Source organism: Mesoplodon densirostris, chromosome 4 (assembly GCF_025265405.1).
Source record: "Mesoplodon densirostris isolate mMesDen1 chromosome 4, mMesDen1 primary haplotype, whole genome shotgun sequence".
Lineage (NCBI taxonomy): Eukaryota > Metazoa > Chordata > Mammalia > Artiodactyla > Ziphiidae > Mesoplodon > Mesoplodon densirostris.
In genome coordinates this window covers 92458991-92603169 of record NC_082664.1, presented here as the reverse complement: position 1 = coordinate 92603169, position 144179 = coordinate 92458991, and the positions used below count along the sequence as shown (strand labels likewise).

At 41.7% G+C, this 144179-nt stretch overlaps 1 protein-coding gene across 8 annotated transcripts; it reads right to left on the bottom strand.

The window, feature by feature from the left end:
- Positions 1-71560: 71560 nt before the first annotated feature.
- On the bottom strand, positions 71561-129137 carry SEMA6D (semaphorin 6D). 8 transcript variants are annotated; one of them, XM_060096774.1, is made up of 19 exons: positions 128761-129137; positions 85986-86144; positions 85479-85590; positions 84867-84927; positions 84695-84757; positions 84485-84586; positions 84160-84250; positions 83369-83488; positions 82594-82682; positions 81661-81878; positions 81430-81561; positions 80964-81119; positions 80701-80874; positions 79772-79912; positions 79599-79676; positions 79066-79166; positions 78651-78707; positions 76996-77163; positions 71561-75276 (listed from the first exon to the last, which is right to left on the bottom strand). In XM_060096774.1, exons 2-19 carry the CDS (start codon positions 86092-86094, stop codon positions 73988-73990), a joined length of 3261 nt encoding a protein of 1086 aa, XP_059952757.1. In that variant the 5' UTR covers positions 86095-86144; positions 128761-129137; the 3' UTR covers positions 71561-73987. The 8 variants fall into 8 exon arrangements, with proteins under 8 accessions (XP_059952757.1, XP_059952755.1, XP_059952758.1 ...); XM_060096772.1 differs by lacking the exon at positions 128761-129137 and adding an exon at positions 127678-128127; XM_060096775.1 differs by lacking the exon at positions 128761-129137 and adding an exon at positions 127678-128127 and having other exon boundaries at positions 77008-77163.
- Positions 129138-144179: the final 15042 nt, after the last annotated feature.

Below are 144179 nucleotides of genomic sequence, written 5' to 3'. Positions count from 1 at the left end.
CAGTGGTTACCTTTCTGGGGATAGAGGTAGTTGGGAGTCACTGGAACAGGACAGAAGGCAACTTTCTGGAACGATGGAGGTGGTCTGTGTCTTGATTAGGGAAGTGATTGCACAGGTGTATACATTTATAAAAACTCATTATCTGTGTGTAAATTAACTCAATAACAAGACATAAAAAGAACAGAAAAAAACCCTCTCCCAAAATAGTGACTCAAAGAATGCAACCCAAATGAAGCAATCTCATCAAGTCTCAGGACAATGAAGAAGTAACATTTTACCTGGTTTAATGATGGAAAATACATATCATCAGATGATATCACACAGAGTGTCAGACCTTAAGACAAAAAGAACAGAGAGCAGAAAGCAATTTAACCTTATACCAGTACACATGTAGCATCATGGTACACTAAAGCTTTCCACCAATCATTTTATTTCAGCTTAATGGTAACTCAGGTGTAGTAGTTTAATTCCTGGCCTTAAAAAAAAAAAGAAAAGAAAAGAAAAGCAGTTTGGCTTGTTTACTCCTATTGGTGGAAATAATAAATCTAATAAATCATCACAGCCTCCCATGCTCCTTGGCTGGCATTAGGCTGTTGACCGACGGTGTAGCCACCAGGCTCGGCAAGCCCTACACCACCAGGCCTGCTGATTGCTGCACAGCCAAGTAGATTTGAAGAGAAGGTTAGAGGAGGGGAGTTAGGGAGTTGAGGAAGTCGGCCTAGGAATCACAGGGATGGCAGAGGCAGCTAAATCAGCATTGCTTCAACTAGATGTGGTTCTTCCTCCCTGCCGTGCCCCCATCAGCAGAAGCAAGATTTAGTGGTCATGGGATGTGGTATCCTCCAGCCCTAGACTTCTGGGTTAGCTTTGATTTTACTATTCAAGTAAGATAGCTCCGGACTCTTGGCTGCAGTCTGCCTGGTTCTGGGCTCTTGCTTCAGAAACCACCTATAGCCGCTGCCTCATTCTGATCCCACCCGCATCCCAGCATCAGGCAGGCTTCTGACCCACTCAAAGCTGAGGCTTGTCCCTCCCTTCAAACCCAGTCTCATTGTTTAGGCTCAGACCTCCTACTTGAACAGGTGTACACAAGGGAACAGTTGCCTGCTCCAAAATGCAGTTGCCTGAAATAAGTATTACTCAACCTTTTCCTTGAGGATGTATTTGAATAAACTACGTTTAATGAAAAAAACAAGAAGTAAGATAGCTCCAGCCCATCCCTCATTTTGACTGCCACCCTCTTAGTACCTTCCTGGACATTTCTGAGAATGCCTGGGTGGTCCCCATGTGTCCTTGAGTCACCTGTGAGCACCCTCTCCAAACCTGGCTCACTTTCTCAGTGCCCTCTGGCATCTGGGATCCTGGGACGTGCAATGTGAGCACAGCCCACCCAAAGCAGGGTTGTCACCAGGTGTACCCTAAACTAAATGGTTCATCAAGCTGTCTTGAAGGTGGGGAAGCATGGAGAGGGATTGTAGCACATACTGGACACAGAACCACACTGGCTATGGAACAGCAGAGCTGCTGAACACTTGGCGTTGGCCTCCCCATCATCATGGAGCCCTTTCCTCAGACCTGGCTTCCTCATCTTATCCCTGGGACCTATGTTTACCTTATTGAATCCCTGCCCGCCCCCCCCCCGCCCCCGCTCTCCTCCCTCTGTGACAGAGGCTGCCACAGAGGAAATGAAAACCTCATTTCACATGAGAACAAGCTCTCAGTCTCAGAATTGCCTTACTGTGTACAGTACGTTAAGTTCTTTTGTCTTGACAACGCCATTCCGGACCACGTCTTGCCTCCCTAACCGATACGCCTTTAAACAAAAGAGCAGCACCGGCCTGTCCTCACTCATGACTTCTTTTTTTTTTTTTTTTTTTTTTTTTTTTTGTGGTACGCGGGCCTCTCACTGTTGTGGCCTCTCCCGTTGCGGAGCACAGGCTCCGGATGCGCAGGCCCAGCGGCCACGGCTCACGGGCCCAGCCGCTCCCCGGCACGTGGGATCTTTCCGGATCGGGGCACGAACCCGTGTCCCCCTGCATCGGCAGGCGGACTCTCAACCACTGCACCACCAGGGAAGCCCCTCACTCACTTCTGCACAAATAGTCACCCCTACCCATTAGAGTGAAAAGCTGCCTTCAGTTTCATAAAATAGCATTTTTTTCTTCCCTTTAATTCATTTATTATACACTTTGAGTTGATTTTCCTGGTGCCATTTGGGCTAGATATTTGTGGAAGCCCAGCACTCTCTAGAACACAGTGTAACCTGGGTTAAGTGAATAGGTAGGAGAGGATACAGCTAATTGGTGCGCTGCCTGCATGTCCTCTCGCCTGGCTCTGGAGCCATTCTTTGCCTTCTTATTTTTCAGGTCTGACTTTAATTTCTCTATTTTATGGACGCTGAGAGTAGATGAGCTAGTGTCTGCTTCTGGCACTCAGGGCCTTTCCTCCAGGCCAGCAGGGCCCGTGCATACGAACCAAGCCAAGGGGCATCAGCTCTGGGCTGCTGAGATGCCCCCACTCAGCAGCCCACGAGCAGCCCACCCACTTATATTAAATGCTTTTCAGCTGGTCTATTGTTTTCACACCAGCTCTCCTGTCCCATCCTATGTGAGGGTCCTGGTGGAGGAATCAAGGTTCTCCTTAACTCATCGAATGCTTCCTGACCACTGTTTTCTGAACCCTGGTTTCCCAAAGCAGGTTTGGAATAAGCTTTACCAATTTTTTTCATGTAAAATAGGAAAACGTCGAGGCCAGTTTCTCTTAGCTCCAGCTTTAACCAGCCTTGTTTACACTGTGGCATGCTCATCCTCCACGAGGCTTGTGACGCGTAGGTGAAGCTGGGACAGGGAATGGGAATGGGCTTACTCGTGGCTGCCTGGCTTGGCCAGCCTGCAAGTTTACAGGCTGAGGCCAACCATAAACAAACCTGGATTAGCAGTTTCAAACAGGCTTAGCAAAAAGAATAAATGTTTGTGATAGAAGAAAATAGTACTGATTGGAGCATTTTGCCTTTAGACATTCTCCCATGTCTTTTTCTTTCATTCCTGAGCCTTATTACAATATTTACAAAAATGCCAGGCATAAGCATGGGCCTGTGAATTTCCAAGTTTACTAGCCTACTGTCTTTCTTTCTTCCACTGCAAGGAATTAAGAAACTGGAACTGAAAATGAAAATGTTCACTAGCATTTTCTACATCAGTGCATCAGTGATAACTTTCCCCCAACTTTCCCCCCCAACCAAGTAAATAGTGTTAAGAATTGCAGACATCCAGCTCAGCTTAGGGCAACTTTTAAAGCCTACCACCAGATCCCCACCAAGATAAGCAGGCCCCATGCTGAGACGCTCCACAATCAGATACAAGATATGACTGGGACTGATGATAGGAAAAGAGGAGAGATGCTTTTACAAAAATAACATAATTTGGCTCCCTGAGAAAAGGAAAAGTAAAATGCAGGTGATGTTCCCTCTTCTCTCCCTTGCTGCATCCCTGGGTGGAAGCATTAATAGGCTTAGTGCATATTAAGGTGAAATCAAAAAGAGAGAAAGACAGAGGAACTGCATGAACAAGATTACTAGAGACTCAAAGTTTGAGAGTTTCCAGCTGGCTCATTTATTTCAAGAAGGAAATTTAAGGAGTGCTGGAGCCCCTTTCTACTTTCATTCAGCTTTAAAAGGAAGAAGAAAAGCAAGAAATGTAGAAGGTGTGATCCAAAATGATGGAAACTATTCCATTTTTCACTTCAACAAGCATTTATTTTACTTATATTTTTGAATTTTATTTTATTTATTTTTTTATACAGCACGTTCTTATTAGTTATCCATTTTATACATATTAGTGTATACATGTCAATCCCAATCTCCCAATTCATCACACCGCCACTTTCCCCCCTTGGTGTCCATACATTTGTTCTCTATAGCTGTGTTTCTATTTCTGCCCTGCAAACCAGTTCATCTGTACCATTTTTCTAGGTTCCACATATATGCGTTAATATACGATATGTGTTTTTCTCTTTCTGACTTACTTCACTCTGTGTGACAGTCTCTAGATCCATCCACATCTCTACAAATGACCCAATTTCATTCCTTTTTATGGCTGAGTAATATTCCATTGTATATATGTACCACATCTTCTTTATCCATTCGTCTGTCGATGGGCATTTAGGTTGCTTCCATGACCTGGCTATTGTAAATAGTGCTACAATGAACATTGGGGTACATGTGTCTTTTTGAATTATGGTTTTCTCTGGGTACATGCCCAGTAGTGGGATTCAACAAGCATTTATTGAATGCTTATTACATGCCCAGCACCATGCTTGAAATGGGAACCATTAAAGACTTAATCAATGGAATATTACTCAGCCATAAAAAAGAATGAAATAATGCCTTTCGCAGCAACATGGATAGACCTAGAGACTATTATACTAAGTGAAGTAAGTCAGACAGAGAAGGAAACTATCATATGGTATCATTTATATGTGGAATCTAAAAAAATAATGATACAAATGGACTTATTTACAAAACAAAAATAGACTCACAGACATAGAAGACCAACTTATGGTTACCAAAGGGGAAAGGAGGGGTGAGGGATAAAGTAGGAGTTTGGGATTAAAATGTATACACTACTATATATAAAATAGATAATCAACAAGGACCTACTGTATAGCCTGGGGAACTATACTCAATATCTTGTAATAACCTATAATGGAAAAGAATCTAAAAAAAGAACATATATATATATATATATATATATATATATATATATATATATATATATATATATATATATATATATATATAACTGAATCACTTTGCTGTACACCTGAAGCTAACACAATGTTTGTAAATCAACTATATTTCAATAAAAATTTTTAAAAATAGACAATCAGATTCTGCACTTAACGTCTTTGTAACTTAATCTCTGTAAAGATGAACCAGAGCTCCTTGTGAAAGAAGGCTTTCCACTTTCTGGACTGCTGAGACAATCTGGGATGATTCACATGCATCGGACCCTACCAACAGTTAAAAGGTCCTGTTGTGGGTCATTTCTGAGTCTCTGCAATGGGGTAGCAGTGATTTTAGAATCCAGTTGACCCATCCTGATTTTGGAGGTGTTTATCTTTGCCTTTTTTTCTCTGACATCCTACATCTGAATTGTTTGCACCACACTGGCATCACTTATGTGGAACGTTAACCAAATTTGTTTCCCACATTCGAGCTCAGTGTCTCCATATGTGTTGTTATAGAATCATCTGGTTCTAAGTCACTCAGACTCTCTTGGCAGAGGCTCAGGGCAGTTGAAAGCTAGTACGTGCTTGTTTCAAGTCCTTCTGGTTCAGGACTCCCTGTCTGTCAGTCCAGGGTATCTGCTTAGTTATATCTATATGTTATATCTATATGTTATATCTATATGTTATATATAGATATAACATATAGTTATATCTGTATGTTATATCTCTAAAGATGTCTTGTTGAAAAACAAAATCCCTGGGTATACTCACCAGCATAGTAGTCAGTCTCTTCCAGTTATTTGGCTTTGTTTTATGTTGAATGAATACAAAGCTTTCAGAAATAGTGTGTATTTTAATTCAAGTTCAGAGCAGACTGATGTCAGAAAGATCTGCTAGAATTCTTCCCTTTGAAAAAGAATCTGGCTATGTAATACTACAAGCAGCTGTAGATGGCCATGGTATCCACGTTGTCTTTTTAAAGTGTGTGTGTGTGGGGGGGGGCGGGTTGGAAAGTTGGAATGGAAATGAAACTAGACATTTCTGCAGAAATTAAGCAATTACTATTCACTGATATAATGTCAATTCATAAGTGACACCTTAATAGCATCAAATCACATCACTTGGAAATTACAAAATAACCACCTCACTGAGCAAGCAGATGTATTTACTTAGGTGAAGTGTCCGAGAGTCCTGTGACCCTTCCAGCTAACCCAGACTGCCAAAGACAGGGCTCCACGTGTCCATCAGCCCAAGGAGGGACTCAGGAACCCCCATCGCCTACAACCCATGGGCTCTGACAGCAAAGTGAATCACTCACTTCTGGGGAAGACAATGACTTGTTTACTTTTCATTGAATTGAAAATTGAAGATATTTCATAATAGGATCTGGGAAAATTTGACAGATGTTTCATTCTACTGTGTTCCTCTGACAGGTCTACAAGATATAATGCTGAGAAAGGCTAATAAATCAAGATAGGTATGAAAAGCTTAGGGACAAAATTCATAAAAACTCGAACTGCAGGAGTTTCTCTCGCTGCTCAAATATGAAATTTCCTTATTTTTGATGCTTCCAGATGAGCTAATATAAACTGTAGATCTCACTTTTACTCATTTCTCCTCTCCTCTTCTTTTCCTCCTTCTCGCCTTCATTTCTGCTCTAATTTTTCCAGTCTAAGAATGTCTAAACCTAGAATAGGAAAATGTATTATCTAAATTACTCAAAAAGGAAGATCACATGAATACATAACCACAACTTTGAATGTAGCTTCAGCTTGAGGTCTTGCTCACTAGGCCCAAGGAAAGGTACACAGGAACAAAGGTTGGGATGCTTTAAAATAACAAATTCAGGGCTTCCCTGGTGGTGTAGTGGTTGAGAGTCTGCCTGCCGATGCAGGGGACGCGGGTTCGTGCTCCGGTCCGGGAGGATCCCACATGCCGCAGAGCAGCTGGGCCCGTGAGCCATGGTCGCTGGGTCTGCGCGTCTGGAGCCTGTGCTCTGCAACGGGAGAGGCCACAACAGTGAGAGGCCCGCGTAACGCAAAAAAAAAAAACAAAAAAACAAAATAAAACCAAATTCATTTTGCCAGGGACAAGCACTGAATGGAAAGCTTTTAGCTTATTTTCCTTTTCATCCTCCCCAGATTTCTGAGGTGCTAATGAACTGTGGCATTGAGTAGAGGAACAGTTGTGCAGACTTTGTACTAGTGGTGTTGCTTTGGACCACTGTCATTATCACAGTGACTATAATCCCAGTTGTCATAGTTATCTACCGCTGCATAACATCACCCCAAAATGCAGTGGCTTAAAACAACAAACACATTATCTCATAATTTCTGCTGGTCAGGAATTTGGGAGTGGCTTAGCTGGGTGGTCTGGCTCAGGATCTCTTGTGAGGTGGAAGTCAGGATGTTGACTGTAGCTGCAGATAGTGAAGGTTTGACTTGGGCTGGAGATTTGCTTCCAAGATGGCGCACTCACATGGCTGCTGGCAGGAGGCCTCGGTTCCTTACTCTGTGGAATTCTCCACAGGCTGCCTGAGAGTCCTCATGCCATGGCAGCTGGCTCCCCCCAGAATGAAAGCTTCAAGTGAGAGAGGGAAAGAGAACAAGCATGAAGCCACAGACTCTCTACAATCTAGTCTCCAAAGTCACATACTATGTGCTTTATTTTATTTGTTGGAAACAAATAGCAGAGTCCTGCCCACACTTAAGGGGAATTAGTCTCCATTTCTAAAAGGGTGGAGTAGCAAAGAATTTGTGGACTTATCTTAAAATCACTTCACTGGTTGAGTAGAATTTCTAAGTTGTGCCGTTGTTAGGGAGATATCAACAAATACCATGCATTAAAATGAAGAAGAAAAGGAAGAAAGAAAAAGAAAAGCATAACTGTATTCCTGTCACTCTTTATCCTGCCATTCACTTCCATCTGAAGCTCCATCCCCATCCCTTAAGCCATTCTGACATTGCTCATGGTTTTAACTAACTTCTCCCTAACTCCAATTGTTGATCTTACAATTGTTGAGATATTACAACATTCTTAACTTCTTAGGAAAAAGGACCCAACATAGGCAGCGCACCAGGTACCCTTGATGCCTAGAGTCATTTGAGAGCTGAAAATCTATGAATTCAGAGGGCAAGGTAATGTGATATGTAAGGAGAGAAATTCTCCAGTTCTCCCACGTTTGTGATCTTCTCTTACGTGATGTCTCCTAGTGTTCTGCCAGGCTTTGCTAAGGCCTCCTAGAGGATTCCCTTAGTTCCTTCTAATGACAAGAGCAGGCAACCTCTGTGGGGTCAGCATATCTGCTTTCTCACTCATCTCTCCTTCTGCAGCTCCTCTGAGCTTCCTGGGGGCAATGCTTCCAGCCTCTGTTGAGGAATAATCATGGTACTACATCACTCTTTGCCCATTAGTATCCAGACTCTGCCCATGGACATCTTTACATCCCACCAGGAAGTCTGTCCTGATCATCCATTCACCGACTTACTTTCATACTTACAACAGGCAAGAAAAGTGGCTCCAGGGACCAGCAGCTCGCACAGTGCAGTCAGTCCTAATGGCCTTATCACTCGGCTACCTGCTCCTCCTTCCCAAAGGGAATACCAGTTAGTGTATGTGAGCCAGAGAGTCTGGCTGAACCATCCTATTACTGTTTTGTATAAAGCACTTACCGAATTCCTAGAGGGAAGAGGAGTCTCCAAGGGGGACTTGTCTCATTAAACTGCTGCTTGCTTTCCAAGCAGCCAGAGAGGATCTGAGAGGTGGTGAGCAGAGAGGCAAGACCTTTGGGGAGTTTGGTGATGCTAATGTGCTAAGCTGTGGGCATGTGGGCCGTGTAAAGGGGAATAACCTCAGAGGGGGAAACGAGAAATGTGCTTTTCTCCTTTGTCCCCTTTAATGAGGTTGAAGAAGAAACAAAGACATTTTTATCAAGTGATAAAAATACACCCAGTATCAAAGTTTCTAGGTCCGTGTACCTAAAAACTCTTTATGATTTGTTCTTTCCTTTCTTTCTTTCTTTCTTTTTAAATAAAGAAAATTCTTCTTCTGTCTCTGATCTGTAGAATTCTCTACTTAGCCCCAGATAGATAAAGAAAATGGCTTCTGAAAATGTGGTCTTTTAAAAGCGTGGAGAAGAAAGAACAGAAATTTCTTTAAAAGGCTTCTGGCCATGATGTCTTTCAACTCTGGTTTATAGGAACCATTCATAGGAACCCTCTGGAAAATGGCTTTTTGCTAAGACAGCACCACAGAAAACAAGCCAGCTCCCAGGTTGACAGGATGCTGTCTGCACAGAACTTGGGGATTGCATTTGCAAAGCTTTCCAGAGCAGACTGATGCATCTGGATGCAATGTACACCGGGTGTCAAATCATTAGATACTTCATTCTATTGCCAAGGCTAAGTCTGCAGAAAGAGGAGAAGGAAGCCCTCGGCACTGTGGAGGACAGTTGGGGTAGGATGATTTCTGAATCTCATTCTGCTCCAGAATGGGGCTAGCAAACTTCTACTCCCCCTACCCCCTACCAAGCTGCTCAACACAGAGGGGGGGAGTCCAATTCTCCCTTCTCTAATGTGGGGGGTTTAAGTAAACATTTACACTAGGCAGTCTGGGGAGGTGTGTGTGTGTGTGTGTGTGTGTGTGTGTGTGTGTGTGTGGTAGTATGTTGTGCCCGTGTAGTAGCACCACCTTCAAATATCTGAGAACTCGTGGATATCTACGACCTCAGAAAAGTCAGGCTGTACTTGGAACAAAATGCTTTGTTGATTTTCCTTTCCCAGGATGTAATTTCTTCTTTTGGTGATGGTGCATAGAAGCACAGTAATTAGGGCTGAAGAGCCATAGTCCTTAGGGCTGAAAGCAAATATTTACTTGCTTCTTTAGAGCATTTGGTAGAACTCCTTTGCCCCTCCCACTTTGAAGTGAGCTGTGGCCATCTGACTTGCTTTGCTCACTAAAATAAGGACGGAAATAATTGTACCATCTCCTGTTGAAGCTTTAAGAGTTACTACCTAATTCACCACCTCTTCTTTTACCTGCCAAGGTGACTGGCAATGGTCAGGTGATGGTGGCTTCGAAAATGGAAATGGCTTGGAGCAGGGCCCCTGTCAGCCATTGATGGACATGTAAGGAGAGTGAGAAGCAAGTGTTTACTGTCATAAGCTACTAAGATAATTGCCTTGCTTGTTAATGCAGCACAGCCTACGCTGTTCTACTGGACTCTCACAATCCCTTCTGGGAAGAGGGGAGCTTCTAGCTGTCAATGGAAAGAATCTGTGTTCATAGCTTACAGGAACACCTCTCTAGATGAGGGTTTGAAAAAGTCCTTCTCACTTCCAATCCAGGGAAATATATATTATCGAGGACGTAGGAAAGAACCAAGTTTCCATAAAACTTTAGCTATCTATGATTTTATTGTGGGAGAATAGAGAATTAACCAATTTTTTCCAGTGCTTTATTAAAGTTTATGATGAAACTGATCTGCCTTTCTTCCTAGGCCTGTGGGCAACCTATAACCCCTATAATATATATACATATGCTACTCCCACTTTTTATCTGAATGTATTTTATCCCTTGAACAGGATTGGGTTGGAAGATCATGAGCTAATCATGCTTCAACAATGATGAAATCTGGCAGCACTCTTGTCTAGAGCATAATTATTTTCTTAATGAACTCTCACACCTGTCCTCTGCAGGAAATATTTTGGAAAAGATCTACTTTAGGACCCTTAAGAGTAAACAAAGTGTTGCAGGAAGTGGCCTATCACAATTTTATTCTCATCCAATGGGAGGTAGGAAGAACAGTGTGTGTGGAGTCTGTATAATAAGGTTCCGTATACAAGATATGACTGCTTTAAAAATAGGCAAAAGGGCCTCCCTGGTGGCGCAGTGGTTAAGAGTCCGCCTGCCGATGCAGGGGATACGGGTTCGTGCCCCGGTCTGGGAGGATCCCATATGCCGCGGAGCGGCTGGGCCCGTGAGCCATGGCCGCTGGGCCTGCGCATCCGGAGCCTGTGCTCCGCAACGGGAGAGGCCACAACAGTGAGAGGCCCGCATACCGCAAAAAAAGAAAAAAAAAAAAAAAAAAGGCAAAACCCTTGGATATGCATGGAATTATCAGCCTGAGTTTCCTAGAGCAGAGCTTAAGGCAGGGTTTATTTTTTTTTTATTTTTTATTTTTTTTTGCTGTACGCGGGCCTCTCACTGCTGTGGCCTCTCCCGTTGCGGAGCACAGGCTCCGGACACACAGGCTCCGCGGCCATGGCTCGCGGGCCCAGCCGCTCCGCGGCATGTGGGATCTTCCGGGATCGGGGCACGAACCCGTGTCCCCTGCATCGGCAGGCGGACTCTCAACCACTGCGCCACCAGGGAAGCCCAAGGCAGGGTTTAAATGCTAAGGCTTCACTGGGGGTATACAATTCCAGGGCACAGAGAGTAAGGCAGGGGAAGCAGACAAAGCAAGTCAAAGGCAGTGGTTTCTGAGGCAGCCACAACTTCATGAGAAAGCACAGTTGGTTGCTCCAAGGGCTCTGGAGGTGCTGTGAGGAGCCCCTGTACCTCAGAACATTCTGTTGAGGGGAGAACAGGAGTAGTGTTTTCCTGGTGGTTTCTTTCTGCCGCCTCTGCCACTTACTGGTCAGGTGTGGTCTCTCTGGGTATCACCCCAGCTCTCACCCCTCAAAGAACACACACTGCCAGGCTGTGTCACTCAGACCTTCTGGGAGAGGGCCAATTCTTCGTGCCCTGGAGTTTCATTCATGCCCCAGAATGTGGAGGACCTGAGCCTTTATGCCTCTCACAAGGTCTGTATAGGGCCTGAGCCGCTGCCAGTGGTGATAGGAAACAGGGCGGCAGCAGCCAGGGCTCTCCACTGAGCAAAATCCAAGACTTGGGGACATCTGGGGCAGAGCGAACTGGGGAGATGCATAAACTGAGTCCGTCAGTGGTACTTCGTATCTAAGTAAAAGAAGTATATGTCTATGTGGAGACCATGATTAGAGTCCTTGAAATTTTCTTATATGTGGGCAATTGAATCCTTGTAATTATAGATGATTGTCAACTTGTTTTGGAGGATTGTGGACTTTCTCAGCAGAAAGCAGCTTAGATAAGGTTTAAGATTAAGATATTACAAGCTGTGTCAGAACTAGTATACCTCGAATGTCCAGATTGCTGGAAATCATGAGGCCCAGTTAGGCTACTGGAAACTTTGAGAAGGTGAGATCCGAGTCAGTTCTGCAAGAGGGGTCACTAAGTCCTCTGGGGCAAACTTTTCAAAGACAGAGGGCCAGAGAGGGCACTCATCATACTACAACCAAGTGGGGCTTGCTAGCACACACGCATGCACACACTCAAATAAACACACAAAACCAAGGCATTAGGTTACTGGGCACTGAAATAATTTGAATAGGAGGTTATGCCTACTTGATACCAGAAATCATCCAAATATCCAAACTGTGGGTATCATATACACCAGTGAGTATGACTTTTGAGAGTGCTTTCCAAGATGCAAGATGATCTGGAAGTAAAGGTCTGTACGGTCAAGTACGTTTGGAACCGCTATGTGCATTGCCTTGTCTTGGAACACTTAAGTAGCATGAAGGCTCCAAGATGTCTTACCGTAAAGCAGCCTGCTTAACCTAGCCTTTCCCATACTTATTTCATCACAGACCACTCCTTTTTGCATAACAGTTATCCACCTTCCAAGAAACTTGAAATCCTTGGAGAACACTTTTTTAAACTCTTTTAAGAAAGGCAGTGTGGTTTGGTAGGAATTCAGGTGGCTGAGAGCCTGAGAACTGGGCCCTAGGACTGCTTTTGACATTAATGCACTGTGACAAGAAAATCGAGTCACAGAACCACACCCTTCCTCAGTTTCCTTGCTTTTCAAATAGAGGTATGTTACAAGGTAATATGTAGTAACAAGGCAGGATGTTACAAGGTCAGCAGGGAGACCAGATGAAGGAATGGCTGTGTTTTGGAAAATCAAAAGGAAAGAGAAAACAAGCAAATGCTCTACTCTTGAAATGAACGTTGTGCTCTACGATGGATTCAATAAGCACCCTCCTTTTCAAAAAAATGAGTCCTGTGCTGATCTGAGCAGATTTGGCCTTTACCAACAGGCTGTCATAGAGCTCTGTGAATGCAGAGCCAAGAAGAGCAGATGCTGAGTGGTTGCCAGAGTGAAATGAGGAAGCCCCGCTGCCAGCTTCCCCCCAAAAATGTAGGTGCTTAGACCATATTATTCAAAACTAGTTCTTTGAAGGCACTAAGTGCTGAAAAAAATCACTAAAATATGTGTGTGGATTCTCTGCTTTGGAGCTAGGAAATGAATAATGGAGTTCAGGGTCCACCCCATCACATATCTCTTCCTGCATATGCATATCTTCCTGTATGTTCCTTCTGGGTAGAAATGGAAAGAAGAGTGTGACTCATAAACCCCTAGAATGGCAGAACAGGAAGGAAATCTGGAGCTCATCTTTTCCTCTCTCCGCTTGACAGAACAGTAAATTGAGACCCAAGAGCTACACCAGCCAATCCCGGTCAAGATGACGATTGGGGGGCGGAGCTGGACAGTTCCCTTCATCCCAAGCCAGTCCTCTGCCACGACACCACAAGCCTCATTTCTTCCTCCCCAGTGATCTGAAAACATGACTACTGGAGACCCACTAACACTTAAATATAAATGAACCACAGGACACATCTGTTAGGATTGCATAAAACCCCCAAAGAACAGCCGTGCAGCAAAGCAGGCTACCCACCATTTAAACTGGCTTTTCTGGAAGAGAGTTATGTGGAAAGTCCGAGGAGAGATGGGCTGAATCATGCTGGGTTCCTTAGAAGCGGAGCCTGACACAGGGTAGGGCAGGCAGAGAAGCTGAGTGAGGGTGTGGCTTGGTAAGGCCCTGCCTCGATCTAATCTATGGGAGAAAGGTTCTGGAGCACATGCCACGCAGAACGATTGTCCCCTTTTAGGCGGAGGTCGGCTTTCTCTATGCCCGTGTATATCAGGCACTGGCTGTGGGCCTCTAGGGAGGGTGTGTATCTTCCTGGGCAATGCAGCTCCTGTCCTCTGAGGGTGGTTTTCTGGAGAAGAGGGCAGCTATGGGTCATTAGCACATAGTAAGTGGGCACCAGCTGGTTAAGGGGATCTGGGCCCAGGCCCCTGCCCCCCACTCCCATCCCATAGCATCTACTGCAGGAGCAGAGTGTGGATGCAGGAGAGAGAAGAAGGTTTAACAGGGCAGAGAGAAAAAGTCTGGTCTATTGTCATTCCCTTGGACATGGGAGTTTGCTCAGACCCTTCAAGGCTGGACAGAAGAGGCAATCAAGTGAAACGATCAGAGGCATGTGTTTGTCTTTGTTTCTTTCTGTGGTCCTGATCAGAGAGCTAGGTCCCTCTCAGCTTCACATTTCCTTTAGGGTTTCTCCTGCATTTCAATTGTAATGATCTAAGCAAAGTCAACAAGAAGGACAGGTGTGATGATATCTCTTGATGCCTTGGCAGCCATCCTTGACCCTCACGCTCCTCAGAGAAGCCATCCAGAACTTTCCCATTCTGCAGAGTGACAGGACAACAATGGCTAGTACTCATGGAATAAAAATTGGGAGTGACACACTCCTACTTTGATAAATTGGAAGTGTTTTTCTAGTGCCCCATCTCAGTTCTCTTTGGTATGTGAACTTGTGGCTCCAGGACAAATGAGATGGCAATGTTAATTTATTTGCACAAAGGTCTCTAAAGTTTATTTGTCAGAAGGTCTCTAAAAAACACATTCTTATCATACTGTGAAGAAAATATTAATTCTTTGTTTTGGAGAGCTTGAGCCATGATGCTGTGGTACAACGTTTTATTGATGGGAAAAGCTTTAGGATAATTCTTGCCCAACCTCTTCATTTTAAAGTGGAGGAGGGCTTCCCTGGTGGCGCAGTGGTTGAGAGTCCGCCTGCCAATGCAGGGGACACGGGTTCGTGCCCCGGTCTGGGAGGATCCCACATGCTGCAGAGCGGCTGGGCCCATGAGCCATGGCCGCTGAGCCTGCGCGTCCGGAGCCTGTGCTCCGCAGCGGGAGAGGCCACAACAGTGAGAGGCCCGCATACTGCAAAAAAAAAACAAAAACAAAAACAAAAAATAAAGTGGAGGAAACTGAGACCCAGAGAAATGGAAATGATTTAACCAAGAGCACAGAGTTAGTTCATGGCAGAAACTGTAAGTAGCATTTTAAAAAAACAAACAGACAACAACGACAAACCAGTGAGGCTTCTATTGGGCACCAAAACGTCACAGCTTGTGCTGGGAGCCAAACATACCAAGTTGACTAGGACTCAGTGGTTCCCTCCAGGAAGGCACAATGCACTAAGCACTTTACAGCATGTGCTCCATTTGAAGTACACAGAGGTTCCGGGGGGATCCTGGGAGTCAGATACCATAACATCGACCTGGGGAATTTAGGGGAAGTCTTTTCAGAGGAGGGGATATTTATGTTGGAACTTAGAGGCTGAATCAGATTTTGAAATTCATGAAAGGGAGAACGAAGAAGGGTAAAGAAGACACCCCCACCATATGCACAGCCTGAATGAAGGCAGAGAGAGGGGAAGGAATGGCACTTTCAGCTGAAAGCACAAGTGAATCTGAATAGCTACACAGGAGCGCTGGAAGGGACTCCAGGGGGAGAAATGGTGTGGGAGCCCCAGGTGTAGAAATTAAGCCCCGAAGGTGAGGTAGGAGAGAAGGGAATGAAGACTGAACTCCCAAAGCAGACTTGCCCTATGAGCAGTGATTTGAAGAGCAAATATTAAGACCTCTTAACCACAAAATCTCTCTCTGATCCTATCCAGCACCCTTTTTAGTCACCGTGCTTAAAAGTCACTGTTTAGGATGTATTCCTTTGGCTATTGAAGATGTCCTTGCCTTAAGTAAGCCCTATTAAAATGTCATGCCCCTGAACGAGATAAGAATAATCCGTCAGGTAATACCTCCAGAAATTTGTTGACAACTAAATGACAGCTAGCTGAAAACAAGACCTGGAGGAAAGAAAACAGAAGAGGCACGTTCTGGGAGGGAGTTGGGTGCTGAGAGAGGAGAAGGTGCTGAGAGGGAGGATTCAAAATTGTGCCTGTGGCTGACCCTTCCTGAGAATGGTATGTGCAGGCCAGATATGGGGTCAAAGTGAACTTTATCTGAACTTGAGACTGATGGGTGGTGCCCAGAACCCCAGTTCTGAAGGGAAAGTAACCTGTATAGACAGGAAAGTGTCCCTTCAGCCAGTGGCTTAGGGAATGAGAGAGCAGCTTCGCAATATGCCCACCTGATTTGGTTTGCAGGGGGAAAGAGGGAGTGCTGGCTCACATAAGACTCTAGTTTCCCTTCTGTTTACAGGGAAACATGATGAATGTAACTCCAGATTTGGGTATTCTTAGACTCTGTTGGGAATCTGCAAACTGGTACAGCATTGACATTAAACTTTCTTCAGGCATCTCCATGATATGCATTGCACTTATCTCCAAATTTGGATGATATTGCCTTCCCATTCGATAGTAACAAAAATGTCACATGGCTATTAAGTGGCAGAGCAAAGCTCTGAAGCCATTTCTGTTATCAAACCATGAGTAATATCTGCCAGTTGTAGCCAACCCCAAGATGGCCCCAGTATTCATGCCTGTGTTAGAGACCCCTCCCACAAAGAATAGGGCTGACCTATGTACCATTAGGATACTACAGAAAGGATGGAGTGTGATTTTTGAGGCTGGGTCATAAAAGACAGTGTGGTTTCCAGTGTGTGTTCTTGGATCACTGGCACTGTGGGAAGCCAGCTGTTGTATCATGAGGATTCAGGCAGCCTAGGCTAGACCAATGTGGTTAAGACCTAACGTCTCCTGCCAACACCCATGTGAGTAAATCATCTTGGTAGAGGATCCTCTGGCTCCAACAAGCCTTCAAATGACTGCACTCCCAGCAGATATCTTGACTGCCACCTCATGAGACACCCTTAGCCACTCTCAAATTCCTGACCCAAAAATACTATGTATGATAAGTGTTTATTGTTTTAAGCCTCTAAGTTTGGGGGTAATTTGTTACACAGCAGCAGACATCTAATATATTGCCTAATACAATGAAATTTGGGATAAAATGTAGGAGGACCCTGAGAACCAATACATATTACTTTAGACTATAGGAAGGATATGGATTTCTTTAAATGTGTCACAATCCTAAAAGGTCTATCCAGTGATCTAGTGGCCTGGATTGGCCAGCAAAATAACAGGGGAATGTTCTATAGATTTATTCCTCATCAAAATGACAGGTAGATATAAAGGAAAACCTGTTCAGACAGGCACTGTAGGTCTGATATGCAAGGAAAACTACCGGAGTTACACTCAGATGAAAAATTAAGGGAAGCAATAGTCCCATGGAAAGTCTAGAGACTTAAGTGCTATTACTGTGAAGGTGACTGACTTCTTGCTTTCCCAGAAAACGGGAAATGAAATGAAAACTGGGGGGTGAATTACCCCTAGGGAGATGTAGCAGATTTAGTGAGAACATGATTAAGATAGCACACCCAGGCTTCCCTGGTGGCGCAGTGGTTGAGAGTCCGCCTGCCGATGCAAGGGACACGGGTTCGTGCCCCGGTCCTGGAGAATCCCACATGCCGCGGAGCGGCTGGGCCTGTGAGCCATGGCCACTGAGCCTGCGTGTCTGGAGCCTGTGCTCCGCAACGGGAGAGGCCACAACAGTGAGAGGCCCGCATATCACAAAAAAAAAAAAAAAAAAGATAGCACACCCTAACTAAAACCATGAATTTGGCTAATCCACTCCTCCTGCCCCTCTAAGTAATATTCCAGCAGACCACAATAGAGACAGCTCCATTTAAACAGTATCCTTAGAAGAGAAAGAGCATAGACCTTATGCATTGACTCTCATGGTGCGAAAGGGAGGAAGGAACACAAGCAAAGGCAGATGGTCAACATTCCTTCTAAATTTAATAAGAATACCCTTTTCATGTGTTCTGGTGTGATTACCACTCATTCTCTCTCACTTTTCCTGCCAGAGATATGTGATCCAAACCTGGCCAATCAGAATAAATATTTATGAGACAGGACTGATAGCTTCAAGGATGGGCATGTGGTCGAATCTGGGCCAATCAGTCTTCCCTGGAACTTCTCTGCCAGTGTTCAGAGAAAAAAAATGCTCTTTTCTTAGCTGTGTTGCTAAACAGTAGAATATGTCTTGAGTTGGCAGCAGCTGTCACTTGTAGAGAGATAACCAATAGATGGAGACTTGAAGACGTCAGGTGAGATCCTAGATGATCCTAAAACTGAATTGCCTTTGGACTTTTCAGTGATATGAACAAATAAATTCACTTTTACACTAAGCTAGTTTGAGTTGAGTGTCTATCATTTGTAACCACTAAGTACAAATCAATTCATTACTACAGGAAACAGAAGAGTTCACAAGATAGTCTCTTAGAGTCTTAGAGAAATATAAGATGGCATAGTTCTTCTGGAAGAAAACGAAAACCTGCAAAAAAAAGGAAGATCAAAGAAAAGATAGTAAGACAGCTGAAAAGTTGAAAAGTGACCTGGCCCAGCACAGAAAAGAAATGGAAGAGAAAGTCAAACTATTGCAAAGAAGAAAGTCACATAAAGAAAATACAAACAGCGAAAGGAAATTGAATGCAAACATTGTTAGAGACATGGATAACAGGCCTGAGGGAATTATCACTTTAGAATCACAATATAATTTAAAAAAATAAAGTGTTATCAATAAAATGAAAAATACAAAATGCAGACAAAAGGTAATCATATATATATGTAATATTTATATATTATTATATATTATATATTATTATATACTTACTAAATGTCAGGCATTTTCTAAGGCTTTTATTACCTCATTTAATCTTTATAAAAGCTGTATAAAGTAGGTCTCCAGTTCATGGGTGTTATGGACTGAATACCTGTGTCCCCCTCACCAAATTTGCATGTTGAAACCCTACCCCCACTTGCACCTAGTGTGGCTGTATTTGGAGATGGAAGCCTGTAAGGGATTAATTAAGGTTAAATGAGGTCATGAGGCTGAGGCCCTTAATGGATTACTATCCATTAAGAAGAGACCCCAGAGAGCTCTCTCTCTCTCTCTCCCCACCATGTGAGCACACAGTGAGAAGACAGCCATCTGAAAGCCAGAAAGCAGATGCTCATGAGAACCCAACCTCGCTGGCACGCTGATCTCAGACTTGCAGTCTCCAGAGCTGTGAATTTCTGTTGTCCAAGCCACCTAGTCTATGGTATTTTGTTATGGCAGCCCAAATAGACTAACACAATAGGTGAGGACAACAAGGCCCAAAGAGGTTAAGTAACTTATCCAAGGTCACTTAGAAGGTGGGCAGCAGAGCTGAGATTTGAAACCTGAAGTCTCAAATGTTCTCAACTGCTATACTATACAGCCTCTCATATGTGATACAAAACAAATGGAGTCTTAAAATATTCAGAGATATAATTTAAAAAATTTTATTGAAATGTTAGCAGTAATAGTAAAATATGGCATTTACTGTGTGTCAGGCTGTACAAAATAGCATACTGTGTCAGCAGAAAAACGGATAGAAAGTGATCTACATCAAAGTAACTAGTGATAAATTTAAAATAAGAATCTTGTGGCATCCAAGCAAATCATAATCACAAGAAAAAAAATATCTACGTGATCTTAAACTTCTCCATAACAACATTTAATGATAAACTACAGTTGAGCACTCATGTGAAAAATCCACATGAAAAATAATTTTGATTGTCTTATTTTTATGTTTACCTTAATTTACACTTTTGGTCCAAATATATTCACATATTATATGAAACTACATTTTATGTTTAATTCTTTGTCTCACTACTGTCAATATAATACAACTTATATGAAAATCTCAACTATATAAATATAATGTGATTTGGCTTAAGTACACAAAATAAATACATAGGGCTTCCCTGGTGGCGCAGTGGTTGAGAGTCTGCCTGCTGATGCAGGGGACATGGGTTCGTGCCCCGGTCCGGGAAGATCCCACATGCTGCGGAGCAGCTGGGCCCGTGAGCCATGGCCGCTGAGGCTGTGCGTCCGGAGCCTGTGCTCCGCAACGGGATAGGCCACAACAGTGAGAGGCCCACGTACTGCAAAAAAAACAAACAAACAAACAAACAAAAAAAACCATAATATTTTGGGAGTTACGTATGTCTCTTATTACTCATTTATACATCAAAACACATCAGTAGGAGCAAAAATAATTATATTCACTTGTCTATGATAGTTCCCAACTTTTAGCCATATAAAAAAACTATAGTTTTACATATTTTTCAGTTTGGTATTATGAAGGTATATTTATCAGGGTAGGAAGATAAAGAGAATTTCATTTAACAGTTAGCATTTATAACAAATATTTAGGCACAGGGTAAGTGAGTTTTTGTTTTACTGTTGCCACAGACCTCACCAGACTGAATAACATAATAATAATCATGAGATGGAGAGAAAGAGTAGGATGCTATTTTCCTTATACTTTATAATAAAACATCAATAAACACTGTTTAAAGTTAAAATAGGGAGTTTTTTCCCTTTAAAATGATTTTGTCTCTTCATGTTATCCATAAGCTTCACTTTCAAATTTTAGGCATATTTTAGAAATGTCAAAAAATTTTATCTAAAGATCAATGTTTTGTTTTATTATATTTGGTTATATTCTGCTAACATTTATAAAAATTAAACTTAAAACATTTAATACAAATAGCTCGTATAGTAACTTCATTTTTGTGAAACTTGTCTCCCAGCCTCCTTCTATCTGCATGTGAATCTCTGGAATTATGGTCCCTAAAATTCCCTGCTGCCTCTGTTAGAGGCTATTTCTTGCTTAGCTCTTTGTACTCTGTATGCTTGCTTTTTCTTTTCCCCACCAGCAGCTATCATTTTCCCCAAAATAAATAAATAAAACGGCATGTGTATATATGTGTTTAGAGAAAACAAAGACAATCAGATTAGCTTTGCCTACCATGGCACCGTAATTACTTGGTGATTTGTTGAATTGGGGTTCGCTGGCTTGATGAGATCAGCCTATGTCACCTCATTTAGATTCTGCTTGAGGTGATGTGCATCATCCTTGCTGATTTGCATAGCACCATATGCTGCTCAGACTGAATCTCTGCACGGTATGAAATAATTCCTTTTGACAGGAAAACCACTATTACAGCAGGTAGGCCAAACTGGGGGGAAACTGTAATCAAATTAAGGAAGCAGTAATTATACAATTAGATTTACCCCACCACCAAATGCCCGCACTTATCTGTTCAGGATATCTAGAGAGCACTTGGTTGGGAATGGCTTGAGGGCCACTTAGAACATTACTGCAGTGTGAATGTGAGACCTCCTGAAGGCTCTTATTCATAATCTGTTTAGTCCTTATTGGTGGCCTTAAGTCCTGAGTTTTGCCGTATTTTGAAAAATGAACATTTCAGCCCATGCCTCAAAACCCAAAAGTATAGCCCCAGGATGATGGATGCAGCTACAAATTGGCTTTTCTGTTTAGCCTGATGGCCTCATGCATTAATTTATTAGTCACATGTTTAAATTTTAGTGTCACAGTTTAATGTTTAATTATCTGGCAGAAAGATACAGTTGCACACTCTGGAATATAATGTTCAGATGATTCTTCTTACCTTCCGACCCTGCCCCCTCCTCCATCTCCCTTCTGTGCTGTCAACCAGCAAGCCAGTTCAGTAAGCTGCAGAGAAAGGATGTGATTTTATAGTTATCTCATAGACATCCTGCTCAAGTGGGCTTGGCCCCAAGACACTAGGAATCCCTTTACATTCAGAGACCTCACCTTTTCCTTGATCAGCAGGAAGCACTTGACTCCTACATTCTCTAGAAAATTGCTGCTTTTCCCCCTTCCCCGATGTGTGCTCCTGAACAGACCTGAGACCCCGAGCCAAGCTGAATGCCTGAGATGAAAATTCACTCTGGAGATGACAGGATTCCAGAGGTTATAGTTCCATGGGACAGCTCCTCTGAGAGTAAGGGAAACTTCTGTTCTTTTTTTTTTTTTTAATTTATTTTATTGAAGTATAGTTGATTTACAGTGTTGTGTAAATTTCTGCTGTACAGCAAAGTGATTCATTTATATATATATATATATATATATATATATATATATATATATATATATATATATATATATATATTCTTTGTCATATTCTTTTCCAGTATGGTTTATCATGGGATATTGAATATAGTTCCCTGTACTATACAGTAGGACCTTGTTGTTCACCCATCTTATATATAATAGTTTGCACCTGCTTATCCATTATATAATAGTTTGCACAGGATCTTAAGGATCCTGAACAATTCTGAAGGAGGCCATGTTGGCGGAAATGCTTTTTAATATCTCCTGAAGTTAGAAGGAAAAAAAATCAGAGTGTAATTGTGGGGTCTGATGGCTTTTTATAACCTGGGTCTTTAGGAACAGGCAATTAAGGTTTACCTGCTAGAGTATTTTGCAAAACAAATCAATATCTCATTTATTAAAAATTAAGAACCCATAAGCTTCTAATATATGGGTCAAAAAGCAGGGAAGCAGTGTAGCCATGAATGCTTGGGGGACTAGGAAAAAAAAATAACATACATTTATGATTCTAAATATACCACAAGGTTCAGGGTGTTGTCACACTGCACTGCGTGGCATCAGCATAATCAGATTAGCTTACTTTTATTTTAAGAGTTGTAGCCCGTAGTTAGGTTTGATTTGCATGCTGTTTCTTCTAAATCACAGGCTCTAGTCCTGAAAGCAGGAGAGCAAAGAAGGAACTCACAGAGGCTGGAGAGAATAAGCAGGCTACTGGTCTTCCTTGACATGGAATAGAAAACAGAAAACATGACAAGAGTGGAGACTTTCCTTATTGACCTTCCCATTTGTGGATTTTGAGTGGGTTTCTCCTCCAAGGAGTTCCCCACCAACGCTGGGAAAAAAACAAAACAAAACAAAAAACCAACAATCCAGTTCCTCTTCCCCTCCCTATCCTGTAAGTGTAAGAACAGCAACCCACTGGCATTCCACAAATGCTCAGGACTGCCCATTCCACAGCCACATCCCTGATTGGCTCATCATATCAGTACCTTTAGATACAGGCTCTCAAACTTGCCTGGGCAATTGAATCACCTGGAGAGTTTTTTAAAAACACTGATGCCTTGGTCCCAACCCCCCACCCCCCAGATTCTGATGTAGTTGGTATAGGGTGCAGGTTGGGCACTGGGATTCTTAAACCCCCTACGTGATTTTGATGTGCAGCTAAGTTTGAGAACCACTCCATAAGTCAGCAGTTCTCAAAGTGTGGTCCTCGGACCAGCAGCATTGGGATCCCTTGGGAGCTTGTTAGAAAGGCAAACTCTCTGGCCTCACCTCAGTCAGACTGATTCAGAAACTGGGGGTGAGCCCAGCAACTTGTGTTTTAACTAGATCTGTAGGAGATTCTGATGCCTGCTAAAGTTTGAGAACAATTGTCTTAAGGAAAGAAATTCTTTAGACAAACTGTGATGACACCATTTGTGGAGTAACATTAACATCTCCCAAATTGTCTTTTTCAGGAAGCAGAAAGATGGGATGGAAAAACTATGGGCTTTGGAGTCTGGCCAGACCTGGGTTTGTGTCTCAACTCCACCCTTTGTGAGCTGTGTGAGCTTAGACAAACATGCAATTTAACCTCTCTGAGCTTTAGTCTACTCAACTCTGAAACAGTGGAAATTTTATCTAACCCACAATGTTGTGAAAATTAAATAGGATAACAACATCTAGAACTGACTCATAGAATAGTTTTATTCAGATCAGAGTTCCCTGTCCTTCCTCCCTTCCATTCCAAAGTTTAACGAGCAATAGGAAAAAGTGATGAAATCTCTCTGAGCTGGGAGTCTTCACTTTCTCATCAGTTCCTAAATATTCTTTCCTATTCTCTTCTAAGTGCATCATTTATTTTCACCTGAACCAGCAACACAGCATGGGACTTCACCATCAGGCAAGTTTCATGAACTGGGCTCCAGCTATTAGGCCAAAGAAGGAGAGTCTGCCTGTGGCCTCATTGGTTGATGAGGGACAAAAAGCATGGCCGTCACTCAAACCCAGGCAGACCCTTCCACAGAGCCCCAAGGGCATAGATATTTATTCTCAGAGGCACTCTGAGTCCTTAGAAGTAGTCCCCTCTTTGACTCAGGCAAATTGCTTAGTTTATTCCAATAATTCCCCCGTTCTGACTGGTTTGTAGAAATCATATTTTAACAGAAGGGATTTAATTTCCCATTGTTGCCCAAGGAAAAGGCACCCAAGCACACTCCAGGACAACTGGGTCCATGCAGTGTAATCGCTGATAAGAGCAGTATCGACAATTAACATCTGAATAGATCATTATTCTTTAACTCATAATGTCTTTAACTCCAGTTCATTCTCACAAGTCAGTGAGAGAGGCATAATTATTATTGCCATTTTACAGATGAAAAAACTGAAGCTCAGAGAGGGTAAGAGACTTGTCCAAGGTCATGCAAATAGCAAACAGGGGAGTCATCTTTCTAAACTACCCTCCACATTCTCTTAATTACTGTGCTACTGTAATAATGATAATAAATAATAAGAACAATATAAACACAAAGAGCACCTGAGAGGTGCATAGACTTGGTGACTAGAAACAGGTGCCCAAATATTTATGTACAAACTGCTGGATCTAGAGTAACTGTTTCTAAGTCTCTCCTCTCCACCTACCGCTCCCTCCACTATCAGCCTCCTCCCCTCATTGATTCCAATATTTTTAGTCCCTAGAATAATGAGATCGATTTCATGGGAATACCTAATCATATTTTCCAATTTTTTTTTTTTTTTTTTTTTTTTTTTTTTTTTGCGGTACGCGGGCCTCTCACTGCTATGGCCTCTCCCGTTGCGGAGCACAGGCTCTGGACGTGCAGGCTCAGCGGCCATGGCTCATGGGCCCAGCTGCTCCGTGGCATGTGAGATCTTCCCGGACCGGGGCACGAACCCGTGTCCCCTGCATCAGCAGACGGACTCTCAACCACTGCGCCAGTAGGGAAGCCCTTATATTTTCCAATTTTAAAAACACTTGCTTGAAAACAGAGAAGAACTGCACTGAAATTACCAGGTGCCCCAGAACCACTCTTGTTGAAGGAGCAGCAGTAGCAGCAGTGTCCCCAGGAGAAGTGCAGTATCTCAGGGCTCACCCCACACCTACCCAATCAGAGCTCATGTTGAACCAGACCCCCAGGTGATTTGTCCTCAGTCTGCAGCTCTGAACCAACTCCCAGGTGATGCCAAACCCTCTGGTCTGTGGACTCTGCTTCCGTGGCTGGGTCGTAGCACACGTGTCTTTCCCACTCCTCATTCCAGCACTCTCAGCCTCCAGTCTCAGTGCTGTGGCAGAGTAGATGACACTGATTTCTATCCTATGACCTTACACCCGCTCCCCACTTCTCCTGCCAACGCCCTCCACTTGAGCCCAGGGGGAGCGCAGGGGAGGCTCATTAAGTCCCTCCGGGCAGCAGCCCTGCAGAGAGTTACCTGGGGTTTACAGCTGCAAAAGGGGTGCACTGTTTCACAGTGGGAGTCCCTTAGCCCACCCGCACGTGGTGGTGGAAGAACTTACCTATGAAACTGGCCTCGGTGTCTCTCTGTACCCATGGCTGGGATAAGCTCCAGCTCCGGTGGACCTCATGTCATTCAGGAGGATGGATGGTTCTAAAACCACATCAGGTGGATATGGCATATTTTATGGAAGGTTTTGTAGAATGTTCTCACCACACACACAAAAATGGTAATTATGTGAGGTGATGGGTGTGTTAACTAACCTTACTGTGGTAATCATTTCACAATATATACATGTATCAAATCATCACATTGTAAACCTTAAACTTACACAATGTTGTATGTCAATTATGTCTCGTAAAGGTGGTAAATTTATTTACTGATTTAGGGATGGTCTGTATGTTCAACTTCTATCTACACAATGACTCATGGTCTTTTATTTTCCTTAGTTTTTATTTTCTTTTCAAAAGATGGTTTAACTTCATCATGTTATCTGAGAGATTTAGTCTCATAAAAAAGGTGGTTAAATTGATTATTAATATTTTTCTTTCACATATAAAATATAGATACATATATTTACACACATATTGTATACAGATACACACAGCTACACATACTTTCAGTTTCTCAACAGGTCCTTTCTTACCTTGGAACATTTAATCAATAAGATCATTTTTTAAAGATCACTTTTAATTTAAACAATTTATTCTCTTCTCAGTGCTATAGTTGTTGTCCTTAAATAGTAGATCTAAATATTACAGATTATTTTTACATTTATGAAAAAAATCATTTTAAAAAGTAGAAAGGAAAGAAAAGAAAAAATTAAACATAGCATTGCTTTAAACACACTGGAATCTATGACTATTATTAAAAGTTTTCACCTCATTAAGGGATGCTGAGTTACACTACAATTCAAACTGAAGTTTAAGTAAGATCATCGAATAGCATCTTTTGCTTTAATAATTTCTTCCCTTCTTAATAGTACCATTTATGGTGAAATGCGGTATTCACATTTCTGAGAAATAAGTTGAAGGAAGGAACTTGCACAAGATGATTACAAATGATGCTTCCACTAAGGATGTCCATGCCTCTCAAGATTCCGGTTTACAGTTTAAGCACTTATAACCCAAAGGGAAAAAAGATCGGGATGCTCAGCCTCAGCTTCCAGACTGAAACAGGACTATTTTGTGGATGCCCTGAGGACCTCTACAAAAGCCTGTAACTGGAGCTCGGGAGTACGTACTGCTCACCTCTTCCCACTGGGACTGAAATACAAACTCTGTATGTGCAGAAGTAAGGTAGATGGAGCAGAATAAAGATTATTTTGCATCACTCTTCCATTGTTTTCACCTTTCCTTTTGCTAAGTCAGCTGTCAGTAGCTAACCGATGTTTCATTTTAACTCTGTTTCTTCATTAAAAAAAAAAAAAAAAAAAAAAAAATCCGGGGCTTCCCTGGTGGCGCAGTGGTAGAGAGTCCGCCTGCTGATGCAGGGCACACGGGTTCGTGCCCCGGTCTGGGAGGATCCCACATGCCGCGGAGCGGCTGGGCCCCGTGAGCCATGGCCGCTGAGCCTGCGCGTCCGGAGCCTGTGCTCCGCAAGGGGAGAGGCCACAATAGTGAGAGGTCCGCATACCGCAAAAAAAAAAAAAAAATCCTACCTATATAATGTGCCCATCTCAGGCTTCACCAGCCAATAAGCACAAATTGAGTTTTAATACACAAATCATAATGGCTCCAAGCCCCTTTCATATTTAACTGCACACCCCAAGCCACTCTACCCCCAGGGTAATTGGTCTTGTTATGGCTCATCACTGCTGCTTTCTAAACTTCTACTCTGTTTCATGGACACTCTGCAACACTCTGCAATACTCTGCAACCCTGCCTTGTTGTTTCTGGGGAGGGACCATTCTGATTCTAGAATACAGCTGCTGTCTCTGTTGCTGTTGCCTGAATCCTGCAGGAATTGAAAATCAACTGTGCTCCATGTCAGGGAAAGTGGAACTCCTGACCGGTGCCAGAGATCCTTATCACTGCTCCTGCAAAGTCAGAAGCTGAGGGTGGGGCTGGGAAAGTTGAGGGTGGAAGACAGGATTTCCTGCAGAACTTCAGCTTGAGCCTCAAAATATCACAGCAATGAGGGATCCAGCTCTTTCCTCCTCCCAGCGTGGTGGGTGTGAGCCTAGATCAGGAGCCCCCAGGCTAGCCATTCCTCAGAGACACGGCTCTGAAGGTGGAAATCTGCTTGCATCTCTACGGTAGTGAGTACTGCCTTCACCTGTCTGAGGTTGAAGTGGGTGTCAGACGTGCTTACTTTTGAAGTCAAAGGTAGAAAATGACTTCATTTTCAGTTTGAAAGGGAGTAAGGTTCCCAGAGCAAGATTACATGAGCAGCCCTCAAGTACTTAGGGATATATTCTTTCAACGTATAAACACACACACACACACACACACACACACACACACACACTGCTAGTGTAACCGGATGTGACTAAATTGAATGGGGGCAAATTCTTTGACAGGCTCCCCAAGGAGAAGTGGGACCTATCTGTTCTCTCCGCACCCTTCCCCGTGACTCTGGTTGGCCTGTTTGACTAGGAGAATGAATACCATGGAAGTGAATCTACGCTGGATCTGGCCCTGGCTTTTACAAGAGCTGGCAGCCTCTGCCTTGACCTCTTGGAACCTGGCCCCAGCGTATAAGAAATCTGACTACCTTGCTTGAGAAACTATGTGCAGAGGCCCTAAGACTCCATGGAAAGGGAAAGGATCCAGCTGAGTCCAGACTTCCAGCCATGCCTGCCAAGGCCCCAGGCATTCGGCCGAAGCCTCTGGCCCCTCCAGAGGAAGCCAGTGACCAGCTGAATGCCACGAAGTGACCCCAGCCAACTCAACATGTGGCAGAGGAACCGACCAATTCCTGACCTATATAAAAATGGTCATTGTTTACTTTTAGACATTTATTTATTTATTTATTTATTTATTTATTTATTTATTTATTTATGGCTGCATTGGGTCTTCGTTGCTGTGCGCGGGCTTTCTCTAGTTGCAGCGAGCGGGGGCTACCCTTCATTGTGGTGCACGGGCTTCTCACTGCAGTGGCTTCTCTTGTTGCAGAGCTCAGGCTCTAGGCGCGTGGGCTTCAGTAGTTGTGACACACAGGCTCAGTAGTTGTGGCGCACGGGCTTAGCTGCTCCGCAGCATGTGGGATCTTCCTGGACCAGATCAAACCCGTGTCCCCTGCATTGGCAGACAGATTCTTAACCACTGTGCCACCAGGGAAACCCCTAGTCATTGTTTTTAAGATGGGGAATATTCTGTTATGCAGCAATAGATTCCTGGATCCCTGGATAAGGACAAATTCTATAGGAGCATCTGAGCTGTGTTCAGAACTCCATTACCTTTCAAAACCTTGGCCCTGTCCCTTGTCTGTCCCTCCTCACTAGAATCCTTTCCACTGGCTGCAGACCCTCTGGGACCCTCAGATACATAGACATAATGGGACCAACCAGGGTCATTAGAAGAGTTTTGCCTTTTCTTCTACTAGTTACAACTACTATATGCAAAAAGAGATCCTCAAAGAATTGTCTGAGGTGGACATGAAACTGGAGAAAAAAAGTAAATATTTTCAAAGATTCTTCTTAGTATTTGAGAGGAAAGAAAATATTCAAGGGTGTAAAGTGCATGAATAATTAGGGTGCTTGAATCCTTCCTTAGTTTTACTTTGTAATCATTGTTTTCTCTTCACCAAACCTCAAGTCCTGAGGCCTGCACTGCATTTCATGATATAAATCCAAATGTTCCCAATTATTATTCTCCGTTAGAGCGATTTTCTCCTCATTTTCTCTTTCACTAAAGAGAAAATGTTAAAATTAGCATTCGTAGCTGGAATCCGTAGCTCGCTCAGTATGTTGCTCTAGCTCTGAGTCACATGCCAAGAGCACCTTTGCAATCTGGTTCCCAGGGTGTCGGCATTGATGTGCTGTGCCAGGGCATCAGTGTGATGCTCAGAGATGCATAGTTCTTTCTATTCTAAGAGGCTACATTTGACTATTTATAGAGCAGCAAGACACAGCCTAATCTTTACCTGCTGACAAATGAATGTGGGGGAGGTGCTTCTAGATTCATGTCACTGACGCTCAGGATCAGTGATCAGCTGAGTTTGGGTGCAGCTTACAGCAGCAGTAACTTACTGGATCCTGGATCCCCAGATGGCCTTTTCATTCGATTTGGGGCTGAAGAGACCGCTTCTTAGCTGGCTAGAAGCAAGGAGGGTTCAGGAATTTAACGTGTCAAAATTACCATGTCCCATTTATCAGGGGATCTTTATTTTCGGATCCTCTCACAAGTTTTGGAGTATTTGTGAAATGTGTAGAAAGAAATCCAGCCTGAGGAAGAACTGAAGGGGCTAGTTAGGACTTGTTGTTTCAAGTTATAGAAAAACTAGGGTGACCATATGATTTATTATCCAAACTAGGACACTTTGAGAGTGAAAGGAGGCACTGCCAATGGGACAACAGGTATAAACCTGGACTGTCCTGGACAAACGGGTCACCTTCCCACCCTTAAAATACCCCAATTCAAGTTGTCTTGAGCAATCTGGCCCGCAAAACAAGAACCCCAGAGGTCAGGTGGGCTTTGAAGCAGTCCAACCAGTTTCTTCTAATGTGTCCAGTCTGCCTTCTGGATGATAGCTTTATCCTAAGGCTGGTTCTTCTGTGGTCATAGGACGGGTGCCAGGAGGAAATGGAGCTCCATGCTGATGCTTTCACATCTGGCAACAGGGAGAGCACTTCTGTCCCGGCCGTACAAGCAAGGATTTTGAGGTTCAGACACTTAGGTCACGTGCCCACTGCTTATAAATGACATGGCCCAGGAAATGGAATGCCTTGATTGGTTTTCATCCACAAGGGTCCACCATTTGGAACTGTGAGTGGGTCAGTTTCTCACAAATACTGGGGCCCTTTGGGGATGAGTGGCTTTTTTTTTTTTTTTTGATATTTTATCATTTTTATTATTCTTTTTTTTTTTTTTTATTAGTTTCTGCTTTATAACAAAGTGAATCAGTCATACATATACATCTGTTCCCACATCCCCTCCCTCATGCATCTCCCTCCCTCCCACCCTCCCTATCCCTCCCCTCCAGGCAGTCACAAAGCACCGAGCTGATCTCCCTGTGCTCTGCGGCTGCTTCCCACTGTCTATCTAGCCTACGTTTGGTAGTGTATATATGTCCATGCCTCTCTTTCGCTTTGTCACAGCTTACCCTTCCCCCTCCCCGTATCCTCAAGTCCATTCTCAAGTAGGTCTGTGTCTTTATTCCCGTTTTACCCCTAGGTTCTTCATGACATTTTTTTTTCTTATATTCCATATATATGTGTTAGCATACGGTATTTGTCTTTCTCTTTCTGACTTACTTCACTCTGTATGACAGACTCTAGGTCTATCCACCTCATTACAAATAGCTCAGTTTCGTTTCTTTTTATGGCTGAGTAATATTCCATTGTATATATGTGCCACATCTTCTTTATCCATTCATCCGATGATGGACACTTAGGTTGTTTCCAGCTCCGGGCTATTGTGAATAGAGCTGCAATGAACATTTTGGTACATGTCTCTTTTTGAATTATGGTTTTCTCAGGGTATATGCCTAGTAGTGGGATTGCTGGATCATATGGTAGTTCTATTTTTAGTTTTTTAAGGAACCTCCATACTGTTCTCCATAGTGGCTGTACCAATTCACATTCCCACCAGCAGTGCAAGAGTGTTCCCTTTTCTCCACACCCTCTCCAGCATTTATTGTTTCTAGATTTCTTGATGATGGCCATTCTGACTGGTGTGAGATGATATCTCATTGTAGTTTTGATTTGCATTTCTCTAATGATTAATGATGTTGAGCATTCTTTCATGTGTTTGTTGGCAGTCTGTATATCTTCTGTGGAGAAATGCCTATTTAAGTCTTCTGCCCATTTTTGGATTGGGTTGTTTGTTTTTTTGCTATTGAGCTGCATGAGCTGTTTATAAATTTTGGAGATTAATCCTTTGTCAGTTGCTTCATTTGCAAATATTTTCTCCCATTCTGAGGGTTGTCTTTTGGTCTTGTTTATGGTTTCCTTTGCTGTGCAAAAGCTTTTCAGTTTCATTAGGTCCCATTTGTTTATCTTTGTTTTTATTTCCATTTCTCTAGGAGGTGGGTCCAAAAGGATCTTGCTGTGATTTATGTCATAGAGTGTTCTACCTATGTTTTCCTCTAAGAGTTTGATAGTTTCTGGCCTTACATTTAAGTCTTTAATCCATTTTGAGCTTATTTTTGTGTATGGTGTTAGGGAATGATCTAATCTCATACTTTTACATGTCCCTGTCCAGTTTTCCCAGCACCACTTATTGAAGAGACTGTCCTTTCTCCACTGTACATTCCTGCCTCCTTTATCAAAGATAAGTTGGCCATATGTGCGTGGGTTTATCTCTGGGCTTTCTATCCTGATCCACTGATCTATCTTTCTGTTTTTATGCCAGTACCACACTGTCTTAATTACTGTAGCTTTGTAGTATAGTCTGAAGTCAGGGAGCCTGATTCCTCCAGCTCCTTTTTTCGTTCTCAAGATTGCTTTGGCTATTCGGGGTCTTTTGTTTTTCCAAACAAATTTTGAAATTTTTTGTTCTAGTTCTGTGAAAAATGCCAGTGGTAGTTTGATAGGGATTGCATTGAATCTGTAGATTGCTTTGGGTAGTAGAGTCATTTTCACAATATTGATTCTTCCAATCCAGGAGCATGGTATATCTCTCCATCTGTTTGTATCATCTTTAATTTCTTTCATCAGTGTCTTATAATTTTCTGCATACAGGTCTTTTGTCTCCTTAGGTAGGTTTATTCCTAGATATTTTATTCTTTTTGTTGCAATGGTAAATGGGAGTGTTTTCTTGATTTCATTTTCAGATTTTTCATCATTAGTGTACAGGAATGCCAGAGATTTCTGTACATTAATTTTGTAACCTGCTACTTTACCAAATTCATTGATTAGCTCTAGTAGTTTTTTGGTAGCATCTTTAGGATTCTCTATGTATAGTATCATGTCATCTGCAAACAATGACAGCTTTACTTCTTCTTTTCCGATTTGGATTCCTTTTATTTCCTTTTCTTCTCTGATTGCTGTGGCTAAAACTTCCAAAACTAGGTTGAATAAGAGTGGTGAGAGTGGGCAACCTTGTCTTGTTCCTGATCTTAGTGGAAATGGTTTCAGTTTTGCACCATTGAGGACAATGTTGGCTGTGGGTTTGTCATATATGGCCTTTATTATGTTGAGGAAAGTTCCCTCTATGCCTACTTTCTGCAGGGTTTTTATCATAAATGGGTGTTGAATTTTGTCGAAAGCTTTCTCTGCATCTATTGAGATGATCATATGGTTTTTCTCCTTCAACTTGTTAATATGGTGTATCACATTGATTGATTTGCGTATATTGAAGAATCCTTGCATTCCTGGGATAAACCCCACTTGATCATGGTGTATGATCCTTTTAATGTGCTGTTGGATTCTGTTTGCTAGTATTTTGTTGAGGATTTTTGCATCTATGTTCATCAGTGATATTGGCCTGTAGTTTTCTTTCTTTGTGACATCCTTGCCTGGTTTTGGTATCAAGGTGATGGTGGCCTCGTAGAATGAGTTTGGGAGTGTTCCTTCCTCTGAAATTGTTTGGAAGAGTTTGAGAAGGATGGGTGTTAGCTCTTCTCTAAATGTTTGATAGAATTCGCCTGTGAAGCCATCTGGTCCTGGGCTTTTGTTTGATGGAAGATTTTTAATCACAGTTTCAATTTCAGTGCTTGTGATTGGTCTATTCATATTTTCTATTTCTTCCTGAGTCAGTCTTGGCAGGTTGTGCATTTCTAAGAATTTGTCCATTTCTTCCAGGTTGTCCATTTTATTGGCATAGAGTTGCTTGTAGTAATCTCTCATGATCTTTTGTATTTCTGCAGTGTCAGTTGTTACTTCTCCTTTTTCATTTCTAATTCTATTGATTTGAGTCTTCTCCCTTCTTTTCTTGATGAGTCTGGCTAATGGTTTGTCAATTTTGTTTATCTTCTCAAAGAACCAGCTTTTAGTTTGGTTGATCTTTGCTATCGTTTCCTTCATTTCTTTTTCATTTATTTCTGATCTGATCTTTATGATTTCTTTCCTTCTGCTAGCTTTGGGGGTTTTTTGTTCTTCTTTCTCTAATTGCTTTAGGTGCAGGGTCAGGTTGTTTACTCGAAATGTTTCCTGTTTCTTAAGGTGGGATTGTATTGCTATAAACTTCCCCCTTAGAACTGCTTTTGCTGCATCCCATAGGTTTTGGGTTGTCGTGTCTCCATTGTCATTTGTTTCTAGGTATTTTTTAATTTCCTCTCTGATTTCTTCGGTGATCACTTCGTTATTGAGTAGTGTATTGTTTAGCCTCCATGTGTTTGTATTTTTTACAGATCTTTTCCTGTAATTGATGTCTAGTCTCATAGCATTGTGGTCGGAAAAGATACTTGATACAATTTCAATTTTCTTAAATTTACCAAGGCTTGATTTGTGACCCAAGATATGATCTATCCTGGAGAATGTTCCATGAGCACTTGAGAAAAATGTGTATTCTGTTGTTTTTGGATGGAATGTCCTATAAATATCAATTAAGTCCATCTTGTTTAATGTATCATTTAAAGCTTGTGTTTCCTTATTTATTTTCATTTTGGACGATCTGTCCATTGGTGAAAGTGGGGTGTTAAAGTCCCCTACTATGATTGTGTTACTGTCGATTTCCCCTTTTATGGCTGTTAGTATTTGCCTTATGTATTGAGGTGCTCCTATGTTGGGTGCATAAATATTTACAATTGTTATATCTTCTTCTTGGATCGATCCCTTGATCATTATGTAGTGTCCTTCTTTGTCTCTTCTAATAGTCTTTATTTTAAAGTCTATTTTGTCTGATATAAGAATTGCTACTCCAGCTTTCTTTTGATTTCCATTTGCATGGAATATCTTTTTCCATCCCCTTACTTTCAATCTGTATGTGTCTTTAGGTCTGAAGTGGGTCTCTTGTAGACAGCATATATATGGGTCTTGTTTTTGTATCCATTCAGCCACTCTGTGTCTTTTGGTGGGAGCATTTAGTCCATTTACATTTAAGGTAATTATTGATATGTATGTTCCTATTCCCATTTCCTTAATTGCTTTGGGTTCGTTATTGTAGGTATATTCCTTCTGTTGTGTTTCTTGCCTAGAGAAGTTCCTTTAGCATTTGTTGTAAAGCTGGTTTGGTGGTGCTGAACTCTCTCAGCTTTTGCTTGTCTGTAAAGGTTTTAATTTCTCCATCAAATCTGAATGAGAACCTTGCTGGGTAGAGTAATCTTGGCTGCAGGTTTCTCTCCTTCATCACTTTAATTATGTCCTGCCACTCCCTTCTGGCTTGTAGAGTTTCTGCTGAGAGATCAGCTGTTAACCTGATGGGGATTCCCTTGTGTGTTATTTGTTGTTTTTCCCTTGCTGCTTTTAATATGATTTCTTTGTGTTTAATTTTTGACAGTTTGATTAATATGTGTCTTGGTGTATTTCTCCTTGGATTTATTCTGTATGGGACTCTCTGTGCCTCCTGGACTTGATTAACTATTTCCTTTCCCATATTGGGGAAGTTTTCAACTATAATCTCTTCAAATATTTTCTCAGTCCCTTTCTTTTTCTCTTCTTCTTCTGGAACCCCTATAATTCGAATGTTGGTGCGTTTAATGTTGTCCCAGAGGTCTCTGAGACTGTCCTCTGTTCTTTTCAATCTTTTTTCTTTATTTTGCTCTGCATCAGTTATTTCCACTATTTTATCTTCCACCTCACTTATCCGTTCTTCTGCCTCAGTTATTCTGCTATTGATCCCATCTAGAGTATTTTTTATTTCATGTATTGTGTTTTTAATCGATGCTTGATTCATCTTTAGTTCTTCTAGGTCCTTGTTAACTGTTTCTTGCATTTTGTCTATTCTATTTCCAAGATTTTGGATCATCTTTACCATCATTATTCTGAATTCTTTTTCAGGTAGACTGCCTATTACCTCTTCATTTGTTAGGTCTGGTAGGTTTTTATCTTGCTCCTTCACCTGCTGTGTGTTTTTCTGTCTTCTCATTTTGCTTATGTTACTGTGTTTGGGGTCTCCTTTTTGCAGCCTGCAGATTCGTAGTTCCCGTTGTTTTTCGTGTCTGACCCCAGTGGCTAAGGTTGTTTCAGTAGGTTGTATAGACTTCCTGGTGGGGGGGACTAATGCCTGTGTTCTGGTGGTTGAGGCTCGATCTTGTCTTTCTGGTGGACAGGTCCACGTCTGGTGGTGTGTTTTGGGGTGCCTATGGCCTTATTATGTTTTTAGGTAGCTTCTCTGCTAATGGGTGGGGTTGTGTTCCTGCCTTGCTAGTTGCTTGGCATAGGGTGACCAGCACTGTAGCTTGCTGGTCGTTGACTGAAGCTGGGTGCTGGTGTTGGGATGGAGATCTCTGGGAGATTTTCGCTGCTTGATATTATGTGGAGCTGGGAGGTCTCTTGTGGACCCGTGTCCTGAAGTTGGCTCTCCCACTTCAGAGGCACAGCACTGGCTCCTGGCTGCAGCACCAAGAGCCTTTCATCCACCCAGCTCAGAATAACAGGGAGAAAAAGCAGAAAGAAAGAATTAGTAGAAGAGAGAAAGAGAGAGGGAAAGAAAGGAAGAAGGGAAGAAAGGAAGGAAGGAAGGAAGAAAGAAAGAAAGGAGGGAGGGAGTGAGGAAGGATGGAAAGAAAGAAGGAAAGAAAGGAGGGAGGGAGGGGGCAATGAAAGCAAAAGGAAGAGTGAATGGAAGAAGGGAGGGAGGGAGGGAGGAAGGGAAGAAAGAAAGAAAGACAGGAGGGAGGGAGGAAGGAAAGAAAAAGAAAGTGGAAAGAAGAAGGGTGGGAGGGAGGGAGGAAAGAAAAAGAAAGAAGGAAAGGAAGAGCGGAGGGAGGGAGGGAGGAAGGGAAGGTAGGAAAAAAAGAAAGAGCAGGTAAAGTAAAATAGAATAAAGTATGAAATATAGTAGCGTTATTAAAATTAGAAAGTAATTATTAAAAAAAAAAAAAAAAAAACGGACCGATAGAACCCTGGGACATATGGTGGAAGCAAAGCTATACAGAGAGAATCTTACACAGAAGATTACACATACACATTCACAAAAAGAGCGCAGGGGGAAAAATCAAAAATCTTGCTCTCCAAGCCCACCTCCTCAATTTGGGATAATTCGTTGTAAAAAGAGGAAAAGGGCAAGAAGTCTGAAATCTTGCTCTCTAAGTCCACCTCCTTACTTTGGAATAATTCGTTGTAAAAAGAGGAAAAGGGGGGAAAGTCTTAAATCTTGTCCTCAAAGTCCACTTCCTCAATTTGGGATGATTCGCTGTCCATTCATGCACTCCACAGACGCAGGGCACATCAAATGGACCGTGGAGCTTTAATCCGCTGCCTCCGAGGCTGCACAGAGAGATTTCCCTAACTCTGCTCTCACAGCTCCCGGGTCTCAGCCTTGGACCTGGCCCCGCCTCTGTGCGTAGGTCGCCGGAGGGCGTCCGTTCTTCGCTCAGACAGGACGGGTTTAAAGGAGCCGCTGATTCGGGGGCTCTGGCTCACTCATGCAGAGGGGAGGGAGGGGCGCGCAGTGTGGGGCGGGCCTGCGGCGGCAGAGGCCGGCGTGACGTTGCAGCAGCCCGTGGCGCTCCGTGCGCTTTCCCGGGAAAGCCGTCCCCGGGTCTCGGGACCCCGGCAGTGGCGGGGTGCACAGGTCCCCCGGAAGGCGGGGCGGACAGTGACCCGCGCTCGCACACAGGCCCCGCGGCTGCGGCGGCGGCGGCGGGCGGCGGCAGGCGGCGGCGGTGGCGGGCGGCGGGGGGCGGCGGCGGCAGCGGGCCTCGGCGGCGGCGGCGGCGGGCGGCAGCAGGCGGCGGCGGCGGCGGGCCGCGGGGGCGGCGGCGGCGGCGGGCGGCAGCAGGCGGCGGGCCGCGGGGGCGGCGGCGGCGGCGGGCCGCGGCGGGCGGCGGCGGCGGCGGCGGCGGCGGCGGCGGGCGGTGGGCGGCGGCGGGCCGCGGCGGCGGCGGGCGGCGGCGGCCCACGCCCGTCTCCGAGGTCCACGCCTTACCCGCGGCTCGCGCCTGTCTCCGGCGCTTCCCTAAGCAGCCCTTTTAATGCCCTCTCCTCGCACACCAGCGGCTTTTTTGTTTTTCATTAAAATCTGGGTGGTATTAAGAAAGGAGGGGGGAGGCATACTGGAATATAGCAGTAAATGTCAGCCCTATTGGAAACAAACCTAAAATTTAATAATTTTAGGCTGTGGGTAGTTAACAGGGAGATTTCCCAAGTGTAAACCCAGGTTTTACCACTTACTAGCCATGTGATCTTGGACAAGTTGTTTTACTTAAATCTCATTTCCCCAACTTGGAAAATGAGATAATAATAGTATCTGACTTCTATGGTTGTTATGGGGTTAAATAAGATAATATAACCAAAGTGCTTATGACATTGTCTGGCACACAGTAAGTTCTTAATAAAGATTAGCTTCTATTGTAATGGTCATTTAAATGACTCTTCAGAGGGATGTTCATGGGAATTTGTAAAGAAATCCTAAGGCATCAGCAATAGAGAAATCCATTCACTTGGCTGAGGAAGAAATAATGAAGGCAGAAATAAGAGCTAGAGGAAGTAGCAGAGTGAGGGCTGCATACAGGAGACGGAAGCATGACCACAAATAAGCAGAGGAATAAAGTCGGGTTTCAGAAAATTTTAACTGGTTCCCATCCAAGGTGAGTCTGTCATCCTTAAATATTACAATAGACTCTTATAAAAGCCTTTTGCAATGATTCATGGTCAAGAAATTCTCCCTTATGTTCAAGATAAATCCTTCCAGTTGTCACAGAAGCCCGTTTTATGTCTTTACACAGGATAAAACATGGGTAAAGATTTAACAGACATGGAGAGCTAAGATGCAGTTAAGAGATGTTTTAGAGAAAAGTGACAAGGCTTAGTGACATCCATTTTTTAGTGACAGGGAGAAAAGGATAGTGTCAGAAGCAGGCCTGTAATGGTGAGCATGAAAGATGAGGGAGACAATGGTATCTGACAAAGAGGGAACAGGGAGAGGTTGGTCTGCTAGATAAGGAGTTGGATTTATAAATAAAAGATTGTGGTATTACCAGGGCTTTGATAGTAAAACCAAAATGGTGCCAGAATAGTAAAGAAGATATATTTTTTTTCCTTTCTGTCCCTTGCTAGATAAATAGGTAGTTAAAACAGAGAGGAGAAGGGAAAATGTTGTCAACAATGAAAAGTTTTAGCAATCGGTACACATCCTGGCAAGGTTTATAAACTAGAAAATCATCAAAAATGGATATTGTCAAATCCTACTTTTTGGTGTAGGGGGAGTGGAGGGGGATTGGTGGCTTTTCCTTTTTTAATTTATTTTTTAAAATTTGATTGAAGTACAGTTGATTGAAAATGGTGTGTTAATTTCTGCTGTACAGCAGAGTGACTCAGTTATATATATGTATATTCTTTTTCATATTCTTTTCCATTATGGATTATCACAGTATATATATTTTTAACATCTTTATTGGAGTAAAATTGCTTTAAAATGGTGTGTTAGTTTCTGCTGTATAAAAAAGTGAATCAGCTATACGTATACATATACCACATATCTCCTCCCTCTTGTGTCTCCCTCCCACCCTCCCTATCCCACTCACCTAGGTGGTCACAAAGCACCGAGCTGATCTCCCTGTGCTATGTGGCTGCTTCCCCCTAGCTATCTATTTTACATTTGGTAGTGTATATATGTCCATGCCACTCTCTCACTTCATCCCAGCTTACCCTTCCCCCTCCCCTTGTCCTCAAGTCCATTCTCTATAGCTGCGCATTTATTACTGTCCTGCCCCTAGGTACTTCAGAACCATTTAAAAAAATTCCATATATATGTGTTAATATATGGTATTATTTTTCTCTTTCTGACTTTCTTCACTCTGTATGACAGACTCTAGGTCCATCCACCTCACTACAAATAACTCAATTTCATTTCTTTTTATGGCTAATATTCCAATGTATATATATGCCACATCTTCTTTATACGTTCTTCTGTCGATGGACACTTAGGTTGCTTCCATGTCCTGGCTATTGTAAATAGTGCTGCAGTGAACATTGTGGTACATGACTATTTTTGAGTTATGGTTTTCTCAGGGTATATGCCTAGTAGTGGGATTGCTGGGCCGTGTGTTAGCTCTTTTTTTAGTTTTTTAAGGAACCTCCATACTGTTCTCAATAGTGGCTGTATCAATTTACATTCCCAGCAACAGTGCAAGAGCATTCCCTTTTCTCCACACCCTCTCCAGCATTTATTGTTTGTAGACTTTTTGATGATAGCCATTCTGACCAGCATGTGGTGATATTTCATTGTAGTTTTGGTTTGCATTTCTCTCATGATCTGTAATATTGAGCATCCTTTCATGTGTTTGTTGGCAATCTGTATATATTCTTTGGAGAAATGTCTGTTTAGGTCTTCTGCTCATTTTTGGATTGGGTTGTTTGCTTTTTTGATGTTGAGCTGCATGAGCTGCTTGTATATTTTGGAGATAAATCTTTGTCAGTTGCTTCGTGGGCAAATATTTTCTCTCATTCTGAGGGTTGTCTTTTCATCTTGTTTATGGTTTCATTTGTTGTGCAAAAGCTTTTAAGTTTCATTAGGTCCCATTTGTTTTTGTTTTTATTTCCCTTTCTCTAGGAGGTGGGTCAAAAAGGATCTTGCTGTGATTTATGTCATAGAGTGTTCTGCCTATGTTTTCCTCTAAGAGTTTGATAGTTTCTGGCTTACATTTAGGTCTTTAATATATTTTGAGTTTATTTTTGTGTATGGTGTTAGGGAGTGTTCCAATTTCATTCTTTTACATGTAGCTGTCCAGTTTTCCCAGCACCACTCATTGAAGAGGCTGTCTTTTCTCCATTGTATATTCTTACATCCTTTATCAAAGATAAGGTGACCATATGTAGGTGGGTTTATCTCTGAGCTTTCTATCCCGTTCCATTGATCGATATTTCTGTTTTTGTGCCAGTACCATACTGTCTTGATTACTGTAGCTTTTTAGTATAGTCCGAAGTCCAGGAGCCTGATTCCTCCAGTTCCATTTTTCTTTCTCAAGCTTACTTTGGCTATTTGGGGTCGTTGGTGTTTCCATACATACTGTGAACTTTTTTGTTCTAGTTCTGTGAAAAATGCCATTGGTAGTTTGACAGGGATTGCATTGAATCTGTAGATTGCTTGGGGTAATATAGTCATTTTCACAATGTTGATTCTTCCAGTCCAAGAACGTGGTATATTTCTCCATCTCTTTGTATCATCTTTAATTTCTTTCATCAGTATCTTATACTTTTTTGCATGCAGGTCTTTTGTCACCTTAGATAGGTGTATTCCTAGGTATTTTATCTTTTTGTTGCAACGGTAAATGGGAGTGTTTCCTTCATTTCTCTTTCAGATTTTTCATCATTAATGTATAGGAATGCAAGATATTTCTGTGCATTAATTTTGCATCTTGCTACTTCACCCAAATCATTGATTAGCTCTAGTAGTTTCCTGGAAGCATCTTTAGGATTCTCTATGCAGAGTATCATGTCATCTGCAAACACTGACAGTTTTACTTCTTCTTTTCTGATCTGGATTCCTTTTGTTTCTTTTTCTTCTCTGGTTGCTGTGGCTAAAACTTCCAAAACTATGTTGAATAATAGTGGCAAGAGTGGGCAACCTTGTCTTGTTCCTGATCTTAGTGGAAATGGTTTCAGTTTTTCACCATTGAGAATGATGTTGGCTGTGGGTTTGTCATATATGGCCTTTCTTATGTTGAGGTAAGTTCCCTCTATGCCTACTTTCTGGAAGGTATTTATCATAAATGGGTGTTGAAAGCTTTTTCTGCATCTATTGAGATTGTTATATGTTTTATATTGTTCATTTGGTTAATATGGTGTATCATATTGATTGATTTGCATATATTGAAGAATACTTGCATTCCTGGGATAAACCCCACTTGATCATAGTGTATGATCCTTTTAATGTGCTGTTGGATTCTGTTTGCTAGTATACTCTTGAGGATTTTTGCATCTATGTTCATCAGTGATATTGGTCTGTAGTTTTTTTTTGTGTGTGTGACATCTTTGTCTGGTTTTGGTATCAGGGTGATGGTAGCCTCATAGAATGAGTTTGGGAGTGTTCCTCCCTCTGCTATATTTTGGAAGAGTTTGAGAAGGATAGGTGTTAGCTATTCGCTAAATGTTTGTTAGAATACACCTGTGAAGGCATCTCGTCCTGGGCTTTTGTTTATTGGAAGATTTTGAATCACAGTTTCAATTTCAGTGCTTGTGATTGGTCTGTTTGTATTTTCTATTTCTTCCTGATTCAGTCTTGGCAGGTTGTGCTTTTCTAAGAATCTGTCCATTTCTTCCAGGTTGTCCATTTTATTGGCATAGAGTTTCTTGTAGTAATCTCTCATGATTCTTTGTATTTCTGCAGTGTCAGTTGTTACTTCTCCTTTTTCCTTTCTAATTCTATTGATTTGAGTCTTCTCCCTTTTTTTCTTGATGAGTCTGGCTAATGGTTTATCTACTTTGTTTATCTTCTCAAAGAACCAGCTTTTAGTTTTATTGATCTTTGCTAATGTTTCCTTCATTTCTTTTTCATTTATTTCTGATCTGATTTCTTTCCTTCTGCTAACTTTGGGGTTTTTTTTGTTGTTCTCTCTCTAGTTGCTTTAGGTGTAAGGTTAGGTTGTTTATTTGAGATGTTGCTTGTTTCTTGGGGTAGGATTTTATTGCTATAAACTTCCCTGTTAGAACTGCTTTTGCTGCATCCCGTAACTTTTGGGTCATCATGTTTTCATTGTCATTTCTTTCTAGGTATTTTTTATTTCCTCTTTGATTTCTTCAGTGATCTTTGGTTATTTAGTAGTGTATTGTTTAGCCTCCATGTGTTTGTATTTTTTATAGATTTTTTCCTGTAATTGATATCTTGTCTCATAGAGTTGTGCTCAGAAAAGATACTTGATACGATTTCAGGTTTCTTAAATTTACCAAGGGTTGATTTATGACCCAAGATATGATGTATCCTGGAGAATTTTCCATGAGCATTTGAGAAGAAAGTATATTCTGTTGTTTTTGGATGGAATGTCCTATAAATATCAATTAAGTCCATCTTGTTTAATGTATCATTTAAAGCTTGTGTTTCCTCATTTGTTTTTATTTTGGATGATCTGTCCATTGGTGAAAGTGGGGTGTTAAAGTCCCCTACTATGGTTGTGTTACTTTCAATTTTCCCTTTTATGACTGTTAGCATTTGCCTTATGTATTGAGGTGCTCCTATGTTGGATGCATAAATATTTACAATTGTTGTATCTTCTTATGGGATTGATTCCTTGATCATTATGTAATGTCCTTCTTTATCTCTTATAATGGTCTTTATTTTGAAGTCTATTTTTTCTGATATGAGAATTGCTACTCCAGCTTTCTTTTGATTTCCATTTGCATGGAATATCTTTTTCCATCCCCTCACTTTCAGTCTATATGTGTCCCTAGATCTGAAGTGAGTCTCTTGTAGACAGCATATATATGGGTCTTGTTTTTGTATCCATTTAGCCAGTCTATGTTTTTTGTTTGGAGCATTTAATCCAATTACATTTAAGGTAATTATCGATATGTATGTTCTTATTACCATTTTCTTAACTGTTTTATTTTTGTTATTGTAGGTCTTTTCCTTTTCTTTTGTTTCCTACCTAGAGAAGTTTCTTTAGCATTTGTTGTGAAGCCAGTTTGGTGGTGCTGAATTCTCTGAGCTTTTGCTTGTCTGTAAAGGTTTTAATTTCTCCATCGAATCTGAATGAGATCCTTGCTGAGTAGAGTAATCTTGGTTGTAGATTTTTCCGTTACATCACTTTAAATATGTCCTGTCACTCCCTTCTGGCTTGCAGAGTTTCTGCTGAAAGATCAGCTGTTAACCTTATGGGGATTATCTTGTATGTTATTTGTTGCTTTTCCCTTGCTGCTTTTAATATTTTTTCTTTGTATTTAATTTTTGATAGTTTGATTAATATGTGTCTTGGCATGTTTCTCCTTGGATTTATCCTGTTGGGACTCTCTGTGCTTCCTGGACTTGACTATTTCCTTTCCCATATTAGGGAAGTTTTCAACTATAATCTCTTCAAATATTTTCTCAGTCCCTTTCTTTTTCTTTTCTTCTTCTGGGACCTCTGTAATTCGAATGTCGGTGCATTTAATGTTCTCCCAGAGGTCTCTGAGACTGTCCTTAATTCTTTTCATTCTTTTTTCTTCATTTTGCTCTGCAGTAGTTATTTCCACTATTTTATCTTCTAGGTCACTTATCCATTCTTCCTCCTCAGTTATTTTGTTATTGATTCCTTCTAGAGAATTTTTAATTTCATTTATTGTGTTGTTCATCATTATTTGTTTGCTCTTTAGTTCTTCTATGTCATTGTTAAAAGTTTCCTGTATTTTCTCCATTCTATTTCCAAGATTTTGGATCATCTTTAGTATCTTTACTCTGAATTCTTTTTCAGGTAGACTGCCTATTTCCTCTTCATTTGTTTGGGCTGGTGGGTTTTTACCTTGCTCCTTCAACTGCTGTGTATTTCTCTGTCTTCTCATTTTGCTTCACTTACTGTGTTTGGGGGTCTCCTTTGTACAGGTTGCAGGTTCGTAGTTCCCATTGTTTTTGTTGTCTGCCTCCAGTGAGTGAGGTTGGTTCAGTGTGTTTTGTAGGCTTCCTGGTGGAGGGGACTTGTGCCTGTGTTCTGGTGGATGAAGCTGGATCTTGTCTTTCTGGTGGGCAGGACCACATCGGGTGGTGCGTTTTGGGGTGTCTGTGACCTTATTATAATTTTAGGCAGCCTCTCTGCTAATGGGTGGGGTTGTGTTCTTGTTTTGCTAGTTGTTTGGCATGGGTTGTCCAGCACAGGAGCTTGCTGGTTGTTGAGTGGAGCTGGGTCTTAACATTGAGACAGAGACCTCGGGGAGGGCCCTCGTCAATTGATATTATGAGGGTCCGGGAGGTCCCTGGTGGACCAGTGTCCTGATCTCAGCTCTCCCACATCAGAGGCTCAGGCCTGACACCCGGCCGGAGCACCAAGATCCTGTCAGCCATGCAGCTCAGAAGGAAAGGGAGAAAAGAAAAAAAAAAACAGAAAAGAAGAAGAAACAAAGAAAGAAAGAAAGAAAAATAAAGTTATTAAAATAAAAAATAAATTATTAAAATAAAAGAATAAAAAAGCAATTAAAAAAAAAAGGAAGAGAGCAACCAAACCAATAAACAAATCCACCAATGATAACAAGTGCTAAAAACTACACTAAAAAAATGGACAGACAGAACCCTAAGACAAATGGTAAAAGCAAACTTATGCAGACAAAATCACACAAATATCATACACATACACACAAAAAGAGAAAAAGGAAAAAAAATAACATATATATAAAAGGAAGAGAGCAACCAAAGCAGTAAATAAATCTCCCAATGATAATAAGCTCTAAATACTAAACAAATATAAGCATAAAACTAGAAAGAAATTAGATGCAGAAAGCAAATCTCAAGTCTACAGTTGCTCCCAAATTCCACCGCCTCAGTTTTGGGATGATTCATTGTCTACTCAGGTATTCCAGAGATGCAGGTTACATGAAGTTGATTGTGAGGCTTTAATCTGCTGCTCCTGAGGCTGCCCGGAGATATTTTCCTTTCTCTTTGTTCACACAGCTCCTGGGGTTCAGCTTTGGATTTGGCCCTGCCTCTGCATGTAGCTCGCCCTCTGGCGTCTCTTCTTCACCCAGACAGGATAGGGTTAAAGGAGTGGCTGATTAGGGGGCTCTGGCTCACTCAGGCTGGGGGGAGGGAGGGGCATGGATTTGGGGTGAGACTGCGGCAGCAGAGGCCGGCATGACGTTGCAGCAGCCTGAGGCGCACCATGTGTTCTCCTGGGGATGCTGTCCCTGGATCACGGGACCCTGGCAGTGGCGGGCTGCACAGGTTCCTGGTAGGGGAGGTGTGGATAGTGACCTGTGCTTGCACACAGGCTTCTTGGTGGTTGAAGCAGCAAGCCTTAGCATTTCATGCCCATCTCTGGTGTCCGTGCTGATAGCCGCATCTCACGCCCGTCTCTGGAGCTCGTTTAGGCGGTGCTCTGAGTCCCCTCTCCTCCTGCACCCTGAAACAATGGTCTCTTGCCTCTTTGGCAGCTCCAAACTTTTTCCCAGACTCTCTTCCAGCTAGGTGTGGCACACTAGCCCCTTTCAGGCTGTGTTCATGCAGCCAACCCCAGTCCTCTCCCTGCGATCTCACATCTGAAGCCCGAACCTCAGCTCCCAGCCCCCACCTGCCCCGGTGGGTGAGCAGACAAGCCTCTCGGTCTGGTGAGTGCTGGTCGGCACCGATCCTCTGTGCAGGAATGTCTCTGCTTTGCCCTCTGCACCCCTGTTGCTGTGCACTCCTCCATGGCTCTGAAACTCCCCCCCCGCCACACCCCCCAGTCCCCACCGGTGAAGGGGCTTCCTGGTGTGTGGAAACTTTTCCTCCTTCACAGCTCCCTCCCAGAGGCGCAGGTCCCATTCCTATTCTTTTGTCTCTTTTCTTTTGCTCTACCCAGGTACGTGGGGGAGTCTCTTGCCTTTTGGGAGGTCTGAGGTCTTCTGCCAGCGTTCAGTATGTGTTCTGTAGGAGTTGTTCCACATGTAGATGTATTTTTGACATATTTGTGGGGAGGAAGGTTATCTCCACGTCTTACTCCTCCGCCATATTGAAGGTCCTCTGGGGTTGGTGGCTTTTCTTTGATTCTCAGTGACTTTGGTAAAAAAAAGTGATACTTTTTTGCACCAGTCAACAGTCAAGCGAGCCTCCTGCCTTATAAATATGGTCTGAATAGTTCACGCATGTGCAGTCATTTTAGGTTTTGTTTCTCTATAGATTTTCTGGGCTATGAGTCATTTTTTTTTTTTTGCGGTACGCGGGCCTCTCACTGTTGTGGCCTCTCGCGTTGCGGAACACAGGCTCCGGACGCGCAGGCCCAGCAGCCATGGCTCACGGGCCCAGCCGCCCCGCGGCATGTGGGATCCTCCCGGACCAGGGCACGAACCCGTGTCCCCTGCATCGGCAGGCGGACTCTAAACCACTGTGCCACCAGGGAAGCCCTGAGTCTTTCTTATGAATGGTTTCAGTGAAAGATAAACTAGGTTATCCGAAATTTGGTTATTAATATAATTGCATTAAATGTAATTTCTCAAAAAATTAAATACATTTTCATTACAAGAAATTATCTGAGGTTTTTTAAGTACTTAATTTAACTTGCTATACACATAGCATCTGGCTATGATTTTGCATCAAAAATAATAAAGAATAAGGACTTGCCTCTGAAGTTTGTAGTTTGATTTGTAAGTAGAACTATCTAGTCATATAATTGGTAGAAAAATGAAATCCCAAAGAGGATTGTGTTCCATGAAAAGGAGAGACTATGAAAAGAATTTTTTTTCTTCCTGTTTGGTTCTCCCAGCATGCTTTGCTGGTGTCACAAACTATGGATTTTTCATATATAGTACTTACCTTATCTCCATTATCAAACTCTCCATTATCAAAAAAAGTAGTTTTTACAAACAGTAGTTGCTCAAAAAATGATTGCAAATGAATGAATCTATCATACTTTAGAAAATCAATTCATAGTCCTGAATATTTTAATGAGAAGCATTGAAATACTATGTGTATTGACTTATGGACACAGTAAAGTTGCATTTTATACTTTAAAATAGACCTGGTCCTAATTTATTTATATGTTTAAGAATTTAATTCTTACTTAACCACTTGACCTACTACTGTCCACTATTCTCAATTATTTAACAACTTAAACTAACACTTAATAAGTATGTATATGGAAGCACCCTAACATAATGCAGGTGTCTTCCTAAGTGCTAATTTTATGCCTCAACATTCCCTTCAATTTGAATGTGTTAGTAAGAATCTAATTACACTGGTTCATAGCTGATGGAATTACGGAAGGTTTCTCTCCTACATACTTATTAGACCTCAATAAGTGTTCCCTTACAATCTGTCGCTATTCAATTACCAAGTAATAACTGTCTTAATGAATCTAATTGAAATGCTTATTTCAGACTCCTGTCACACACAAAGAAGGAGGCTTCACTTGGAGTGCTTCCCCTGGGTGGAGCCTGACTTGTTTATCCAGAAAGAAGTGACTTCACTGGGAAAAGGGTCAAGGGGCAAAAGGTTTTGCAGAGTTTCAAGGGCATTCATTTCTCCATCATTCAAGTATCATAAAACTTAAGCCCCTTCCCATAACCTTGCTACTCAAGCCCATGCATGAATCTTCACCGAGTCTTCAGCTTGCATTTTCCCCTTACAGTGAGAAATGTTGGTTTAGCTTTTCTCAATGAAGACAGAATAATAATAAAAATGTAAATACCAATAGCTAATATGCATAGAGTACTTCCTAATGCCAGAGCTGCCTAAACACTTTACATATAGAAACTTATTTAATCTCCACAAACCCCCTAAGAGGGATATATACTGTTATTGTACCCATTTGACAAATGAGGAGACAGAGGATAATTTATTTTTTCCAGAAGGACAAATCTGCACAGCTTATCGGCTAATAAATGGCAGAGATTGTGAAGCAACCCTAGGTCAACTGGCTCCACTGCATAAACTCACAAAAGCAAGACGTGAAATGAATGTTAGAGCTTAGTTGATGCAACCTCTTGTTACTCAGGAAATTGAGGGTTCAGCCTTACACAGCAGAGGAGGGTCTAGTTCCTGACCTCCAGTCTTGTGCACTCTGACCTAAACTATGCTGCATTGTTTAAAAACAACAAAATAGTTATGAAACCAAAACAACAGCAAAACCCCTTGAGTTAGATGTTCTATTTAACACTCCTTCCCGCCTCCCTCCCCCTTTCTGTAATTGTTGTTTGGATCAGCAACTGGGTTTTAAAACTCACTTATCTCAAGGTGATGATAGAATTTGTTTGGAAGAATGTATAAGAGGACAGCCCAAAACATACCACAGTGTTTATTTTTCTTAAGGAAGAAATTTAAATTGTATTAGTACAAACAGGAATGTGAGGTTGATTCAGGGAATTGCAGATCACTGATAGTTTACAATTTCTATGCAGATTCTGTGAGGCTGCGCCATTGAAAACCACCCTTGGAGAACTGGCTTGGCCACAGAGCTGCTGACACACGTGTGCTAAGTCCAGAGACTCACTGAAAGTGAAGTTAACCTCAGCAGGATGTGGTCCTTCTCAGTTTGTGTCCTCATAGTCATGGTGATGGGCAGTTATCACATCAGGGTTCAGTTCTGGGACATACGCTGCATGGGTTTTCTTCTCCAAAAATGATAGTGTGTGGCTTCCCTGGTGGCGCAGTGGTTGAGAGTCCGCCTGCCGATGCAGGGGACGCGGGTTCGTGCCCCGGTCCGGGAGGATCCCACATGCCACAGAGCGGCTGGGCCCGTGAGCCATGGCCACTGAACCTGCGCATCTGGAGCCTGTGCTCCGCAACGAGAGAGGCCACAACAGTGAGAGGCCCGCGTACCGCAAAAAAAAAAAGAAAAAAAGATAGTGTGTTCAGGAGATGCCACAGTGATTGCAAGGATTTCTGCTAGGAAAATGTCTCTGTGGAATTTACAAGGATTTTAGATACACACACACACACAAAAACTATCTGACAAGAATAACAACACTTTATATAAATTAGCTAGGTTTGCTGAAGCAACGCCTTATATACAGGTGCAGTTTTTCTCCTTCACCCGTTGTCCATCTCAGTGGTGATTGGTGTCATTGCTCCAGTTATAAACGGCCAGAAATGGGAGTGCTCAGGCCTGTTCCTGACCCACGTTGTCATCTGTGCAGCATTCTTCTCATTTTAGTCTGTGATATTTTCCTCCAGTCATCTATGCTTGTCCGTGCTGATTCTAGGGGCTTGCTTTAAGACTGCTTTTGCATTCACTCAGGAACAGTTTGTAAGGAGCAAAGGGTCCTCATATCTACCCAGTGAACATAGCACCAAAATTACAGAGACTTCTAACAGAACAATAACTTCTGTGGAAAGAAAACAACACAACAGGTGTAAGGTATTTACCCTCTTGAGGAAGCCCTGAGTTCCTCCAGCCAGCCAATGGAATCACTTTGGGTTCCAGGAATGTGCCAAGCACTGTACTAGGTTCCCTGGCTCAAGACCTTACAGCCTATAGTTTATGGAAAGCTCCCAGGAAGGTCCTTACAATGATGTCCATGGGAAATTCGCAGTGGGGAACAGGGAACACAAAATGGAGAAATGCGAGTTTAACTTAATCCTGTCCTTTCTGAGCAGAAAAAGCCCAGAACAAGGCTTCATATAGATCTCCAGCAGGCAGGGACCAGTTCTGTGCAGAGAAAATGGTTTATGGAACAAAATTCAAGAATTGCCAAGAATTTAAGTCCAAAATTGATTTTTTTAAAAGCAAATGGCTACTTATACGTATAGAAGGATCATGTGAATTTAAAATCTTTTCATCTGAAATCTTCAAATATTTTGAACGTGAAATTGTGTAGGTGCACACTATAGTTACAAGCAGTAAATTTAGTAGAGTATGTGGACATTTTTTTTCCACAGGGGAATAGATCATATAGTCCTTACAGAACATACATAGCAATCTGTATTTTTATTGGCTTTTTTTCAAGAGAGTGCACAGTTTGGTGTTGAACGTTTACAAGGGTCGTTTACTTATCAGATGTGACTATTTTTACTCTGTTGTTTCTTTAGGGTACACGGTGTCAACAATCTTTGAACGGTTGCCAGAGGACCGCAGTCTTAAACGCAGTCTAGAGAGTGATTCACCAGGTTTGCACGTGCTGCTGGGTTTCTCCTTTATTAGCAGCCGCAAGCAGCTCTTCCTGAATCTTCCACCCTGGAGAATTTCACTGCATCTGTTCCCATTCTCTTTTTCTGTCTCTCCCTCCTCTCTGTGTCTGTGTCACTCTGTCTTTCTTTGTCTCTCCTTTTGCTTCCTCTTGGCTTGTTAATTTTCTTCATAAAAACATCAGAATCAATTTTGAGACTCCCTACTTTTGGTCCAAAGAGTTGATATGGATAGAATTGAATGATCTAAGCTCTGGATTTGAAGATCTTGATAACAAACGGAAAGGAAATAATCCCAGGGTATTAGGAGAGACACACAGTGTAAAGGGAACCTGGGCTGAAGAAGGAGAATTTCTCTCATTCATTCAGCATATATTTACTGAGTATCCAGTCTGTTCTGAGGGCAAAGCTGTGAATGAAACAAAGTCCTGACTCTGGAGCACGCATTCTGGCTGGATAAGACAATCAGATAAAACACCAACAAATAAGGAAATTCTGGTAGTAATGAGTGTTACAAAGGAGATAAAAAGTGCCAGCCATTAGGGCTTAGGAGGAAGGGGTTCTTTCAAGTAGGTAAGACTTCCTGTAAGAAGTTAACACTTGAACTGAGATCTTACAAGATGTGCAACTTTAGATAAATTATTTAAACTTCCTGAATCTCTCAAGGATAAAATTAAAGTACTCAGCTCTTAGTTTATTGTAAGGATAGAGGAGAGGAAACTATATATAAAGTGGTCCAACAAATAGTAGCTGTTATTGTCATTGACAAAATACTGTGTCAGTTAGGGTCCGAACAAGAAACTGACAACACACTCAAATTAAGATTTCTTGAGTAAAGGTTAACAGAAAAAGAATTCATAACATTCTTTTGTAGGGAAATGAGTGCAATATCTGGGGTCTAGTAAGAGCAGACAGCAATTCTCATCTCTCAACCCAAAGGAGAGAAGGTAGTGTGGTTACTGGCACTTAGAGGCAGAGAGAGCCACGTGGAGCAAGCAACCAGGCTGAGCTCAAACTTTCGGTTCCGTGGCTTTGAGACATTTGAGGGTCTATAAGGCACAGGGCTGGGTTAGGCCGTGTCAGGTGTTACAAAGATGTGCTCGATCCAGAGTCAGCCACCAACAGGCTTACAGTCAAGGGTGGGAAATGACCAGTACATGTGCAGTTTGGTTGCAACGTAGAAAACAACAAGGGTCATAAAGGGAGCTCAGAGAAAGGCTAAGGAGTCCTCGGGGTCTGATTTCTTCCAGCCAACAGATCTAGGGAAATGCCATAGAGGAGGTGGCTGTGTTTGCCCTGGACTTTAAAGGATGCACAGGATTCACACATGCACTGGTGCATGGTGGTGGGAAAACCCTACACGTGCAGAAACTAGGAAGTTTTGTTCAGCTGGAGCCTCTGGCACGCAAAAGGGATTTAGATTTTGTCATGTCTGTGAATCTGTCCTTTCAAGCTATACTTCCCCTTCCCTATGTCGTTGACCTTCTCATTTTGCTCTTGTCCTCTTTTATAAGAGGAGGATTGGGGTGGAAGGGCAAATGGGAGTGAAGTGAGGCTCTCCGAGGTACCAGAAAAGTGCGCTCAGCCTCGATTTCCCAGCCTCTAACTCAGCCTATTCCAGAGATCAATTGACAGGATGGGAAATAATGAGGAAACGAGACAAAATAAACCCAGAGCAAAGGCTATTTACTTTATCCCTTAAACCCAATTCTGCTGCTTCTCTCCCCGTCTACCAAGAACCAAAAGCAGAAAACATGGGAAACAGAAGGGAGAGAGATTTTAGAGAATGTTAGCGTGGGCTATCTCCTTCAGTCTGCCACTACCAGTTTCTGTGAAAACCTGTTTCATTTCACACCCCACCAGTGTGCACCCCGTGCCTCGTACTTAGGTACCTGTCATTGGCTACAGGGCAGCAGTACTTTCCAATGTGCTGTACAGTTCCCCAGATTAGAGGCTCCTATTATGCACAGGACAGCGCTGCTTAGGGAAAGATAGATAAACTGTCCTGGACCTTTTTGTCTGTTTGTTTTTTGTTTCTTCATTCACCATGGAACCCCACTTAAAGTGGAAAATTTAAGCTCAGTGCATTCCCACCAGTTTCTCTAGGTGTTTTCATACTGCTCAGCAGTAGACACTCACTAAATGTTCATTGAATGAATGAATGCATGTTTGCAAAAGGGTACCTGGGTTAGAGAACTATCATAATTATTACAATGTGTGCACTCTAATTGCCATTATTTGTTTATTTATTTATTTATTTTTGCCTGCATTTGTTCTTCGTTGCTGCATGCGGGATTTCTCTGGTTGCGGTGTGTGGGCTTCTCATTGCCGTGGCTTCTCTTGTTGCAGAGCACAGGCTCTAGGTGCGTGGGCCTCAGTAGTTGTGGCATGCGGGCTCAGTAGTTGTGGCGCATGGGCTTAGCTGCTCCGCAGCATGTGGGATCTTCCTGGAGCAGGGATCGAACCCATGTCCCCTGCATTGGCAAGTGGATTCTTAATCACTGCGCCACCAGGGAAGTCCTCTAATTGCCATTTAAATTCTTATTCCTGGCCCTAAGTAAGCCTTGAATCCAATGGTGGGAAGTGGGAGACGGGGGAAACTACTTTGTTCATATTTGAATCTCCAGCAACTGGAATATATGGTCCATAATAGGCCCTCAATGAATTCTTATTTGGATGAATGAATAACTAAATTACTGAATGAACAGTATTGGCTTCTAAGTATGACTTAGGGAAATGATAGGAGATAATGAGGACCCATCATTGAAGCCATGTTGGGAAGGGCCTGGTATACAAATAAGGAAGTTGGGATTTATTACTTATTCTTTTTGTTGTAGGAAAATACTGAAGCTTTTTAAGCAATCAGGGAGTAATTTAGTAACCAAAAGCTGTTTTAGAAAAGCATGCTGATGGTCACGTAGAAGATCAGTTGGGGGGTGAAAAGACTGAGGTGCACCTAAGCTTTTGTTGCTTTCAAAAAGTGATAATGAAAACTTTAATGACCAAAGGGCATTTTAGTCCAGACATAGATGTGGCTGCCTTAACTCTGTTTTCTATTAACGGAAATAAATATACTTTACTGACCTTACACAGTCTAAGAGTGCTGTATAGTTTTAGAAGACAAGTCCCTATGAAATTAGTGTAAACACATTTAATGTATTCAATTATCTATCATTTCAGTAAATATAAAGTCACAAGGAACTTCTAGATCCTTAATGGCCACCAAGACTATCCTGAGACTAAGAATAAGAAATGCTCCCCTTCTGAGTGTTTAACATCACTTTGGGAAAGAGAGTTCTTTGATTCCTACGGTCCTTTAAAGTGTTGGACATCCAATTGCATGATTTTGTAGCCACTCTAAGATTCGAAGGGTTGGACTTATAGAAGCAGATTGTTTTGTTTCTTTCTGCCATCTGTGTTGTGGGCCCCTGATGGTCACAACTTAACTTACAGCTTCAGTCAACCACTTGGGATTTTCTCCAACAGAGTTAACTGAAATGTGTTGGCCTATAGCTGAGGCTACTTCAGGTCTATCAACCTGTGCTTTTTGCACCTCTAAAACATACAAACACCTCTTTGTTACATATCATCATAAATATTGATTGCTCACTATGACAATATATGGCTGTAAAATTTTTACAGCTCCTTCCATCAAGCAGTGGGGGTCTTTTCTCCCCCCCCAACCCCGCTGGATCTGGGCTGGCCCTCTGACTTGCTCTGACCAAAGGAAGTGACAGACCTGATTCTGTGTGATTTCCAAGCCTCTGCTTAAAGCGGCCTTGGAGCTTCCACTCTCACATTCTTGGGACTCTACACCTTGAAGCAAGCCTAAGATAGCCTCTTTGAGGGAGAGACAGGGAGAAAGACAGACAGAGATCCTGTTACAATAGAGGTCCAGTCATCCCAGACATCCCAGCTGAGGCCCAAGGTATGTGAGGCCATCAAAGACCAGCCAGCCTCACGGCCAGCTCTACCAGCTGATGGATTGCAGATGCATGAGAAACCCCAGCCAACACCATGTGGAGCAGAGGTGAGCTGTCCCAACTGAGCCCTCCCCAAATTGCCAACCTATAGAATTGTGGAAAATAATCGTTGTTGTCAGCCATTAAATTTGAGAGGTTGTGGTAGACAGAATTTTAAAGATGCTCCCCCCGGCCAAGATTCTCATTCCCTTCTTATTTAATCAAATACTAATATAGATACTGCTGTGAAGGGATTTTTCAAATATAATTAAAGCCCCAAGTAGTTGACCTTGTGATAGGGTCCTGATGCAATCATTTAAAGTGCTGAAGTGAGCACTTTAAAAGCAGCGAGTTTTCTTTAGTTTTTTCTTAAAGGTTTTCTTAAAGATAGAGTGGTGCCACATGACAAGGAATTACTGACAGCATTTAGAAGTTAAGAGTGGCTTCAGCCGACAGCCATCAAGGGAGCTGGGGCCTCAGTTGTACAACCAAAACTGAATTCTACCAACGGCCTGAAAGGGTTGGAAGCAGATTCTTTCCTAGATCTTCCAGGTAAAAGCCCAACTCAGCTGAGAACTTCTTACAGCCTTGTGAGACCCTGAGCAGAGAACCCAGTTCAGCATACCCACAACACTGACCTATAGAATCATGTGCTAATAAGCATCTAGTTTGTGCTAATTTGTTCTGCAGCAATAGAAAATTAATACAAGTAATTTATTTCAGATGACAAATACACATACTAACATTTTCATGATGCACAAGAAAGACATAACATAGAGCAGGGAATTTTAATTCTGGCTGAACATCAAAATCTTGTGGAGAGCACTTTGAACATACCAATGCCTGGGCCCACCCCAGAGATGCTGACTTAATTGATTTAATTGTTCTGGGATGTGGCCCAAGCATTGGTAGTTTTGAAAAGCTCCCCAGGGGATTCTAATATGCAGCCAAAATTGAAAACCACTAATATAAAACAAATTATGTATGGGCAAATAGATAGATGAGAGAGATTTCCACCTCATCACCCCTCCACTGTGAGATAGCTACCTTAAGCATGTTGGTGACTCTATCAGTTAGGGTGCTTTCAACTGGAAGAAACAATATCCCATCAACCATGGGACAACAAGAATATTAATCTCTCCCTTAATAGGAAATCCACATGAGGGGCTTCAAAGTTGGTGAGTTCAGCAGCTCTATATAACCATCTTTCCTCTGCCTCCTTCAGCATGTGGGCTTTTCTCCCAGTTTACTTAATGGTACCAAGATGGTAGCTGCTGATTCATGCACCATATATCACTTGCCACCATCCAAAGGAGGGGAGCTTCTCCTCATGTATTCCCTTCTATTAAGGAAGGAAAACTTCCCCAAAGCCTTCCCAGACTTTTGCTAAGGTTCTACTGGCCAGAACTGGGTTACATTTCCATGTCCTCACTGTCAAAGAGACTGGAAAAGAAGTACATGGCATGTTAAGCCTCTGTAGTGGGAGGTGGGCTCTCCTAGCAAGTTCGCAGTAGGAGAAGATGGGTGGAAGGTTACTGGGTAGACTACCAACCACCTCGATTCTTTCATGCACACCCTTATGCTCATAAAGATACGTCTTTATGTATCTCTATATACATGTACACACATGAATAGAATTACATCATAGATGGTCTTTACTGTGGTCATTCTCCCTCTCACATTCTATTATTGTTATTATAATAGTTTTAACTTATTCCGTTTTAGTCCAATAACAAATGTTCACACCTGGTATTTATCCTTTAGTAATTTTCTCAATGCATACATAAATCATCAAAAATGCATATACTAGGACTTCCCTGGTGGCGCAGTGATTAAGAATCCACCTGCCAGTACAGAGGACATGGGTTCGATCCCTGGCCCTGGAAGATTCCACATGCCGCAGAGCAACTAAGCCTGTGTGCTACAACTACTGAACCTGCACTCTAGAGCCTGTGTGCCACAACTACTGAGCCTGCGCTCTAGAGCCCATGAGCTGCAACTACTGAAGCCTGTGTGCCACAACTACTGAAGCCTGTGAGCCTAGAGCCCGTGCTCCGCAACAAGAGAAGGCACTGCAGTGAGAAGCCCGCGCACCGCAACGAAGAGTAGCTCCCGCTCACTGCAACTAGAGAAGGCCCGCCCACATCAATGAAGACCCAACACAGCCAAAAATAAATAAATAAAAATTAAAGTAAATTTTAAGAAAATGCATATACTTATGTGTTGGAGAGGAGGTGTCATGGTTTATTTACCAAAAGAGGATCATATTGTATATTACAGCAGTTCTTTCAAGCCAAATACATGCAAAACACAGGTATTTTTCTTACTAATCTCTAAATATTATCTATTACTGCCCAACTTTTCTCAGTTTTCCCTCTCATTCATCTCTCCTTTCCACTCCTTCAACTTTTATCAGAGTCCAGTTAAAACTGAGTACAAAGTAGTTTACCTCATACTTTGTTGTTTGGGATGTGAGGGCAACATAGTTATGAAGCAAAATATTTTCTAACTACTCCTCTGCCTTTCAACTAGTCACTTGCACTTAGAAAAGCTTTCAGGATATTTGCAAACGAATTAATGGACAAAGGATTAATCTCCAAAATATATAAACAGTTCATGCAGCTCAATATCAAAAAAACCCCAAAACCCCAATCAAAAAATGGGCAGAAGTCCTAACTAGACATTTCTCCAAATAAGACACACAGATAGCCAAGAAGAACATGAAAAGCTGCTCAACATCACTAATTATTAGAGAAATGCAAATCAAAATTACAATGAGGTATCACCTCACACTGGTTAGAACGGGCATCATCAGAAAATCTACAAACAACAAATGCTGGAGAGGGTGTGGAGAAAAGGGAACCCTCTTGCACTGTTGGTGGGAATGTAAATTGATACAGCCACTATAGAGAACAGTATGGAGGTTCCTTAAAAAAGTAAAAATAGAATTATCATATTTGGTAATTGACCCAGCAATCCCACTACTGGCCAACTATCCAGAGAAAACCATAATTCAAAAAGACACATGCACCCCAATGTTCCTTGCAGCACTATTTACAATAGCCAGGTCATGGAAGCAATCTAAATGCCCATTAACAGATGAATGGATAAAGGTGTGGTACATATATACAATGGAATATTACTCAGCCATAAAAAGGAATGAAATTGGGTCATTTGCAGAGACGTGAATGGGCCTAGAGACTGTCATACAGAGTGATGTAAGTCAGAAAGAGAAAAACAAATAATGTATATTAATACATATATGTGGAATCTAGAAAAATGGTACAGATGAACCGGTTTGCAGGGCAGAAATAGAGACAGAGATGTAGAGAACAAACGTATGGACACCAAGGGGGAAAGTGGCGGGGTGGTGGTGGGATGAATTGGGAGCTTGGGATTGACATGTATACACTAATATGTATAAAATGGATAAGAACTAATAAGAACCTGCTGTATAGCACAGGGAACTTCACTGTACAGTAGAAATTAACACAGCGTTGTAAAACAGCTGTACCCCAATTAAAAATATATATATATTTAAAAAAAGAAAGAAGGGCTTCCCTGGTGGCGCAGTGGTTGCAAGTCCACCTGCCGATGCAGAGAACACGGGTTCATGCCCCGGTCTGGGAAGATCCCATAGGCCGTGGAGCGGCTGGGCCCGTCAGTCATGGCCGCTGAGCCTGCACATCTGGAGCCTGTGCTCCGCAACAGGAGAGGCCACAACAGTGAGAGGCCCACGTACTGCTAAAAAAAAAAAAAAAAAAAAAGAAAGAAATGTTTTCTGGGTTTCTTGATATTCCCATGTAGCTTTTAAGATCCTTTATTCTCTTTCTACTTTCCCAACGAAAGCCAGTAATTAATTTTGTCCCTCCTAAGCTTCTGGAAGATGCATTCTCTCCTAGGGGAATGTAAGACCTTGGGATGATGTTTTGCATTTCCAAAGATGCCATATTTCCCCATGACTTTTGTTACCCAAATGGTAAAAGTTCCCTATTGCAGGATAGAGAGGAATTCATTCTTTCCAGACTCCCTTCTTTTCCCATGTCTATTCCAACATGGAAAGGAGTTTCTTCACAAACCTCTAAAATGCAACCATTCTGCCAAAGAGTTTTGCTTTGCTTTCTTATGTTGTTGGTTGTTTTTAGTAGGTATGGCCTTTTCTGTTATCTTTTAATCAGATGTGAACAAAACCAAAGAGTTGTTAAACAAATTTGTATACATAGTAAACCTGAGTCCTTTCTGTCTAAACAACTCCCTAAATATACTGATGTCTGAGTAAAGGAGAGAAGAAAAGAAGCAAAAGATCTGATCATTGGAAAAGACACAAAACTATTCAAAAAAGATTACAACAGAATTGTGACTCCTGGTCACCTTCAATTCAGGCACAGGGCAACAACTTTGTCAGACCAGGGCCTGATCAGCTTCTAATAAAATGTGAATAATGCCTAGAGCAGCCAAGGTTTCAAAAAGTTGTAACCAATGTGTTTTCAGTGTGCCCAGGCCACCAATTTTAGATTTAGAAATTAAAATGATTCAGTTGAGGTGATTTCATATGTAAAGATGAGGAAAGTACTCTTCCTTTACAAATGGCTTTTCATTCCCTGGCATTAGGTGACCAATCTAAAACCAAAAGACGCAAGTCCAGTTATGTGATTAATTTACATTTTTTCAACAATGGGGGTAATTTTCTCTTTAGTGGTTTCATTCTCCCTTTTGCATTGTAAGCTTATTTTCAGAGAAAAAGAACTTCCCATTGAATTGTCTTGGCTATTGATACTCTATATAAGTTAGAACACCAGAAATGCCAATAAAAAATATGGCACACAGCTAAGACCTTAAATGCCACTTTAGAGGTTGAATTCCATTTTAGTCTGGCTACACTGGTTAAGATTACCCAAAAAACTTCTTTAACCCCTTTAAGGTGGTCCATGCTATAATAGAGAGGAGGGGACAAAGTCTCTTCTTCAAAGGGAGAACTTGTTCAATTCAGAAAGTTCACTTTAAAATAAAGGGAGGGGGAGACTTCCGGGGAAGATGGCGGAAGAGTAAGACGCGTAGATCACCTTCCTCCCCACAGATACACCAGAAATACATCTACACATGGAACAACTCCTACAGAACACCTACTGAATGCTGACAGAAGACCTCACACCTCCCAAAAGGCAAGAAACTCCCCACATACTTGGGTAGGGCAAAAGAAAAAAGAATAAACAGAGACAAAAGAATAGGGACGGGACCTGCACTAGTGGGAGGGAGCTGTGAAGGAGGAAAGGTTTCCACACACTAGGAAGCCCCTTCGCGGGTGGAGACTGCGGGTGGCAGAGGGGGGAAGCTTCCGAGTTGCGGAGGAGAGCGCGGCAACTGGGGTGCTGGGGGCAGAGTGGAGAGATTCCCGCACAGAGGATTGGTGCCGACCGGCACTCACCAGGCCGAGAGGCTTGTCTGCTCGCCCACCAGGGTGGGCGGGGCTGGGAGCTGAGGCTCGGGTTTTGGTCAGAGCACAGGGAGAGGACTGGGGCTGGCGGCATAAACACAGCCTGAAGGGGTTAGGGCACCACGGCTGGCCGGGAGGGAGTCTGGGAAAAGGTCTGGACCTGCCGAAGAGGCAAGAGACTTTTTCTTCCCTCTTTGTTTCCTGCTGCGTGAGGAGAGGGGATTAAGAGCACTGCTTAAGGGAGCTCCAGAGACAGGCGTGAGCCACGGCTGAAAGCGCGGACCCCAGAGACGGGTGTGGGATGCTGGGGCTGCTGCTGCCGCCGCCAAGAGGCCTGTGTGCAAGCGCAGGTCACTGTCCACGCCCCCTTTCCGGGGAGCCTGTGCATCCCGCCACTGCCGGAGTCCCGGGATCCAGGGACGGCTTCCTCGGGAGAGCGCACGGTGCCCCTCAGGCTGCTGCAACGTCACGCTGGCCTCTGCCGCTGCAGGCTCTCCCCGCCTCCGTGCCCCTCCCTGCCCCCTGGCCTGAGTGAGCCAAAGTCCCCGAAGTGACTGCTCCTTTAACCCTGTCCTGTCTGAAACAAGAACAGACGCCCTCCAGCGACCTACATGCAGAGGCGGGGCCAAATCCAAAGCTGAGACCCGGGAGCTGTGAGAACAAAGAAGAGAAAGGGAAGTCTCTCCCAGCAGCCTCAGAAGCAACGGATTAAAGCTCCACAATCAACTTGATGTGCCCTGCATCTGTGGAATACATGAATAGACAACGAATCATCCCAAATTGAGGAGGCTCTTGGTGCTGCAGCCAGGAGTCAGTGCTGTGCCTCTGAGGTGGGAGAGCCAACTTCAGGACACTGGTCCACAAGAGACCTCCCAGCTCCACATAATATCAAACGGTGAAAATCTTCCAGAGATCTCCATCTCAACACCAGCACCCAGCTTCACGCAATGATGAGCAAGTTACAGTGCTCCACACCCTATACCAAACAACTAGCAAGACAGGAACACAACCCCACCCATTAGCAGAGAGGCTGCCTAAAATCATAAAAAGTCCACAAACACCCCAAAACACACCACCAGACGTGGACCTGCCCACCAGAAAGACAAGATCCAGCCTCATCCACCAGAACACAGGCACTAGTCCCCTCCACCAGGAAGCTTACACAACCCACTGAACCAACTTTAGCCACTGGGGACAGACACCAAAAACAACGGGAACTATGAACCTGCAGCCTGCAAAAAGGAGACTCCAACCACAGTAAGATAAGCCAAATGAGAAGACAGAAAAACACACAGCAGGTGAAGGATCAAGATAAAAACCCACCAGACCTAACAAATGAAGAGGAACTAGGCAGTCTACTTGAAAAAGAATTCAGAATAATGATAGGAAAGGTGATCCAAAATCTTGGAAATAGAATAGACAAAATGCAAGAAACAGTTAGCAAGGACCTAGAAGAACTAAAGATGAAACAAGCAATGATGAACAACACAATAAATGAAATTAAAAATACTCTAGATGGGATCAATAGCAGAATAACTGAGGCAGAAGAACGGATAAGTGACCTGGAAGATAAAATAGTGGAAATAACTACTGCAGAGCAGAAGAAAGAAAAAAGAATGAAAAGAACTGAGGACAGTCTCAGAGACCTCTGGGACAACATTAAATGCACCAACATTCGAATTATAGGGGTTCCAGAAGAAGAAGGGAAAAAGAAAGGGACTGAGAAAATATTTGAAGAGATTATAGTTGAAAACTTCCTTAATATGGGAAAGGAAATAGTTAGTCAAGTCCAGGAGGCACAGAGAGTCCCATACAGGATAAATCCAAGGAGAAATACGCCAAGACACATATTAATCAAACTGTCAAAAATTAAATACAAAGAAAACATCTTAAAAGCAGTAAGGGAAAAACAACAAATAACACACAAGGGAATCCCCATAAGGTTAACAGCTGATATTTCAGCAGAAACTCTGCAAGCCAGAAGGGAGTGGCAGGACATATTTAAAGTGATGAAAGGGAAAAACCTACAACAAAGATTACTCTCTCCAACAAGGATCTCATTCAGATTCAACAGAGAAACTAAAACATTTACCGACAGGCAAAAGTTAAGAGAATTCAGCACCACCAAACCAGCTTTACAACAAATGCTAAAGGAACTTCTCTAGGCAAGAAACACAACAGAAGGAAAAGACCTACAATAACGAACCCAAAACAATTAAGAAAATGGTAATAGGAACATACATATCAATAATTACCTTAAATGTAAATGGACTAAAATGCTCCCACCAAAAGACAGAGATTGGCTGAATGGATACAAAAACAAGACCCATATATATGCTGTCTACAGGAAACCCACTTCAGACCTAGAGACACATACAGACTGAAAGTAAGGGGATAGAAAAAGATATTCCATGCAATGGAAACCAAAAGAAAGCTGGAGTAGCAATTCTCATATAAGACAAAATAGACTTTAAAATAAAGACTACTAGATGAGATAAAGAAGGACACTACATAATGATCAAGGGATCAATCCAAGAAGAAGATATAACAGCTGTAAATATTTATGCACCCAACATAGGAGCACCTCAATACATAAGGCAAATACTAAGAGCCATAAAAGGGGAAATTGACAGTAACACAATCATAGTAGGGGACTTTAACACCCCACTTTCACCAATGGACAGATCATTCAAAATGAAAATAAATAAGGAAACACAAGCTTTAAATGATACATTAAACAAGATGGACTTAATTGATATTTATAAGACATTCCATCCAGAAACAACAGAATACACATTTTTCTCAAGTGCTCATGGAACATTCTCCAGGATAGATCATATCTTGCGTCACAAATCAAGCCTTGGTAAATTTAAGAAAATTGAAATCCTATCAAATATCTATTCCGACCACAACATTATGAGACTAGGTATCAGTTACAGGAAAAGATCTGTAAAAAATACAAACACATGGAGGCTAAACACTACACTACTCAATAACGAAGTGATCACTGAAGAAATCAAAGAGGAAATTAAAAAATACCTAGAAACAAATGACAATGGAGACACGACGACCCGAAACCTATCGGACACAGCAAAAGCAGTTCTAAGAGGGAAGTTTATAGCAATACAATCACACCTTAAGAAACAGGAAACATCTCGAATAAACAACCTAAACTTGTACCTAAAGCAATTAGAGAAAGAAGAACAAAAACACCCCAAAGTTAGCAGAAGGAAAGAAATAAAAATCAGATCAGAAATAAATGAAAAAGAAATGAGGGAAACGATAACAAAGGTCAATAAAACTAAAAGCTGGTTCTTTGAGAAGATAAACAAAATTGATAAACCATTAGCCAGATTCATCAAGAAAAAAAGGGAGAAGACTCAATAGAATTAGAAATGAAAAAGAAGTAACAACTGACACTGCAGAAATACAAAAGATCATGAGAGATGAGTACAAGCAACTCTATGCCAATAAAATGGACAACCTGGAAGAAATGGGCAAATTCTTAGAAATGCACAACCTGCCAAGACTGAATCAGGAAGAAATAGAAAATATGAACAGACCAATCACAAGCACTGAAATTGAGATTAAAAAATCTTCCAACAAACAAAAGCCCAGGACCAGATGGCTTCACAGGTGAATTTTATCAAACATTTAGAGAAGAGCTAACACCCATCCTTCTCAAACTTTTCCAAAATATAGCAGAGGGAGGAACACTCCCAAACTCATTATACGAGGCCACCATCACCTTGATACCAAAACCAGACAAGGATGTCACAAAAGAAAGAAAACTAAAGGCCAATATCACTGATAAATATAGATGCAAAAATCCTCAACAAAATGCTAGCAAACAGAATCCAACAGCACATTAAAAGGATCATACACCATGATCAAGTGGGGTTTATTCCAGGAATGCAAGGATTCTTCAGTATACGCAAATCAATCAATGTGATACACCATATTAACAAATTGAAGGAGAAAAACCATATGATAATCACAATATATGCAGAGAAAGCTTTCGACAAAATTCAACACCCATTTATGATAAAAACCCTGCAGAAAGTAGGCATAGAGGGAACTTTCCTCAACATAATAAAGGCCATATATGACAAACCCACAGCCAGCATCGTCCTCAATGGTGAAAAACTGAAACCATTTCCACTAAGATCAGGAACAAGACAAGGTTGCCCACTCTCACCACTCTTATTCAACATAGTTTTGGAAGTTTTAGCCACAGCAATCAGAGAAGAAAAGGAAATAAAAGGAATCCAAATCGGAAAAGAAGAAGTAAAGCTCCCAGTGTTTGCAGATGACATGATACTATACATAGAGAATCCTAAAGATGCTACCAGAAAACTACTAGAGCTAATCAATGAATTTGGTAAAGTAGCAGGATACAAAACTAATGCACAGAAACCTCTGGCATTCCTATATACTAATGATGAAAAATCTGAAAGTGAAATCAAGGAAACACTCCCATTTACCATTGCAACAAAAAGAATAAAATATCTAGGAATAAACCTACCTAAGGAGACAAAAGACCTGTATGCAGAAAATTATAAGACACTGATGAAAGAAATCAAAGATGATACAAATAGATGGAGAGATATACCATGCTCCTGGATTGGAAGAATCAACATTGTGAAAATGACTCTACTACCCAACGCAATCTACAGATTCAATGCAATCCCTATCAAACTACTACTGGCATTTTTCAGAGAACTAGAACAAAAAATTTCACAATTTGTATGGAAACACAGAAGACCCCAAATAGCTAAAGCAATCGTGAGAACGAAAAATGGAGCTGGAGGAATCAGGCTCCCTGACTTCAGACTATACTACAAAGCTACAGTAATCAAGACAGTGTGGTACTGGCACAAAAACAGAAAGATAGATCAATGGAACAGGATAGAAAGCCCAGAGATAAACCCATGGACATATGGTCACCTTATCTTTGATAAAGGAGGCAGGAATGTACAGTGGAGAAAGGACAGTCTCTTCAATAAGTGGTGCTGGGAAAACTGGACAGGTACATGTAAAAGTATGAGATTAGATCACTCCCTAACACCATACACAAAAATAAGCTCAAAATGGATTAAAGACCTAAATGTAAGGCCAGACACTATCAAACTCCTAGAGGAAAACATAGGCAGAACACTCTATGACATCAATCACAGCAAGATCCTTTTTGACCCACCTCCTAGAGAAATGGAAATAAAGACAAAAATAAACACATGCGACCTAATGAAACTTCAAAGCTTTTGCACAGCAAAGGAAACCATGAACAAGACCAAAAGACAACCCTCAGAATGGGAGAAAATATTTGCAAATGAAGCAACTGACAAAGGATTAATCTCCAAAATTTATAAGCAGCTCATGCAGCTCAATAAGAAAAGAACAAACAACCCAATCCAAAAATGGGCAGAAGACCTAAATAGACATTTCTCCACAGAAGATATACAGACTGCCAACAAACACATGAAAGAATACTCAACATCTTTAATCATTAGAGAAATGCAAATCAAAACTACAATGAGATATCATCTCACACCAGTCAGAATGGCCATCATCAAAAAATCTAGAAACAGTAAATGCTGGAGAGGGTGTGGAAAAAAGGGAACACTCTTGCAGTTCTGGTGGGAATGTGAATTGGTACAGCCACTATGGAGAACAGTATGGAGGTTCCTTAAAAAACTACAAATAGAACTACCATATGACCCAGCAATCCCACTACTGGGCATATACCCTGAGAAAACCATAATTCAAAAAGAGTCATGTACCAAAATGTTCATAGCAGCCCTATTTACAATAGCCCGGAGATGGAAACAACCTAAGTGTCCATCATCGGATGAATGGATAAAGATGTGGCACATATATACAATGGAATATTACTCAGCCATAAAAAGAAATGAAATTGAGCTATTTGTAATGAGGTGGATGGACCTAGAGTCTGCCATACAGAGTGAAGTAAGTCAGAAAGAGAAAGACAAATACTGTATGCTGACACATATATATGGAAATTAAGAACAAAAAATGTCATGAAGAACATAAGGGTAAGACAGGAATAAAGACACAGACCTACTAGAGAATGGACTTGAGGATATGGGGAGGGGGAAGGGTTAGCTGTGACAAAGCGAAAGAGTGGCATGGACATATATACACTACCAAAAGTAAGGTAGATAGCTAGTGGGAAGCAGCCGCATAGCACAGCGAGAACAGCTCGGTGCTTTGTGACCGCCTGGAGGGGTGGGATAGGGAGGGTAGAAGGGAGACGCAAGAGGGAGGGGATATGGGAACATATGTATATGTATAACTGATTCACTTTGTTATAAATCAGAAACTAACACACCATTGTTAAGCAATTATACTCCAATAAAGATGTAAAAATAAATAAATTAATTAATTTAAAAAATAAATTATAAAAGGGAGGAGATCAGTGGGAGGGGTGAGGGGAGGAACCACGGGGAATTTTGGAAAGGAGTGTGGCTTTTCTGACAGCCTTAACTGGCATGCTGTCACAGAGGAGGGGATTTTGCTCTACTAATTATTTTGTGTTTTCACGAGTTGTCATTGCGGTAACAATCTCATTGTCCCCAGAGCTACCTGTTCTCTATTCATGCACTTCTTAGCTTTCTGTTATTCTGGAATCCAGGGAAGATAAGACAAAGGAGAAAATGGGTCTTTCCAGGTTTCTGTGTCTGTGCCCTTTGAGAATAAGACCAAGGCTGACGCAGCTTCTCCATTCTGAGGTCCTGTTCTGGACTCTTAGAATCTACTCATGCCCTGCTCAGCTGCTGCCCGGGCTGCTCTGCCTGAGTCTTAGTTCTTTCCTCAGAAGCCTCTTTTCTGCCTTTTGGGATTTTTCACAATTTTCATATTTCACCACGTCAGTCCTAGGATCTCCAGCTAAAAATGAAATACACTGTTTAAACACCTTGGAAACCAAAGGACACCAAGGTCAATAACCACTGGGACATCTCTCTCCCAGCTAAATCAAACCTTCCCCGAGTTTGTTTCCAGCGGTGGACCAATGTCACCTTTTCTTGAGACCAGAAAACTAATCAAAGTCAGGGGCTGTCTCCAGGAGTTTTTTTTTTTTTCCTTTTTTAAAACAAACTTAGAAGAATCTAAATTAAAGACACTTCTCCAAAATATATGTTTGAATGAGGCACATTTCAAAATGTTAGTTTTAATGATTACAACCAGTTTTTAGGATTTTGTGTGTTTCTTTCCAGACTCCCTTCTATATGTATACTTACATTTAAAATAATTTTAATTCCATTGCTTTCTTCAGTTAAATTTTTTTACCATTTTCATTAAATAAATTTATGGTAAATATTTATGTAAATTATGCCCGCTTCAAGGGTTCAACTGTTTCTACCTCTCTGGAGATGGGTTGAACAGGTAATTGGAAATAATAGCTTAATAAGTCCCAGAATTCAGATGGGCTTATTCAGGGGGCAGCCTTCACTTGGGCAGTCTGAGAGGCTGTCATCAAGTCAGGTTGAATCTTAAGGTTTGACTTCAATTTTATGAGTTGCTGTAGGTTCGTAACTGAGCAACAAACAATCCAGATTGCTTAGACCAGCTAATGGTCCTGTCTCTCAACCTGAGATGTCCTTGAATTTTAGAGCCTAACTCAAATTCCAAATGCACACTAACGCCTGAGGCTTTCAAGTTTGCAAAAGTACCCCGTTTCCATTTCCTTTTTACACTTTCTAAAGCTCTCTCAAACCTATGGCATGCTCCATTCAGAATGTTAAAGAATTCTCTAATCCTCTTATTTGGGAACCTGATTTGCAAATGCTAAGTGGTATATGCTTCTGCTATGTTTATTAGCATTAACGTTTGCAATTGTCTGGTCAGTCTCTGCCACTTGACTTAGAATAAAACCCCTGAGGCAGTCATCAAATTTGCACCTTCAGCAGACATTTTCTATGTTCTTATTCCAAGCCTCACAGAAGGCTAGGCAGCTCAGATCATCAGAAAACATTTTCCGTTAAGATAAAGTGTGATTCCTATAGGTCTCCCAACCATAGGGAAAAGTGGAAAAATTATAACCGTGTTTAACTCCCAATGTACAACCCCAGCTCAACATGAAGAAATTCCAAAATAAGAAATAAAGTGAATTCACCCCCAAAGACTCTCTGACAGTCCACAGATGTAGATCTGGCAGGATGCCCAGAAACTTAGATGGGTACAATTTGGACACATCAGGTCAGTTTCTTTTAACATCTCTAAATTCATCCTCTCTGGTTGCTTTCAGCCTACAGTACTGCATCAGCTTAATCCAGGGATTTTTTTTTTCCAAATAATTGATTTGGCATGTTCATTATGATAGCCAATCATGTGACTGATTCACTAAATGTTTCATTTTTCACTCGGTATTTGGCACATACCCCTGGATACTGTAATTATTCTACCCTTTTTGTCTCTCCTCATTATATATGAAACGCTGGAGAGAGGCCATCCTTTCTGATGGAACACTGATATTCCCTTTCAGCCCTTTCATGGAGAGTGTTGGTTTGTGCACAGGGCCTGAGTGTGAGAATATGTGAATTAGCCCTGATTTGTGAACTGGCTGTCATCTATATTCCCATAGCTGCCACAGCCCCGCTGATCTCAATTTCTACACCTGGAAAATGGGAATGAAAAATGTTATTCCTTTCCAACAAAAAGCATGTTGAGAATTAACTCACAGAGCTCAAAAGCACCAGGAAAATGTAAGAGGAAACCGTTCACCAAAGCCAAGTGCTGACCCTCTCTCAGGTCCCAATGGATGTGCTCATCATTGTTTCTAAACAAGAAAAAAAAAAAAAAAACCCAAAGACCCTCAAACTAGAACTGTGATTGATTGGTTGATCAACTGTGAGTTCAGTGTTTATGAGACGCAAGGGTAGATATACAAAATGTACAAGGCAGATCTCATCTTTTGATCAGAATCAAGTGTCCTTTGGAGTTGTTACATTCAGAGCCACATTTTGACCTCTGACAATTGTGGCAGCAGCAGTGGTGGCTTTCCAGATCAGTGCTGTCCAATATAGTACTTCAGTGGCATTGGCTACTGAAGTACATTGACTACATTCCAACTGCTCAGAAGCCATATATGCTAGTGGCTACCATATTGGACAGCACAGAGTCTCCACCAGCATAGAAACTTCCACTGGACAGGGCTGTCTGACACTGACAAATCTTCCCTCTTACAACTTCTCCAACTGGCCCTAAGTCAATCTTTAGAGTAGCTTCAGGTGAGTCCATCTCACACAGATGAACAACAGTCTGAATGAACAGTGCATATGAAACAAGTGCCATATTTTCTTACTTTCCTTCACCCAAACCCAGCACAAGAGGCTAAGATAAGCCAAAGTGTATGCTACAAAGAGATTTATCAACCAATAGTCAATACCTAATTCTAAAAAGAATTGTATCATGGGACAGGGGCTAGAAATAGTCTATTTTCCTTAATATGTGAGTCCCAGTTGATTCATGGTCTGAATATCCAGGGTTTGACTGCCCTCCCCCAACCTCTCACCTCCTGATTCCTCTGTGAATTAAAGATTGATTTTATTTTCCATCCATTTCCTCCTTGTTTATGGTATCACATCTATGTGATAAAGAAGGCAACATTAGCAGAAATTTAAGTGTTTCGCATGCTATATATGCAAAAAGGGTAAACATCAAATATAGACACAAGCTAAATGGCTTAAAATGCATTGTTTTCATGCCTTATTTTATTGCCAATCTCATATATACCCCACATCTAACAGGGAACAGGGCTCACACATCCATAAAAAGCTTACAGACCAAGCTACTGAAAGAGTAACATTTAAGTGCAGCATTCATAAAATAGCTAATGGTGCTATAGAGTTGACAGATACCATAGAAGTGTCAGAGAAATGGATGTTGAACCATCTCCTTTTAAAAATGAGAAAACTGAAATCGAGAGGGAACCCTCTTACACTGTTGGTGGGAATGTAAATTGATACAGCCACTGTGGAGAACAGTATGGAGGTTCCTTAAAAAACTAAAAATAAAGCTACCATATGATCCTGCAATCCCACTACTGGGCATATATCTGGAGAAAAACATGGTCCAAAAGGATACATGCACCCCAATGTTCATAAGAGCCAAGACATGGAAGCAACCTAAATGTTCATCAACAGAGGAATTAGTAAAGAAGATGTGGTACATATATACACAATGGAAATTTACTCAGCCATTAAAAAGAATGAAATAATGCCATTTGTGGCAACATGGATGGACCTAGAGATCATCATACTGAATGAAGTAAGTCAGAAAGAGAAAGAAATATCGTACGATATTCTAAAAAGAAATGATACAAATGAACTTATTTACAAAACAGAAACAGATTCACAGACTTAGAGAATGAACTTTTGGTTACAGTGGGGAGAGAAGGGTTGCGGGGGAGGGATAGTTAAGGAGTTTGGGGTTGATATGTACACATTGCTATATTTTAAATGGATAACCAACAAGGACCTACTGTATAGTACAGGGAACTCTGCTCAGTATTATGTAACAACTTAAATGGGACAAGAATTTGAAAAAGAATAGATACATGTATATGTGTAACTGAATCCCTTTGCTGTACATCTGAAACTAATGCAACATTGTTAATCAACTATACTCCAATATGAAATAAAAGTTTAAAAAAAAAAGGTATAGTGCTGTAGTTACTTGATGGGTAATGGAATCGGGATTTGAACCGAGCTCCCGGACCTGGACCCAGGGCTATTTTGGACCCCTTGTTCTTTGCCCTCCTCTGACAAGGAGGATGAAGGAGATGAGCTGGGAGGGGAGGAGAAGGGAGAAAGTTGGCTTCTCTCAGATGGCAGAAAGGCGAGTTCTCCTGGTACCTGGCCAGCACCTAGGCCACACAAGGCCCACTACTTTGCATGTGAGACACCCTTTCTTCTTAGCCTGAACCAGCATCTCTTGTGTTGCCATTTCCCAGAGTAACCTAAAGGCCAACCAGTGGGATCTCTGGAAGCAGAGTGCGGGTGGTGTGTCTTGGTTAATTCATTTTCTTCACAATGCTTTCCTTATGAAAACTCCAAGTTCTCTAACTATTTGTCTCAAATGGCATCTAAGCATTTATCTCGAGGATTCGTAGATGTGGTTTTAGGGGTCTGTAAATCCCCTGAAAACGGAAAATGAAATTCAGCTCTCAGTCCGTACCATTCATTAAATTATCAAAGATGTCCATGATTGAAAAAGGCTAAACTTTCCTATAAAGGAAGAAGAGAAAGATGCACTTTTTAGAAGAAAAAGAAAATCACTGAACCCAGGAAAACTTGCAAGGCTGAAGATACATTTCCCTTAATTGTCTCTTCCTTCATTCATTTGTCTAAACCCAATGACAGCAGCCACTAACTCATGCCATGCTAAGGAAAGAACTAAGTGGAGTCATTACTTTACCTCCCATTTCCATATTTGAGGAACGTTATTTCTTACTACATTCTTATTCAATTCAAACAATGGAATTGAGAAATGCCCTATACCAAATAGCAAGAAATGTTCACAGGAACCTGATTTACCAGCTATAATTTTAGACTAAAATATTAAAAATTTCACACGAGAACACAAATCATGAATTTTAAAAATGCCTGTTGAACTAGCGATACGTGGGCAAGGTGAGCCACTGGGATGTTGGCCTGAAGCATTTGACTGTTGCTGTAGTACAGTTCATCTGGTTTTCTGAACTATACGTTTTTCAGGGGCTCTGCCCAGCCTTCCAAGATGAGAATGGTGGTGTAACCACGACCTGACGGCAAGTATTCCAGGTAAGAATATTTTGGTATATTTTAAAAGAAGCTCTTAAGGATGTTGATTGACTTAAAAATATTTTTAAAACATGATACCTTCCAGACCTCTTCAACATCAAGAGGCAGGATATAATGATTTGTATATTTTATTTTGACTTTACATGCGGTGTTAAAAACCCAAAGTACATATTATTTACACATCCACAATACAAGTTTACAAGATATCTATACATGTTAAAGTACTCTATAAAACAGTATAGAGCCACTTCACTTTAGGGTTACTCTTTATGCCGTACCATTAAAAAAGATACAATCTGTGTTTACCTTTGCACAAATGGATAAAGCATTTAAAAATTAAATTAACAGGATACAGACTAGATTTTATGTTAGAAATTTCAACATAAATACTGATAGAACTCACATTACAAACTACAAGGCAGCACAATGTTACAAAATGTTATCCGGGTTCACATAGAGTTACTGTTCCACTTTCCGCACGCTGGGATTAATATTGGTAAGGTGAATTCAAACAGGTTTGTCAGTGATGGACTGAGCAGTGTTTATCGTTGGTTGGTTTAATTTATTATCAATCTGTAATACTTTAGTTTCAAAGCTGAAGTGTTTCAAGAACAGAAGTTTTAGCTTTCGAGCTTCCAGAGACCTCAGGGAATTGCGTTCTTTATTAAACAATATTCTCAAAGGAAAAGAATAACTGCATCCGTATTCTACATTCTGTATCAAAATGCTCTGGTCTTCTGCAACCCATCTCCCCCAAGTAATAGATATCATCACAGGAAAATGGTTGAACTTATTTGTCTGACTAAGGAGCATTCCTCTGCCTTGATACTTTCTAGGTGAGGTTCAATAAACCGTGGTGTGTGGCATACTAACCGAAATCATCATCAGGGTCGCACATCATCAACTCTAAGTGGCTTCTGCAAAACTACAAATAAATGACTCTGTATGGTTTCCGCAGGTGTCACATTACCCAGGAAACCTCTTTTGACTTCACATTATCACTGTTTCATCCTTAAGAAAGTAGGAGTGGAATGTTTATCATGGCAAAGGATGTAATGCAGCTATTTGGATAGATTGTTTACAATTAACTGTTCTAGATTGTTAGGATTTTTAAAAAGTCTTTTCAGGTGCTGGTTGAAAAACATTTACAACTGGCACTCAGTAAATGATGTGCTATACTGAAAACACTTGACATATTTGAGTACTTCTATCATTCTCATGAATAAGGCACAAAATGCACAGATTTAGGTAAACTCACATGTAATATGTACAGTATACTGTCATTACCTGCATGACTTAGGAGAAAATTCTCACATCACACAACATAGACAACATGATTGCACCACTGTTAGGTTTTCACAGACTGTTTCTGCTAAGCCAATTACAACCCTCTAACATTCCCTTCTTTTGTCTTCTGTTTTGTGTGTCTGTGTGTGGTTTTTTGTTTGTTTGTTTGTTTTACCTTGGGGTTAGGGGGAGTTAAAAGAAGAGGAATTTTACTACATGGGAGAAACCAAACACAATCAAAATAAAACCTCGTTAGTGTGTCCAAGGGTAAGTAGAGGGATTTGGGCTTGGATTCACAGTGGACAGGTGAATTTTACTATTGAATACTGGTGGATAAATCAAGGATACCTCTTATCATCTCCATCTCCTTAAGCTGGCAAGACTGTTATAGAAGTTTTAGTGAATAGCAGCACAAAATTACTTAGAACGCTTACATTCTGGCATTGGGTAACACGTAAGTCAAGTTAATCATTTTGACCGTCAAAATCAGCCTCGGTTTTCTTTCTTTCTCAAAGCTGAACCCAATGGACTGCTGTGGGAAGAAGTTATTGTCTCTTGTTCAGTCATGTGCGATGTAAACAACTCCATAGCACTAAAAGATGCAATGGGCAGCTAAACAAATCCTAGTGGGGACAGAACACACACACACACACAAACACACACACGCACACGCACACACACATGCACACACAACACAGTTCCTTGGTGGCATGAAAAAAATGCCACACATAAAAAAATGCTACAGTTTGGGTCAAAGACTGAATTTTTAGCAAATTGTTTGGTAATCTACAACTTCTTTGAGACATTACCATTGTTTTTTTGACATTTGTGCAAGAGGCAAGGTGAATGCATACATATTAAAATGTTCACATTTAATGGGAAGACCACACAGAATGGCAGTCTAAGTTGAACCCATTTTCAAGTATTTGCTCACAGACAGATTCTTCTGAGCACTGTATCAGCTCTTTATACTGGTTACAGGTAGCCCCTCGGAGCCACATATCTCTTTAGTTTCAAACAAAAGAAATGGAATGACCAGCACCTTCCTTTGTTTTCAGGCAAGTACACAGAAGCCTTGCTGCAGTAGCTACGTATGGCAAGTTCTGATGTTGCCAAAGTTAGGAAGAGTTTCTTTGGCCACTTGGTTCTCGTAAAATACAAGCGAGTCTTTTGTCTTAAGGTACCCTTACAACATCATCCTCTCAACAACATGGACAGGATAAAGCCACATGGGGAAGAGCACATTTGCGGCCTAGTAACTATATTTGTTCAGTGGTCTGACAGATGTGGTTTGGGGAACAAATGAAGGCTTTGGTGGTACGTCAGGTTTTAAGGACGGTGTCCTCTTTAGTCCCGTCCTGGGAAGGGTGCCATTACTGGTGTAGCTGCTCTGTCTGGAGAGGGAAGGCTGCAGATGAACACTCACTGGTGTTCCCTGAACATAGTCCACCTTTGCCCCTGCGGGGGTGGGCATGTAGCCTCCACGGTTCATACTAGGTTGTCTAGATAACAAAACACCATTTGGTGAACTTAAGTTTTTAGGCATAGCAGATATAGAGTGCCTCTGGGAGGAATTTTTATGATAACCCCTTTGTCTTTCCAGAGAAGTCATTGGGACGCCAGGAGTGGTGGGGACGTCCACTCGCTTGGTTGGGCTATTTCTGGGGAGAGTCGAGGGAGGAGAGTAGAGTGATGCCTCGCGGTTAGGGACCTTGGGCGGGACCTCAGACATAGGTCCCACGGGATCCAGCATTAGGGTCTGGTGGGCCATTTGGATGTCTCCCATGATGGCTTTGGGGTTACTATTTGGGTCATTTAGATGCTTCAGGAGATCGTTGAGGGTATTTCTGGAATCCACAGAACGCCGGTGATCTCTTTTACTGGATGACTTTGTAAGAGGGTGGTCAATGTTTTGAAGTTTCTTTTCAGCTTTGTGAGCATTGGAGTTTGAGAAAGATGTGTTGTAGTCATGGGTAGCATTAGGAAGAACAATGGCACTGGGGATATGTCCATGACTTAGTGGGGAATGGGGTGGAGGACTAGAAGGAAAAAACTGTGGGGTTTCTTTCCTTGAAGCCCCATGGCCGTGGGCCTTGTCTGAGTGGCTCTTCATGGCCTGCAGGGTCTTCTGGTGAAGCACAGGTGTAGACTCAGGTGTCGGGAGAGCAGCCAGCTCGGGAGGTTGGCCTCGATGGTCCATGACCATGGATTTCGTATCTCCATTGGGTGGCAGCTCTTTCCGACTGGTCAGCAGGTTACTATACAATTTGGGAGAATCTATATTCTGTTGATATTCCTTGACTGGGCTGTCAAAGAGACCATTCAGCTTAGCAAAACTTCCACTGGAGTCTGTGCACGACTGGGCAGATTCTGCATCTTTATGGATCTTTCTGTTTTTCCGAACAAACATGTCACGATAGCAGTATACTGCCACACCTGCAATGAATGCACCCAAAACAAAAGCTGCAAAGACACAGGTGATGAGGACATTCATGTGGACCATCTGGTTGGACTCTCCAGATTGGACTTCCCATCGTACACCTGCAATAGACACACAGGAAAAGAGTCTGAGTGAGGAGCTTCTTTAAAACAATATTAGCCAGCAAGTGGCTCCCACTGAACCAACACTACCTTCATGTGGTCCATATGCTTAGCTTGGAGGGTGAGGTGGACTCCAAAATTCCATATTTTTTTCTTTAATCCCAATAGGATCCCCAGAGACATTTATGATCGCTACAAATACCAGGATAACTCTTATCTTCCACTGATCTGTATTTGTCTTTTCCCCTCCAATCCCTCTTAAATAGTTGTTACATAAAATTCAAAATTTTAAGAGTTTCTACCTAAAAATTAGAGCTAGAAGGTATATATTTTCTAAGTGGCCCATTTTAAACTCATAAAATGTTTTTTTCTCATGATTTTCTCTTAATTCATAAATCAGGATTAAAGGGCAGCTACTGGGATTAGGGAAATGTATGAATTGGTATAAATATATACTTTGCTAAAATAATTATGCTAATATAATTATGCTATCTTAATTAGAATGAAAGTATATAGTTTGTTCACAAACTAAAAGCATCTGCTTGGTCACTGTTAGCTACAAATATAGGCTTTCATGTTTACTTTGATTTTTTTTTTTTCATTCCATCTTGGAGTGAAGCACTCTTGAATTGCCTGCTATGAAAGAAATCCAGACAGTCTAAGGTAATATACTATGTTAAGTAATATTATCCAATTGTCTTAAGATATTTAAGAAATATTTAAATTAGACTAGAAAAAGAAGAGTGAATTAGTTTATAATTATTGGGATTTTTAATGCAACCACAGACATCTAGACATGTTAGTTTAAGAGGTATCCAAGTCTGTTACATGCTACAAGCACAGCTATCCCAGAGTAAGGTAAGTCAGAGTGATTTGAAGATTCTGTTGTTCTAGGTTAGTACTAAGGCCTTTGAACATTAGTTGTTTTTAACCAATGTTGAGGGCTATGGAATTCAGTGGCATTGTGAAAAACAAAGAAAGAAATGTAGAGAGAAATGGAATTACTAAAGAAAATAAAAGAGGAAGAATGATTATAAAATTTACAATGAAAACAAATAAAACCAAAATCAACAGATGTAAATCATAAATGACAATGCACTGCTATAAAAACTGATTGGAAACCTGATACCACAGTTTAGTAAGCACTAAAGAATAGATTTTTTCCCAGAGTGATCTAACAAGGTAACTCAGCAGACAGCTCTTTGATAAATGCTTCTATTATGGGCTGAAAATGCTAGTTACGGACAAGCACTCTGTTAGGTTTCAGTGCTTGTGGCATTCAAACAACTTCGTGCCTCCCATACTTTTCAGATTGCATTGTAAATTGCAGCTAAACAAAAGTCTGGGAAAGGCTCCCCAACAAAACATCCGGTATCAGGATATTTTCAATTAATGAGTTTTGTTTTCGGATATCACTGGGGTGATCCTCGGAATTCTCTGATACCCAGCAGAGTGTAGCTTTTTCAGACAGAAGCCAACACGTATTAGATTGTCTGAGTGGCTATTTTACCAATTCCTTCTTCAACAGCTTTCCACCTCTTTCATCTGCTAAGGAATGCACACTCCACGTAACCACAGAAAACCGGTGTGAGTGTGGCCAGTGGCGGCGATGGTAACAACAGAGGCAGCTCCGTCCTGCTTCACCTCCACACGTTCCTCAGAGATATCAGGAATCAGGTTTCCACTCAGTGAGAGATGAATTCCCTGGTGAGGCCTTACCCTTTGGGATACCTGATAAAGGATCAGTAAAATCAGAAGTGTTTGGGTCATCTTGAACTACAAATTTCCGGGAGCTGGTCAGTTTAGGTCTCCAGGTATCAATCACCTTAGGTGTAATTTCTGGGATACTTGCCATTGTGGTAACAGAAGATGAAGATACCTCCATGTCTGTGGTGGCAAACAGATTTTTATTAACATGGGTAGTGACAGCGGATTGCTTCTGACTGGTCTGTTGTATTTTCAAGTAAAGTTTAAGCAAATTTTATGAGAAAGCCTGCTCTAGGATTTCATAAAAACACATCCAAGGAGATTATACCAAATCCTTTTCTTGCAAGGGAAAAATATAAGCTAAAAATGAACAATAAAGACATATTGAGCAGATTTCGAACTTGAAGACACTGAAAATACTCCTCTATGAAGCCTCTGCAGTGATTAATGACACTCATGGAAAAGGTATGATGAATCCCAAAGACTAATTGCTAGCTTCTCATCCTTTTGTGAGACAACATCACTTCTTTTTCTGTATATTTTTTTAAAGCATTTTCATAGACAGTTGGAAACTGTGTTGCCTTCACTGGGGAACCTACAGTGTAACGTCCTCAGAAAACACCTGATTAGGTCTGCATAAACACTTGATTTTAGACCTGACAAAGAGGCTGTCCTGCTTTACCACAGACATCTCGTCTATCTGTAGATTACTGACTGCACTGAGGGCTCACCATCCATGGTAAAGCACTGAAGCAGGGATGAACCTTGTCCGTGCCTTCCAAAATGCCTGAGGTGTTTCTTCCAAAGAGTTAGCAGCAACTCATGCAAAAGAAATGGCATTCACAAGCTGAATAAGGATGTTCTGATACACAAGATCTTCCATCCTTTTCTCCCCTCTGAGGAATGAAACTGCTGGTAAGTTTTAAAACCAGCAACAGGATCGGGAGTAACTTAACCTCTTAGTGTGTCCATTACTGATTTCTGCCAGTAGATTTTCCCTCAAAATGTAAGCATATGATCTTAGGTTAAATGCTTGGAGACCCCAATTCAGACTGGTGCAACGGTCACAGATGAAGATTCCAGAATGGATGCAGACAAGAGGGGCACAGGAAGCCCAGCGAACATCTTAATACATCAGAAACCAGCTTCATTCGATGGGAACATTTTTCACACTACTGAGACCACAGCATTCAAAGGTTTCTGGGATTACCACAAACCATTCAGAAAAGATCTCTCAAGTTTATAAATACACATTTTGGGGAAATGTGTATTTGTTTACTAGGTCTTAGGAAAGGTGAGGAGAAAAGGGGTAAATAATGAAATTCTGCCATCCATTAAATACAGATGGCCAGAGGGAACATTCACAATGCACAGGGGTGAGAGAGAAGAAAGCTTGGGTGGACGGGCGTGCAGCTGGAATGCAGCCTATGTTAATCCATTGGATTTTTCTTAAAGGATGTGCCTTGGTCAATGATGGGCTGTTAACATGCTACACAGGGTGAAGTGCTAAATAAGAAAAAGTCTTTCGGACCATCAGGGGGGTTATGAGTCAAAGCACAAAAAATGAAGGGCTGCCAAACTGTGCAAAAGGAAGGGAGAAGGGGCTGAAAATGCTGAACTGAAGGAAAGAAAAGGTTGTTAATTCAAAAAAATGAAAAAAAACTAACCAGATGTTGGACCGCCAAATATTTTGTAATCTGGTGTAGTTGAAGTAGGCAAAATTTCTAAAAGAATTAAAGGAACAAGTAATCAGTAAAAAGTAACCAAAAGAAAGCAAAAATTTACGAATTCCGATTAACTCAAAAAGTCAAAAGAAAGGACTATAAATTAAAAGATTAACCTACTGCTGAGACTACCCTTCTCTAGATTTCCTACAAGATTGTAAATGGTGAAGGAAAAAAAAAAGTAAGATTCCTCTCTAATGTATCCCCATGACCAAACAGCTCAGCTTTTGTGAAGTTTAAGTTAAATGCTAGGTGGCATGTGTCCTGAGTCATTATAAAAGGCTGATTGTAAAATAATGTTCACGTGCAAATGTGGTCAAAAAGAAGCACCAGGAGGGAAAGGAAGATTCGGTCTTACCATGGCAGTCCCCTAGATGGGCTGTGTTGCCATATTCTGTGTCCTGTTCAAATCCTCCAGTGCTGTGGTTATGGAAAGCAAAGAAGTCTTCAGTTAACAGCCTTCATAGGAACACAAGTGACAACCAGAGCAGAACCAAGAACACAGATGGATTAGTAAGAATGAGCAGACAGAAAAAAAGTGGACATTTCAACATAGCTTGCTAAAATGAGTATTTCTATTAAACATTTGGTAACTAGAATGTTTAAGAGAGCAGAAGAGAATTGGTTCTTTCTCCCCATCCATTTCCCGTAGGTATTTCACTGTCTACAATCTCCTTTCCCTCTCACAGCACCAGATTTTCTTTTTTTCCTTCTCCCATACAAAACAAACAAAAAACAAAAACAGAAAAAAGGAAAGAAAGAAAGAAAAGTAAAGCAAAAAAGAAAAGTAGTGTTATTGGAAGTTTTCTAAAATTTCTAGCTTTAGAGTCCCTGGAGAAGATAGAAGCACATCTGGAGAAGATCTCAGCTAATGTGACAAAGTATACTTACAGCATCCCTGGGGTCACTTGACCACAGGTCCCTGGGCTTAACCAGCCACAGTACGGGTCTCGAGATGCAATACAAGACCTGTATAAAACCAAACAGAACGTAACTTGAATTTTCTCATCATCAAAGGTAATGATGCTGGAAGACCCGGGATAAGGAAAGAAACATCAGCCTACTTTTTACATGATCCATAACGCTCACAGCGACTGAGGGGGATGCGGATAACACAGCTAGAGAACGCCACGTATAAAGAATGATGATCTTTATCCAACTGGAGTGAGATGACCCTTCTGTCCTCCTCATTCTCAGCGTTGCACCTATAGTGTGGGAGACATTTTGAAGATATACGTTTAGTAAGTCAAAAGCTACAGGAACTATACGAGGCAAGTGAGGTTTGGTTTTTGCAATTATTGAGAGCTGGGGAGGCGTTAAGGAATACTCTCAGTAGCAAACCAGACAAGCACGTAGTTTAGGAAGTAATAATGATGTGATTCATCTTCTACTGCTCTGCATGGCTGGTTTAATTTCAGGCTGGACAAAGGGTTTTTTAAAGATTGGCTTCCTGTTCTGATGATCGAAGGGAATTGCATTTGTGAAGAGCATGTTAGACTATAGGGAAGAAAAAGGATAATGTTTTAATGCATTTAAATCTTCCTGTGCTAGATATTTCTGGATCTCTCCTTAGTCTTCTTTGCTCCATTTCTCTCATCTATTTCTTGTTTGTTTTAATGGTCCACATAATTTTTTATATCAGTGGTTAGAAGAATTATGGTGTACTGTGTGTGTGTGTTTGCAATCAACTGTCTGCTCCATGTAGCATGCTGAAATATATCTGCAAGGTAAGAGGGTGGTGGTAAAATATTCTCATTTTCCATAGGTGACAAACAAGGGCTGAATTATTTTTAAACTCATCACTGTCCACCCTCCAAGCCCTAGTGGACTCAGGAAAACAACAAACCCGGGTTTTATTTCAGTGAGGAAACAAAACAAAACAAAACAAAATGCTAATATGCCAAACCACTGCTAATTTAGAGGGTTGAAAGGAAATGACTAGATGAAACACACACTGGAAGTACTAAAAAGTGTTCTCGTATAATATACCTACTTTGCATGGTTGTACGCTTCAATCTCTTCCAGTAACACGCTGTCATTCAAAGAGAAAGGACTGGTCTTTGCCAAAACTTTAAGTACCATGCCAGCTTCTGAGCCAACAAAGATGACTGTGTAGTTCTGGTGGGGTCCAGCAGAATGGTCAACGGCAATGGCCGTCAGTCTGTACCTGCCAGAGGAGGGGAGCCAGGTCAGGGGGGCGGGCAACAGGAAGGGAAGCTACTGGATGGGAGAGGGCCCGTGTTTCTGCAGTCTTACCTGATCCGAGTCTTTGTGAACCAGGGCTCGTCGGCAATGGGCGGCACGGCAGAGTCCATCAGGGGGTGGGATTTAATGAACGACAGAGTTTCATCCGGGAAATCGATGGAGGTTTTATAAGCTTCGGCAAGCCCATGCTTTGCACAACAGCCAGGCCTGAAAGGAAAATAGTGTGTTTTGTCCCCCCTCACAGTTTGTATCTAGGGATTAAGTGTCCATTGTGGAAGAAGAGGTCAAGAGAGAAAGGAGAGTGAACCAAACCAGAGGAGCGATGCTATTTCCCTGAACTCTGCGGGCTCTCCATATTCAAGCCCTCAGAGTCACATTCACTGATTTTCTGTCTGTAGTGCTGCACAGGGACCCTTCCTGGAGTGGGAGGTTGGCCCAGCTGCTCTCTGAGGATGGATGCTTCCCGTGACCAGAGGGTTTTGTCAAAGACAAAAATCCTCTCCTTTTTCTTTCTTACCTTGGCTTCGGTACTTTGTCTTCAGGGACTGCTGTCCAAACAGAATCTGGAGTTTTCTGTTCTTTAAACCGTCCTCTGAATACTTTTTCAATGTCATCCATGCTAAATGCACAGACTGCAGAACCAGGAATGCTGAAAAAGAGGAACAGTATCAGGAGACAATGGGCCTGTTCTCGGTTCCCACAAGCGAGATACAGAAGGCCTTTTGAAGTGCCAGGGATCTGTTCTCACCTGTTGAGCTGTGTGGTAAACACCCCGACCACAGTGGGGACGCCATTGATTTGTATTATGTCTGTGACAGACTGCAGAACATCAAAGTAGAAAAATGAATCTCCGGGGACAGAACAGTTAAGCCGAGCCTTCAGAAATGAAGTCCAGTGTTTCTCCAGGACCCGCTGGGAGCCACCCATGTCGTTTTTACATATGCGGGCCACACGGGAATATACAGCCTGCCCACGGGACAAAAGCAAAGCAACGGGGTTATGGGCACGGAGGAAGAACAGGAACAAAAAGCTGCCAGATACGGGAGGGATGAAACATGCTAAAGATACATGTGGTTCAAAAGACTCTGGCAGCCTTCTCTCTAGGGATCTGTATAGTAAGAATGTAAACTAGATTTATCTGTGAGAAAAAAGGGTCATTTTCCTGCTCTGCCAAACAAGCTCCATAAGAAGTGAGCTATCGAACGGCACAGCTGAATGGAACCCGTTCCCGTGCTTTGTCCCCCACTTAGCTTCTCATATTGTTAACAAAATGCACCATCCTTAAACCTGGCATAGAAGGGGCCACAATATTTTAGAATCATATGGCTTGTACTGAAGTATTCAACATTGAACAGGGGCCCTTACTTTCCATCCTGCCTTTTGATGCTGAGAAAGAATAGCTATCAATAGATTTCTAAAGAGTTAAAGAAGCATCCATAGCTCAGGGGAGCCTGCAGAACATTCTCTGTAGTAACAGAAAAAAAAAAAAAGGAAATCTCAAGGCCCAAGGCTGCTGTTCCCACTCTGGCCATTGTGCAGGTATTCCACAGCAATTAGTCTCAGGATAAGCAACTCACCTCTCTGCACTTGGCCCTAAATGCTTTGAGTGCTGGAAATATGCAAAGACCTTACCAAAGTGGGCTCAATTCCATGCAGTATGAGTGCACAATCATATACTTGCCTTGCCTAAATTATTATGTTCTACAGCAATTTCTCGAAAGAAGAAATAGACATAGTTTCCATATTCTATGGCATGAAGAAAGTGTGGCTCTGAAAGAGAAATTGAAAACAAACTGGTTCCTAAAGGATAATTCAATTAGTATCAGACCCTGACTGCCAGGCATGACTGACAGATGTCACATTGCTACACTCAAGCCAAGGAGAACTCTGATATGCCAGCGAGTCTGTGGAGTCCCAGTATGGGTGTGTTGAAGCTTCAGGGAACCCGAAGTCTTTAATGTTAGCTAATGGACTAGAAAAAGCCTACAGGGAAATGAACTACAACAAAGGTCTTTGTTTCAACAGATTTATTCATTAACCTGTAGTTAACTAGGGAAGGAAACTGCTTACGTTGCAAATAAAAAATCTTGATTTCTAGACTCCAAAGATCAAAATAACTCTGCAGATACGAACTAACAATTCCCAGGGTTAACTTTCCAGGGTAGGTAGATGGAAGTGGGCAAGGATTATTACATGCATTTAGAGTTAGGCAAATGGCACACAGAATTGAGATCTTTTTTTTGAGGTCACCTAGGATAAAAATCTACTTTCCTGACATGGCTACTGGTCTCCTCATTCCCCATTAATGCTCCCGTTCACAACCAAGGCAGCTTGTACTTGGCTCTAAATAAACAATATAAAGTCATGCACTGAAGTTCCTGATGCCCAGGTCTCCTGTTCCCACTCAGCCATGTTACTTCCCATGGTGATCTCACAAAGCTGTTCTTCAAAGATACCTTTGATCCACTTGGAATCATATTTTATAGTACGAAGGGCAGATCCATCGCCCATGCTTCGATAAATAACAGCATCACTGGCCAAGAAGTCAGCCACTGTGGCAGAATACAACTTCCCATCTGAAACCAAAGTTATAAATTAGATAAAATAGCCATAATTATCCTAAGTGTGTTATCTTATATAGTGTATTATATCCTTTGGAGTGATTTCACCTACATTATTGCTACATATACAAATAAATCTAAGCCCAATGCTCATAATCAACCTGTGACAGGTTGACCCATGGTATTATCTAAGTTTACAGATGAGGGATTGAAGCATCAAAAAGTTAAGCAACTTATTCAGGGTCACTGGCCTAGTTAATTAACAACAGAGCCAAGTGTCAGAATACTTACAATATGCTCACTTTTTTTTTTTTTTTTTTTTTTTGGTACGCGGGCCCCTCACTGTTGTGGCCTCTCCCGTTGTGGAGCACAGGCTCCGGACACGCAGGCTCAGCGGCCATGGCTCACGGACCCAGCCGCTCCACGGCATGTGGGATCTTCCTGGACCAGGGCACGAACCTGTGTCCGCTGCATCGGCAGGCGGACTCTCAACCACTGCGCCACTAGGGAAGCCCAATATGCTCACTTTTAATTCCTCATTTTTGAAAACTTGTTCATAACTTTTAGCCTTTGAAACACCTGTGTTAAGGTAGCTATCCTAGTTATGAGCTTTTTTCTTCCTTTAAATTCCTTTTGCACCTTCAATGTTATTAGTCCTTTATATTCATTACACTAAAGAATCTTACCAGCAAAAAGGGCAACATTGGTTTGTCTGGCATCAAATGGGCACCTTGCCAAACCACTAATTTCTTCCCCATCATACTCCAAGGTATTCAACTACAAAAGAAAAATAAATAGCTAGTGTCATATCTGTTCAATGTACATGTTTGAAGGCAATACTGCTTTATTTGCACTGAAATTCTATGGGAAGAATTCTGTCTTTATTCCTCCATAGCATTAGAGATACAACAAATTACTGGGTCTATAGGAGAAAGGATTTGACGCTAATGACATTCCAGTAAAGGAAGAAAAGTTGATTTAAAAAAAGCACATTGTATAAAATATACTTACCCTATAGTATCTACACATGGGATTAAAAGCATTGGTGCCACAAACAAAAACCATCTCATCGTTTCTCGGAACAAATACTTTAATAAAGTTGTGGCATTCATCCTAAAGAAAGTAACAATTACATTAACATTAGACATTCCATATGCTTACACTGTGGGCTCAAGCCCCCGCAGAGACTCAATCTAGTAGGCACTTGTTTGTTTCACTTACTTTATGCTTGCCTTTCATAGCACAGTTTTCTCGATCCTGTTGTCTTGACCGCCATGTCAGTTTCTGTATCAATCAAGCAAACCAAAGTTCAATCTTTTAAATATTGAGGGGAGAGGGACATTACCCAAGTTCTGAGGGAGTGCAAATAAATTTGCCAACTACACTTGCTCACCTTGTTTGGTATTACTTCTGTTTTGGGGATTTCATTTAAGTTTACTGTATAAACTTGATCCCTGTTGGAAACAAGGCAGTAAGTCATATCATGTGAATACATAAAAATGTCAAGCTGATTCTTATTTTATTTTTACAGATCTGCTTTTATTGTGTTTTGGAGATCATTTGGATTTTCTCTGTCTCCAGCAAAGTCAACAAAGAGTGCTTTTTCATTAGTGAGTTGCTTTTATATATCACTGTGGTTAGGGAGCAAAGAAAGCTCTTCAGGCATGGGTCAAACTGCTACTTGGTATTAGCACAGACATACTTCTAATATTTGCTTGAATAATTCCAAGTTAAAAAGGAATAAAGAATGATTTTTTTTCTCCTGCTGCTTTAGGAATAAAGAATGGTGTAGGATTTCTTGATGGCAGTAATAAAATAAGACTGCTAAAGGTTTTTGCTATATTTTGTTCCTGGTACACAACACTGACTCTTCCAGGTGACTATTTTTGGCTACGTGCAATTTTTGATCACAATACATATTAGTTTTTCATGAACTAGACACATTAATGCAAGCACCACAAGAGAAAAGAATTTTAATCTAATAAACCAACGAGAGGAAAATTACCTGCCAGCAATATAAAGTGTGTCTCGAATTTTCAACATCAGCTGAAAGTCCAGCCTATGCTGTGATTCATTGCCTGAAGGGCGTCCTCTGAAAACCGGATATTGCCTTGAATCTGCAAGTAAAAGTGGGCTAAACCATCAGTCAGGATTACGGAGCTGAAGAATCGATACACAGCATTGATTAGCTGTATATACTAGTTGTAAAAGGGTTTTAACTAAATTCCTCTCTTAAGGTCTTGAATATGAATGAATAAAGGACAGTGAATGTCAGCAAATGGTCTTTTTCTTTTAACTGAAAACATATAACCTATATATGGGTTGCTTTAGAAAAGCACCTAACTAAACTGTCCCATTTTCTCCAGACACTAGGAAATGATTATGGATAAATTAGTATGTAAAACATTAGAAAGACACAAAACTCTCTCTTTCTAAAAATGAATATGCTCAGAAAATCAAAACCTAAAAAGCTTCCTTCTTAGAAAAGGAGAATGTTCTTTAGATTACTTACAGTGATAGTCAACAGTATTAAGGGGTTCATCGTCTTCAGGAAAGCTGACTGCTCTCAACTGGGAAATCATCAGAAGCAGCATGTAGGCACAAAGCAGGAAGAACCTCATGGTGGGCCAAGATGAAATCAGAGCAGCCCCTCCTCAGAAATCCCACTTAGCTACGGGAAAACAGAAATAGTTTGGAAAGATCTCTATGCTGTGATGAAACTGTTTGGTCATTTGCAATCAGCTAATTTTCACCACCAGCTCTCCAATGCACCCCCCCCTTAAGAAAGATGGCAGTGGTGGAGGAGGTATCTCTGAAAACACAGGCCAAAGATGGAATCATGCCAAGTCTGATTAAAGCATCTCGTGAGCATATTGAAATTTTAGGCCAATTTGCAAGAGTTTTTGAGGTAACTACATATGTTATCACAGCAAAATCACCAGAACCACAAACAGAAATGCTGGTTGCTGATAAGAAGATGGGGAAAGTTGGGATTCGAATTTTAATTAAACTCCAGTCTGCTTCCCTTCCCCCATCCCTGAAATAAATCCAGTACAGCTCGTCTCTGCCCCCTCCCCCCTAAAATGCCCAAGCTGCCTCGAGAGTATCCAAGGAGCTATCAGTCCTGTTGCCCCTCACAGCCCCTTGAGGCTTGCCAAATTCCCAGCATTATTTAAGCCCTACCCCTAAATTCTTAAGTAGAACAGTTCCCTAAGCTTAGAAAGAACAACATGAAAGTAATGACATGAATGACCTTGAATCAGGGTGAAAGAGAGTTAAATGAAATGAAATGATTTCATGATCAATCAATCAAGCAGAGAGGGGCCGGGATGAAGCAGCACAGCTGACACAAGATGACTGGGGAAGCCTATATTTTTACATAAAACCATTTGGACACAAACCAATACCCTAAATATGCCTGTCCTCTTAGCTTTATTAAGCTTTAGAGCCATACAGGGCCTTAGGGACCATCTAGTTCAACCCCCTCATTTTTCAGATAAGAAAACTAAGACCTGGAAAAATTAAGGGACTCGCTGAATTTCATGGAGCTATTTAGGGAAGGATCAGAGTCCAGACTCACATCACCTGAGTCCCCATCCAGGCCTTTTTCATCAAATTAGATAATGAAATTAAATGGCTGGAGTTTTTTTTTCTTAGAAAATATAGCACTCCAAAAAAATCTTTGGGGGGGGGGTTAATGAATACATTCATTATCTTTACTGAAGGGATGTTTCATAGGTGTAGGCATATGTTAAATTTTAACAAGTTGTACAATTACATATGTGCAGTATATTGTATGTCAGTATCTCAACAAAGCTTATAGTGTTAATTGTACAATATTAGCTGCAAAAATCTCTAAATGTTATTAATTTATTAGAAAAATAAATTAAGGCCCTACTGGGCCAATGGGTATTTTTGTGAAACTGTAAAACTTCTGCTTCGCAACAATATCATTCCTTCTTCAACAGAAACTGTCACTTATAGCTACTATACTGAACAATAAAACATTTAGCTTCAGCCTCAGTCTCATATATCTAAGAACTTTAGGTGTGATCATGAGAATCACTTCAAATTCTGGGGGAGTACGACCACTCAACTAAGTACTGCCCATGACTCTTTCATCTTCTTAATGTCAAAAACACAGATGCACACACATGCATTCTATACAACACTCTCAGTATTTGTCTTTCTAACTAGAGTAGAAGCCAAGTATGTATACGTGGAATTTAGAACGCTAGTTTTTCAAAAAGAGAGAAAAATATTGCAATACGATTTTTCTCAATGGACAGCTAATCCAGCAGTAAGTTAACACACTTAAAATACTATATCGTTTATATGTGGAATCTAAAAAAAAATGGTACAGGGCTTCCCTGGTGGTGCAGTGGTTAAGAGTCTGCCTGCCGATGCAGGGGACACAGGTTCGTGCCCCAGTCTGGGAAGATCCCACATGCCGCTGAGCGGCTAGGCCCATGAGCCATGGCCGCTGAGCCTGCGCGTCCGGAGCCTGTGCTCCACAACAGAAGAGGCCACAACAGTGAGAGGCCCGCGCACCACAAAAAAATAATAAATAAATAAATAAATGATACAAATGAACCTATTTACAAAACAGAAATAGAGTCACAGATATAGAAAACAAACTTATGGTTACCAAGCAGGAAGGGGGACTAAATTGGGAGATTGGGATTGACATATACACACTACTATATATAAAATAGATAACTAATAAGAACCTACTGTATAGGACAGGGAACTCTACTCGGTACTCTAATGACTTATATGGGAATAGAATCTAAAAAAGAGTGGCTATATGTTTAGGTATATGTATAACTGACTCACCTTGCTGTACAGCAGAAACTAACACAACATTGTAAATCAACTATACTCCAATAAAAATTAATTAAAAAATAAAAATAAAAATGCCCTGCAAAAAAGCCTGGAGGACTGGGCCCTGCAGCAGCATCATTCTATACTCTAGTTGAAAGAGTGTGGACTTTGGTGGCAATGGGACTGGGGCTTGAATGGAACTCCACCACTTACCAGCTAATCGACCTGGGAAAGGTTCTTCAATCTCTCTTAGCATTAATTTCTAAAAGAACTAAAAGCTTGGCACCTACAGCTTCTGAGCAAAGTTAATCTTCCTTGCCCACTTCCCACAGGACACCATGTTATTGTTAAGGTCAACTTGGTCATATAACCAAGTTGACCTTAACAATATGAGCAAAGTCTGGGAAAAAGATATCCTAAAATATTAAAGCTATTTGGCCAGTTTTTTCCCCCACAAGTGGATAATTAGTTTAAAATACGAAACGACTGTTTTTAGAATAAATTTTACAACTTGAGCCTATTTATCAAACCTAGAAAAAAAGTAAAAAGCAATCACCAACAATCCTGCCATCTCAACCAAACAACCGTAATGATTTCATTCTAATCTTCTTGCCACACACACATATTTTCAATCATGATAAAATGACCTCTTTCAATCTACCATTTTTCCTGAAGCAGCATCTTCCTGTCTTGCTTTTCCACAGTGTTTTCCCATTTATAAAGACCCTAAAGGAGATGTGGTATATATACATATACCACATATATATGTATACAATGGACTATTACTCAGCCATAAAAAAGAATGAAGTAATGCCATTTGCAGCAACATGGATGGACCTAGAGATTATCATTAAGTCAGACGGAGAAAAACAAATATCATATGATATTGCTTATATGTGAAAGCTATAAAAAAGATACAAATGAACTTATTTACAAAACAGAAATAGACCCACAGACATAGAAAACAAATTTATGGTTACCAAAGGGGAAAGGGTGGGGGATAAATTAGAAGTTTGGGATTAACATATACACACTACTATATATAAATAAACAACAAGGACCTACTATATAGCAGAGGGAAGTATACTCAATATTTTGTAATAATCTATAAAGGAAAAGAATCTGAAAAGGAATATATATATATGTATAAGTGAATCACTTTGCTGTTCACCCGAAACTAACACAATATTTGTAAATCAACTATACTTCAATAATAATAATAAAAAAAAGACCCTAGACATTGAAGCAGTGTAAAAATATGAAATGTTGCCCTAGGAATTAAATTCTGCTATTACATCAATCCCAACCTGGATGTTTCTGCTGGGTATCAGAGGAAAAAACCAGAAACACCAATGAATCCTAAAGAAACACAGAAATATCGGCATGAACCCAAGAAGGTAGTTCTGTGAATCTTTCTCCACTAGGACAGGTAACTGAATGGTTCACATTATGGGGGCACAGCTTCCATGCCCCAGACAGCAAGGCAGGGAGGGGCTCTCACCAGGAAGAGTGTCTTTCACAGCTGTGATTCCAGCATTGCGACTGAGGGTGGAATCACTGCTGACTCACTGGCAAGCACCAAGTGCTGGCTGAGCCATCATTTCCTGTAACTCATTCATCTGACACTGCAGAAAGCAATTTCTCCCTATACCCCACCCCTCATCAATCTCATCCTCCAAAAATAAAACCCCACCACTAATTACTTCCTGTCCCTGCATAAAGCTTTATTGAAAAAATTACTTTCAGGTTTGCTACAGAACTTATAAATGGAAGCATTTAATGTAAAAACATATATCAAAGCAAAGCTGAGTAGGGGAGGTAAGAATCTGGAAATACCCAAGAAAAATGTACCAAGAAGCAGATTTATTTGCATGTAAACCCCTCAGACTACTTTGTTCTCACTTTATTTAAGGAAATATCCCAGGATTCCAGGGCTCGGTGAAACCATCAAACCAGTTATGTGGAATGAAGGCAAGACATGAGGCAGGACAAAATGTTGGAAAAGAACCTAGACCTTGAGGTTACAAAGATCTGAGTACAAACTTGCTTGTGCCATTTACTTCCTGGCTCTGGAACCTTGTTTAAGGTGAATTAACCCTTTAAACCTCAGTTTCCTCATGTGTAAAATAGGAATAATTACCTTTACTACCTCATAGGTTCTTCTGGGGATTAAATGAGATAATCTATACAAACCATCTAACACAGAACCTGGCCTATAATAAATCTCTAGTAAATCTTATTGAATATTATCATGACTATTATTGTTAGATCTTATTGTGCAAAAGGGCCAAAAAAAAGATATGTTTACTCTTTCATTTTATACAGCTATTTATTTACAACAGTTTATGTACATCATCATAACAATAATAGAGGTATTCTTAGAGGATAAGGTACAGCTTCATAGACATAGATGCCTCCAAGAAGGAGGAGGGAACCACCTTCCTTACGTGTAAGCTTATAGTAAAGAACATACCTATATGAGGTTATTCCTTTCAGTGAGAGAGCAGGGAATCTGAGTAAGTATATTTTGGATTTTTTTTTTTTTTTTATATGGGCTTCCCCTTACATTCTTGATTTCAATCCTAAATATAATGAGGATAGCTCTTAAAAGGAGTTCAGAGCTGCCAAGATAGCCAGGGCTTGAGTGACAGAGACTATAATTTTTTACACAAAATGCTCAGCATTCAAGCGGCAATTACTAGACATTCGAAGAACTACGATTAAGAGAGAAAAAGACAATAGAAAATAGGACCACAGGTAACCCAGGTATTAGAATTCTCAGATATAGTTTTAAAAAGTAACTATGTTTATTTTGTCCAAGAAAAAAAGATGACAAGATGGAGAATTTCACCAGATACCTAGAATCTATTAAACAAGAATTAAATATAAATTCTACATCTAAAAAGCACAGAACTAAAGCTTCTTAATAGATGTGTTTAGCAACATATTTCTTATAGCTGAAGAAAAGATTAGTGAACTGAAAGATAGGTTAATAGAAAATACCACACAGAAACATGGACAGCAAAAAGGTTGGAAAAAACTGACCAGAGAGTAAGAGACACACAGGATCTTGTGAAAAGATGTCACATATGGGAGTCCCATATGAGGAGAGAGAGAGGAGAGAGAGAGAAATGGAGAGAAAATGGACAGAAGCAATAACTGACAAGATAATGGCTGCAAAACTGATGAAGGACAATAAGGCACTCATTAAAGGAGCTCTAAGAACTTCTAAATACAAAGAGAAAACACACTTAAATATATCATAGTCAAGATGCTAAAAATAAAATTTTTTTAAATGTTAAAAGCTAAGATAGTTTACCTTCAAAGAAGCAGGAATACTGACGGATGACTTATCGATAGAAATGATGGAATTCAGTAGACCACAGAATGACATTTTTAAAGTGCTGAAAGAAATTACATTTTAAGCCTAGAATTCTATAATCAGTGAAAATATTCTTCAAAAATGAAGCAAGATAAGATGTTTAAGATAAGCAAAAACTGAGAGATTTATTGTTAGCAGGCCCAAACTAAAAGAAATACTGAAAGGAAGTTCTTTAAGCAAGAGAATTTATATGGTTGGTTAATACAAGTTCTTTTTATGGTTACAGAATAGTGGCCAAATTTGAAATTAATGAATCCCAGAGAGAGAAATTGATCTATAGTCTGTCTCTCTTAAAGCTATATTAGTTCAAAGGAAATGAGAATTCAGAAATGCAGTAGGCCTACTTAACTTTCTCCCCAGTCCAAAGAACCCAGAAAGAACCATGTTGATTTTATTTATTTTTTTGGGGGGGGGCGGGTTGCGGGCCTCTCACTGTTGTGGCCTCTCCCGTTGCGGAGCACAGGCTCCGGACACGCAGGCTCAGCAGCCATGGCTCACGGGCCCAGCCGCTCTGCGGCATGTGGGATCCTCCCAGACTGGGGCATGAACCCGTGTCCCCTGCATCAGCAGGTGGACTCTCAACCACTGAGCCACCAGGCAAGCCCCATGCTGATTTTAAATCCCTGGCTCTCTTCTGGAAATGCTACTTCTCAAAGAGGAGCTGTTTAGACTCTCATACTCCCCCTACACCTCAGCATCTGACAGTGGTGTTGCTTCTGCCCAGTTTCCCAGTATTTCTTCTAGACTTTGGGCCTCCATCCTTTTACAATAAAATCCTGTGCTTACTTGAGGTTCTGCCCCTCCTCCTTTCTTTTAGCTGATAAATTCCCAGTCACTTTCTCTAAGAAAAACATTTCAAAGACTTTAGCAGTCCTGGTCCATGGTTCCACTCTTGGACTTATCAGCTATAGCTTCTTCACCTCAAAAATCAGGAAGTCAAGCACTGCATGCTTTGATCCCAAACTTCTGTCCCTCCAGCTGGTTTGACTGCTTTCACCAGACTACTCTTCCTTCTCATCAGGGACTTCAGTCTACTAACTGCTCTCCTTTCTTCTCCTAACTTCTAATCCATTATTCATCCCCAGTCTTGTCATACCACTTTATCCATCTTATATGGAATATTCGGTAGTCAACCACTTCAATAATACTTTTGCCTGTACTCTAGACTCCCTCATCCCTTGTTACTGTGTCAGACTTTCTTGCAAAGTTTCTACCTAGGATGAACACAGCCTTCTGCACCTTCCCCAGAGCAGCTGAGCTGCTGTAGGGAAGACAACCACGGTCTGCGGCAATTTGGTACGTACCAATGTCACAAAATTCTTGACCACCAACTACAACTCACACTATAAAACTGTGGGGATCCCATGTTTCTCTACTAGATTTGCACGCACCCCAAATCAGTAAGTTTAAACTTTCCCCATTCACCTCAAGGCCCTCATCTCTTCTCCCACCTCATAGCTACTTCACATAGAAAATAAGGCCATAAGTTAGGAGCTTCCTCAATCCCTCCCCCTTCCCATTATCAAGAACATCAACCTATATGCTTCATCATGAAGTTTTTCCTCCCTCTCTCCTGGTTTAAGAGGATTTCACTTCCCAACTCCCCTCCATGGGCTTTAAACCCACCCCCTTCTGTTTTTCCTGGAACAGAAAAAAAAACATGGATTATATTCTTCTCTTCTGGCATGTTCTATAAAATTTTATTGCTTAAATATTATCCATCAGCACTTAAATTTGCCCACACCCCTGTCATCTCAAAAACAAAAAAGGTGAAAAAGCTCCTGTCACCCCAGATCCTTCTCTAGTCACCGCCTATCTCTTTCTTTCCATTCGCAGACACTGACAAAAAGGTTTTCATTCTCACTGTTGTCATCTCCTCACCTCCCACTCAGTCTTCTACTGCCTCTGTTCTAGCTCCTCTCTCAATAACGTCTTTTAGCAAAAACACTGATGACCTCCAGGTAGCTCAATGCAATGGATACTTGCCAGTCCCATCTCATGTAATCCCTCAGTAGCTTTAGACGCAGTTGACTGTCCACAGCTTTTTAAAGCACCGTGGTTCCTTGCCTTGCCTTTGACCACATTCTTCTGACCTTTTCCCTACTTTTCTGTCTGCCCCTTGTCTCCCATTCATTCTGTAGATGCAACAAGAATGAGTTTTTCAGAATATAAACCCCATCATGGAATCTCATAATCCTCCAGGAACTTCTTATTACTCTTAGGAGAAAGTCCAGATCTTTGCAATGAGGCTTTAAGGCAGTTCCTGCTCTGAGTCCTGGCTCCCTCTCCAGCCTTATCTTGAGTCTCTCTCCCTCTTTACTCATGCTTCTACCACCCTGGCTATGGTTCTGGCCCTGGAACGTGTCCTATGTTATCTACTTCCACCAGGCCTTTGCCCCTCCTCCCTCTGGATGGCCCTTCTTGCCTCCCATCCTTGGCCTAGTTAAGTCCTCCTGTAGTTCTTCAGACCCTGAAGAAGAGTCAGTCCCTTGGGACAAGCAGGTCTCACAGTTGTCAATACTTGATACAACTGTGAATAAACTGTAAATGAAGGAAGAAACAAAAGAACTAGTCATGTGTCCTGAAAACTACCAGCTCTGCGAAATCACTCCGGGCAAGATTAGCATTTTGGATTCCTGTCTGATTTCGATTTACTTAATACTGTTAAACAAAACAACAACAATAACAACAGAGAGCAAAAGACCCAGGGAGGATGAGCACCCTAGGTTCTGCTCCCAAGTAGCATTCATTCTTTTATTTGAGTATGCTGTGAACTACAGGAGAGAAGCGGGGTGGGCCGGGAGCTGCAGCAAAGGGCGCCATTCACTCCACAGTCTATGAAATTCCAGGGGGGCACTGTTTACATTGCAGTCCATGAGAAGGACGGCCCATGGAGTTACAGGAGTTATAGGTCTACGGCCTGACAGCCCCACATGACAAAATGGAAAAGGAGCAATGGGTTTAAGTAGATTGAAAAAGAACAAAGAGAAGGAAGTTAATTGCTATTCCTTGGAACCTTACCAACACACGGAGGGTTGACATTGAAGGTCAACTACAAAAGAGAAGTTTATGTTTATAGAGCATTCACGTTTCTAGATACTAGGCAGTGCATTCTGGGTAGGGCTATGGATTTTAATCTGTGCTCAACATCAGTATTTAATGAGAATGGTGTGACAACCAGGCTGACAGCATAACCTCTGGAGTATAAGAATGTGAGAAGAAGAGATGATGATACAGATTCCAGAAGACCTCTTAGCAGAGTTGGGGCAGGGTACTCTGGGCACTTCTCAGCAGCGTGGGTAGCTACTTACATCCAGGCTCACCAAGTGATTCTTGACTGATGGAGTCTCTTGGGAGAGCATCAGCTCTCTCATTTAAGGAAGCTCTACTGTCACCCCCACTGCCACCATCCTCCCCTCGGCCCGATCCTCTCCTGCACAAGGGCTTGGGGACCAGGGCACCATGTATGAACAAAATATAACCTCCCTAACCCTGGGCCAGGAAGAGGTTTCTGAAAGGCCCTTGACTTCGAGACCTTTCCTCCCTCTGGGAACTTGGGTGCCCAGGTGAGAGGAAGAGGCTTCCTGCACTGTTCTGTTAATGACACTTTAACAACTTAAAACATTGCCCTCTGGCATGTTGAGGAAATGACAAAGCAGCTCTCTGACTCACCCCCCGCAACACAGCTGAAGCCCTGCTGACACACCAGAATCTGTAAGGAAGTACATTCTGATGGAGCAGGGAACAGTCAGTCTGGAGGATTGGGAGCTTGGAAGCATAAGGAATGTCAGGGCTGCTTCTCCCACTGACACCGGCAGCAGGAGAGGAAGGGACCAGGCACCAGTAGATCTGGGGTCATGGACTTGCTATGTGACCACGGACAGGAAACCTCACTTTTTGGGCTTGAGTTTCTTCATGTAATAAAAGGGAGATAAAAAGAAGATGCGGCACATATATACAATGGAATATTACTCAGCCATAAAAAGAAACGAAATTGAGCTATTTGTAATGAGGTGGATGGACCTAGAGTCTGTCATACAGAGTGAAGTAAGTCAGAAAGAGAAAGACAAATACTGTATGCTAACACATATATATGGAATCTAAGGGAAAAAAATGTCATGAAGAACCTAGAGGTAAGACAGGAATAAAGACACAGACCTACTAGAGAATGGACTTGAGGACACGGGGAGGGGGAAGGGTAAGCTGTGACAAAGCGAAAGAGAGGCATGGACATATATACACTACCAAACGTAAGGTAGATAGCTAGTGGGAAGCAGCGGCATAGCACAGGGAGATCGGATCGGTGCTTTGTGACCGCCTGGAGGGGTGGGATAGGGAGGGTGGAAGGGAGACGCAAGAGGGAGGGGATATGGGAACATATGTATATGTATAACTGATTCACTTTGTTATAAAGCAGAAACTAACACACCATTGTTAAGCAATTACACTCCAATAAAGATGTTAAAAAAAAAGAAGCCTATTAAAAAAAATAAAATAAAATAAAAGGGAGATAAATTGAAAGTGTAGGAGCACTTTTTCTCAGAGTCCATGAGCTCCTTCTGAGGGCTGGAGGGCAGAGTCCAACTTCCCTACCTGCTCAGATAAACATCCTGGTGTAATACCCACCGCTCCCACGTTCTTTCCCCTCCACATACCAGCATCTCAAGTGGCTCACATCACAAACAGTATCTCCCTGATCCTGAGGCTGCCTCCTTTATCTCCCTGTCTCTCACCCCTTCCCCAGCCAAACTGCTTTGAAGAGAAGTCTCAGCCCACTGTCTCCATTTTCTCACTTTTTATTAAATTTTTAACTCACTTCAGTCTAACTTCAACTCTTGCCCATCAATCACCTTATGGTCAAATCCAACTCAATCCTCTTTTTTTTTTTTTTTGGCCGTGCCTCGCAGCACACAGGATCTTAGTTCCCCGACCAGGGATCGAACCCATGCCCCCGTGCAGTGGAAGTGTGGCGTCCTAACCACTGGACGGCCAGGTAATTCCCTCAATCCTCATTTTAAATCTTCTTTCATCTCCCTGAAGTATTCAGTCATGGTGGTCCCTCCATCAGATCTTGAAGCTCTACTGTTGGCTTTCATAGTTATCTCCTCACCTCTCTAGCTACTCCTTGTCAGCAACCTTCCCAAACTTGTCCGAACATGCCCACCCTTAGATGTGGTTCTTCATGGTTCTGTTCAGGCTCTTTGAAGATTCACCCACATTACACACACCTTCTTCACTACCACTGATTAATTGATGAATCCTCACTCAACATGCCCAGCAGAGATCATACGTCTCTGCTCCAGATCCAGCTTGCAACTCTTTTGCTAGCTATTTCGGCTCCTAAAATATAGGCAACTTAAATTTGGAAGGTGCAAATCTGAACTTCAGATACTCTGTCTTGACTTGTACTCCTGCTAAATTCCCTACAGAGGGCAGGCTCTGAGCTCCAAGTGCTTGGGTTCAAGTTCATGCACTATCGCTTACCAGCCATGTGACCCTGGACCTGTCACTTCACCTCTCAAAGTCTCAAGTTTTCACGCATAAAATGAAGATAATTTAAGCACTAATATTACAATGATTTAATGAAATAATCTGTGTAAAGCACGTAGCCAAACCCTTTGCACCTGGTAAGGATCCAACAATTATTATTATTATTGTTGTAATATTTTTAAGATCCTACTCAGTCACTGAAGCCTTAAACCTGGGAGTCATCCTAGATCTCTCCCCCTCCATCATCCTGTTTCCAACCTGTCAGTACATCCTGTTGATTTCTCTTTTCATTGTTCTAGAATCTACCCTGAACTGGTTTCTGCCCTCCTAGACTTTTAGTTTATTCTCCACAAAGCCACCAGAATGATCTTTTCAAAGCACGAATAGCTTCATGTTACTTCCTTGTCTAAAAACAATTTTATGGTTCCCTAAGGCCTCTATGATAAGGTCTGAATTTATTTCCAGGATTTACAAGGTCCTCCACAATTTGATTCTTGCCAGCTTCTCTGTTTCAGCTACTAATGCTTCCCAATCTTCATCCTAAAGCAGTGTCTTCTGCACATACTATTCTCTCTCAAAAGCCCTTCCTGGAAATTGTCTACTTACCAGATCAAAATGTCCCTGGCCTTTGCCCCTTTCCCATTCTTCCAACTACCCCAAATCCTGCTCCCCTGGGCGCTCTGTCCCCCTCAGGATGACTAATCATACTATGACACTGTGTAAAGACTTCTATTACAGAACTCACCACCTCATCATAATGTTACTTATTTTCACATTTTCCCTACTAAACTGGGCTCTGCTCGAGACAGAGAGTACGTCGTATTTGTCCTCTTTATCCTTTGCATGAGGCACAGGGCCTGGAATGTAGGAGGTCCTCAGTCATTATGTAAAGGATAGAGAAAAAAAGAAATAGATGGAGGCTGTACACGTGGCTGACTCAGCTGTGGGAACACCTCGTCACTATCGCCCCAAACACCTGGAGTCTTGGGTCTACCATTTCGCTGCAACAGCAGTAGCACACAACCCTCATCAACCCCAGGCGTTTCCAGGTGCTCCAAATCTAAGAGGTTCTTGCAAATGGCAACAGATGCCTCCTTTCACACCCTCCCATCATTAACAAACTGCTCTTTGATGGGAGGCATGGGTAACACAGGCCAAAAGAGTAAGTGATTTCCGTCACCCCCCGCTGAAATTCCGCCTCATTTTGCAGCTTTCCCAGAACAAGGAAAGGAAAACTGAGCTGTTCCTGAAATTAAAGAGTGGAGTATATGGTACTGGCAGAGAAGGAAGTCTGTTGACTCCCCACTACCCAACAAGGAAAAATAAAATAAAAATCAACCTGCCTAATGGCTGACTGATGCTGGAGATTCTGCAATGGGAAATTCTTTTCTTTGGCTGACGGGCTTTTTTCCAGTTATAAAGTATGTAGCGCTGGAGCGTAACATAAGCCAGAAATCAGTATGAATACATTTGTAAGATCTTTCCTTGGGGCTAGATTCTGATAGAAAAGAAAGAAAGGTGGCAGTAGACACCATGGAAGGCAGAAAAGGGCACACTGCAGGGTATGGAAGCCTGTTGTGTTCGTTATTAATGCCTTGCTTTTATAATCAATGTCTTCCTAAAAGTTGGGTCAGTTTTGTTTATTTTAATTATATTTTACATGCATGAGGAAAGCTGGCTATTTAAAGACGTTTTCTGAAAATTAAAACAGCTCTTATGTCAGGTTTTCATTTTAAGTCTAGGTGTTCTTAAAGCAAAGCATACCAATATCTCCAGCAGTAATGTTTCTGGTCAAATATTAATAATTCACAAAGGAACTGCACTTAAAAGGAATTGAGCAGGAAGGGACAGAAAACAGGATCTAACCTGTCTCTGCCAAATTCTAAGCAAATCTGAACAGGAATCCCAGAATTTGACCTCTGATCGGAACCATGGCTCTGGGGAGCATAATTCTAGTGACACCTTGCCTACAAGATTTTGCCTGTCCATCCTAACTCAAATCAGGTAACATTTTAAAGCTAAACTGACCTAGAAACAATCTTCATTTAAAGTGAAAATAACAAAAGAAACTAATGAGGGGATGAGCCCCATAGCTAAGCAGAGAGAATCTGCTACCCAGGCAGATGACAAAACACATCAACTTCTTAAGAGATCAAGATGAGGACTAGCTTTGTGAAAATATAAAATATAGCAACCGCCTGCAATTGAAAAAAAAAAAAAAAAAAAAAAGAGAGAGAGAAAGCAGAAGGTTGCTGTGGCAGAACTGAATACAATGGTGTGTCCTTTTTCCAGGGAGGACTGCAGGGCTTTCAAGGCTAACTAGTGACAAGAGACATTAAAAGCTTTTCCTGTGTTATCTCCTCCACACGTGTGGTCCCTGCCAGGCTCGGCTGCTTCCCTTTGGCCTCCAGGAAAGGAACCATTCTAGACAAAGGAAGGGCTCCTGGTTCCAAGGGATGATTGAGATGCCAAAGGACTCAGCCTGTCTTTGGAACATTGGCTTATTCTACTAGATCACCTGCTGGGGCTGCCATATGGCCTGCGCAGACATTCTGTTCAGGCTAATAGGGCCTGGGTCCATGCCTGGTTCTGCCCTCTGGGCTGGGATGACAGAAGTAGAGCATGTTTGCTCTGTTTCTGCTGACTTGTCTGATGCCACCACTGCAGAGCCATAGCTTTCAATATCCTGTATGGTGCCTGTTTTAGGTTTTCAAAGAACATGAACAATACCCAGGCGAGGGAGGACTGAGGATGGGCTGCTGCTACTATTCCTAGGAGAGAATAAGGAGATAAATTAAGGGACTCAAGGTCCAAGAGTGGTAAAGCTGGTGCAGAACCCAGATGTCATGAGAGTCTATGGATGTATGTTTCTCATCCCTGCCAATGACAGGAATTTGCTCTACATGAAGAAGCTAATGTTTTCCTGTTTCATTTTCTGCAAATCACCTCACCAGTGGTTCCCAGGTGATGTCATGATTTCAAATAGCTGTTGAAGGGTTAAATTTAACAACCCAGAGAAAGCAAAGTAGACTTTAAAAAAATCTGTAAAGCCAAAAATTCCTGGTCCAAGCACTATGGTTTCCAGTTGCCAAAAAATATGGCCTTTGTATTTGCCCTCTGTATTTGAAAACACAGTAACAGCTGCTTGTCTGTGGCAAATGTGGAGACTGATTACTAACTGTTCAGAAAGATCTACGATAAAGCACTACTATTATCTGCATTCCATTAGAGAATTCAGTTCTGACTTGTTTTTAAAAATCCACTTCCTGGGTGAAGAGTACATGGGACCCTACTCTTGTTGCAACTTCCTGTTAGTTTATAACCATTTCGAAACAACTTCTAAAAATGTTATTTTGTTCTACTGATGGAAATGAGGTCCCCTGGTGAGGGTTCAGCCAACAGACCTGGACTAATAAATTGACCCAAGTGAATTTTTATGGCCAGAAAAAGCTCTGCCAGGGCCCAGCCTGCCTGGGCCTGAGTCAGTTCACCTGTGACTCACCTGTAGCCCTTTGTCTGGGCTCTGTTATCTATGATATCTATGAGCTTTTGAAACCTCTGGGTCCACCGAGGCAAAATGGGAGTCTAGGTAAATCGATGCCAACTGCTGAGTTTTACTGAATCTATTCAACACCGAGCGGGTATGAGAAAAGTTGGGCCCTTCCTCCTCTGGGGTGGAGCCTGAGTGAGTGCTGAGCAGTGCAGTGCCATGATTGCAAACATGAACTCTGCAGCCAGAATGCCTAGGGAGGAGACCAAGCTTGGTCACTTAAGTAGCCTCGGGCAAGCTGCTTAACCGCTCTGTACTTCAGTTCCCTGTGAAGTGGGGATAACTAGCAGCTCCTCTCAGAGAGGTGCTGTGAGGCCTGAGTGAGTTACCTAAAAGAGCAATCCCTGAGCTCCTGCAATCATGTTCTGTAATCAGGTGAGTGCCAGGAAGCCAGGGCAAGGCTGACCACGGCACCACCTTGAGGAAGGGCTGCGTGGTCCATGCTATTGCTGGAGATAATTATGCCTCAAAGGTTATACTACCCTTATCTGCATTTATTCTTGCCTCTCCTTATGGGGATGCTAACTTCATCCCAGGCGTCAAACATATCAAACACACCTAGAGATAACAGGGGACTGAGCAATCTAGATTCTACTCTAGCAGCCAAGAGGCCGCACCTCCTCTAGCTTCAGCTTCCTCATCTATAAATGAAGGGTTGGGCTAGAACATCGACCATCTCTAAGGCCCGTCTAAGTCATTAGATTTTATTGATTCTGAGTTTGGTGCCTGGGTCCAAAAAGGCTCTTTACCGAAAGTAACAGAATTCCCAATTCACACTTCTAAGTTTTTCCTATAGCGCTGGCGTTGCCTAGGATACAAAATGCATGTGTCCCCTCTGAACCCCGAGAGAGCTGTGATCTCTGCCTCTGATCTATAACACCAAACCACAAATGGGCTCTGTAGTACAAACCGACTGATGTGTTGAACATGGAATGTGTCTCCACTGGTGCTTATGAATGTGGATGTGGCATTCTGACTCTATGCCAGATAGAATGGCAGAAGGTGCATTTTTTCCCCTCCTCCCAATCACGTGGTCTTGGAAATATTGCCTTTAGGTGCTGCCCTCTAGCTTCCCTGGACCCAGGGGTGAGGTGGTGCAGCCCCTCCCACTGGTCAACAGATCATTTCCAATTTCTTCTTTAAATTGTGTGATATGGGCTTCCCTGGTGGTGCAGTGGTTGAGAGTCTGCCTGCCAATGCAGGGGACATGGGTTCGTGCCCCGGTCCGGGAAGATCCCACATGCCACGGAGCGGCTGGGCCCGTGAGCCATGGCCGCTGAGCCTGCGCGTCTGGAGCCTGTGCTCCGCAACGGGAGAGGCCACAACAGTGAGAGGCCCGCGTACCGCAAAAAACAAAACAAAACAAAACAAAACAAAAAATTGTGTGATATGCTTGTGGGAAGCTCAGGTCACATACACCAGGAACCTCTAGGTTTCTTAGCCCCTCTCTGTGTCCCCAAATGTACTTTGTAGCTGATCTGATGGAGATATTTCACTAACTTCTGTGTGTGAGGGTGGGATCAGGAGCTCCCAGCTCTCAGTGATAGTCATCCCAGACCAGAGAGTTGGGCAACGAGCTTTCACTTTTATAGCATCTTGCACTTTTTAAAGCAAATATACCTTTTTTTTTTTTTTTTTTTTTTTTTTTTTTTGCGCTACGCGGGCCTCTCACTGTTGTGGCCTCTCCCATTGCGGAGCACAGGCTCCGGACGCGCAGGCTCAGCGGCCATGGCTCACTGGCCCAGCCGCTCCATGGCATGTGGGATCCTCCCAGACCGGGGCACGAACCCGTGTCCCCTGCATCGGCAGGCGGACTCTCAACCACTGCACCACCAGGGAAGCCCTACCTTATCTATTTTGGTCCTTAAATGTTTAGGACAGAAATTATTATCTTCATTGAACTCATGTCAGCTTCAAGACAACAGAAATTAGGTCTGTGCCGTTCTCTGCTTTATCTTTATAACCCACCATGGTGTCTGGTAGCCGATCTCTACTTAGTGTTGGTTGAGTTAGTGAATGAATCTCCACTGTACAGATGAGGAGGTAAAGAACTGCTTGAGGCCAGGCTGTTAATAAAAGGCTTCTGGGTCATCTGTCTCTAGGTCCACTGCTCTTTCTATCACCTTAGTGGCTAATCTCAAGAGAGGCTCAAAGTGGATTTGGATAGAAAAAGAAAAACCAGGTTCCACAGTGACATTCAGCGGTGAGCTTACAAATATGAGGCCCAAGAGGGACCAGAGGTCAGCATTTGGATGTCAGTTCTCTTAGATGACACCTCTTTTGGCACCCCAAACTGTGGGTATATGAATTCACTGAGTTCTAATAACAAACCTGCTTCTCCTGTCTCTTGGCCTTTGCATGTGCTGTGCCCACCCCCTCGAGTGCCTTTCTTGTCCTTTCCTCTTCCTTTAGGTGGCCAATTCCTAATCAGAAATCACTTCCCACCAGGCTTTTCCCGCTTTTCCTCCTCCTGCCGCCAAAATCTGGGCTCAGCTTCATCGAAGCACATAGCACACAATATTATATTTCCTTAGTTTCTCAACATCCTCTCCCCTCCCCCAACCCCACACTGTGAGTTCCTTCAGTGTAAGGACTGTGTCCTTTATGTCCGTAAATACATTCCTTAGAAAGTGGTTGGCATATAGCTTTTTAATAGTTGTTGGTTAAATGAACTGATACATGCAACTCCGTTATCTTTTGAAGAAAAAAAAACTTAAAAGATCTCCAAAGAGCACTTCTCCCACTCATGGTGAACTGCTAGCAACAGGTCATCCCCCAAGTCACCAGTAACAAACAGACACACACCAGCATGGAATGATGCTGCGGTATGCAGGGAAAGTGTTCTCTCTTAAAGCTGCTGATCTGACCACAGTAAGACTTGGGCCTCCACTGATTTTGCTATCGTTGGGATGAATATATAGGACTTAATGCACCAGTGATATTCTCTGTCCCATTTCCTACAATGACCAGTGCCTTGGACCTGGGGCCCCAAATTCTATCCCTGTCCCAGGCAGCATCCTGGGGAGGTGCAGAAAAAAGTGTTGCTTTACACATGCAAACAGGTTGAACATTGTTGAAATTAGCCTGGTTACCTTTGGAGGGAAAAGTGTGGCTGCCTTTCTTTTTCACCTCCTACCCTTACTACAGACTCACAGCTCCTTGATAAAAAGGAAAGATTATAAAGCCAGGGGAGATGGAGGGGTTGAGGTCTTTTGTATAAAGGATCCATGGACAAAAGTGGGGTTACAACCAGATTCAGTAGAGAACCCTAACCAGTACTTGGAGAAGAAAGATAGGAGGGACCTCTGGGTTTCCTCCAAAGTGGTTGTGTCTGTACCAAGCTGGGGTGAGAGAGGGAGAGCTGCCTCTTTCACGTTGGATTATATATGCTAAGGTCCCGAGATCCCTCAAGGTGGTGGGAACTTAAGTAGCGGCAGCCACTAACAGGCACGATCTTCAACCCAATGGAGGTGGGGCTACTCCTTTAGAGGTGCCCTAATCAAAAGATCCCAGGCCCTAAGCTCTGTCTCGAGTGATCATTTATACCTTCTCTGCTTACTGTGTCTTTTGCAGCATCCATCCTGCCAAAGGGAGAAGAAATGGAAGCCACGGATCCCGCAGCAAGGGTACCACCCACATGTGTGGGATACAGCGGCCTCCCACGCTCCCAGGCCAGCCCTTTTGCCTCTTTGGAGGTGAGATAAGGGGGCATCGCTGCTGACTAACTCACCATGTTTTTTCAAAGAGACAAGTGAGAAAATGTGAGCAAAAATACTCTGTAAATTGTAAAGGTGCTATCCAAGTGTGAAGAAATAGTATTATTATCAGTGCTTTATTTAGTTGCAGTTTGCCACAGCACAGTACACTGACATTGCTTCTGCTCAGATAAATATTAACATGCCTATTTCCCTGGATGCAGCTACTCTGCAAGGCGAGGGCCTTGCTGGGCCTCCTGCTCTGGGCTCCTGCTGTTCTCTGGACCAAGAACACCTTCCATGGCTTCTCCTCTGACTGGCAAGGTCCTATTCGTCCCTTAGGACCCTTCACCAGTTTGAGCCCTTTTCCATTTCTTTCCTTTCACGACACTCCATCCATTTTGACTATGGTTTGACCATGGTGGGTGGCACTGGCCATCTCCATGCTTGTCTTTCTGATTAGACTGAGTTCCTGGAAGGCGGGATCTATGACTTCTTAGTGGAAATAAGTTCACAGGCCACTACATGAAATATTTACCATGCCTGCTCCACTAAGAGAGCAGGGTTTGCTGGGTAGCATACTCCTCTTGTGTTCATGGGACACACCTGGAGTTATGTGTAATATGCACATGCTAGAGGCTGGAAAAGTAGAGATGGTACTGATCACAAAAAGCCATGGCTGAATGCTAAGGAAGCACTAGGCATTGTGCTAAGCACTCCCTAGGAGGCTGGTGTTATTTTCCCAAATTTTCAGATAAGGAAATAAAGAGATAATCTGTCTCCAGTCACAAAACTAAATAGCGGGGCTTAAGTCAATTTGACTCCAATGTCTGTCGTCTTAATCACCACACCAGAAAAACATAATGCAGAAGAGACAAAAAGGAGAGGAGAAAGAGGCCTTTGTAATTTATTAAGAAAAGCACACTGCCATGTTCTTAGCTTGATTTATTACTGTTATTTTAAGATATGAACAGCACTCATCTCTTCTTCTAGTCTAATGACCTAGCAGGTAACTGCAGCAGACAAAGAAATGAAGATTCCATGAAACAAAAAGCTAATGAGAGAGGAGTTTCATGCCAGAAGCAAGCAAAGATCCTGTCTCCCTAAGTCTTGGGAGTTGGTTTCCACCTCTTCTTCCTACCTCCACCTTTGAAGCGGTCAGGGGCCTCTTCCTTACCATCCCTGACCCAACATCAGAGCCTTCAAGTTGTTTCTGGGGGTGACAGGGCAGGGATGCAATGGGGACCCACCCTCAAAGTCAGGGAACCTCCTCATTCAGGTGTTCCTGCGTGGACACAAATTGAGGGTGGAAAGCCCGCCAGGCCCTTCTCTGCTGCTTGGTCCCTCAGAGTTAAAGAAAGGCTCCCTTGGGAATCTCTTCCTTTAAATGTCCTGCAGGCCACACAGAGTGGATGGGGGTGGGGGTGGGCACGTAAGAAGGCAAGTCTCCACCTCTGAAGGCTTGTCTACTTCTTTTAGTAGACAAGTGGAAACTCTTATCCACAGCCCACCTCAACCCTGAGAAATGGCTGAACAAGGGGGTCACTGTGGAAACCCGCAGAAGGAGCCATGAGAGGATGGCCCATCTTCTCACCACACCTGAGAATAAACACCCTCATACAATCCAATGAGGTAATGGACTTTAAGAATACTCTGGTTCCACCACCCATTAGTGGTGTGACCTTGGAAAAACTACTTCATCTTGCATCTGTAAAAAATAGAAAATAATTGGACTATCTTAAAGGATTGTTTTAAAGGTTACAGGCTTAATATTCAGGAAACCTTTAAAACTGTACCAGTCAAATAAGTGCAGTAAGTATTAGCTATTATTATGGTTATTGCTGCTAGTATCATTATTAGCATAACCCTGTTTCTGTGTCCCCTGCCCTGTGATAATTTAATCTTTTCTGAAGACCACCTCTGGTGATTTCAGTGTCTTCTTCTATGTTCCAAATTCTCTCTTGGAATGTTCTTTGGAAGACTGGACAAAGAAACTGCCTTTCCCTTTGCCTGGCACTAGGAATAGAAAAACCTAAATAAACCACTCAGCAATCAGGTGAGATCCTCATAAATGCACATTAGATGATAAACATTTTGCCACTATAAATACAGCAAATATACTTAATGTCATTATTTTTTTTGAGATGCATCACATACTCAGGCCCACCTCTAATACCTATCTTAGAAGAAAAGAGCCATGACACAGATGATTGAAAGCCCTGAGACCTGGCTTCCTGGGGAAGGCTGGGGAGTGGAGGGAATGCTGCTAGATTTCCACAGTGGAAGAGTCAGTCAAGAGACACCAAACTGAATGACTGAATTCCTTGTTGTGGGAAAGATGAGTTAGGTAAATGGAGAACTCACTCCTGGAGTATTCTAGAAAGCAAGGGGAGAGGCCAGTGCTATAATATAACACCTCCCAGTCCATGGTGTTTCAAGTATCTAGATTCTTAGCCTTTCAAAGAGCTAGAATACTGTATGGCAGTTTAAAAACATGGTGCCCAAATATTTTTATACTGTTCCCATTTAGAAGTGGGTGTATAGATCCTTCTTTTGAATCTGGGATATGACTGCCTGAATAACCGAATATGGTAGAAGTGATGTTATATCACCTTCTGGGCTCAGAACATAATGAATGGGCAGCTTCCACTTTCTGTTTCTTCAGACACTTTTTGAATCCAGCCACCATAGTATGAGGAAGCCCAAGCTGCCTGTGAAGCATTCATAAAGAGGCCCATGTAGACAGGGACTAAGGCTGTGGCTCTCAGCCCTAGTTGATCTCCCAGATGACAGGCAACACCCATGGGCTTCCCACATGAGTGGGCCAAGTTGGAAATGGGTCCTCCAGCCCCATAGTTGAGCTACCCAAGTTGATACAATGTGGAGCAGAAATGAGTCTCTCTGCTGAGCTCTGCCCAGATTGTAGATTCACGAGTCAAATGAATGATTGCTGTTATTTTAAACACTCGGTTTTAGGATGGATACTGCATGTTTTGGGGAGAATCCTTTCCTGGATCCTTTAAGGTACTCTCTGTGGCCTGAAATATTGCTTTTTTTTGCTTTCTCCTCTTAGTCGAGCTGAAGACTGAAATTAGCTGTCAGAGCTGGATATATTGCAGAGACACAGGAAGCTGTTGGTCAGAATGTAGATGCTATGACAACTCCCAGTCTTCAGATTGTCTTTCTGTGTGTCAAGCAGGACTAAACTTGTCCCTAAAATGTCTTATCTCAGTTTCTTAAAAAATCAGGCTTCTTGTTATTAATCAGAAATGCAAATTACATCAACAAGGTACAATTTTACAAAATGCAAATAACTTTTGTTTTTTTCTTAAGGATAAAATTTAATACTAGTAAATTGGGATGAAATCAATATATTGCACATGGCAGGGTAAATCAGTACAACCGTTTAGAAAACAATCTGGCAATGTGTACACACATGCTCCCATCCGTGCATGCTAACAATATTAACCCTAACTCAGTAATTTTTACTTCTAATACTTTATCCTAAGCAAATGATCTAAAGTAAGAAGAACAAAAAAAGAACCTGTTAGAGGAAGATGCTTATTTATGATGGTGAAAAAACTGGAAACAGGTTAATTTTCTAAACATGGAGTAGTTAAAATAAAAGTATATTCAACCAGTCTCATGGAATATTATGCAGCCATTCAGATGATAATAATGAAGACCAGTAATCCTCAGTTTATGATGTAATACCAAGTGGGAAAAATCAGAATATAAAATTGTATGTCCACTGATTACAACTCTATAAAAACAGAGATACATATAGACAAATATTAAAAGAGACTAAAGACAAAATAAGTGATTTAAGGAATTTTCCCCTTTAAAAACAATACTTTGTATTTTTTTTAACATTATAAGAGGAAAGATGGAGAGATGATCAATTAAAAATATAAAGTCAGGACTTCCCTGGTGGTGCAGTGGTTAAGAATCCTCCTGCCAATGCAGGCGACGTGGGTTCGAGCCCTGGTCCGGGAAGGTCCCACATGCTGTGGAGCAGCTAAGCCCATGTGCCACAACTACTGAGCCTGTGTGTCACAACTATTGAGCCTGCTCTCTGGAGTCCACAGGCCACAACTACTGAGCCCACGAGCCACAACAACTGAAGCCCACGTGCCTAGAGCCCGTGCTCTGCAACAAGAGAAGCCACTGCAATGAGAAGCCCGCACACCGCAACGAAGAGTAGCCCCCCGCTCCCCTCAACTAAAGAAAGCCTGAGTGCAGCAATGAAGACCCAACGCAGCCAAAGATAAAATAAATTACTTTAAAAAAGCACAGGGCCTCCCTGGTGGCGCAGTGGTTAAGAGTCCGCCTGCCGATGCAGGGGATACGGGTTCGTGCCCCGGTCTGGGAGGATCCCATATGCCGCGGAGCAGCTGGGCCCGTGAGCCATGGCTGCTGGGCCTGCGCATCCGGAGCCTGTGCTCCACAACGGGAGAGGCCACAACAGTGAGAGGCCCACATACCGTAAAAAGAAAAAAAAAAAAAAAAAAGCACAACACTTAAAAAATATATATAAAGCCACCCTCCAACCTAAATAAGCTGAGCATTTTCTTGATGAAGGCACTTACTGCCTTTCTGTTGACCAAAGCCAAGAACTAATAGTTGGATCCTACGGAATATGTCTCTTGGAATATTATTTTAGATGGTAACTTCCTAGGGCATAAGTCCTCTGTAATTTTAAATATCATATTTATACTCTGGGTGTTCAGTAAAAGAAAATGGAAGTAATTCAGAGATTTCAGTTAAATTGGCATGTCATAATTTTGGCTTTGCTCTTCTCCCCTTCTAACCTCCTACTTTTTCCTTCCTAGGGCTCCAAAATACAAAGTGCTAAAATAAAACCAGCAAAAACAGTTTCTATTTTTAAAGTGAACTTTAATCTGATTTTCACAAAGATCCAAGCCAATTCAAAATCGCTGCTGTACTCCTGGTGCTAGTAATATAGTGATTGCCTTTTGCATTGAGAATTAAGAATTCTAGTCACACAGGAGAAAGAAAACCTGGCTTAGACTTCTCAGTGGTCAAGTGCAAAAGCAAAAGGAGAACTGATTGCAGTTGTGTCCTTGGATATTTAAAGCCAAAACCATTTTTACCCCAGTTGTTTAAATATTGGCATCAAGGTCTCCTTTCTCTAGTCTAAAAACATGCACAGGAAAATGCAGAAGAAAGACCTGGCTCACTCAAATTCCAAACTTCCTCTTAAAGCACGGTAAGCGGAGTGGCAAGAAGTAAGGACGTTTTCATTGCCAGCCTTCTTGCTGGAGTCATCACCCTACTTCACTACCCGCCATGTAAGTGACATTCTAAGCATTAAGTATACTTTTTTTTTTTTTACGCGCAGGCTCAGTGGCCATGGCTCATGGGCCCAGCCGCTCCACGGCATGTGGGATCCTCCTGGACCGGGGCACAAACCCGTGTCCCCTGCATCGGCAGGCGGACTCTCAACCACTGCGCCACCAGGGAAGCCCCTAAGTATACCTTTATTTGTATGTGTAGCACAACATTAAATACATGTTTTCCTAAACTAATTTCTAAGCAGAACTGTTTACATTTTACCTTAAAGATAAATGGCTGCTGGAACACTGAATCCATTTCAGAATTTGGTCACTTTGAGCCATTTTTCTTAGTCATAAAATAAATACCAGAGCAGATAAAGATAATGCTGTAATTCTGCCTCTAGGTGTTAGAGTAACAAGAAGTCAGACTTCAGCTCTTTCTGTGGCCCTTTTTGAATCAGCCCACTCAATGCTAATACAAATGTAAACACATCAGTCAGCCAACAATTAGGGGCTGAAGAAATATCTTGGGAGCTAAAATAGAAACTCCCATTTGGTTCCAAGGCTCCTAAGCTAATCATCTTATTGCACACAATAAAACAGGCAGAAATCAAGATGTTCTCTACCAAGATAAACTAGAATTAAATGAGGTTAAATTAAATGAAAATAAGTGAATAAATAAACAACCCCTAAACTGAGTAACTTTTAGGAGGCCCAAAGACATGATACTTCCAGCTCTTGAAAGTAGAAAAAATTACCATTCTCTCTCTCTCTCTCTCACACACCCGCTAAACTGAGTTGTTTAAAAGAATCTACATTAATACCTCTTGATCAATGTCAAAGTAAAAATTGCTTAATATTTAAGCGATGAAATCTGTAGCACCAAGGCTTTGATTTTAATTGGCTCCTGGTACTGTGACTTACACTGGAGTTGTTTGTGGGCTTTTAACATTACAGAACGGCTTCCCATCTCTGCTCAAACAGGCCAACAACATGCGTGCAAAGTGAAAAAAGGTCCACTTAATGACGCAGATGTTTAGGTGGGTGATTAGAGACACTGTGAGCATCAAATTGTCTTGTGATCTAAAATCTGCTCAAGTGGAAGGCAGCTCCAGGCAGAACTGAAGGTCTATCTAAAACTGATGACTGCTACATCTCAATTAACTTCAAGTTGTTTTTCTTTGATATGTCTTCATTTATTTCAGTTTGCTGGTGACCTCAACTTGATAAAAAGCATGAGTATACCTGAAGTCTGTGCTTGCCATTAAACAGCTACAAGTTTTTTTTTTTTTTTTTGCGGTATGCGGGCCTCTCACTGTTTTGGCCTCCCCCGTTGCGGAGCACAGGCTCCGGACGCGCAGGCTCCGGACGCGCAGGCTCAGCGGCCATGGCTCACGGGCCCAGCCACTCCGCGGCATATGGGATCCTCCCAGACCGGGGCACGAACCCGTATCCCCTGCATCGGCAGGCGGACTCTCAACCACTTGCGCCACCAGGGAGGCCCAGCTACAAGTTTTAATACAGAATTTGCAACAGTGTTCTGAAGTGTCATAATGACTGAATCAGAAAAGATCTTGGTTCTCACACAGGGTGACTGCAGATTCATTGGTGGTACCTCTTTCTTGCACCTTGGAGAGACTGGGTCTCCAGAGAACTAGATATTTGGACCACCATGAGTACAGTGGTGTCTTCTCTACAAGTTAAAACTGAAATTTAAGCCCACACAGTATATGCCCAGAGCCAGCATTCCCCCTGGCACCACACTGTGGGGTCTGTTTTAATTGGCCAGTTGCCCATGCCAGCGGGCTGCCTAAATAGTTTGATTATCACCTTGTAATATACAAAATGAGGACTGTAAATTAGAGAACTCTTAAGGATGCCAATATTTGTATATGAGAGTTTTAAAGTCTTGGATATAGATTTTTTTCTGAGTGGCAAAAGTACTGGAATGAGTTATGTCTCCTCTGGAATATTAGCATAAAATCTATAGAGAGGTCTCCTCTGGGATATTAGCATAAAATCTACAGAGAGGGGCTTCCCTGGTGGTGCAGTGGTTGAGAGTCTGCCTGCTGATGCAGGGGACACGGGTTCGTGCCCCGGTCCGGGAAGATCCCACATGCCGCGGAGTGGCTGGGCCCGTGAGCCGTGGCCTCTGAGCCTGCGCGTCCGGAGCCTGCGCGTCCGGAGCCTGCGCGTCTGGAGCCTGTGCTCCGCAACGGGAGAGGCCACAACAGTGAGAGGCCCGCGTACCGCAAAAAAAAAAAAAATCTATAGAGAGGAAAGGACAATCCAAATGAGATGAGCAGAATAATGCCAGTGTTCAGTCAATTCGATTTTATGTTGTAAAATCACTAAAGAGCATGTAGGCCTAGTCTAGAGGTCAAAAGTTTCAGCTACACAGCTCAACTTCTCAAAAAGAGTCCTGACTGCAACTTCTTTTTCTTTTGGTCCCATAATCCCCATATCCTAATTTTGAATTTTGAGAGTGTGGTCACCCCCGTTACAATCCAAACCCAGGGCGGACATCATTTGACACTCGTGTCTTACTCTCCTGAAGTGTGCAGATTACCAGCAGTGACCCTGGAGACCATGTCTGTTCTGCCTCAGTTTACAACTGAGAGAGCCAAGGCCCAGGGAAATTAGGCAGCTTGCCTGAGAGTGCGAGGCAATGGGAACTCAGACCCTGTCAACTCAGATCCTACAGAATAAACAGCATTGGTGAAAAGGAGCAATCAGGCCAGGCTACATGATTCACAGGGGCCAGTGCAAAATGAAAATATGGGGCCCCTTATTCAAAAATTATTGGGCTTCCCTGGTGGCGCAGTGGTTGAGAGTCCGCCTGCCGATGCAGGGGACGCGGGTTCGTGCCCCGGTCTTGGAAGATCCCACGTGCCGCGGAGCGGCTGGGCCCGTGAGCCATGGCCACTGGGCCTGCGTGTTCGGAGCCTGTGCTCCGCAGCGGGAGAGGCCACAACAGTGAGAGGCCCACGTACCGCCAAAAAAAAAAAAAAAAAAAAAAATTATTAAGAATTTCAAGATGGCTAAAGGAGCACATTCTAGGCATGGGGCCCAGTGAGACTGCACAGGCAACACACCCATGAAACTGATCCTAGGTGCAGTTATTTCATTATTTACTAAACTTTGACTCTTTGAAGGCCAAGGGGAAGAAAAGCTCTTTGAACACTGAATATGTTCAAAAATTATCTATTGTGTGGATAAGTGAATGAATGTGTATATGAATGAGTGAGGGAATGTGCCTAGAAAATTACAACTCAGACCCAGGGTCAGGTTGAGTTGATACAGTAAGTCACTGTGAGTAACTTGGTCCATTATTTAAGTGATGCAATTCATAATCTGAAAATACTTCACAACATAATAAAATTTCCCAGCCCCAACATAAATAAGTTGCCAGAACCATGTCCAAAATGTGAGCAGCAAGGTGTACATGTGGTAGCATTACCATGCTTTTATGTGCTCAAGAAATGCCACTTCTTAGCAGAATTGGTCTTGCTTTTTTTTTTTTTCTGTCTCTTTGTGTGTTTAGAAGTAGCCATCCAGATATATTTTATGGAAACTATCCATGTGCAAAATCTACAAAATACTTCAGATATGAGTATTTCATATTGCCAAGCATCCTTGATTTGAAAATAGTAGTAATAACAAAACTATAATTTATTGAGTTTTTTATTATGTCAGATAACATGCTCAGTGCTTTGCATATATTTCCTCCTGAAGAAAGACCTCACCACAACATCTCTATGAAGTAGATATATTATCCTGATTTTCCAGTGAGGAAAACAAGGCTCCAAGAGGTTGAATGGCAGAATCCGAATCAGAATTTGACCTTTTAGGACCATTTGGACTCCTGGAGACGAATAGTTCTTCGGAAGGTTGGGTATACACAGAACAGCAGAGCAAGGGCTACTGCTTCCTTTAAGGAATGAGACTTTTACCTGATAAGGATTGAGTGAAGTTTCACTTTGGTGAACAAAAATGCAGCCATAAAACACTGAAAGCAGAAATTTCTGATACTGAAAATCTAGGTGGTTAATTTTATAGCTTACGGCAAAGTCGTACAAAGACAGGTAAAGGAGGAACCTCCTCATGCAGATTTTAGGGGGCCTTAGGATCTGATTTAGTGCATTACTGTATCAGGAAAAGAGGTTGAATAGTACAGAGTGAAGGAAGACTTAGCCAGGCTAAGATTTCCACTCAGGTAGTCTGCAGTATATTTCATTAAGGGACAAGAAAGACAAAAAATGTGGGTAACTTTCAGGATTATAAATTCACATTTATCTCAGAGTTGAAAAGAAGAGAGTTAGTGTTTCTGTCTCTACCTCTCAAGAGATAAAAGTGGCTTCATAATTATGGCTTGTATTTATTATGATGTTTCAAAGTGTTAATCTGGCAGGGGTATCTTACTTCTCATTTAAAACAAGTCACAGGGGGGGAAAAAGAAAAAAATATGGGAGCAAATTCATTTGATATATTCTGTCCACTTGTTTGTAGCACTGTCCTCCAATGTCATGTCTTTAATATTTTTTAACTGCCTAATTAAATGAAAATGCTGTTCTAGGGACACAAAATTTTCAAATAATGGCAGAAAAATATTTCTGGCCAAACACTAAAGTTTTATAGCTTGAAAGCACTCATGAATATGTTTATGCCATGTACACTGTGTGTACATAATATGCATATATAACAATGTATAGATACAAATAATTTGTATTTTGTTCATGTATCCACTGGTAAGCCAGTCTCCTCCATGTAAGTCAATTGTGGTGGTCCCATTCTCCTGCCCAAGGCTGCTTTACGTTACAGGTGTGAGCAGGTGTCATGATTCTATCAATGGGAGAGTCTGTACTAGGAAAGGTTTTTTTAGGGACTCTTGGTCTCTTGATCTGCTGAATTCTCACCTGGAATGTGCCAGTTTTACTGGGAACGTGAAAAGAGCTAGCCAAAGGGAGGTTGACAGGATGAGAATGGCAGAGAATATAGACAGCGCCTTAGTCTTTGATGATATTGTTAAGCCAAAGAATTAATCAACACAGGAGCCACCCCATCTCAGGACTTATTATTATTGACTTGATGTTATATTTCCTCATTGTTCAGTCATTTTGAGTTGGGTTTTCTGTTATTTGTAGCCAAAACCAACATGACTGAGCACCTACTGTGTTCTAGGACCTAGCTGGCCAATTTCCATGCATTAGCTTTAATTTATTTCCCATCTCTTAAGGGACATTTTCTCCATTTAACAGAAAAGTAAACTAAGACTTGGAGAAGCTAGTGATATGCCCAATTTCTCACATCTAGTTAGCAGATAGGGGGCAGGATTCCAACCTATGTCTGTCTGACTTTGAAAAGTTATTTAAAACCTCTGTATGTGTTTGTGTATATGTGTGGTGGTGTTCTATCTTTATATATGTCCACATTTATACATCTACGGTGAAGGTGTTATCTGTAGTAGCACAACCCTTCATCACATTTTTGAGTCTCTGATAAAATAGTTAAAAATGTTAAAAATATTCCCTCATAATTGAGGGAATAGCAACAAAATAAAGCAAATGGTAAGAACTGGCAAAAGTAATCATTATCAAGTTTCCTTATCCATTAGGAGTTACTTATTTTCAAGCTCGGTTCTGAGACATCGTGCCAGATGACATCTGCATTAAATTACTCATCGATCTGTATAGAGATCATTAATGAGTGTGAGTGCTTTAAGAGGGATAAGTGTCTCCAAAGAAAACACTGAATCAAAGATGGCGAATTTGTTGTATAGAGGCTACCATGCACTCTCCCTTTTTCACAGAAGACTTTGCAAATCGGTCAAGGCATCGTTTTTCTCCCTGACCTTAGATGTAGGCCCATAAGTTTCTACAACACAAGATGCAACAGCTACTACCAATCAGGTTTGGCTCTCTACTTTGAAACTCATTTGCCCTGCCTGTCCTACACATTCCATGGGGAGTGGCTCTTCAGGGAAGTAACTGAAAATTACAGGGAAATTGTGCAATGGTAGCGTATCAACCCCTGAGAGCTGAATGAGGTGCAATTACTGCTCACTGAAAATATTATCTATGTATTTCTGAAAATTGAGTCTAAAAACTATATTAGCAGCAATGAAGTTTAAGTGATCTCGAAAGAAAAGGGCAAAGTGTTGTAAAATGTAAATGGCAATAATAAATTTGAGAAGTTGGACTACTTGTGTGTCTGTCTCTTTGTACAGATAGCTCTATGCACATTCATGAAGTGGATTCATATTTTTTAAAATCACCGTTAGATTTGCTACTATGAGGCAATTAAAATATGGAGATAAATATAACATTAAGGAATCCTACTACTAGAAAGAAACTTGGAAATAATTTAGACTGTCTCTGATGCCCAAACCGACCTCACTTTGTTCTAATGAGAGCACTAGGGCCAGCAAGGCCAGGGCCTTGTCCAGAGCTATCTGGTGGGCTAACAGAGGAGCCAGGCCAGATTTCCAGACTCCAGCTCTGTCCTCTCACAGCCTTTTCAGTGATGGGTGCACTTTTTTTTTTTGTTTGTTTGTTTGTTTGTTTTTTGCGTTACGCGGGCCTCTCACTGTTGTGGCCTCTCCCGTTGCGGAGCACAGGCTCAGCGGCCATGGCTCACGGGCCTAGCCGCTCCGCGGCATGTGCAATCTTCCCGGACCGGGGCACGAACCCATGTCCCCTGTATCGGCAGGCAGACTCTCAACCACTGCACCACCAGGGAAGCCCCGGGTGCACGTTTTGAACTTTAAAACTACATTAAGCCTCAGAAATCAGCAAAGTGTGTGGCAAAGAGAAGAAAGAGAGAGAGAAGAAAAGTAAGAGAGTGGGAAAGAGATCTCTGATAACTTTCTACAATTCTTAGCAAAACACAGGCTCCCGATTTTCTGACTGACCTCTGAGGACATCAAGCCTCATAAGTTGGAGATGGTCTTGGCTATCTATCAGTGGATGGGCTGGGGTAAGTGCTACCTGAGGAACCATATCCAATTGGCCAAGAGACACTGCCAGAGACAGCAAAGGATGGTCTGGTTATATCCATCACCTTTTGTCAATCATCCTTTGCTGGACCAGTAGCTCCATTAAAATATCTTTGTATAGTCCTCCAAAATGGTCCCCTGGTCCCCCAAATGCTCTTTATTTAGTCACCCCATGAGAGACAACTGGATTCAGGGACCCTGTCAATTCAGTTACCAGGTAAATAATATTCAGCCTTACAAGAAAAAAGTGAATGACTATATATATAGAATGCTTAGTACAAAGTTGGACGTGGAGATCAGTAAGGTTAATTTCTGTGTTGTTACTGCTAAAATGATATTTAAAAGCCCCCAATTGACTATTCTAAAAGTAACATGGCCCTCCTCACTACTTACGTTCTGTGATTTTATTGTTTCTTTCACTGACTGAATTGAGATTTTATAGTGAGTGGTTGAGCTCATGGGCTTTGAAGTCAGACAGGCTTGGCCATGAATTCTGATGCTGCCATTGTGCACTCCTAGCAGGTACTTAACTGTGGTAGACAGAATAATGTTCCCATCCATCCCCAAGATGTCACGTCCTATCCCTAGAACCTGTGAATATGCTATTATACACAGAAAGAGGGACTCTACTTATGTGATTAAATAAGAGATCTTAAAATAGGGGATTTTTCCTGGATTACCTGGGTGGACTCCATGTAATCACAAGGGTCCTTAAAAGATGGAAGAGGAAGGCAGAAGAATCCAAGAAGGAGATGTGTCTACGGAAGCAGAAGACAGAGTTATATGATGGCTGGCTTGGAATTTGGAGAAAGGGGCCACAAGCAAAGAAATGCAGGTGGCCTCTAGAATCTGGAAGAGGGTCCCGTTGAGCCTCCAGAAGGAGTACAGCCCTGCTGACACCTTGACTTTAGCCTAGTGAAACACATTTGGGACTTCAAACCTCCTGAATTGTCAGGTAATGAATCTGTGTTGTTTAGACATCTAAGTTTGTAGTAATTTGTTACAACAGCAAAAGGAAACTCACTTATGCTCCTTGAGTATCTGTGCCCTCATCTATAAAATGGGAATAAAAAAAGGATGTGCCCCAAAGGGCTGACATGAGGATTAAATAAGAGAATGCAAATAAAACTCTTTAGTGCTTGGCAGAGATGAAGAACTCAATAAATGTTCACTGTCATTATGCATGATATCATTATATAGAGAGGAGATTTATATATTGTGATTGTAATAAATGGTGATTCCATAAAGTATAATTCATTGTATCATAATAATCCCTTACATTTAAGCAGCACTTATCTGGTTTTTACGAAGCCCTTTTATCGACATCGTCTTATTTGATGCTTGTTATAATTGTGAGTCCACAGATGAGGAGACAGTGCCTCCGAGGAGACAGTGCTTTCCTTAGGTCACTCAGAGAGCCCACTATTGGCCAAAGTTGGAGTCTAGGTCATTTGATTCCAGATACAGTAGGCTGCCAATTTCATCATGTGGTTTATAGAAATATACACACAGGGTATGTAGAATCTTAACATAAAACAAAAATGATAAGGCCAAATGTTGGGGTTGTTCATCCCACACAAGACCATTTCCCATGTGATCTCATCTAGCGGCGTTTTTTGCCAGGGCCTCCTGCCCCAGCTCCTGCAAGCGTAGCCCGAGGCCTCTCTGTAATGCATCTAGTCAGTTGTGCAAAGCACAAGGGAAAAGATTCCATCCGGACCGCAGCAGGCAATCACCTGATGCCCTGAAGCATGAAGTTTGATTACCCTTATCTCAGTTTATCATTAAATCAAAAACTGTTGCTATGAATACTGGCTCAGGACTCCATTTATGAAATGATATAGACCAGTCAGCAGAAGTAAGTGAGTGTCCTTTTTCTTCTTAATTTCTGCTCACTGTGAAGACCTTTTGCAAACTAGAAAAAAAAAAATGGCAGCTTTGAGCAGATTTTATTACTTTCTTACTCTTTCATGAGCTGGCCAGGATGCCTTTGGCTCATAACCATTCACCCTGTGCTGTAGGCAAGAGGTTTGAGATCTACTACCTAGTGGCCTGCCAACACTAGCCTTGAAGTCTAGCACCTGGCTTTGATGGGAATCTGAATTTTAGCAAGATGCCAGGCAATCTGCAGGCGCACTGATGTTTGAGAAACTCTGGCTACACCAGAGCATTGTTTCTCAAATTGTGGTCAAGGGACCATAGCCTATGAGTCACTTTAGGAGTTTGTTGAAAATGCTGACTCCAGGGCCCCATTCCAGACCCAGCAACACAGACCCATTGGTGCTGGGGCCCTGGGAATCTGCATTTTAGCCCTATGTGATTCTGATAAATTTTAAAGTTTGAGGACCACTGGTAGAGATCAAAGATGTGGGCGATGACAGGAATTGTTAGGAGAGGGCCTGAATTTCCCTGGTGTTATTCAGGTTTTAATCAGACTAGGGAGCAACCAGCATAGAGCACATACCAGTCACCTACATTTTTGTCCTTCGGCCCAACCAACAGAGGAAGCCAGATTTCTGACATGAATCTGAAATGGCTGATATATGGGTCAGGGCTAGGCAGCTAGGCGTCAAGGTCTGAGGTGACTCTCTAGGCCCCTGGAGCTCTCCTGCCAAATTCCCCTTTGCAGTCTGGCTGAATCTGTGGCAAGTGGAGTGGGTGGTGGTAGAGAAGAGCTGGTTGTAAAACTGGGTTCAAGGTCTACATATCAGTCAAAGAGATACGATAAAATCACACGTGAAAAGACTGCATAGTATAAGGGCTAAAAGCATGGGCCTTGGAGCCAGACTGCATTTACTTTTACTTAACAGACACTGAGATAAATACAGCACTCACTGCTAGCCAAGCACCATTCTAAGTGCTGTTCAAATCTTAATTCATTTATGTCTCACAATGCCTACCAGGTGGGTACTACCATCATCATTCACCTTTTATGTCATGAAACTGAGGCTCAGAGAGGTTAAGTAATTTGCTCAAGATCACACAGCCAATCGATCACACTGCCAGGACGTGCGCCCCAACAGGCTGGCTCGAGTTCATCTTCTTAACCACCCTACTAAGTTGCTTCCCATGGACCCGAGTCCCCTGGTTCCACTACTCATTAGCTGTTTGACCCTGGGAAAATTACTTAATCTCCCATCCCTCAGTTTTTCCCCCGGGTAAAATGAGGATATTATTAATAATAGTACCCACCTCAAAGAATTCTGATCAGATGATTTAATATATCCACTTAAAAGAGTATAAGGCACATGGTCAGCACTTAATAAATGCTAACTCTGAGGGAGCTATCAGTCCCACACTCTCAGGGGTAGCATGAGGATTATATTAGGTAACATATTTAAAGTACTAGGCATGGTGCCACGGCACCTGGTAAGCACACGGTGAGGGCTAGCTGTTATTATTAGTCAAGCTGAGCCAGGCCAGTTTATTTTAGGTTTTGTCTGGAAAGCAACTGTGTTCTAGGCAGGGAGGCAGCACGCCCTTCACTTCAGAAAGTAACTGGGTAGGAGCCAGACTAATTCCTAGATCCAGCAGGTTCTCTGCTTTACGTCACTGGAATATTCCTGAAAAGTCCCTGATATTGAATTTGTATATGCTTAACCCTCTTTCCCCATTGACCTATTTTATAATTTCTGATTGATCTTTCACTGGCAGTGTTTCCTCAGACTTAAGAGTCTTCTCTCAGACTGTCATGTAACCATTAACTTGTAAAAGACTTAAACATACCAGGGAAAATTGAACCACTGGAGGAATTCTTGGCAAAGCAATTGGCTTAACCATTCCCCAATGTAATTGTTTTCATTTTATTTTTCCTTTGTTATATATTCACGTGCTTACACTACAGAGAACTTCCGGTCTTTCCTCCCAGAAAGCTTATCACCTCCACTATTAAATTTAATCGTGGATTGATTACAATTTACGTTAACTCAAGGGGTTAATGATGGCTTGGAAACCCTCATACCCAAACAGCCTCACTTGGAGTACGGCTGGGCACGGGGGGTAGGGGAGAAAGGTGAAGGTGTGGGAGTTGGGAAGGTAGGGTCGTGGAGAGGCATTGATGGGGGTGAGTTTATCCTGAAAGCTCAGACCCAAAAAGGGATGCTGGATCCCCAGGGTCTCTCAAGGATGGGGCTTTCTAAAAGGAAGTATTAGTAACTCCAAGTTGTTTACTACCACTTTTTCACTCGTTCTATTAGGAAAAGGCTGCCATAGCTCCAACCCCATTGCTTGCGAACTTTACCAGGCATGATAGGTTATAACTACAATCGAATGAAAAGTTAAACTCAATTAACATGTTTACTAAAATATCTGTACCACGTCTACTACGTGTCACGCACTCTGCTAAGTTACAGCCGTGAACATGCAGTCTAATCTCATGGGGCCTGCGGGCTCCTCTACCAAGCACCTAGAGGCCAACTCATGCCTCTCTCATGGTTTCAACAAGTTTCCACTCTCTCTTCCGCTTCCTGTCTCCACATCCTCCCCAAACCCACATCTATGTATGCAGTTTATTCTTTGTTATAGAGCCTCTGTCTAGAGTCTCTTGAAGTTAAAGCAAAAAATAAAGCCCATGAAGCAGCAACCTTCTAGTTTGATTCTGCTAAACCCCTCTGTGGGGGGAGCCAGCTTGCTGGGTAATTTGAGGCAAATCACACGACCCCTTGCAATATTCCTGTGTAACACTGAACCAGTTGGCAGTTGATGTGGGGTTTTAGCTCTGATCACGGAGCCAACTCCTGAATCATCACAAGATTGATCCCATTCATTCTGATGGCTTAAGCCGCAGGGCCATTTGCTGATCGGCTAAGTACAGTAGACCAGAGACACTCAAAAAATATTTGTAGATTGCATGGCAAACTGCTTCTTCACACCTGAAACGTGAGTCTCGGTCAGGACCCAAACGTGGACAAGTGATCTAGACCCCTACCCACATCCCAGGGCCTTTGCCTAAGCTGTTCTCTATGCTTGGAATGCCCTCCCTCTCACCACCTCCCCTCCTGGGCCTTGCTGTCCACCTGTCCAAATCCTACCTAGGTCAAGGGCCAGCTCGAATATCAGCGGCTCCACAAAGCCTTCCCTGACCACCCTAGCCAGAAATAACTTCTCACTCCTCTCAGTTACCATAGGTCCGTGTGTGTTTTCTGGCACTTAAGACACTCGCCATTTTATTTGGGCTCTGGGGTTACCTCGTTTTTTCTACACCACTTAGTAAGAGCCTTGAGATCTGGATCCATGTCAGTTCCTCTTTGAACCGTTTCCCCACCCTGGCACCTCCTTGTACAGAGCCAACACTTGGTAAAAGTTAGCTGAATGAACAAACGGTTACCCCAGCAAGGACAAAAACAGAAGCAACTGCAACATTCTGTATCCCCGCTTGTGCTGCCTGCCCTCCTCCTTCTTCTATAGCTTTTAAAAATATATTTACTTGATCCACCAATTACCCACAGGAGGTTTGGGGACTTACTGATAAATGTAGACAACTCTGCAGACCAAAAAGTTTCCAGAGACCCTTCTAATGACAAGCGAGGCCTAGGCCAATGTAGGCGCTGGGGGAGTCTGAGTCCCTGGTCTGCTGACAGCCGGCTCCTGGGAATGGAAGTGTTATTTTCTCAAAGAGCTTCATCTGCTCTCGTTCATACGTGCCAGTTCCTCAGCTGAGTAGAAACTCCTGACTTTATTTTTAAATACAGACTCCAATAATAGGCTAAGTAATTGCAGATCTTCCTAAGGCCTTATTATACATGTACCGACATATTGGACTTTTAAAAACCCATATTTCTTTTCCAAAAATGTATGTTGAAAACCTTAAATTTCAGCATTATATGTAGTGGTAATGTGTATTTGTTTTTTTCCCTCCCATAGGAATCCTGAATAAAAAAGAACGACAAAAAATGCGGATGCATGGGTGACAATTTCTCAACAACGTATCTGATTACTCACAGAGGTAAAAGGATTCTCTCTCAACCATAAGTAAGAAAAATGTATATTACAGTATAATACATAGTCAAACTTCAGTAAGACAATTTCCATCCTCGTGCCACTAACGCTTGAACAGCTGCAGCTCTCACTGTCTTTGCTGATGGGGCCCATAAATACTACTGGGAAATGGGACAGAGATGCGTAACGGATCTTCACCTGCCAAGATCAGGGAAATGAATGTCAATCGCACCCTGATGCAGAAGCACTTTTTTGGTGGCGAGTGATGAATACTGCCATTTGTCCTATGCCACGCAATCTTGGACAAGAAAGCCTAACATGGAGAAAAATGGTGGGAGAAGATGCTGTTCTAGGACACTTGAAAAGAATAGAGTGTCACTAATTATTTGGCCAACAGGAATAAAAATGAAAGAAGAGTACGCCAATATGATTTAGTTTAGAGAAATGTTAAAACTTAAGAGCATACCGATGCTGTACCTATCATTTCATTCAATACAAAGGTTTCCCTCAAAGTATGACTCTTTTATTGAAAAAACAACATCAGAAATATCAGGGAGTCAGAAGATGGCAGGGTGATCTATGTTCCTGGAAACGATTCAGTGCAGTGATGACATGGTGGGCTGAGATGTCAGGGAGACCTGAGTTCAAATTCTGACTCCACAACTTCCCTGCTCTGAGACCTCAGGAAAGTGACTTGACTTCTCAGGTGCTTGAGTTCTTTTTTTGATAAAGCAGTGATAATAACAGAATCTGCCTCACCCACCCACGTTGTTTGTTACATGACATAATTAAGATAAAGGTCTCAGTGTGTGCCTAGAAATTAGTAAGCAGACTAACAATAAGTGTAGTTGTTGTGGTTGCTGCTTTCTCTTCTTCCTTTTCCATCATCATCAGCAGCAGGAGCATCACAACACCTCAGCTGTTTTGTGGTTGATTTCATTAGTAAACATTAGGAAAAGAGGTGAGAAGACTATCTCCCACCAAAATATGAGGCAATCTCCCCTTCCCACATCAAACTCCAAAAGAAGTACTTCTAATTATAAAAGTCTTTTTTTTTTTTTTCTTTAAAGCTTGGCAACATAACCTAATAAACATGTCCACCTAATTCATGCCATTCTTGCTTTAACAAGCAATGACCACTGTAACAGATATCTTATTGAGTAAAAAGGAGAAAACAAACCAAAAAATGTGATAGAAAGCACTGGGTCCCGTTACTCATGGGTCCCAGATTTAGGTACATCACAGGTTCTTTGTGAAAAGAGATGAAGCAATGATACCTTCAGCTCTCCAAAGAACTAGACAGGGTCTTTTTTTTGCGGGGGTAGGAGTTTATTAATTAATTAATTTATTTATGGCTGTCTTGGGTCTTCGTTTCTGCGTGAGGGTTTTCTCTAGTTGTGGCAAGCGGGGGCCACTCTTCATCGCAGTGTGCGGGCCTCTCACTATCGCGGCCTCTCTTACTGTGGAGCACAAGCTCCAGATGCACAGGCTCAGTAGTTGTGGCTCACGGGCCTAGTTGCTCCGCGGCATGTGGGATCTTCCCAGACCAGGGCTCGAACCCGTGTCCCCTGCATTAGCAGGCAGATCCTCAACCACTGCGCCACCAGGGAAGCCCCGACAGGGTCTTTTTCTGTTTTCAGTCATTTGGGATCACAGGCTAAAAGCTACTTCATTCTTTTCTTCCCCCTTTCAATAGACTTGAGTTCTGAAGGTCTAGGATGAGTGGTGTGTGAATGACTCCTTCTAATTCTGTAATTCTGGTGGTTTAATTGCATCAAGTCTAAAGAGTCTTTCCTGTGGGTCACGTAAGGTTGAGGCAAGTCCGCTCTTGAGTGGAACATGCCACTGCAAGCCAGCAGGGCCTTTCTGCAGGTGTGCCCCCAGAAGTGGGTGAGGGGCCCAGCACAGGTTGGCAAACAATGGAAACCTCCTGTTCTGGGTGTTAACTTTAGCTACCACAGCCAGACAATGTTGCCAGTGGTGTGGAAGAAAAAATTGCTGTAGCCAGCTGTGTTGTTCACAGTCGGATGGATTCTGTGTAGCTCCAAATGGTGATGGAGCCAACAGCCTGTTGTAGCCAAGGACAGAATGATGGATGATCTACACACTGTGTCCAAGTAGAGAGAATGGCAGAAGTTCACTTCAGGGTTGTTAAAATGCTAATCTGGGTGAGTTAACAAAAGCTTAATAGAAAAGAAAAGTTTGAGAAAAGTATACCTCGTGCGGTATCTAGTGGACCACTGATTTGATCACTCTTGGTTACATAAACGGTTGCTTTTCAAAGTAAGAATGTTTCCTAGTTATCCTACTGGGAAGAGTGGAAGCAGCTTCACTTATCAGCTGCACTGATACTTGTCAGGGTCTGAGGAGGAAAAGTTAGCCCAACGATAGCCGCCTTCACTGAAAAGGGTTATGATATGCTTAAAATAGTTACATGATTTTCATTCTCTCTACATGTCATGGGAATAGATCAAAACACATCTTTCCCCCACAACTGGAAGTTGGCAGCTGTTCACAAAATAAGCTGCAACCTAAGACACTGGCTTTGGTAGATTTTAACTCTAAGTCTCCATTCACATGAGCCATTGAAAGCGAGATCTCCTGCTCCAATGACAGTTTCAACATGTGAATTACACTAATAGTACATTGCATTATTAGTGTTAAAGGCAGGAAGATTGGCCCCCTATAAATATGTGGTATGGATAATCTTGTCTTAAAATCTTTAGGATGAAATAACATGCTTCCAAAAAAGATGCAGATTTACATTTCTTGCCAAAAGATCCAGTTTTGCCACTCTCTGTTTCTTTGGATTCTTCTTTCTTACTTAAGTTGAACGTAGAGAAACATGTCTGCCTCACCTGATGTTGGAACATTGGCTAGCATAGCTCCATGCAAACGACAGGGACTCAATAAATACTGACTGGCTGGTATACCTCAAGCCCTTCTTGCTTCCTCTAGAAATGAATCTAGAATGGGCAGGCTTAAGGTCTATTAACTGAAATAAAGGGTAATATTTTATCTTGTAATATGCTAAGAAAGGAGTCCACCTCCTATGGTTACACCAATAATGGTTAGACATTCAGCCAGGCTCTTAACTCTGCATAAAATGCATCAGAAGGGTGAAAAATGACCCTATTTCAGATGCATTTTTCACTCTTTGTCTCTTAGTGAAACTCAAACGCAAGAACAATGACTAAGCTAATTACCAAGGCTTATTTTGATGGAGCAGCAAGAAGTGAAGAACTTCTCCAGTTTCAATAAGTCCTTAACAATTATGGGCATTTCTGTGAAACAAAGCTCCAATTCCTGCTTACTTTGTCTGTGTGCCTTTCATGCAATAGAAACCACCACACAGGATTCAGGGGCCTACTTACGCAGAGCACAGTTACTGGACAGATCCTTCCTGTTTAGCAAGCAGCCAGTGAACTTAAGTCCACTGGATTTCTAAGGAAGTTACCCTCACTCTAAGGACTAATAGGTTTGCGTCACAACCATCTTTCAAATCCATCCAAACGAGGGGAGGCAAGACCAGATGGTGCTATTAGAGGGCACCTAAATAAATAAACACGTAAATAAATAAATAAAGAGAAAGAGGGCAGAATGCCCACAAATCTAAATCAAATTCAGGTTAACTAGCTGTTTGGTGAAGGAGAAGCCACGATATTCCAGGCACACTGTCCTGCATCACAGAAATGTTCCTCAAAAAAGGTTACCTATGTAGCATCCCTAACAGAAACAAGGACAGGTAACAACTAGAATCCAATAAGAAATAGTAACTGGCTGTTAATTTCACCAAATGTACCACTGGAAGAAAATGGTTTGCTAAACAACACCATTTGGAAATCTCAGGGTTATTTATTTGTCTTTCTGAGAGCACAGTCTAGGGACCTAAATCAAAGCATGGACACTAACTTTAAAAACAAAACTCAGCTATGTTTATTTACCTCAAGATGTTTAAGTTCATGGTAATATAGGCCCAAGTCTCAGAGCTTAGGCCCAAGTCTCAGAGCTTACTTGGCAATTTCTATTCATCTAAGCCAGCGTAAATGTTTGTGTAATATTTGCCAGCCTGACAGAATATGCCTGTCACTCACTACATTAAATGTGACGACACACAACTTAATTTCCTGAGTGAGATATCAAAGAGAGCAAGGGGATTTTTTTTAACAACATGAATAAACCAGCATCAAAACCTATTGTTAAACCACCAAAAGAATAGTAAAATCCTCCCCTTGAGCTGTCTGGGATAAGATTTCTCAATTCTACAAGGAAGAAACCTTGAAAAAATTCTCCAAACAATTATTTCTCCAATTCTGAGGAACGGAGACCAAACCAGATTTAAAAATGTTAAACCTTTCCCCAGGACTTCAGCCTTGAAATAAAAGCATCCACTTTACTGCCCCAAATATCAAGTAGAGGGAAGGACAATCCTTAAAAAGCAACTAAACATTTTACCGCAGACTTAAATTCTTAGGAGCCAGAAGTTCTTGGGAAAATTGTCCTACACATTTCTTCTCCCAAGTAACTGGAAACACTACCGTTATTTTTAAGGGAAAGCCGTGGCCCATAGTGATGGACATAAGGTCCGATTATTGTTTGCAAAGTCTGTATATCTGTTATAATGATCTACTGTTCCTTCTGTGTGAATATCCCAGCTGAACATAGTAAGGAGTGGGGATGCCGGAACCTGGGTTACTGTCTGGTCACCTCAGAATGAGGAGCACTACTCTGGGTTCCTATAACACCGCTACTTCCCTCCTTTCTAGCTCCATGACATTTAGCTCTTTACAAGATCGGGATTTAGAGAATCACCTGACAGCAGCGGTCCCGAGAGCTGATTTAACAAAAAATTTTCAAACCCAGTTCTCATCCGCACCTTCAAGTCCTTTATGACCTTTAGTTTCAATCCAAGAGTTATACACGACAGAGGAAGCATTAAGCCCTTCCAAATTACCCAAGGCGGCTGCTGTATCAGTTTCTGCAGACCAGGAACAAACATCATTGCTGTCAAGACGGGAGATAAAAGTTTCCCTACCTTCCGCCTCACCATCCCCCTGCCAGAGGCTGCCGACGCGAGCGGCGGCTCCCTCCCGGCTGCAGAATGCCTCTCGCCGCCGGAGAAGGGGCTCATGCAAAATTGACTCTTCCTTATTTGTTTCCATCCATAATTGATGGGTAGATGAGAACGTAACACATCTCAGCGCTGGGCTCTTGCCGCCTGGCGGAGACCCTGTCCAAGACGCTTCCGTAAATCATTTCCAGCCGGAGAACAAAGCACGGAAAGTTGCGGGGGAGAGCGGCCGGGAGGAGAAACGGGGCGCCGGGTGGGAGGCAGGCAGCTCTGGGCCCCGGAGTCCGCCCGCGGCGCGCTCGGCCAGCAGGGGGAGAGGGAGGGTTGGGAAGTGGCCGCCCTCCGGGCAGAAGCCGGTGCTGGAGCCTGGAGGGCTGAGGGAGGGCCGAGTCCCCCGAGCCCCCGCCCCTAGCCAACAGGCGCTACTAGTGGGCCGTCCGACCCGGGGGCGCACTGACAGGTAGCCGGCGTCCGCCGTGAGCTGCTCGTCCGTCCGCGGCTGAGCTGCGCCCCTTCTCCTGGCGCGGGCGGGTGCTCGCCCATCCACGGCTAGCCTGGCCCAGCGGTCCCAGAGTCGGCTCCCGGGCGGGCAGGCGGAAGGGGGCGGCGGAGCCAGCAGCCGGCTCCTTCAGCCTTGGCTCGGCGGTCGCGCGGGCTGGGGACGAGGTGCCCGGCACCGAAGCAGCCGGGTTCCCCCTGGTAAGGTGCGGGGGAGCGCAGAGCTGGCGCTGCCTGGCGAGAAACTTTTGCTGGCTCCCTCCTTCCGCTTTTTTTCCCCCGAGCGGGGTGCACAGTGTTGGGGGGCCCACTCCCCGCAAGCCTCCAGCAATGCGAGTTTTGACGCGACCGCCAAACCTCTCCAGCCCTTTGCGCGTCCCTGGTACGGCAGGCGGAGGGAACAGCTTGGAAAAGAAATCAACTCTCCAGTGCCAAGACACGCATACGCACACGTACACATACAGCAGAAGCAATTCAGGCTCTAAGGATCAGGGTCCGATCCCCACCAGGCGCCTAGAGCATTAGCAAATTTTTATAGGGCTGTCTTACCTCATGGGGGGAAGGGGGGAGGCTGGTTTAAAAAAAAAAAAAAGCTTGTCACGCTCAGGGAGAAAAGAAAATAAAAAATAAAGAAAAAATTAGAAAAAAAGAGATATATCCCTGTGTCTCTAGGTTTTGGCTTCTTCGATATAATCCCGAAACTCGCCACCACCAGTCCTTGCAGCAGCGGCAGCGACAACGGCAGCAGCAGCGGGACGGAGCGGGAGCCAAACAAATCGAGGCACGGCAAATGGTGTAATTCGATCCATCTCCAAGTCAATCCATCAGGCGAGCCGGAGCCTCGTTCCCTCCCCGCACTCGGCAGCTCGCGGCGTGGGGCCCACCCCCGGGCGCGGACGGCAAGAGGCGCGGGCGGCCCGGCGCGCTTGCCCTCTCCCGAGCGCCGCAGCCAGCGCCGCCTGGAGGCCCCCAGCCCGGCGCCGCGGCCCGGCTGACCCCTCGGTGGCCTCCGCGTCCCTCCTCCCCGGCGCTCTGCTGCGCGCCCTCCCTCTCGCCACCTCTGAAGAGCTGCTCCTTCCAGCAACTCGCAGCGCCTCAGTCATCCAGCTCGCGGTGGCTGCTGCAGCCTGAGAACAGCCTTTTCGCTTTCCTACCTCTTCCCTTCTTTTTTTCGCTCCCCCACTTTTTTTGAGCTTTCCTCCAGACATTTACAGGCCAAGGCGTTGCAGCCCAGAGGAGCTGCAGGCACAGTTGCTCCGTAAAGTTATGCCTTAGTTTCCTCATCTAAGATTTATTTTTTAAGCACATCCTTACAAGCCCGCCCCCATATTACATTTGTCGTCCCCCGCCCCAATTTCTCTTTACAACCACTAAGCAAAACAGCTAGGAAGAAGCAATCAAACATTGTTTTATCTTTATAAAATACAGAAATTGCCTACTAAAAATCCCATTTCTACTTTGAATGAAAGCCATTCAGTACGGTATAATTTTGCAGGCTAATGAGCCGGTTTTACAGGCAAGTGTGTCGTGTAATATGTTCTGGGAGAAATGAAAATGTCCTTGAAGTGACATCATTTCAAATTGACTGTCACAAAGGAAAGGAAAAAAGTCACATACTTAAAAACAAGAGGATTTTAATCCAAACTTCATATCCAAGAATAGGCTGTGTTTTATTAAAATTTCCAGTTGAATTATGAATCACTGAGGGGTCTAAATGGCTGGAATGAACCATGATGCCCTCATTTAAAGAAAAAGAAAGAAGGGAGCATTTCCGCCAAACTTTAATTTTCATTTGAGTATGGTTAATTACCGTGAATGAGAGGAGAAGGGGGCAGAGAAAGGATTTTCCTTTCCTCAATGGTTCCTGCTTTCTCCTCAGCACAGTTACATGTTTACATTTAGGAAAAATACCCTGTACTGAGTTATTTCTAAAACTTCCACTGACAGCCTTGAAAAGGAACTCAAAAAAGACACCCCAAGGAACTGCTGCAGGACTCACCCGGAGAACCGTTTCCTCGCTAGTTAACACTTTGTTACCAAAAGGAAGAAGGAGGGAGGAAGAAGGGGAGTCTTTAAAAATATAACTCTCTTCCCGCTGTTCCTCCCATTCGAAGTAAGGGGTAAGGGGTGGAAAGAACAGCTTTGGCAACACAGCTTTGTGATTTTTCTGTTGTTGTTAAGGCTTTTGTTGGCTGGCTGGCTGGTGTTTTCAGGTTGTGCTGGGCTCTGACATCATTGCAAATTACTTGGCAGTCCGGGCCCTTTCCCAGCCAACTTCTGACCCAGAAAGCTGTGCCTGTTTTACTGGTGTCCAGTCATTCCGTATTTTCTCCATCAAGGGAGCAAGCCCCGCTGCAGGCATAGGGCTCTGTGCACTGAATGAAGATGCAAGAGGGTGACCAGTGGTTTGAGGAATACTATCGCCACCCACCTGGAGGCAGAAAGCTTATGAACTGCTTCTGTCTGCAGTAGCAGACAAGTAGCAGAGAAGAGAAAAAAGTTCAGTTCTCCAGATTCTTGAATCCTTTGCTGAAATTCTGCGATGGCCAGCTTTACAGAGCGCCACCCCAGAGAGTACAGTTTACCTGAGATTGAGTTTTTTAATTCAGGAATAAAAAAACCTTTAGGTTGCAGAAGAATATGCTGATAGGTTATTTCTAGCCAAGGCTTAGATATGTTTTCAGTCTAGACCTCAGAGCCAATCCCCACATTTGGTCCAATAGGGAAAGAGAGGTAGGTTAGTGGACTACCTACTGACGTCAAAAGAATGGTACCCTTTATCTTTTGGTCAGAGCAAAATATTACTCTTAAAGATTCATCATTTTCCTGGTTCCCAGAACCAGCATTTGGTCCTTTCAGTTGATTTTACACACTTAACCTTTTAGCCCTGTTTACTTCTCCAGCTGGACTTTCCCCTTCCCTATGGTTGCTTTTGGCTCCAGCATTGCCCTGCTAAGTGCAGTTCCCCACTAGGTCACACTGTTTCATGTCCCCATGTCTTCACTTGTGTCTGCTTCCTGGGGTACTCTTCCTCCATTACTGCATGTACTTTAATTTCTGCTTTTCTTGGCTTTTAATAAAAATTTCATTTAGGTGTCAGAATTTCCCTCATCCCACTGGCCCCCAGGATGGGTTTAAGCACCTCTCTTCTGTGCTCTCCTACCAAGTTCACTTATGTAACTTATCACGGGGAAGGGAAAATAACTGTTTAGGATGACTTCCTTACTGGGTGCTTCTTAACTGCTAGGATCTTGTCTTATTTACCTGGACAGCCCTAGTGCCTAGCACAGTGCCTGGCATTTAATAGATACTCAATAAATATTTGTTAAACAGATCTGGCAAGGAAACCCACAACTTTCTTACACTCTTTTATGTGCTGAATTAGGGAGTATAGTCATCTCTAGATTGTATGCTCCTCCAGAGTAGGGATTTATTCATTTGTGTCCCCAGGGCAAGCAGCATAGTATCCATGTAAGGATGTTCATTGAATGAGTGAGGAATGAATAAATGAAGAAAGGAAGAAGAAAGGAAGGAAATAAGGAAGATTTTGGTTCTTTTCACACCTAGAAAGAATACTTAAAAGTGGTCAGTGCTTTAGATAATTAGTGGTTATGCTTTTGCCGTTATCGCATATCTCCCAGGAGTGATAAGTAGTAACTTTATTTACAGTCTATTTTTTGTTTCTCTCTTTACTTTAGGAAAAGTTCAAAACTTTATTTCTATGTTTCATTTCCAATCTAGTTTTAAGATAAAATGTATCTGAAAATTATAGAAAATCTGTGTGTAATAGTCAATAAAATTTTATCAATCATTGGAGAGTACCACTCCTTAACTATTACAGTTATTAAACAAAGCAATAGTGCTTACTATCTGCCAACCTCTTTTAAGCATTTTATAAGTATTACTGCTTACAACAATTCTCTCATTTAAGTACTATTATTATCTTCATTTTGTAGAAGAGGAAACTGAAGCTTAGAGGGTTTAAGGTACTTGCCTAAGGCCACACAGGTAGTAACTGCGTAGGAGCTGAACCCTAACCTCTTACTTAGTTGTAATAGTGGTTAGTAGTGAGGTCACAGTTAATAGCAGTAGTAAATAGTGAAGGCTTTGGAAACATTTGACAACCTGGATTCAAATCCAGACTCCCCCCCTCTCTTGGGATAATTTATTTAACTACACTGTGTATCAGTGTTCTCGTCTGTGAAACAGGAGTCATAACAATACTTCAAATGGATTTTATGAAGACTGAATGTGATAATGCATGTAAAGCGTTTAGCATCTTACTTGGAACACAGCAAGCACTGAATAAATATTAGCCAATGTTATTATACGTGCCCAGTAGGCAGAGCAATCTTGGAATCCTGCAGAATTGGATTAGAAATTTAATCCAACCTCACACTAAATGTGAGACTTCAGGTGAAAGCACAACAGGTACACAACAGGTTTGCAGGACATTTTTGTTCCATTCCATCTCCTTCTTTCCCTCATCTATGTATATATGTCTATTAATTCAGCCACATACACTACTTAGTATCCAGTTGATAAGAAATAACATTTTGTATGAATTTTAATGAATCATACAGTTTAGAATGTAGAATTCCATGTTTCAAAATAAAACGATATCGGTATTGAAATTTCAAAGGTAGCTACAGCTTCTGTGATTAGTTTGGAATGCACATATAGTATTCCTTGTGTTCGCACATTATAGAAAGTGCTTTCAAAACTCTCCATGACACGACAAATCATTAATAATGTAGACCCAAATCTCGGCATCTGCATGGGCACGGCTGGTCTCCTTATTTCAGCAGTCTGCATATGAAAGTGACTCTGTCAAGACACTTCACTTCAATGAAACATATTTATCATGGTAAAGCTTAAACCTCAGATTTTACTGACATAATTCATTTCTATTATCATGTACTATGATAGTACACCACCACAGCTATGCTTATGTTTGGAATGGTAAAAATGTGCTTTTGTAGTCATTGTGATTGCTCTATCTTAACATGAATAATTTTGCTGTGCACTCTAAGGGGAATGCACCGTGCATGTGTGGAAATAATAAATCAGTTACTTATCTAGTTTTGCTAATGACTCCTCAGGTGCCACTGTGTGGAAGGACACTGAGTGCTCAAGCCAAATAAAAAGAATCAGGCTTTTTTTTTTTCCCTCATCAAAAAGATGAACGGCAAACAACCTTTAATAATACTAGCTCTTTTGAAAACAGACAAGAGGCAGGAATGCTATCAACATTTTATCAAAGATCTTTTGAACAAACAGAAGCACAATGAACTTTTTGGATGAAGGGTGAGTTGCTTAATTTTACTTATATATACTTTGGGAAGGAATATTTAGGACACAGGGAGGTCAGCTTATATCCTGGCAGATGTAAGGAAGCTGGGACTCTGTGTAAGTTCCTGACAGCCTTCTCTCCACAAATTTACAGTAACCAAGCCTCTGACCTTGAAGAATTGGGACCGAATAATATCTTTTTAATGTTAGAATGTCCAAGGAGAAAGATAATGAAAATAATCAAAAGGGGCAGAGATTTAGAACATTTTATCTGTTTTAAAAAATATATAACTTTTTACTTTGTTTTTAAAAGTAGATCTCCTTGCCTAATATTATTTTTATTTTTGCTTGAGCCAATGTTAAAATTCAAATCAACAAAGGGAGAAGGAACTGTGGCTAGCCAATATTTGGCTACCCACAATAGTATCACTTAATTCTTACCACAGCTCTTGGAGACAGGCATCATTTAGGAACAAAGAAACCCATCCTTGCTTAAGTTAACCATCTTGTCAGGATTTTTAGCCCTTGTAGATGATAGAGTCTAGAGTCTAATACAGGTCTGTTTGGCTCTTACATCTAATTTTCTTTCTAGGACACAATGCTCTAAAAAATGGAAAGAGCATAAGTTTAAAAAAATATGTCTTGCATAATAAAGGAAACAAAAAACCTTGTCACATATAAACGAGTGTCAGGAACTCTTCAACGGGGTTTATATCATGGTTTAAACCTCTATACATTATATGCATTCTATTACCCACGTAACTCCCTTGGATCGCTTGTAAATAAGGAGATAAAAGACCTGTTTAGCAGCATGTGAATTTATATTAAAATCAACCTCACTGATTAAGCTACAAGTATTTCAATTAATGGATAGGGCTATATGATCATACCTTTGGCAAAATAATAATAATAATAATAATAAGGGCCAAATATTATTATTGTTGAATGCTCTAAGTACAGGAACTTCTATATGTTAGAGCCAATTCTTTGCCAGAAACCACTAGGGCCATCTATTGGTTAAAAAAAAAAAAAAAAAAAAGACTAGGATTCTGGGTAATTCCTGTCTTTCCAAATAAAGTCACACAAAGGATACATTTTTTCTTTCCTTTTGCTTTCTCAGATAGGATGCTTACTATTATGGACATTTTATTAATATTGAATATATTAGAGTCATTTAAAAAATTACAGTGCTAGTATGAAAGGGAGTCAGGAAAGTATGTGTACAGGTGACAGGAAGAAGCTGACATTCTAGGATAAAAATCAATAGCAAACACTGTTAGTGTTCCACTGTAATTATAGGAGTTGTCTAAAATCCCCAATGCCCTATTAAACTGTGATAAGTGACAAGGCCCAGTAGCACAGGGGAGATACACCTGGCTAACAAGTGTTTAAATCTGGGTCTGGCATATTGTGTCACTGAGTCAGCAATGGCACAAACTAGGTGACAGAAGGTAATGCTTGCTCCACCAGCCCCAGTTACAGGGGTTTTATTTGTGTCCTAGAAGGAGGCTTGGGGGAAACCTACAACTTATCTAACCTTTGGTTGGTTCCACAGAGTGGTCTGCACCCATGTTCTCCTCGTCCCCTCGTCTCTGGCCTTTGAACCTAGAACATATCACTTGTTGACAGTCTGCAAGGAAAAACAATAAGGCCTATTACATTTTTATAACAGACTTTCGTACCAGGGTGGCCCTAGAAACCCAGTTAGAGTTAAACATTATCTGATCCACTTGACTATGGGCCAGGATGGGCTCCTCCATGGCTGTCTTCTACAAGCTTGAATTGTGATGGTTGCTGAAAAATCACTTCAAACTTATATTATCAAGGAAAGCTTTAAAAAGGAGCCTCACAGAGTTTGCCATTGTCTGAATTTGCATTTCAATTACAAAGGTAAAAGAAGAAACTGTTGGCTAAGAGCCTTTCTGGAAAATCCAGAAAGGTCCAGAAGGACTGTTTAGAAATTTTTAACAGTATCACACAGCCATTAAGTTAGAATATTTCCATGTTATATTATATTCAACAGTTGACTTTTCAAATATTACTGCATCTGGATACACACACACACACACACACACACACACACACACACAGACTGTGTAATTTTCCTCCAAGAGTCCCTATTTAAAGGCTTTGTGAGTTATTTTACTATTTTAAAATTTGGGGAATTGTGCTCATAACATATCCCAATATGTTCTGAATTTCTGGGTCATAATTACAGAATAAACAGATTCACTTCTCATCACAAATTTTAATTAAGAATTCCAGTTATGCAATTATTTGCTAATGAAAAATAGCTACTCAGTACCAAACCATACCATTAAATATGTTTACTCAAAATTATGTTTTCTAAAGATAGTTTCCATAGGTCAGTTTCTCATTTTTATGTCATCAACCTGATGTTAAAATAAGAGGAAAATACTTATCTCTTATTTTATCGAGCCACGTGGGGATTCAGGAGAAAAAGATAGTCTATAATTGCTGGAAATAAATTAATTTAATGTTAAAGTCTAATTAGTCATGATCTCAGCTCTTCATAAATGTCAAGATACTGAATTCTGTGATTTACCTTTGTTTAGATCCCTTCATGAAGATACCCGATTGTCCATTCATTGGCTGGGCTTTTGCCTAGAAAAGGGGTCAGTGGAGGCAATTATTTGCCCCACATTTATTTATTGTGCTTTAGAAAAAACTACTCCAATCTGGGTTACTGATTCATTAAATACGCTCTTGGTTCCCATGTGATAGGAGAACACTCAATTTGTTTGCTTTTGACTTATTTGCCAGCTTTTATGTTGATGAACAAAAAATATAAATAAATGAACAAATACATAATCCATTTTGATATCAGGCAAGTGTGCAGCCTATTGAAGGGAGATATTTCTAGAAATTTCAAACAAAGTTAACCCTTCCAAGTTAAACTGCTAGAAACATACAAAGCCTGAGATAGACTATGTGCAGAAAGGTTTCCCCTAAGAGACAGTGAGTTTAAAGGGAACAGAAATCAAATCAGGGCATTACAAAATCCAGTCAAGGTGACGAGAAGATATCACCCAGAGAAGAACATAAGTGAAGTGGAAAAGGGCAGGATCATTCACTCATTTATCCTTGCATGCATTCATTTTACCATTATTAATAGCAGTAATCTGTTTTGTGTAAAGCAATGTGCAGAGATAAATGAGAAATATCTCGCATTTAGACAGCAACTTCAAGTTTGAAAAGCAGTTTTATCAGTCAGAGTCCTGGCAGGAAACAGATGGCACATTCGACTTGGGTAATTTGAGGAGCCTTTAATAAAGAGATTATTTGTAAAGGTATGGGTAGAGTGCAGGGAACCCACAAGGGAGAGTTACCCTGGGGCCTAACTTCTCCTAGGACCTAAGCAGACAGAGGAGGGAGCAATTAGCAGAACCTGGAGACATAGTGGCGATGTGGAGAGGAACCCCTTGCTTAGAGGTCAACTCCTAGAGGCAGAGAGTAGAGAAAAAGGACAGAGAGTGAATCTGGTGGAGCAAGTGGAAATTCACTATTTAATTTTATTTTGAGCCTTAAAGAACACTAAGTGGTAGGGATCTTAATTTTGCGAATGAGAAAACTGAAACAAGGAGATTTGTTCATCATAACTTAGTTACATTAGCAAAGCCAGACCCTGAACCTGAGTCTTCTGAATCTCAGGCTGGTGCTTATCACACTGTCTCCCTATTTCCTGCCTTTGGGACTTCCTTATTATACTTATCTCACCATATCACATTATTTACATGTTTTATCACATACTAGACTGACCTTATTGAGAGAGAGAAGTAGGTCTTTGTATCATTATTGTCTAGAATAGTGGCTGGGACTGGAATCCTGGAGACATTTGATGGATGCAATAATGAGTGAGAGGGTGTGCATCCTAACTGGAGAGACAAAATGTGCAGAAGCTAATATCATATGTGGCAGTAGATGCTGAATCCAGAAGTAGAGAAGGAGTGCTGTAGACAGATGGAAAAAGGGGGTGGGAATAATAGTGAGGTTGTAAAAGACTTCATGATGTAGGGTCATATGAGCTGAGCCAAGCACTCTGAAAGACGAGTGTCAAAGGTAGAGGATTATAGCCAACGTGGACTGTGGAACAGAGAAGGCGGGAGAGGGTGGCAGGGGTGTGGTACACTTGGGGCGTGCCTGCCGCTCCTGGAGGCAAAGGAGTAGGAGATGTGACCAGAAGGACGGGCTAGGGTTCTGTATGGGATTTCTGAATTGGCACTTGCTGGAGTTCGAAAGTTTTTCTCAGGGTGTTTAGAAGCCATAGTTTTTTTTCTTTTTTAACATCTTTATTGAAGTATAATTGCTTTACAATGGTGTGTTAGTTTCTGCTTTATAACAAAATGAATCAGCTATACGTATACCTATATCCTCATATCTCCTCCCTCTTGCATCTCCCTCCCACCCTCCCTATCCCAACCCTCTCGGTGGACACAAAGCACTGAGCTGATCTCCCTGTGCTATGCAGCTGCTTCCCACTAGCTACCCATTTTACATTTGGTAGTGTATATATGTCCATGCCACTCTCTCATTTCGTCCCAGCTTACCTTCCCCCTCCCTGTGTCCTCAAGTATATTGAAGTACCAAGTATACAAGCAGCTCATGCAGTTCAAAATCAAAAAAACAAACAACCCAATCCAAATATGGGCAGAAGACCTAAATAGACATTTCTCCAAAGAAGATATACAGATTGCCAACAAACACATGAAAGGATGCTCAACATCACTAATCATGAGAGAAATGCAAATCAAAACTACAGTGAGGTATCACCTCACACTGGTCAGAATGACCATCATGAAAATATCCACAAACAATAATTGCTGGTGAGGGTGTGGAGAAAAGGGAACCCTCTTGCACTGTTTGTGGGAATGTAAATTGATACAGCCACTATGGAGAACAGTATGGAGGTTCCTTAAGAAATTTAAAATAGAACTACCATATGACCCAGCAATCCCACTACTGGGCATATACCTTGAGAAAACGATAATTCAAAGAGAGAAATGTACCACAATGTTCATCGTCGTACTATTTACAATAGCCAGGACATGGAAGCAACCTAAGTGTCCATCGATAAATGAATGGATAAAGAAGATTAGGTGCATATATACAATGGAATATTACTCAGCCATAAAAAGAAACACAATTGAGTTATTTGTAGTGAGGTGGATGGACCTAGACTCTGTCATACAGAGTGAAGTAAGTCAGAAAGAGAAAAACAAATACCATATGTTAACACATATATTTGGAATCTAAAAAAAAAAAGTTTCTGATGAACATAGGGGCAGGACAGGATAAAGACGCAGACGTAGGAATGGACTTGAGGACACGGGGAGGGGGTAGCTTAAGCTGGGGCAAAGTGAGAGAGTAGCATTGACATATATACAGTAGCAAATGTAAAATATATAGCTAGTGGAAAGCAGCCGCATAGCACAGGGAGATCAGGTCGGTGCTTTGTGACCACCTAGAGGGGTGGGATAGGGAGCATGGGAGCAAGAAGCAAGCGGGGAGGGGATATGGGAATATATGTATACGTATGGCTGATTCAGTTCATTATACAGCAGAAACTAACACAACATTGTAAAGTAATTATACCCCAGTAAAGAAGTTAAAAAAAAAAAGAAATACAATTCAGTGGCTTCTTCTCTCAGTTATCTTGGACAACATGAACATCACCATTTTACTTGATTTGAAATGTTAACATGAAATATAATAGAGAGTGGATCATTTCAGAGTAAGAAATCACATCTTGACAGCCAGCTGATGAAATTCTACAATGATAAAGATTAGATCACTTCCAATTCTCTTTATGAAAAGTTCTAGAAAAAATAGAATATGACTTTAATACTTCAAGGACAGTTTTCCTTTTTATTTAGAAAAAGAAAGGTTATGAAAAGTGAGTGTGGGGGGCCATGATCATCATGATATTATGTAATGGTCAGGGTGAGCTTTGAAGTAACAGCATTTTCAAGAAAATTTATAATGTCATAGAGGATTAGAAAAATGGCCGCTTTATTTTTTCTTATAGTGATTTGTTTTCATTTATATTATGTATGTCATATGAAAACATACAGTGTTTTCATAGTATTTAGTGGGGAGAGAGAGGGGGGAATATGGGGAGGGGTGCAGAAAAGAAAAAGTAGAGCAAAAAAGTGAAAGAAAAGGAAGACAACTAAGAAATCTAATTAAATTTAATGACACATTTCCAAGAAAAAGATATAGTCTTTAGCAACATCTGCAGTTTCAATTTCTAAACTGCAGGTGCTTACATAGGTAGGTACTTACTTTTTTTTCTTTTTGTTTTATTATTTGCCATTAATAGATGAAGAAATAAAACAGATATAAGTATTTGTTAATTTCATGCAAACCATTTCAAATTACACAGAATGTTATAGAATGTATGCTTAATTACATAAGCAACCTTTGTATTAAAAACATCACTGTATTGCCCTCTATAAACATTTTATGAATCCATTTAGTTTATGGTTAAATTAAGAGAAAATGAAAGGCAGGGATAAACTACAAAGGATTCTTTCCTTATCTTTTAAACAGACTTCGTTAAAACTGTAATTTAGTGTGATGTATATCTGAGCAATCCAAGAGTAGAGATGGGACAAAGCTACACTTGTATTAGTCAAATGTTGACAAAGTAGTGTTTGGCTTTTGATGAATATTTAATATGCCAGAGAGCTCTCAAGATTCCACTTTAGCAGTGAGATCTGGAGCAGTTTTCAGCAGGGACTGAATTGCTGATCTGGCCTCCTGAGCTCCCTCTACCACTTTTCTCCCTCTGATATTCCTTAAGTTGCAGAGAGGTAAAGAAACACAACATCCTGTTGCCGAAACAGTCTCTTATATGTGCTCAATAAATGGAGACAAGTAAGAAAAGGACTTGGGTACTGAGGCAATCCCCACTCTGGGAAAGGAGCAGGTTCCCCTTGGTTTGAGGAGTATGGCTACCCAGCAAAGGTTTCTGACTCCCTGGTAATGACCTTAAGCCTTGAGGGCTTGATGGAAAGCCAGCATTTTTTCATACTGCAGCAGAGAATTTGGCCCTGATTGGAACATCCCCTCCCTTGCCTCTTGATCAGCCCAAGTCAAGACAGTTCTTGTGGGACAAGAACACAGGACTTTCACAGAGGTCTGGCCTTAGGGATTTCTACAATTCAGAGGGATTGGGAAAAGCAATGATTGGGAAGGCCTGGTGTGATTAACAAGTGACTGTCTGGTTGAAGTGGGAAATGGGGTAAAAAATCTTGGGGGTAAAAAATCAGGGAAGAATGAATTCTAAAACCCTCTGCCAAAGATTATGGAAATTATTAAACCATATATTGTTTTATTCAATTATTTTCTTAGGGTGAGTGCAAAGAGCACAGGTTTTGGTGTTTTGCTTAGCTTTGGTATCCCAACGATTCCAAGTTTCAGTTTCCTCTTCTGTAATGTTGATATAATGTGTAACATGAGGTTATCATTAGGAGTAATTAATTTTGTGAGAACATATGTAAGTTTTATAGAGTAAAACTGTAAAAGCCTATATTAAGGTTAGGTATTACTAAAGTTCAGAGACCAACATGGTGGCCATACAGCACCATGGGGTGCTTTGTTAAATGTTATGCACCACACCTGCCTCTCTTCCTTCTCCATTACTGATCTGTCCCTCTAGTGTCCTTCTCTCCTCTCTCATGAGCACCACTGCTTTAGTGACCCACTGTTATACTGTGTCTCATAAGTTCCTCAGAGTAATAAAGAGGGTAAAAGAAATTGCCTCCAGCAGTGAGAGCTAGAAAGCAGGGGCCATATTTGTATCCCTAGGGCTTAGGTCGGTGTTTGGCTAAATACATATTTATTGAAAGCACGATTTGAGTGATAACACAGAAATTATTACCAGAAAGGTGAATTACTCCTACCACTACAGTACATCTGTTAAAAACTTGAAATACATCTTGAGTACAACTCTGAAACAAAACTACAGTAGGATAATGCTTTAACATGATCAAATGTAAACTGCTCAAATCGAAATCCAACTCAGTTCTTAGTGGTAAAATCCAAGAATTCCTCTTAAAGAAAAAAAAAAAAGCCATGGACATCAGTCATCAATTGCTACTATGATTTTGAATGTGCTGCCCAAAGTAATAAATCAAGAAAGTGAAATATAATCATCAATATATTAGAAAGAAGGAGGAGAACATGGTAAAAATTTTAGAGGAGTAAGAGAGTATAGCAAGATTAATAGTTCATAAAATAATGAAAAAATCATGAGCTTTCCTATAAGCCAAATACCACACAGATATTGCAATGTTTATTGGGAAAATATTCCATTCACAAAGGCTAATTACACATAGGTTACCTGAGGATAAACTTGGAAAGAAATGTGCTGAATGTATATGAAGAAAACTGTAATGTTTTTCTGAGGAACATGAAAAGAGATGGGTAAATGAAGAAGATTTAATTCCTACATAAGAAGTCTCAATGTGATAAATATGTCTATGATCTCTAAATTAATCTCTAAATACAGTGTAATTGGAATTAAATTCCCAATGCTTTTTTTTTGGTGTTGGGTTACTGAAGACTACTTTAAAGAACACTTAGAATTATAGTATACAGCTAGTTTGGATAGTTCTGGACAAAGAAAATAACCCTTGCCTACTCATGTAATAACATGTATTTTAAAGCTATAACTATTTTACATTTGGTAGTGTATATATGTCCATGCTAAGATAGGGAAGATGGGAGGGAGAGGCAAGAGGGAGGAGATATGGGGATGTATGTATATGTATAGCTGATTCACATTGTTATAAAGCAGAAACTAACACACCATTGTAAAGCAATTATACTCCAATAAAGATGTTCAAAAAAAAAAAAAAAAAAAGCTACAAGTAAAACAGCGCTACAGTGATGCCAGAAGAAGCATCCAAGTCAATGGACCAGAGCAGAGGATATGGATAGATACACATTTTAATGTACAAATTAAATTTATCCTAATATGCAAATTAAACATAAATATGGTAGCATTTCAAGCAACAGCAAAAGGATAAATTATTAAATACCCAAGCTGAAACAACTGGCTATCCATTTTGGAAAAAAAGCTGGAATTATCTTTCACATTTGATTGCCTACCCAAAAAATAAATTTCTAATGGATCAAATATCTAAATTTTAAAAAGAGATTATAACAAAGTGTAAGTGCTTATTTCCACAAACCTAAAGTAGGGATAGAGTTTCTAAATATGACACAAAACCAAAAATCATAGAGAAAAAGACTGATATTTTTACTATAAAAATACAGAAGATTATATATAGTGAAAAACACAATAAAACTTGAAAATACTAACTAGAAATTGTTTGCAAGAATGAAAGTATTATTATTTTTAAAAATAACAGCTGTATTGAGATATAATTCACATGCTAAAAAATTTATTCTTTTAAATTATATAATCCAGTGGTTTTTAGCATATTGATAGAGTCATGTACCCATCACTACAATCTAATTCCATCTCATCATCCCTAAAATAAACCCTGTACCCCTAAGCAGTCACTCCACATCCCTCCTCCCCCTGTCCCTGGTAATCATGAATCTATTTTCTGTCTCTAGATTTGCCTATTCTAGGCATTTCATACAAATGGAATCATACAGTATGTCGCCATTTTTTGTCTGGCTCCTTTCACTTAGCACAAAATTTTCAAGGTTCATGGTTCATCCATGTTGTATCACATATCAGTACTTTATTACTTTTATGGCTGAATCATATTCTTTTGTATGGATAGACCATATTTTGTTTATCCATTCATCAGTTGATGGATGTTTGGGTTATTTCTACTTTTTGGCTATTATGAATAATATTGCCATGAACATTTATATACAAGATTTTGCATGGATATATGATTTCATTTCTCTTGGGTATATACCTAAGAGTTGAATTGCTAAGATAACCCTACATTTCATTTTTTGAGGAACCGCCAAACTGTTTTCCACATTGGCTTCATAATATTATATTCCTACCAGCAATGTATGAGTGTTCTAATTTCTCTTTGTACTCACCAACATGTGTTATTGTCTGTCTTTTTGATCATAGCATCTTAGCGGGTGTGAAATAGAATCTCAATGTGGTATTGTTTTGCAATTTTTAATGACTAAAGATGTGGAATATCTTTTCATGTGTTCATTGGCCATTTGTATATTTTCATTGGAGAAATAATTCAAGTACTTTTGCCCATTTATAAATTGGGTTATTAGTCTTTTTAATTAATGAGTCATAAAAGGTCTTTATATATTATGGATGAAAACCCCTTATAAGGTATATGATTTGCAGATGTTTTCTCTCATTCCATGGGTTGTTTTTTCACTCTCTTGATGGTATCCTTTGAAGCACAAATGTTTACAATTTCAGTGAAGTCCGACTTACCTATTTTGTATTTTGTTGTTTGTGCGTTAGTGTCATATCTAAGAAACCATTGCCTAATCCAAGGTCACAAGGCATTATGTTTTCTCCTAAGAGTTATAATAGTTTTAGCTTTTACATGTAAGCCTATGATTCATTTCTGAGTTAATTTTATACGGTGTGATGTAGGGGGTCCACGTTCATTCTTTTACAAATGAAAGGACTAATATTCTTAATGTATTAAGTGCACTTCAATAATAAAAAATGCAAATATGCCAAT

Excerpts from the sequence above, each read along its gene's own strand:
- SEMA6D (XM_060096774.1), bottom strand. The coding sequence starts at position 86,094 with ATGAGGTTCTTCCTGCTTTGTGCCTACATGCTGCTTCTGATGATTTCC. Across the intron at positions 85,591-85,985 it reads TAATACTGTTGACTATCACT|ATTCAAGGCAATATCCGGTT; the intron begins GTAAGTAATCTA and ends TTTTACTTGCAG. Across the intron at positions 77,164-78,650 it reads ATTTGGCGGTCCAACATCTG|ACATGGAGGTATCTTCATCT; the intron begins GTTAGTTTTTTT and ends TTGCCACCACAG.